Genomic DNA, 101,746 nt, shown 5'->3' on the forward strand with positions numbered 1-101,746 from the left:
CGCACGGATGGGAGAGAAAGCTGGTCTGTCCCTTCTGACCACGCTGCTGTTTCCCGGGAGCCGGGCTTCCTGCCTGCGCAGGGCTGCGGGGTGACTTCAGGCCGAACGAGGCAGGGACTGAAGCATGAGATGACCCTAAGTCACAAGAAAGAAAGGCATTCCGTTTTCAGTGCTCCTGCTTGCATCAAGGAGAGTCCTCCTTTTTGTGCGTGGCAAGTCCAACAACTTAAGACGTACATTTCTCTCTCTCTCTCTTTTTTTTTTTTAAGATTTTATTTATTTATTCATGAGACACACAGAGAGAAGGAGGCAGAGACACAGGCAGAGGGAGAAGCAGGTTCCACGCAGGGAGCCCGACGTGGGACTCAATCCCAGGACCCCAGGATCACGCCCTGAGCCCAAGGCAGGCGCCCAGCCGCTGAGCCCCCCAGGGGTCCCGAATCTCTCTGTTCCTTAAGAAGAGGATGATGTGAGTACATTCCTTGCCACGTTGCTGCAACAATCAAATAAGTTAATGGAGGTAACACACTTAGAACAGCACGTGGCTCATAGCAAATACTCAATAAATGTCAATCCTCATAGTTTTTGTTAACTCTAGGGTGGGCTGGAAACAAAAGGAGAGGTTGGAATCAAGGATGCTGATTAAAATGCTGTCACCCCTGTGCCTCAGTTTCCTATCTGAAGCCCCTGCTCCCTGGGCGTCCTCCTTTCCAGCTCCGTGAGGTGTGGGAGCCCACGGAGTACTGGAAAGATCAACCACTAGAACTTGGTGCCTGCCTCATCATTCAGCAGATTTTTATTGAGCCTCTACTGAGTGCCAGGCCCTGGGGATATGTGGAAAAACAACTCCACCCCACGTCTCTTACATAAATAAGCTCTAGCCTGAGCGGGAAGAGATGAGGAGGAACCAGGCAGTCACAATGCGGGCTGATCTTAGCTTGACCTGGTGTGGAGTCAGGGAGGGCTTCCCGGAAGAGGCAGTACCCAGGCTGATACTTGAGGGCTGTGTAGAAGTTTGTCAGGGGCTGGAGGAGATAGAGAGGAGCAGTGTGTGCTCAGCAGGGGCAGGGGCATGACCAAATTGGTGTTCTGGAATGATCCCTCTAGGGACACATGGGTGGCTCAGCAGTCGGGCACCTCTGCCTTCAGCCCAGGGTGTGGTCCTGGGGTCTCGGGATCGAGTCCCACATCAAGCTCCCCACAGGGAGCCTGCTTCTCCCTCTGCCTGTGTCTCTGCCTCTTTCTCTGTGTCTCTCTTGAATAAATAAATAAAATTAAAAAAAAATAAATAGGTAGAATGATCCCTCTAACATGTGACCTAGGTAGACTTGCATATATGCAAAATTCCAGATGGATGAGGCCACTTACTGTTGTTCCATTGTCTGTAAGAGCAAAAGATTGGTAATAACCCTTGGTCTGTCCGTGGTGGCGGCAGGGCGGCCACTTAAATAAACTCTGCCACACTCGCAGCACGGGATGGATATTCTGCAACTTAAGCAAAGAAGGAGGAAGCTCTTTTTGCACTAACGTGGAAAGATTTCTAAGGTCTCTTGCCAAGTGAAAAAGCAAGTTGGGGGGACGCCCGGCTGGGTCAGAGGTTGAGTGTCTGCCTTTGGCCCAGGGTGTGATCCTGGAGACTCAGGATCGAGTCCCGCATTGGGCTCCCTGCATGGAGCCTGCTTCTCCCTCTGCCTGTGTCTCTGCCTCTCCCTCTCCTCTGTGTGTGTCTGTCATGAATAAATAAATAAAATCTTAAAAAAAAAAAAAAGCAAGCTGCAGAACAATGTGGAAAGTGTACTACTTTTTGTGTAAAAAAAAAAAAAAAGAGGAAAATGAGACTGAGAAATTCTGTAATACAATAGCATAGCCACCCAATAGAATGATCTGTGATGATGGAAATGTTCTATATTTGCGCCGACCAACACTGAAGCCACTCACCACATGTGGCATTTGAAATGTGTGACTGAGGAACTGAAATTTTTTTCATTTAATTAGCTTAATTTTACGTTTGAATCTAAATAGCCATGGGTAGAGGTGCGCCTGGCTAGCTCAGCCAGAAGAGCATGCAACTCTTGATCTTGGGATCGTGAGTTCCATGTTTGTGGTCGCCTCATGTTTGTGGGGGTAGAGATTACTTAAAAATAAATAAATAAATAAACAAACAAACAAACAAACAAACAAACTTTAAAAAGCCACATGTGGAAAGGGGAATTTACCAGCTCAGAAGACAGTGCTGTCACCCAAGTAGGGGTAATGGTAGGTAGAACAAGAGTGTAGACAGAAGTGAGTAGATTCAGGGGTATTTAGGAGGATGGGATGGCTGATCGGATGTGGGTTGATCAGTGAGTGAAAGGATAGAGTTATAAGGACACATAGTTGGCTCAGTCTTTAGAGCACGTGACTCTCGATTTTGAGTTTGTCAATTCAAGACCCACATTGGGGGTAGATTTTACTCAAAAAATAAAAAATAAAAAAAGGAGTTACAGACTAGATGTTCAATTTCTGTCCTGGGTGGCTGTTCGATAATGGTGCCACTTTCTGAAATGAAGACAGAAAGAGCACAGGTTGGAGAAGAGCAGTGATGGGTTTGGTTTTGGACATGCCTGCATTTTGAACATTTTGAGGTGCCTCTGGGACATGGGAATGCAGATGCTCAGGTACAGTAAAGTTCCAGCCTCGTGTTTGCACACCTCTACCTGTGGCTATTTAGATTTCATGACTAAATAAGTAAAATCTTTAAAAATGAATGAATGAATGAATGAATGAATGAATGAATGAATGAATAAGAAATAAAAATAAAATGGGAATAAGAAAGATAGGCAAACACCCGAATTTTGAACTCAGGACTTCCTAAACCTGAGGTCCTTATGCTGCCCACTTCTGGGCCCAATGCAGCATTTTCCCTCCCCTGGCATTTCTCACTCCCTCTGCTGTTGGCCCTTGGCCAGTGTCCCCTCCTTCTCTCCTCCGGATACCTCTCCACCCTTCTCCACCCTTCCATCCCTACTTTCCTTCCATCCCCATGTCTCAATGGAAATGAAGTCAAGATTGTTTTTTTTTTTTTTTTTTTTTTTTTTTTTAAGATTTTATTTATTTATACATGAGAGACACAGAGAAAGGGAGGCAGAGAAGCAGGCTCCACGCAGGGAGCCTGACGTGGGACTCCATACCGGGTCTCCAGGATCAGGCCCTGGGCTAAAGGGGGCGCTAAACCGCTGAGCCACCCAGCTGCCCTCAAGATTGTTTTTGATGAAAAAAAAAAAAGAAAAAAAAAGATTGTTTTTGATGGAATGTACTTTATGATCCTTGAAAAATATTTTTTTTTTGAAAAATATTTTAAATGTAGAATCTCATGTATCGTTTCCATTAAGGAAAAAACAATAAAATCAAGTCATTTCATTCTTAGAGGTCACTTTTTTTTTATTTCCCCTAGTAATTCAGTTGACCCTCAATTAAAGAAGAAAAGTTCCCCTAATCCTAATCAACAAGTATATCAGGTTGCACTTGCTCCTGCTGGCTGGGGTCAGGAGCAAGTTTATTTTTCCCGGGGTATTAGACATCTTGACTCATGAATCACCAGGGAATAGCTTCAGGTTTTTAATTTCAAGTGTTTCAAATGGCTGCTTACAGACACTCTTCCGTCTTCTCTGTGCCCACCAGATTTCTTGCTGAGACAATTTGGGGTTTTGCTGCCTCCGAAGGACTACCCCTCCCCCCATTTGTGCCAGAGTGACCTTTCCAGAACATAGATCTTGTCTTGTCCCTTCTCTGCTTAAGCACTTCTGTTCCGTTCCCATGACCTACTAGATGAAGTCCAAGTAGCATGTCATGTGAAGCCCTCCAAAAACCCTGGCCTACATTGACCTTACAGCTTTAATTCCTGCCCACTCATAACCTCTCCCCAGGTACAAGCTCCATAAGCCACACTGAACAGTTCACCCTTCCGGAACATAGCCTTTCCTAGTACCTCTCCTTTGCTTGTGCTGTTCTCCTACCTGGGAGTCTTCCCTTCTCACCCCATTGCTCCCTGAATTTGATAAACTCTTGCAAGCATTTCCCCCTGCAAAGCCTTCCTTATTACCCTAGTAGAGTCAGAATTAGCTGCTCCCTTGACTTTCTACTCTTTATTCTAGCAGAGCTCATGAGACTCTCCTTTTTTTTTTTTTTAAGATTTTATTTATTTATTCATGAGAGACACAGAGAGAGGCAGAGACACAGGCAGAGGGAGAAGCAGGCCCCATGCAGGGAGCCCAACGGGGGACTCGATCCCGTCCCGTCCCGGGACTCCAGGATCAGGCCCTGGGCTGAAGGCAGACGTTCAACCGCTGAGCCACTCAGGCGTCCCGAGACTCGAACTCTTTTTTTCTTTTTTTTTTTTTTTTTGAGACTCGAACTCTTAAGCGTTTTGTGTCCATCTCCCTATTTTGGTCTTAGGCTCACGGAGCACCTCTGCCTTAATATCCCCAGGCCACACTTTTTTTTTTTGTTTTGGATTTTTCTTTTTTTTTTTTTAGGTAATCTCTACACCCACCATGGGGCTCAGATTTACACCCCCAAGATCAGGAGTCACAGGAAGTCTCCCTCCTTACAAGTGTTTCCTTAGCGTCTGCATTAATGACTCATCACCCTAGATTATAAATGCTTCTGTATGTGTCTATCTCCTCCACCTGTCCGAGGACACCTGAGGGCGGGGACTGTGGGTCTAGCCCAGGGCAGGTACCTGGTGATAGCTAATAATTAGAGAGCACTTTCAGCATGCCCACTGTGTTTTGAGCACCTTACATATAGTCACACATTTAAGGAACAGTTTTTTTTTAAGTAAACTCTACCCCCAACATGGGGCTCAAACCCATGACCCAGAGATCAAGAGTACATGCTCTACTGTTGGAGCCAGCCAGGTGCCCCTGTATACCAATTCACTTAAATGCCGGAACAACCCCATGAGGTGGGTATCATTAGCTCCATTTTCCAGAAGAGCAAACTGAAGCCAGAGAGATTCTACACTTGCCCAAAGTCACACAGCCAGGAAGCAGAGGAACAAGGATTTTAATCCAGGCCATCTGGCTCCAGGGCCATCTCCTACCCACTGCATGATACTCATTGCATAAGTGAGTGGACGGAAGTGGAGTTGATGCTGAGGAGCCCGGCACACCCTGGATTCCTGCTCCTCTTCCCCCAGGAGACCTAGACCCATGCCAGACTGCAGGGAGTTGCCCACATGCGAGGCCAAGATCTGTACTAATAAAGCGTTCTTGGTGAATAGCATTTTAATAAAGACTTGTTGTTTTCCTCTGCCAGACAGGCCACCCCATTTCCTGCCACCCCACAGGGAGGTCCTGGGAATGGTTAACATTGCTTTGCTGTTGAATAACCTCTGGAGTAGCTTTAGTAACAAAAGAACTCTCGGCACAAGCCTCCTGCCAAACTTTTAAAGACAATCCCCTCTCTCCTTGTTGGTAGGCCCAATAGATGGCTCAAAATCCTGAAATATGCGCTTATCTTTGTCTCAGTAACTCAAGGGGAGTTACCCTTGGAGAAATTGATCCAGACCTACCATATGATTCATCAAAGGTGTGTATATGAAGAGGTTCCTCATAACATTGTTTATAAGAAGAAACACTGGAAAAAACTCTAGGTAGGTCAGGGGCAGCCCCGGGGGTCTCAGTGGTTTAGCACCTGCCATCGGCCCAGGGCATGATCCTGGAGACCCCGGGTCAAGTCCCACATCGGGCTCCCTGCATGGAGCTTGCTTCTCCCTCTGCCTGTGTCTCTGCCTCTCTCTCTCTCTCTCTCTCTCTGTCTCTCATGAATAAATAAATAAAATCTTGAAAAAAGAAAAGTTGCCTTGGGGGTGGCGGGTAGGGAACAGAGTGGCTGGGGGATCAGAGAGGAAGAGTTATTTTTTTATTTTTATTTTTAAAGATTTTATTTATTTAGTCATGAGAGAGAGAGAGGCAGAGACACAGGGAGAGGGAGAAGCAGGCTCCATGCAGGGAGCCCGACGTGGGACTCGATCCCAGGACCCCAGGATCACGCCCTGAGCTGAAGGCAAACGCTCAACCGCTGAACTGCCCAAGCGTCCCAACTTTTTCTATTTTTAGAATTTTTTTTTTTTTTTTAAGATTCATCCATTTATTTGTAAGAGACACACAGAGAGAAAGAGATAGGCAGAGACATAGGCAGAGAGAGAAGCAGGCTCCCCACAGGGAGCCCCATGCAGACTGGATTCTGAAACCTGGGATCACAACCTGAGCTGTAGACAGGCGCCAAACAGCTGAGCCGCCCAGGGATCCCCCTAGATTTGTTTTTTTAAGTAATCTCTATACCCAACGTAGGGCTTGAACTCACAACCCCAAGAGCCACAGTCACATACTCCACCAAGTGGACTCAGCCAGGCATCCCAGGAAGAGTTACTTTTTAATTTTTATTATTAGTATTTTCTAAAGTTTATTTATTTATTTACTTATTTTAGAAATCTCTATGCCGGGCAGCCTGGGTGGCTCAGCAGTTTAGTGCCACCTTCAGCCCAGGGTGTGATCCTGGAGTCCCGGGATCGAGTTCCGCATTGGGCTCCCTGCATGGAGCCTGTTTTTCCCTCTGTCTGTGTCTCTGCCTCTCTCTGTGTCTCTCATGAATAAATAAATAAAATCTTTAAAAAAAAAAAAAAAGAAAGAAAGAAATCTCTATGCCCACTGTGGGGCTCAGACTAATAACCCCAAGATAAAGAGTCGCATGCTCTGCTGACTGAGCCAGCCAGGCGCTCCTGTTCATTTGTTTTTAATTCTCCATCCAGCCCAAGGAATAGAACATAAAATACTGTATGTCTACCTGTGGGAACCCTCTCCCTCCAATGTGCCCCATCCCTCCAGTGATGATCACTCTTCTGATACTTCCTTTTTTTTTTTTTTAAGATTTTATTTATTTATTTATTCATGAGAGACACACACAGAGAGAGGCAGAGACGCAGGCAGAGGGAGAAGCAGGCTCCACACAAGGAGCCCGATGTGGGACTTGATCCCAGGTCCTGGGATCACGACCTAAGTCAAAGGCAGCCATCCAACCACTGAGCCACCCAGGCCCAAAAATAAAATCTTTAAAAAAGAAAAAGAAAGGATCTTGCCTTTTACTTAGTTCACTTGTATTGTTTTTTTGTTTTTTCCCTGACCTTAATTCAATCCTGCCGTGGCTCCTCCCTGCTCTGAGGACCCAGTCTGCTGCTGCACCCAGGGTTCTCCTTTCCTGCCTGTTGGGTCTAGCCTCCTGCCTCTGCCTCCTCCAGCCAGACTGAACTACTTGAAAATGCTGAGCCCTCTTTTCTGGGCTTCTGCCCAGGTGGTGACTTCTGACACTGGCTATCTCAACTTAGACATCACTTCCCCCAGGAAGCCTTCTCTGAGCCACTTGTGCCCTTCCATCATGGGACTTGTTAATCTTGAATCGTTATCACCAGGGCTGGTCTCCAACGGATATGGCTATTCTAGTTGCTAAGATACTATATTGAAGTGTTTCCATTTCAGGGCATCCGGGTGGCTCAGTCGGTCGAGTGTCTGCCTTGGGCACAGGTCATGATCCCAGGGTCCTAGGATGGAGCCCCAGGTCAGGCTCCCTACTCAGCTGGGGAGCCTGCTTCTCCTCTCCCTCTGCTGTTCCCCTTGCTTGTGCTGGCTCTCTCTCTTGTCAAATAAATAAATAAATAAAATCTTTTAAAAAAAGCTTCCATATCATTGGTCCCACGTGCTCCCCACACTCAAGTACTCTCCCATTCCCCCCCAGACTTCCCTGCTGTCCAGTAATCAAAAGGGTAAATAAAGGGCCTGGGGACCCTGCTCTGGTGTTAAGAGATGGTGTTGATTTCGAGGGGCCTGGTGCCCAGGTTCTACCAGTTGTTGAATATTATTAATGTCATTTTTTTAAAGATTTTATTTATTTATTCATGAGAGACACAGAGAGAGAGAGAGAGAGAGAGAGGCAGAGACACAGGTAGAGAGAAGCAGGCTCCCCGCAGGGAGCCCAACGTGGGGCTGGATCCCTGGACTCCGGGATCACGCCCTGGGCTGAAGGGAGGTGCTCAACCGCTGAGCCACCCAGGCGTTCCCTATTAATGTCATTCTTGATTATTGCCCTGGGTTATAAATACCTGGTTCCCTTGTCTATTTATTCCATCAGAGTGAAAACTCCTTGACGGCAGGAAGGCACTCCTCTCACCAGCAAGGCACTTGGCACATGCTTGGCACCCAGTGAGTGGTTACCAAATGAATGAGTGGACATTCATTTGGTAAATTTGAAAAGTTGCAGAGTCACCCTGGACAATTATGGGCCCCTCACTCTCAGTCTGGACTCTGTAGTTCCTTCCTGCCATGGAGACTTTGCTCTTTGCCCAGGTTTTATCACTCTGCTTGTCTCTACCCCTGCAGGAGCTTCCTTCCACCTGCCCCCGCCTGGCTGGGCTTCACCTTCCCTTCCTACAGAGCTTGAACTCCTTGCTGAGAAGTGCTGACCTGGCAGACGAAGACGATCCCTTTCCTTCATGAACCCATGAATAGACAAGCACACATGTGCACACACACACAAGCAAACACATGCATGCACAGAAGTGCACAGTCAATGTGCTCCCTGGCTGCGGTACGGTGCCTAACCCAGCCTGGTGTAGCCCGGACTTCTCTGGTTTTAACACTGAGGCTCTGATACTCCAGGAATCCCCTCTATCTGGGGCAGAGATGGCCTCTCTCGCACTCGGTTGGTTGGGTCGGGTCGTTCTTCATGTACAGTGGAGGGGTGATGGTCTTCAGGAGGGACTTCCTTGTTGCTGGTGCTGAGCCCAGGCCCTGGCCCATGGTGGGTTTTCCTCAGCTCTGCCACTTGCTAGCCATGGAAAATCACCTCACCTCTTGGAGTCCTCAAGAGGCGACAGGATAGGATCTTCCTCTCAGAGGAGCATGAGTCAGTAATACTAAAAGTGCCTGGTAGGGGGATCCCTGGGTGGCTCAGTGGTTTGGCACCTGCCTTTGGCCCAGGGCGTGATCCTGGGGTCCCGGGATTGAATCCCATGTCGGGCTCCCTGCATGGAGCCTGCTTCTGCCTCAGCCTGTGTCTCTGACTCTCTCTCTGTGTGTGTGTCTCTTGTGGATAAATAAATAAAATCTTAAAAAAAAAAAAAAGTGCCTGGTAGTAGCACCTGGAACACGCTGAGTATTATATAAATGAGAGCCATTGTTGTTATAATTATATATGTGTGTATGAAAAGTTTCTAGATTTTTCCATTTGTGAAACAAACCAAAACAGTAGGAGGTATAGGACTACACAAGTCACCCCTCTGCTAAGCTTGCTTTTAGCAAAACTCTCCTCCCAACTTACGAAAGAACAGCTTTATCCTGATAAAATTCATAAACCACTTAATTCACCCATTTAAAGTATTCAGTTCAGTGGGTTTTAGTGTGTTCCCAAGGTTGTGTGATCACGACCACAATCTAAGTTTAGAACAGATGCCTCTCTCTCTAAAAGAAGTCCCATCCCCATTAGTAGTCACTCCCAATGTCCCTCTTACCCCCCAGTCCTGCCCAGTCCTAGGCAACCACTAATCTATTCTATTCTCTGTCTCTGTGGATATGCCTATTCGGGACATTTCATAAAAATGGACTCATACACTACGTGGCCTTTTGTGTCTGGCTTCTTTCGCTTAGCATGTCATGTTCCCAAGGTTCATCCAGGTTGTTGACCAGTAGTGTGCATCAGAGCTCCATTCCTTTTCATAGTCAACCCCCCACCACCCTCCTTCAATCCATTTAAGATATATCTAGAAAGGGTTCAACACTTAGCATCACCAGAACGAGTTTGCACTTGTAGAGCAGAGACTAAATGCTTTTTAAATTTTGCTATCTCTGTTTCTGTCTTATTCATTATGTCTCACATTTCCTCTTGCCTTTTCTTACTGCTTTTTAACTTTAAAAAATTTTTTTTCTAGATTTTATTTTTAAGTAAACTTTACACTCAGTGTGAGGCACTTACAACCCTGAGATCAAGAGTCCCACACTCCCTTGGGGTATCTGGGTAGCTCATTTGGTTAAGCATGTGACTTGATTTTGGTTCAGGTCATGATCTCAGGGTCATGGGATCCAGCCCCACATCTGGCTCCAAGCTCAGCAGGGAGTCTGCTTGAGATCCTTTCTCTCCTCCCTTTGCTCCACTACCCCTAAACATGCATTATATTACTATGTTTTATTTTTAAATTTTTAAATTTAAAATTTCTTTCTCTCTAAAATAAATCTTTAAAAAAATAAATTTTACCTGTTTATTTCTCTCTCTTTCTCTCTCTCTAAAATAAATCTTTAAAAAAATAAATTTTACCTGTTTATTTGACACAGAGAGAGAAGGCACAAACAGGGGGAGGGGCAGAGAGAGAGGGAGAAGCAAGCTCCCCACGGAGCAAGGAGCCCAACACAGGACTCCATCCCAGGGCCCTAAGATCATGACCTGAGCTGAAAGGCAGATGCTCAACCAGGAGCCCCTAAATAAATAAATTTTTTTTTTTAAGATTTTATTTATTTATTCATGAGAGACAGAGAGAGAGGCAGAGACACAGGCAGAGGGAGAAGCAGGCTCCACACAGGGAACCCGATGTGGGACTCCATCCCTGGACTCCAGGATCATGCCCAGGGCCAAAGGCAGGTGTTAAACCGCTGAGCCACCAGGGATTCCAATAAATCTTTTTAAAAAAGGAGAAAAGTGTTGTATGCTCCAGCAATTGAGCCCTCCAGGCATCCCTTACATTTTCTTTATCTTTTAAAGGATAATATTTGAAAATTTTTAGGAGAATAAATATATTGCATATACATTATAAACCATAGTAATATGGGATCCCTGGGTGGCACAGTGGTTGGGCATCTGCCTTCGGCTCAGGGCGTGATCCTGGGGGACTGGGATTGAGTCCTGCATCAGGCTCCCTGCACGGAGCCTGCTTCTCTTCCCTCTGCCTGTGTCTCTGCCTCTGTGTGTGTGTGTGTGTGTGTGTGTGTCTTGTGGATAAATAAATAAAATATTTTTAAAAATTAAAAAATAAAACATAGTAATATAATGAGTAGAAGCTGGGGATGGCTCAGTCATTTTAGCATCACACTCTTGATCTCAGCTCAGGTGTTGATCTTAGGGTTATAATTTCAAAATCTTAAGAAAGAAAAGAAAGAAAGAAAGAAAGAAAGAAAGAAAGAAAGAAAGGAAGGAAGGAAGGAAGGAAGGAAGGAAGGAAGGAAGGAAGGAAGGAAGAAAGGAAGGAAGGAAGAAAGAAATATCTGTTGGATGAGGTTCTGGTGTCCTCACCAAACTTCTCAGCTTCCCTCTCAAGCAATTCTCAATTTCCCCCCCAATTTTTAATAGTCACATATTATTCATAATATTTACATTTTGTTCTGTGACTATAATTTTTTTGAAGATTTCATTTGTTTGTTCATAAGAGGCACAGAGAGAGAGGCAGAGACACAGGCAGAGGGAGAAGCAGGCTCCATGCAGGGAGCCCGACGCAGGACTAGATCCTGGGACCGGGGGATCCACCCTGAGCCGAAGGCAGACACCCAACTACTGCACCACCCAGGCGTCCCATGTTCTGTGACCATAATCAGGTCTTCTGTGCTTTGTTTGGAAGTTGAATCTAAAAACTGAAAAGCAATATGCAACATCATGATTCTGCAAGCGTCAGTCAGTGAGAACCCTGGCTCTCACGAGCATGAAATGTGAACCTGGTCAGTGACATGATTTCCAATCTCAAGAAGCTCAAAGTCATAGTTTTTAGAGGCAGAAGCAAGAACTTCCGGGCCAACTGAGTCATTTTACAGACTGGATTTTGTTGGCAGAGGCTGGAGGGTGAACTTTGTCTCAAGTGAAGGGAGGAGGAGGAGGGGCTTTCGGTCTCCATCTTGGTGAAGGTGGCCTTGGCTCTGGGGGCAGGGGTGGGGTCTTCTCTGCTCTTGGGAGACAGGAACCCCATGGGGCGGGGTGGGGTAGCCCGACTGTGATTCTGGCACCTTATCTGTGATTCTTGAGGAGATGCCAGGTATAAAGATACCTGTGCAAACAGAGGGCACCCGGCCAGCCCCAGAGCTCCCCCTCTTTCCGCAGGCCTAGGAGAGGCGGAGAGGCTGGAGGTGGCCTGCCACCCACGGCCTGTACTCTGGAAAAACCCTGAGCACCATGAAGTGTGGAAATAATATTAGTTAATGTTCATTTAGCACTTCCCGTGTGCCACGTTCATTTAGATTCTTTTACCTGTTTCTCACAGCTACCCAACAAGGTAGGTGCTCCTGTTATCCCTGTTTTGGTACAGATGAGGACATTGAGGACCAAAGGGAGTTTAAGTGACTCATTCAAAGGCCTACCACTAGCCGGTGGAAGAGCAGGATTCAGATTCAGGCAGTGAGCACCCATGTCCATGCTGGGGACCATTTTGCCATAGTGCTCTTGGAACTGGAGCGCCAGCCCCAAGCCCACCTCCGCTATGACCAGGCTTCTGAGCCTCACTCACCTCCTCTGGAAAATGGGGATGGTACGTTCTTCTGTAGGCAGGTTGGAGAACCACAAGCACCCCCCACCCCCTCGAGCCTGCTGCACTGGCTTCAGCTCTCATCATTCCCCCCTACCCCATCCCTTGATGTATTGAAGCTCCAGCATGGCTGAACAGTCAACAGCATGACCTATGCTCTTACCACCTTCTCTGGGTTACCCTGGGGTCTGGAATTTCAGGTGAACCCAGCGAGATCATTGCTCGCTAAATTAAGCAAGGTTTGCCTCTCAGTTCAAATGGTAACGGTAAATAAAGGCCTGCCCTGGCCTTAGCAGTATAGCATGGGGATTAAGAGGCTTTGGAGACCGGTGGTCCTGGATTCAAATTCCAGTTCTATTACCTTTACTGTGTAACCCTGGACAAATCTTGTTACTACTGTGGGCCTCTGCTTCCAAATGGGTAAAATGGACGTAACGATAGTACTCAGAGGAATGTATGAGGACCAACGAGAGAAAGTGTATAAGGCACGATGAGCTCCAAAACATGGTAGCTATCTTTTTTAAAATCATACTATATATTGCAATTACATTGAGCACAATTCCTGGTTCATGGTTAGCATTCAATACATAAATGGATAAATAATGTTTACCTGTCTGCATCCCTCATTACCTATGAGCTTCTTTTTTTTTTTTTTTTTAAAGATTTTATTCATTTATTCATGAGACACACACACACACACACACAGAGAGGCAGGGACACAGGCAGAGGGAGAAGCAGGCTCCATGCAGGGAGCCCGACACAGGACTCAATCCCGGGTCTCCAGGATCACACCCTGGGTGGAAGGCAGATGCCAAACTGCTAAGCTACCCAGGGATCCCTGCCTATGAGCTTCTAAAGGGCAGGAAATATTTCTTTAAAACTTTGCTTACTGGGCACCTGGGTGGCTCAGTCGGTCTGTCGTCTGCCTTCAGCTCAGGCCATGATGGAGCCCTGTGTCCAGCTCTCCGCTCAGCAGGGAGACTGCTTCTCCCTCTCCCTCTCCCTCTCCCTCTGTTCCTCTGCCACCTTGTGTGTGTTCTGTCTCTCCCTTTCTAGTAAATAAATAAAATATTTAAAAAATAAAAACAAGTAAATAAAAATAAAACTTTGATTATTATTTTTTTCTCAGTTCAACTTAATAGAAACAATGAAAGATTGAAAGTGGAGCCCCACTGGACACCTCAGTTGGCCTGCGCCATAGCACAGCTCAGGCCATTCTCTCCAGGGGAAGAAAGGTTGGCGTCCCCAGCCCCTGCTGGAAAGGCCTGTCCTGTCCCATACCACATCTGCGCTGAGTCTGAAGCCTTGTGTTTTAAGCATGACAGCAGTAGCAAGGAGATTTTGTTTTCACGGCCACCCACTGCAGCCCAGCCCTAAAATGGCCCAGTACTCGCTTGTGCTAAGAGAAATATTTTTTGCTCTTCTGGACACAAGGCTTGATGGTATCACTGCCAGGCTTCCAGCCAGGTGGGTGCCCTTCCTCATGTTCGTCAGTGAACTGGGAGGCCTAAACTAGCCTCAGCGTCTCATCCATAGAGCAGCTGACAGGAAGGTCATTCACGGTGATCTGCCAAAGGATATTTTTCTCATCAACAATAAAGAGGCCCCTGAACGAGATGCCTTCATCAGCCTTTAAGATTCCATAGTCCTAAAAAGAGAGAGAGAGAGAGAGAGAGAGAGAGAGAGAGAAAAGACCGTAATTCTGAGCGATGCTACACCTGGGGGCTGACACCAAGGGAATGTTCATGGGTCCCAGTCCTTCTTCTTTCTTGGGTGTGTTGATCCATGCCAAGTGATAGAAATGAGAATCCACAGAAGCACCAATCACTTGGTGAGCTTCTTTTTTTTTTTTTTTAAAGACTTTATTCATTTATTCATGAGAGATACAGAGAGAGAGAAAGAGAGAGAGAGAGAGAGGCAGAGACACAGGCAGAGGGAGAAGCAGGCTCCCTGCCAGGAACCAGATGCAGGACTTGATCCTGAATTCCAGGATCAGGCCCTGGGCCAAAGGCAGACACTCAACTGCGGAGCCACCCAGGTGCCCCGACTTGGTGAGTTTCTTAAATTCTTCTGTCCTGTCCCTGAAAGCAGTGGTCTCTGTGGGGCGCACAAAGGTTAAATCAAGAGGGTAAAAAAAGAACACAATGTGTTTGCCTTTGTAGTCAGGTGGTGTGATGTCTTTGAACTGGCCACTTGGCATAATAGCCATAGTGTGCTTTGAAGCTGGGGACAGGGGCACCTGGGTGGCTCAGCAGTTGAGGGTTGAGCATCTGCCTTTGGCTCAGGTCTGCCTTTGGCTCAGGTTGTGATCCCGGAGTCCTGGGATCAAGTCCCACATCGGGCCCCTGCATGGAGCCTGCTTCTTCCTCTGCCTGTGTCTCTGCCTCTCTCTGTGTGTCCCTCATGAATAAATAAATAATAATCTTAAAAAAAAAAGTTGGGGACAGGATGCCCAATTTTGGCATTTCCTGAGTACATCTTGCTCTGGACATCTCTGAGACAGGACACACACCAAAGACCCTCAGGAAGAAGGTGCTTTATTTATTTATTTATCTATCTATATTTTATTTGCCTTATTAAATAAAATAAAATTTTTAAAGATTTTATTCTTTTTTTTTAAAAAGATTTTTATTCATTTATTCACGAGAGACACAGAGAGGGAGAGAGGGAGGCAGAGACACAGGCAGAGAGAGAAGCAGGCTCCATGCAGGGAGCCCGACGCGGGACTCGATCCCGGGCCTCCAGGATCATGCCCTGGACTGCAGGCGGCGCTAAACCGCTGAGCCACCGGGGCTGCCCTGCCTTATTTATTTTAAATAAATTCTACACCACATATGGGGCTTTGAACTCACAACCCTGAGATCAAGAGTTGCATGCTCTGCTGACTGAGCCAGCTAGGAGCCCATAGGGCAGGAAACATACTTTATTTTTGTGTCCACAGTGCTTGTCCACAGTGCTGAGCATAGCACCTAGCACATGGGAGTGCTTAATAAATATTTGTTGCTTGCCCTAATGAGCTCATGGATCTGGTCAGCCGTCACATATCGTGCTAAAATGACAAAGTAAAAGGCTGATAGAGAAGTTGATAATGGGGAATCAGCTGACTAACTGAATCTTAGTATTCTCTCTCTCTTTTTTTTAAGATGTTATTTATTTTTTTGACAGAGAGAGAGAGCACGGGGGCGGGGGGAGGGGGGCAGCGGCAGAGTGAGAGGGAGAAGCAGACTCCTCCCTGAGCAGGGAGCCCCCGATGCAGGGCTTGATCCTAGGATGCTGGGATCGTGACCTGAGCTGAAGGCAAACGCTTAACCAAGTGAGGCACCCAGGGGCCCCTGAATCTTAGTATTCTAATAAAGCCAACCAGACAACTTCTTGCTTCCTGATATGACATTATGGGAAGTATTCAGTACCTCACACAACATATTTTTGTCTAAAAAACTGAATCTGAATCAAATCAAGCCTCTAGATGTGAGGACCATATAGGATAGAGGGATGTGTTACATGACACTTGTGAGGATGCATTCAACCAAATACAAAACATAAGACGACCAACAAGACGGGGGCGCCTGGGTGGCTCAGTTGGTTAGGCATCTGCCTTCGGCTCAAGTCATGATCCCAGGGTCTTGGAATCAAGTCCTGCATTGGGCTCTCTGCTTAGCAGGGAGCCTGCTTCTCCTTCTCCCTCTGCCTGCAGCTCCCCCTGCTTGTGCCACTTTAATGGTGGATACACTTCATTATACATTTATTCAAACCCTGAGGATTTTAATGTAGACTTTGGGTGATGATGAAGTGTCAGGAAGATTTACCAATTGTAACAAATGTACCACTCTGGGGGGATGCTGCGGGGGGGGGGGGGGCGGTTATGGATGTGTAGCGGGCAAAGGGTAATTGGGAAATCTCTGTACATTCCTCTCAAATCTGCTGTGAACATAAAACTGCTCTAAAAAATAGTCTTAATTTAAAAAAAATGCAGAGACAATATTTAGTACAATTGCAAAGTTGACAAATTACAAGAATTGCAAAAAATAATTATTGGAGCTAGATGATAGCTACATGGTGTTTCATTCTACTCTACATGGTATGCAGTATACTATTTTCTTTGTGTTTGAAAGAAAAATGTTTTCTGCAGACGTGAGTGGTTGAGCTCCAAGGGGCGGCACCCCTCTCAGTTACCAGTTACCGTTATTTTCACAGGCAGCTGAAGCTGGGTATCCAGCTCCCTCCCCTGGGTGCTGGCGGGCAGCCCTGGGCAGAGGTTTCAGGAGCCCCCAGGAGCAGCTCGTACAGAGCGTGCTCTCCCCACCATCGGGAGCTTGATCGCCTGCAATCCCTAGCAATTTCGATTTCCCTGGGATTCCTCTCCAGCCAGGCGGGGGTTAAGCTCCTCTCAGAGAGGCTTGGGGCCCTCTGAGTACCATCATAACCACCCCTTTACCAGGAGATGAAAGGGAGGAGACTGCCCAGGTTGTTAATCATTAGCCAGCCTCTTTTCTGACCAGTGGCCAGGACACCCAGGCAACGAAAGTTCATCAGAGGCACACCCTGCAATAAGGAAATCTGCCGTTCTCATCCCAGTGATGGACGCTTGGTTAGCACCAGGGACTAGGGCTGTCATCCACTGGGAGAGGCACCCAAAAGGCCTCTGGTCAACCTTCATTTTTGCTGTAGATAACCTAAAATTCTACTGTTAACACTGGACTGGCCCCCAGAGACCTCTAATCTCAAGATCTTGATTCTTCTTCCCCTCAGTTGAGAAGCTAATGAATGCGGTGGCCCCTATCTCCTTCACTGACAGGGTTGCATAGAATCTCAGGGGGCGCAAGTACCTCCCAGAACCCATCCACAGACACCACCTTAAGAACCCTGGGCAGAGCTTACCAGATCCAAATGTCTCATTCCTTTGAAAGAAGCCCACCTAGAGCCCTCTTTAAAATGCAAATAACCCCTGTGAAGTTGAAAAGACTAACATGCCTGTCCTGTCCCCGCACCACCCCCACAGGAGATTGCCTAAGAGATTTTAAGGGTAGGGTGGGGAAAGCAGAGCCTGGGAGTGGGGAGGCTGCATAGGGCTCACAGTTTGGTCTAGAACTTGGAAGGGAATGTATTGAGCCAAGAGTTCTAATAGCTAACTCTATAGAGTGCTTACAAGAATCTTGCGAATTAAGTGCTAGCAGCATCCCCATTTTATGGATGAGGAAACTGAGACTGGAAAGGATCAAGTGACATGCTCCCCAGCTAGTGGCAGAGGGGAATGTGAAGCCTCCAGCAACTTGAGATCAAAGGCCATCAGCAGTATAGCCCATCAGCTCCTTTGATCCTCACAAAGGGGAATCGTCTCTAAAAAAAAATTATTTATTTAGTCATGAGAGACACAGAGAGAGGCAGAGGGAGGAGAAGCAGGCTCCATGCAGGAGCCCGAAGCAGAACTCCAGAATCACTTCCTGAGCCGAAGGCAGACGCCCAACCACTGAGCCGCCTAGGCATCCCGAGGAATCTTTTCTTTAAAAAAATAGATTTATATACTTATGGGGGGGAGGGGGCAGAAGGAGCAGGAGAGAGAGAGTCCCAAGCAGACTGTGCTAAGTGAGGAGATCCATGAGGGGTGTGACCTCACAAACCCTGAGATCATGACCTGAGTTGAAACCAATGGCGGGATGGCCAACTGATGGGCGGGAGGCACCCAGGTGCCCCTGAGGGAATCTTTTTTTTTTTTTTAAAGATTTTATTTATTTATTCATGAGAAACAGAGAGAGAGAGAGAGAGAGAGAGGCAGAGACATAGGCAGAGGGAGGAGCAGGCTCCATGCAGGGAGCCCGATGTGGGACTTTATCCTGGGACCCCAGGATCATGCCCTGGGCCAAAGGCAGACACTAAACCGCTGAGCCACCTGGGCATCCCTAAGGAAATATTTTTTTTTTAAATAATTTATTTATGATAGTCACACACACACACACACACAGAGAGAGAGAGAGAGGCAGAGACACAGGCAGAGGGAGAAGCAGCCTCCATCCACTGGGAGCCCGACGTGGGATTCGATCCCGGGTCTCCAGGATCGCGCCCTGGGCCAAAGGCAGGCGCCAAACCGCTGCGCCACCCAGGGATCCCCAGGAAATATTTTTTGGTGGAAGAGGAACTGAGGGCCATAGTCACTCAGTGCTTCACCTCCAACCCTTGAGTGTTCCCACCTCACTCTGGACAGTTGAGAGCGGCAGCCCTTCACTAGTGTCCCCTAGAGCTTGAAGGACTTTCTGAGAAATCTGGAGAGAGTGTCATGCCAATCTGTTTTCACTGCCCCTAATTGTTTTCTAAAATCCTTTTTATTGAATTATCAGAGTGTAATGGAAGAGTCGATGAGAGTCGCTTTGGAGTTACAAGGCCAGGCCTTGCTGGGTGGAGAAAAGCAAAGCCCTAAAGGCTCCCTGGGCTGAGCAATGGTATAAAATATGTATTTTTACATAACTGGGAGAAAGAAAATAAACGTACAAGCTGCCCCATGGGGGAAACGCCTCTTTCTGTATTTCCATTATCTTGTTTAATGCACATTCGGTCAGGAGCCTCAGTGGGAAAGGAAATACTGGAGCCCTTTCCCTATGAGCCTCCTAGTGGGTTAAGAGGCAGAGAGAGCCAAAATTCAGAAATCCAAATGGCCTGGGCGTGTACTTAGAAACCCATTAAAACTGAGGGGCCAGGGGTGGCTGCATGGCTTAGTCCGTTAAGCGTCTGCCTTTGGGTCAGGTCATGATCACGGGGTCCTGGAATCCAGTCACGCATTGGGCTCCCCACTTAGTGGGGAGCCTGCTTCCCCGTCTCCCTCTGCTGCTCTGCCTGCTTGTGCTCTTTCTTTCTTTTTTAAGATTTTATTTATTTATGAGAGACACAGAGAGAGGCAGAGACACAGGCAGGGGGAGAAGCAGGCTCCCTGCAGGGAGCCCGATGTGGGACTTGATCCTGGGACCCCAGGATCACAACCTGAGTAGAAGGCAGACACTCAACCACTGAGCCACCCAGGCGCCCTGTATTCTCTCTTTCTGTCAAATAAATAAATAAAATCTGAAAAACAAAACAAAACCAAATCAGAAGGGACAGGTGGGGAAACCTATTAAACCTGAGGGGACAGGGTGGGAGGGGGGACAGGCTGATTCAAAACAGCGTCTTGGTTTTCTTTTTCTTTTCTTTTCTTTTTTTTTTTTTTTGGCGTCTTGGTTTTCAACAAGCGTCTCCTCTCCTCTGGGTTGAGAAAGTAGCCCTCAGGGAGCTCAGAACCCCCCTCAGCTCTGGGTGAAGTATTCTAAACTCGGCCTTCCCCGTGAGGAAGGGGGCAAGGAGGGGGTCCTTTCCAAAGAACAACCACCACACCAACATTTACTGAGCGGGTGCTACCAAGTGCCAAGTATTCTGTTCAGTGATTTTCTTGCATAGCTTCCATCAACCCATTTATACAGATAAGAGCACTTAGCTGCCCAAGGTCATGCAGCTGGTGAGCAGCTTACTTCACACAGTGTTTTGCAGTTCCCACCATGCGTGGGGGATGAAGGGAAACAGCGTCCTTGTCAGGGTAGCCAAACTGCCCAGATGCAGCTGGCCCCTGGCCGTCAGACACAGAAGCTATCTGACCTAACATTTGCCTGTTTATTCTTTTTTTTTTTTTTTTGACTCTAAAATTATTTTACTAAGGACAGAATTCTCTAGGGAAGGCGGTGATGGCAATAGTGTAGTGTTAGGAGCCCCAATCTGGGGATCAGAGATTTTAGGCTCTAATCTTGGCTTTGATACTGACTTGCTATGGGACATTGAAACTTATCTGCTAATAACAGGTTTGGATGATCTTTAAAGGGTCTTTTCCACCAAGGACAGGTGGAAAGCCATAGCTCCAGCTCCCAGACGATCTTGGGTTTACATGAGATGAAGCTAATAGAAGAGTCCTGGAATCAGAGGGAGGTGGGTTCCGGTCCTCCACCACCTCCTCCTGGCCTCCAATTTATAGGCCAGTTGCCTGGCTAACGAATCAGGAATAGTAACAGCTCTTTGGGGGCACCTGGGGGGCTCAGTGGTTGAACCTCTGCCTTTGACTCAGGTCATGATCCCAGGGTCCTGGGATTGAGTCCCACATGGGGCTCCCTGCAGGGAGCCTGCTTCTCCCTCTGCCTGTGTCTGGGCTTCTGTCATGAATAAGTAAACAAAATATTTAAAAAAAGAAAAAAACAGCTCTTGGTTTGTTTTGAGACGGTCAATGTTACTGTTACCATCCTTCACATCGTTACAGAGCTTTTATGGCACAGGAAACATTGGTCTTATTAATTGTAGGGCAACCTCATAACAACATAGGGAGGGGGTTGGTGATTATTCCCATTTGGAAGGTGGAGAAACTGAGGCTTTGAAAGATGAGTCCTACTCAGTGGTTTGATTTGCACTCACAATCTCTGGAGACCTGCAGTTAGAAAGACAAAACTCCAGGCAGCTGGGTGGCTCAGTCGGTTAAGTGACCCACTCTCTTCCGGTCTGCTCAGGTGGTGATCTCAGGATCATGAGATAGAGCCCCGCCTCGGTGCTTGACTCAGAGCCTGCTTGAGACTCTCTCCCTCTCCACCTCCAAAATAAATCACTCTTTTAAAGAGAGGGAGAGCGTGCTGGTGGGGCGCCTGGCTGCCTCACTTGGTAGAAGGAGCGACTCTTATTCTCTGCGTCAGGAGTTCAAGCCCCACCAGGAGTGCTGGGCCTACTTTTTTTTTTTTAAAGATTTTATTTATTTATTCATGAGACACAGAGAGAGAGAGGCAGAGACATAGACAGGAGGAGCCCGATGGGACTGGATCCCTGGAGCCCAGGAGCACGACCCTGAGCGGAAGGCAGACAGACGCTCAACCGCTGAGCAAACCAGGCGGCCGAGAGTTGGGCCTACTTAAAAAAAAAAAAAAAAAAAAAAAAAGACAAAACTAGTTAAAGAGTTAAAGTCGTCTCCGTCCGGAGTGTTCGTGAGCCTCCGGGTGCCGGGGGAGCTGCTGTCCCCCACCCGCGCTCTAGAAACTGCGGGGGGCGGGGCCGGGCGCCGAGGCGGCGGGGCCGCGCCGCTCATTGGCCGCCCGCCGCAGGTGCAGCCGCAGCCAATCAGCGGCGCGGGGGGCGGGGCCTCGCGGCTCACCTGGCGGCCGGACGCGGCCCCGCTCAGTGGCGTCGGGCGCTGCGGGCACCTGTGATTCGCGGAAGTCCTGCCGCCTCGCGCCGCCTAGCGCCCGGCTCTCGACCCCCGCCCGCCATGGGCCCTCGGTACGGCGGCGCCCCCGCGCTCCTGCTCCCGCTGCTGCTGCTGCTGCAGGTACGTCGCGTCTTCGGGCTCTGCGGGGGCCGCCTCCCGCCCGCCGCGCCCCCTTCCCCTCTCTCTCTCTCGTCCGGCCTCCGCTCTGCCGTCGCCCCCTCCTCTTCCCAGAAAGTTGAGTTTCCAGAGAGGCCTGGAAGCTGCGCGGCGCTCTGGGCTCCACCGAGGCGGGAGTGGGGGCGGCGGGGAGCCGGCGCGGCCGGGCGGCGGGGTGGGGTGGGGTGGGGTGGGGTGCAGAGGAGGGGAGCGCCGTGCGGGTCAGGGGGAGCCGGGAGTGGGGGCGAGCGGCGGGGTGGGGTGGGGTGCAGAGGAGGGGAGCGCCGTGCGGGTCAGGGGGAGCCGGGAGTGGGGGCGAGCGGCGGGGTGGGGTGGGGTGCAGAGGAGGGGAGCGCCGTGCGGGTCAGGGGGAGCCGGGAGTGGGGGCGAGCGGCGGGGTGGGGTGGGGTGCAGAGGAGGGGAGCGCCGTGCGGGTCAGGGGGAGCCGGGAGTGGGGGCGAGCGGCGGGGTGGGGTGGGGTGCAGAGGAGGGGAGCGCCGTGCGGGTCAGGGGGAGCCGGGAGTGGGGGCGAGCGGCGGGGTGGGGTGGGGTGCAGAGGAGGGGAGCGCCGTGCGGGTCAGGGGGAGCCGGGAGTGGGGGGCGAGCAGCGGGGTGGGGTGGGGTGCAAAGGAGGGGAGCGCCGTGCGGGTCAGGGGGAGCCGGGAGTGGGGGGCGAGCAGCGGGGTGGGGTGGGGTGCAGAGGAGGGGAGCCCCGGCGCGGGTCGGGGGGAGCCAGGTGTGGGGGGCGAGCAGCGGGGTGGGGTGGGGTGCAGAGGAGGGGAGCCCCGGCGCGGGTCGGGGGGAGCCAGGTGTGGGGGGAGAGCAGCGGGGTGGGGTGGGGTGCAGAGGAGGGGAGCTCCGGCGCGGGTCGGGGGGAGCCAGGTGTGGGGGGCGAGCAGCGGGGTGGGGTGGGGTGCAGAGGAGGGGAGCCCCGTGCGGGTCGGGAGGAGCCAGGAGTGGGGGCGAAAGGAAGGGGAAATCCGTGGAAGTAAAAGCACCTGCCGTGTAGGAGAAAGCGAGGTAAGCGGGTGGGGAGGCGGCCCTGCGCTGGCAGAGGCTCGGGAGGTGTCGGGGCGCTGGTGCCCGCGAGGAGCCAGGCTGCGCAGGGGGGCGTCCCCGGGAGAAGGGAAGCGAAGTGGGGAAGAGCGAGGACGCCTCCGGTGGAATTAAAGAGGAGACGGGAAGGAAAGGGAAGGACGTGACCCGGCAGCCCCTCTCCCCGGAGGCCCTGGGGGCTTGGCCGCAGCAGGTTTCGGAGGGAAAGGGTTTGGTGCGGCCGCCTGCCCCGGGGGTTGGGGGTGGGGGTGGGGGTGAGGGTGGGGGTGAGGGTGAGGGTGAGGGTGGGGGTGAGGGTGGGTCCCACCCACGACGCCGACGCCGGGAGCGAGGGAGGGGCAGCGCCGTTGGTTTCGGTCTGGGCAGGAGGGGACGCCCCCCCCCCCCCCCGCCCCAGGTCACCCCGGTTTCATGCCTCCTGCCCTCCTCCAGGTCTCATCGGGGCTCTGCCAAGAGCCGGAGCCCTGCCGCCCTGGCTTTGGCGCTGACAGCTACACGTTCACCGTGCCCCGGCGACACTTGGAGAGAGGCCGTGTCCTGGGCAGGGGTGAGTCTCGAGCTGAGTGGGGTGGGAGCAGGAAGGGTCTGAGAAATTGCACTGCCACACCCCTGAGAAAGCCCCTTTTTCCTGGTTCAGATGATGACCCTTTGGAGTTTACCCAGCCGGAGGTACCCAAGCTTCTAGGCTGGGTGAGGGATACCCTTGCATGGCCCTGCTGGGGAGGGGGCCTTTACTTGGAGGCCTTCCCTGCGCCTAGAGGGACAGTCTGTCACTTGAGACCGCAGACACCTGATGTATCGCAGGGGCGGGGAGGGACACCACAGTAATTCCCATTTTGCAGCTCAGGAAATGGAGGCTTGGAGGGTGGAGTCCCTGCGCCCAAGGTCAGGGAGCAGCGTCGGTGGCAGGCCCAGGTGCCCAAGTGCATCATCTCAGTGATGAAGTGCCCTCTCCGTTACCAGGTTGTGGCATTTGCACAAAGAGGTGAAAACATTTAGGTACAGGTACTATTCCCCCTGAGGAATAATGTTTTTGTTTTATTTTTTTAAAGCCTGATAGCTTTGACTCGGAATGAAAAGGCACACTATATATTTCGGGGTGGTATCGTTGTGATCATCAGGATTCTAGAGTTTGCTTTAGTTCACTTCACTGTGCCCGTGCCCCAGGAGTGAGAGAGCAGGGAAAGCTTCTGGTTTCATTGATTCCCAGATGCTTATTTCTTACCCAACAACTTCTCCTTCCTCTTGATTTTAGTTGATTGGGTGAGTATGGTAACTATAAAACACTTTTTAAAATGAGAACTCACCCATAATTCCCAGAGGAAATTCACTGCATTTATTCTTCCAGTCTTTGGCCGCGTGAAAACTGTAGCAATCACACTGTTGTGTGAAAATTGTTTGAATTTTGGAAGCTGTTCCAACAGTGGGCGGCATTTTTTTTCCTTCACAGAAACTGCAGCTTCATTGATTAAACATATTTGCTTTTCTGAGGCCTGTGTTGTGTGGAGGTTTCTATTGAGTCAGAAAAGAAGTGTTTGACTTTCGCAGTGGGTCCACCATTAGTCAGTGGTTGATACTCTGCACCCTGGTGCTGGGCACCCAGGAATGAATTGAGACACAGGGACACTCCAGTCCCCTGTTGGTCTATCACATAAGAGCAGATTATGGAGAATGTTCCAGGACCCACTCAGAGGCCACTGTGGGACATAAGCATTTAGGTGCCAAAGAATGTGGGTGGCCTGCGATGTTTTGTTGGGTATCAGTGGGCAGTGAGGACTGGCTTCTTGGAGAAGGCAAAGTTGACCCAGCCTTGAAGATTGAGGCGGGGGTTAGAAACCCGGAGTGTGAGTGCTTGTCTGTATATGGGGGTGTTCCAAGACCAGCGCAGGACACTTTATTTTCCAGCACCAAGTATTTCGTAGCTCTAAGTGTGGGGTAGTCTAATTGCCCCTGCACTTGCCTCACGCCCCCCCAACCTCCCACACCCCACCAAGTTGTTGGTCTGACTGACCAATATATGGTTGTTACATAATATAAATATTACCATTATTATTAATAGAGGCACCTATTCCGTTTTGAACCAGACTCTGGGGGCAAGTGCTTCCTTTTACCTCATTTAATATTCGCAGGAGCTTTATGAAGGTCCAGGCGCTGTTGTTACTGCCGTTTTGCAGGTGAGGAAAGCTGAACCGTGAAGCAGTTGAGTAATCTGTTCAGAGATGCGCAGCTGGTCTTCCTACGCTTCTCTCCTCTTCTCAGTAATCTCAAAGAGAGACGGTGGCTGGAGAATTAGTGTCCATTAGTGAAGTACCTGTGGTCTTACGTGTGTGCCTGAGAGAGCAGAGGTTGATGTGGCACGACCCCAGGAGAGGAGGCGGTGGCGACAGAGATGGGTCAGGCCAGGTGGGAAGAGCAGGACGTCTGCAGCTGGTGTTCTTGGTGATGGCGGCCACCTCTGCAAACTGCTCCCGCCGTTGGTTTCAGTTTCTTTTTTTCTTTCTTTTTGTTTTAAATATTTTATTTATTTATTCATGAGACACACAGAGAGAGGCAGAGACATAGGCAGAGGGAGAATGAGGCTCCCTGCAGGGAGCCCGATGTGGGACTCGATCCTGGGACTCCAGAATCACGCCCTGAGCTGAAGGCAGACGCTCAACTGCTGAGCCACCCAGGCGTCCCGGTTTCAGTTTCTTTATATCCAAGACCCACCCCATTCAACCAATTTTCTGACATCTCACTGTTTTGGGCCTTCTAACCAATCCAGTGTAGAAGTGCCCTTCTGGTAAACTCACACATGTGACCTCAGAGAACTGGCTTTGTGATTTTAAAAAGGCAGCCAGGATTTAGGGTGGTGGCCTTACTCTTGGGACAGCCTAAGGAAAGTGACATGAGGACCAGGTTTAAAGCACTGACTCCACGAACACTGCTCCATGGAAGTTTGAAAACGAGGAACTTGTTACTTTTTGTCTGCCATTGGCCATAGAGTGTCACAAATAGGGTTTGACCAAACTCAGGGGACCCTGGGGGTGGTTTGCTGGGGTGAATGTTGTACTCTATGGGATGGTTGACCCCATAGTCTCAGTCTTGTATTTATTTCATTGGTTTCTCTCCAGGTTCTAGAATGGAGAATGTTTTAAAAAATGAACTGGTTCTCTAGAGTTTCTGATTATTTTTTCTTTTTCCAACACAAGCCGGTTTAAGAAACCCAGGCTATTGGACAGTTTGGGGCCTAAGAAGTGTCAGAGTGCCCTCAGCTTTAAGATGATCGAGGTGTGGGAGGGGAAAAGCAGGCAGGGTTTTAAACTGATGGCTTTCTTGCTTTGTTTCCTCCACCACCTGGCTTTGGGCAAACAGGGTTTATGTTTTGGGTTGAGCTCTGGCTCCTTGATGGATTGACCTAGCTCACAAGCATCCACTTGTGTACATTAAATACATCCATTTCCCCTTCCTAAAAGATGTGCTGAGAGGTGGTAGAAACAGTGTGCAGACCTCCTAATTAAACTGGGCTGGAAAAAAAAAAAAAGAAAAATAAATAGAGAAACCTGCTCTGATAGCTCCCTTACATCATCAGATTCCCTCTCCCCCGCCCCTCAAACTCACTTCCCCATTACTCATCTGTGGCGAGGCTTGATGCGAGCTCACTGAGGAAGGAGACCTGGATTCTCCTGTCCTTGCCTTTGTCTGGGAGAAGTGGCGGCTTCCCACATACTTCCTAGGTAAGGAAGTCTGGCTCCTGATCCCCCAGGCCCCCGCCCCCGGGGGCCTGCCTGTTTGCTCTCCGGGGCTTAATATTGGGCGAGTCTTTTCTTCCAAAATGCTCACCTTGGTGTCTGTTACACACTCCCTCCCAGGCGTAGCCCCAGATAAGCCAGACGCTGAAGCAATCAGCTCTCCCATCTCCCAGGAGCTGCCAAAACCCTAAAATCCCCAAGAGGCACTGTCACAGTTGACACTTTCTGGGTTTCCACTCTGCCTCAACTCCCATCTCCTTTCAGGGCTTTAGGCTTTCAAGGAGGGGAATGAAGTCTCTGGCTGGTCAGTGATAGTTCGCACACCTGAAAGATCCAGGTTTGGGGCCCCTGGGTGGCTCCGTCGGTTATGTGTCTGACTTATGATGAGGTCATGATCTCAGGCTCCTGGGATCGAGCCCTGCGTAGGACTCTGTGCTCCTCAAGGAGTCTGCTTGTTCGTCTACCCCTCCCTCCACTGTGTGTGCACACTCTCACTCTCTCAAATAAAATCTTAAAAAAAAAAAAAAAAAATCCCGGTTTGCCTTCCAGCGCCTAGCCGTGTGACCTTGGGTAAATCACTTTATTTCAATGAACCTCAGTCCCCACCTGTGAATTGGGGGTGTGTGTGCAATAATACTCAGCGATTTGTTGTGAGACGTAAATGTGCACGTTTGTTTATTTGGCTAGGCGGTAAGCAGGAGTGCCAGCCCTGGGCTAGACTCTGGGGTTACGGTGATGAACGTAAGCCCGCAGGTGCGGGCTGAACGGAAAGCAAGTGAGATGATGTAAAGAAACAGCAAAGATTTATAAGATGGTGCCTCATATTTCTTAGGGACCGAGTAGGCACTCAGGAATTTTAAACAAGTGAATGACTGAATTAATATTTATTACCCTTCATACATTCTAATTTTCCCCCCTCTTAACTCTTTGGCCTCAGGCCAGCCCTAGATGTTGATCGAAATGGATTGGTTTATTATTATTTTTTATTTTTGTTTAAATTTTTATTTATTTATGATAGTCACACAGAGAGAGAGAGAGGCAGAGACATAGGCAGAGGGAGAAGCAGGCTCCATGCACCGGGAGCCCGACGTGGGATTCGATCCCGGGTCTCCAGGATCGCGCCCTGGGCCAAAGGCAGGCGCTAAACCGCTGCGCCACCCAGGGATCCCCGAAATGGATTGGTTTAGAGGGGAGTCTGAACTCTCTAAGACTTGTGTGAGGGCTGCACGCCCGATCATGGTTTCTGGAAGTTGGTCTACCTGGATAAGTGTCCCGGGGATACAGTGTGCGGAGTGCTTCCCTCTGAGAGCCAGAGGCAGGAGCCCTCAAAACTGAATCTGGAAGGGGAAAAGGCAGTCATTTTTAAGTGTTTTTCATCTTTGGTCAGTTAAATTCTTTTTTTTTTTTTTTGGTCAGTTAAATTCTTGTGGTGGCTTTTCTTTCTCTCTTTTTTTGCTAATTTAAGTAAATTTACCTTTCCTACATCCCAGCTCGCATGCTTGCTGCTTTTGGGAGGGCTTTAGCCTCTTTTTTACACATTTCCTCTTCCCTTTCCTTCCTCTTATCTGCCTCCAATCCTCCATATACCACCCCATGCCCCCCCACCCGTGGCTCTGGAGGCACATTTCCTCATTTACAAAATTCTTGAGTCAGGCTGCCTAGATTGAAACCCAGGGAATGCCCCTTGCCAGCTGAAGGAATGTTGGCCAAGGACTTTACCCTCTATCTAAGCCTTAGTTTTCTCATCTGTGAAATGGGCATAATAGTACCAGGTGCTAAATGAATATTAAATATTAAAGCCCCTGAAGTATTTGGTGCCTTCTGAGTCTCTACTGTGTGTTTTACCTTTGGTTCAAACGTTAGCCCTGCTCTCCCTCCCACCCAGTAAACCAGCCAAACCAGTTTCCTCACTCTCCCTGCTTCTGTGTTAAAGCAAACACTGCTCTGCAAACAGTGACTCGACCAAAGTGCCCTTTGCTAGGAAAGGCAATTCGGTGGTGTTTTCTTGCTTGCACTGTGTAGTGTACCTGGGTGGGGCTGCCTGTGGACCGGCTCAGGAATATTGTTTGCAGTTGGTGTGGGAGGAGTGGGGCAGGGAGCAGCTGGGGATGAAAATCAAGATGACCTTGAACTTGTCAGCTTTTTTTTTTTTTTTTTTTAAGTGAGAGGGCAAAAGCATGATGGGGAGAGGAGAGGGAGAAGTAAACTCCCTGCCTAACAGGGAGCCCGATGCAGATTCAGGCTCATGTGGGCTCTATCCCAGGATCATGACCTGAGCCGAAGGCAGATGTTGAACCACTGAGTCACCCAGGCATCCCTTCTGTTTAGTTTTGAAAATTATTTCATGGGGTACCTGGCTGGTTCAGTGGGTAGACCATGTGGTTCTTGATCTCATGACCCTGAGATCAAGAGTTGCATGTTCCACCCATTGAGCCAGCCAGGTGCCCTGGGTTTTCTCTCTATATATTTCTTTCCCCCTTTATATTCTTTTAGTGGACAAATCATTCACTTGGTTAATGTGCAAAAGTCTCCCTATCACCCCGACCCAGGCAGTGTCAGAGGTGGGGCTACAGTCCTGTACTTTTATCTTCCAAAACCCATGCTTTCATTGTGCCCCTCTTGTGCCTTGTGGCCAAACTGCATCTCCAGTGGGACCTAAGTCACCTGAGGGTAAGGACTTCCCTCCTTCCTCTTGGGAAAGGTGTCTTTATTATACCTTTTGTATCTCACTTATTTTAACTGTGATGCTGGAATTCAGCTTCTTTTGTTTTCGGAGGGCTGCTTGTCTTTGATGTGTGGGCAGTTTCCAGCCTGGTTCCCTTTTAACTCCACTTTGAAATGAATGTTCGTGGAAGTGCATTTCTTTTCCTTTATGTCTGCAACTTTGGTCCCTGGAAATGCAATTCAGTCAATTCAGTTGGCATTTGGAATTATGGGTTGGGAGGGAAAGTGTCCTAATCTGACTGAGGTTCAACTCAGGCCTGACCTCTCAGGAGACCCAGATAATTCTATTCCCGCTAATCCTCTGAAAACTCCACCACACATTGGACCAGGACTTTTTCAAGGTGTGAGAGAGGTCTGGGCCCAGATCCCTGTGAACTCAGGTGTTCCTGCTGGGACCTAATGGAGCCTGTCTGGAAGGGTTGAACCTGTTCACCATGAGCAAATCATAAACAGTGGCCAGCACAGGACCCTGTGGGATAATTGGCCAAGGCCTAGATAATAATTAGTGGGCTTTGTAATTAGGAAAGCTTGTAACAAGCCGAAAGCCTTTCAGATTTATGGTACCTGGGCAAGTTGAAGGTTAGGGAGAACACCTGTTTCTGTGGTTTGGCATCAATGTGCTCATACACCTCCTCTGTTCCCAGAAGAATTTTCCCGAAAGAAGTGTTAGTGTCTTCACTTAAGGTATTGCAACAGCCTCCTTTCTAGTCGCCTTGTCTCCTCTGCCCCTCCCCCCAATTTTTCTCTCCATCCAGCCAGCTGGATGAGCTGAGCTAGCCAAGAATGATGGTTTTTATTTTTATTTTTCTTAAAGATTTATTCATGAGAGACACAGAGAGAGAGGCAGAGACACAGGCAGAGGGAGAAGCAGGCTCCATTCAGAGAGCCCGATGCGGGACTCGATCCCAGGTCTCCAGGATCATGCCCTAGGCCGAAGGCAGATACTCAACTGCTGAGCCACCCAGGCATCCCAGGAGTGATGGTTTTTATTTTATTTTTATTATTTTTTTATTTTTTTTTAAGATTTTATTTATTCATGATAGATAGAGGCAGAGACACAGGCAGAGGGAGAAGCGGCTCCATGCAGGGAACCCGACATGGGACTCAATCCCTGGTCTCCAGGATCGCAGCCTGGGCCAAAGGCAGGTGCCAAACCGCTGAGCCACCCAAGGATCCCTGAGTGATGGTTTTTAAAGTTGAAGTTAGTACAAATAATGAATAGTATGTTCTACACCTGAAACTAATAAAACGTATGCCAATTATACCTCAATTTTAAAAAGTTAAATTAAAAATCAAAATCCATCAGTGGCTCCCCATTTCACACAGAATGTAAGTCAAAGTCCTTTCTGTGACTTGCAAGGCTCCTGTGATCTGCCCCCGCCCCTTGCCTCTTGTCATTTCTTCTTGACTGTATCTAGAACGTACCAGGCACACTTCTACCTCAGGGCCTTTGCACTGGCTATTACTGCTGTCCATGATACTTTTCTCTGATATCTGCATGCCTCACTCATTTTATTTTTTTATTTTTAAGTAAGCTCTATGTACAATGTGGAGCTTGAACTCATGACCCCGAGATCAAGAGTTGCTTGCTCTACTGATTGAGCTAGCCAGGTACCTCACAGCTATCTCATTTAGGTCCAACTTTTTGCTCACATGTCACCCTCTCAGTGAAGCCTTTCTTGAAACCCCTATTTGAAATAGTTACCCCTTCTCCTAGCACTCCCCTTCCTCCTTCTTTGCTTTATTTTCTTCTGTAGCACTTTTCATCATCTAGGATACTATATATTTCAGTTATTTCTCCTGTCCATTTTCTGTCCCCTCCCAGTAGAACAGAAGCTCCAGAGGCCACAGAATTTCATCTGGTTAAGTTCAGGCTGTATTGCATCCAGAATAGTTAGTGCCTGGTACATATTAGGTACTCAGTGAGTATTTGTTGAATGAATAAATGAGGTTTCAGAGTGTTAAGTATAGATCTATACATTTTTTGCGTGTTTAGAAACTATTCCAAGGTGTTTTTGGTTTTAAAGAAAATATAGAACTTTGTCAGTATAAGCCATAGAAAGACATGAGGAGGGGACATTCCCAGGGCATGTGTCTCTGCTTGGCTCTCCTCAGCTTCCCTGAGCCCTGCACACCCCTGGTGTAACCTTACCTAATTGTCTTGTCACAAAACAGCTTGCAATCTAGAGTCTAAAGGTCAGGGGAGCTATTTCTGCCCCACACTTCTTGGTGTAAGGAAGCACCAGATCAAAATCTAAACAGAGATCCGAGCCGAGCCGGCCGGGGCCATCTGTTTGGTTTCCTATTGTCTGGGTAACACCTTCCTTGAGTGAGACTCCCAGATGCACCCAACACCTTCTCCCTGGGTATCTGCAGTATCCTTTGGGGCCATTAATTGTTTAAGACCTGGTATCCATTTTTCCGGTTCTTGGCAACGCACAGAAGCCTGGAAGGAACTTGTGAGATGCAAAAAAAAACAAAAAACAAAAAAACCTCCCCAAGACAAAAATCGAAAGCCATCTTAATTAGCTCATGGCCAAGATACAAGTCTCACAACTCCAAAATCCATCTGATGAGTAAATATTGAGAAGGTATTGTAGGGCAGTGTCTTAGAAATCATTATGTAAGATATATTGTCACCCTGCTTTCAGGAGGGTAACTGTCTAATGCCCAGTTGCCAGATCTAGCAAATAAAAATACAGGATGCCCAGTTATATTTGAATTTCAGATAAACAGTGACTAATTTTTTTATTAGTACGTCCCATGCAATATTTGAGACATACTTACCAAAAAAATTATTTCATCCTCTATTCTCATAAACAACATTGCACTGACAAGCAGTTACTCTGTGTCTAGATCTTCCAGATGCTGTCTCTCTCTCTCTCTTTTAAATCTCAACAACCAGTGAGAAGCAACAGTTGTAGCTCTGAGACGCTAAGATAGTGCAAGTCCTGGAGACAAGAAAGAGGAGAGCCTGGCTGGGTGTCGTGGTGCCTCTTGGACTCCAGAGCACAGCAGCGCCTGTGCTCTTTACAGCTTGAAAGGGCAACTAGCCAGATGGTCTGTGACCGGCCAGGTGAGGAGAGTGGGGGTGATTCCTGCTCTGAAGCTCTCAGGGGGAGAGAAGTCCTTCCAGATGATGAGCCTCAGTCTGATCAGTGAACAAATTTGTGTTGAGCACCTGCCAACACTAGTACTGTGTTGAGCTACGGAGGATCTAATGGACCAAAGCACAAAAATCCTTGCCTTTCTGCAGCTTCCCTTCTAATCAGAGGAGACAGGAGACAGCATGGTGATCCGTGGAAGGAGAAAAGTACAGGAGGAAAGGGACAGAACTGTGAGCGTTGGAGTGGAGGGGCTTGGGGGAATCCTTACTAAACGACATTTATATGAAGACCCCAGGAAGTGAAGTGCTTAATAGATGTTAGGATTGGACTAGGTCTTTGAGGGAGCTGAGCTTCCCACATTCTTTTAAGTCCATATTGGTCCATATTGGTGCCATTTTAAGTCCATATTGGTGCCATTTGAAGACAATTCTGTTAAAGAGGCCTGGGTGGCTCAGCAGTTGAGCGTCTGCCTTCGGCTCAGGACATGATCTCAGGGTCCTGGGATCGAGTCCCGCATCCAGCTCCTTGCAGGGAGCCTGCTTCTCCCTCTGCCTGTGTTGTATCTGCTCTCTCTCTCTCTCTCTGTCTCTGTCTCTCATGAATAAATAAGTAAAATCTTAAAAAAAAAAAAAAATTTAAGACAATTCTATTAAAAAAAAAATGCTGTTCTCTTTAAAGGTACATACTCCCAGTTGTGAAAATAAGTAAGACACAGGATCCACTGTACAGCACAGGGAATATAGTTAATAGTAGCTAACAACCTTATATGGTGACAGATGGTAGTTAGGTTTATCTGGTGATCTCTTTGTAGCCTGTATAAATGTAAATCACTATGTAGTACCCCTGAAATTAATACATTGTATGTCTGAAATTAATATATTGTATATCAGCTACACCTCAGAGGGGGGAAAAAAAGCCTAATCTCTGGGCAGGTATTTTTCTAGAGGAATAATCCCGAGGGCTAATTGTCCCTGCATCTCCTTTAAAGGGTATCCGGTTTACACCAGGGTCTAAGGTGCTTTCCAAGGCTCCCGCTGGAGAAGAATAGGCTTCTAAATCTGCTTTGCTTAAGCTCCTCAGGCAAGAGGGCCGGGATGGCCCTGAAGGCATCGAGGCCCTGGGGGTGGGCTACACGCCTACGGGTGTCCCAAGACCTTAGTCAGAAGCATGCAGCTCTGACTGCGCGCCCTGGTCTCCCTCGGATTCCTCCTCTCCTGTGTGGGAGGGCGGGAAAAGGGAACCTGATGACCGAGTTGTGGTGGGAAAGTCTTGCATTTTCTGTAACGTCACCCCCTGAGTCAGCCTGGGGCCAGGAGCCTGGGCGGACTGTAGCCTGGGCCTGGTTGCTCGGTGGGTGAGCCACCCCGCCTCTGGCCAGGTTATCAGGATCCGGGCTGAATCCACTTGGACCCTCAACCTAGGACCCTCACCCTAGGACGGCGCAGTCCTAAATCCCGGGACACTGGCCCTGGGAGCGCTCTCCTCCTAGCAGGAAGACGGGCGTTTTGCAGAAATGACAGGGCTCTGCAGCTGCTGGGTGAAGTTCACGTGGCCCGCTTCATTACCGCCTCGGCTCCTGGGCTTGTAATGACTAAACTTTCTGGAGAATTAGAATTTGGGGGTGTACTTCCCGTACCTTCTGACTTCAGTCTGCAGGGATAAAGAAATGCTCTTGCATGCCTTCCAGATGGGTGTTTCAGAGCTTGTCATTAGTCTTTGATTGGGCAACTTTCATGTAAATTGCGCTGATTTTTCTTTGGACTTTGGTTATAATTTCTCTCTTTTCTTTTTTTCCTTCCTCCTTTCTGCTAATCCTCTCACCTGAACCGAGGGAGTACTTAAAAACTTTGGGAATTAAATATCTGGGAGGTGGTTTAGCCGAGGAAACTGAACTTCACTTACCAGGTGTGAGGTTGCACTCCCGGCTTCAGCAGAGATCTGACGTCAAGGTTGTGGCTTGAATCTTCAGCATTTATTTCTCTTTTATCCTTTGAAATGAAGGAAAGTCTCCTTGAGCCCCCTCCGGGAGTAAAGCTGATTTGGCAAAGGCAGTATGAAAAACAGGATTGTCTAGGTTCAACTTCTGATTCAACTCTTGGTTGCCACGTGACCTTGGGCAAGTTACTCAACCTTTCTGTGCCTCAGTCGTCTCACCTAAAAAAGGGGTTAGAATCGCAGCTCCTGCCTCACAGGGTTGAGGGAGGAGGATTCTGTGAGTTACCACATCTAAAGCACTTTCAGTGCCTGGCCTCTAACAAACATTTTGAACTATTGAGTTTTTCTTATTAGATGTTTCTCTGCTTTAGATTTGTGTCAAGGGGGTGGAAAAAATGTATAAATATTAGAGACCAAAGGAGCCAGACAGAAGATATTAAGGATGAGGAAGGGCTACATCCCCTTGCCTCTTTGCGCCTTGACCTCCTTCTGGCTAAGATACTCTCCAGCCAATATCATTTGAGTGCAAATTGTCTACAAGTCAGGCACTGCCAACCAGATACACCATCATTAAGCTACTTGCTTATGGTCACGCCTGTTGGTTCACCCATCCTATGAGCTTGACATGACTCTTACCTCTGCTTTTTATGGAGGAGGGAACTGAGACTCAGTGACTTGCCCAAGACCAAGTTAAGAAATGGCAGACAGTGATATGAATTCTGATCTGCTATCCCAAAGCTTAGGTCACAACCTCAGTACTACCTGTACCTGGCTGGTGCTTTCTCTGTGAATTCCCAACTGCTCAGTCCCTTTCAAAATTACTATTACTACTTAACGTATTTTCCCACTGTTCCTTGAATTATGTATGTATAGATCCTTTTTTTTTTTTTTTTAAGATTTTATTCATTTATTCATGAAAGACACAGAGAGAGGCAGAGACACAGGCAGAGGGAGAAGCAGGCTCCATGCAGGGAGCCCGATGTGGGACTCGATCCCGGGACTCCAGGATCACGCCCTAAGCTGAAGGTAGCCCTGAGCCGAAGGCAGGCGCTCAACCCTTGAGCCACCCAGCAACCCAGGCGTCCTGTATGAATAGATCCTAATGCCACCAGCAGCAGCAGGAGTAGTACTGCAGAGAAAGAGAGAGAATCCGAAGCATACTCCCCGCTGAGCATGGAGCCTGATGGGGGCTCTATACCATGACCCTGAGATCATCCTGAGCCAAAACCGAGAGTCAGAAGCTCACTGAGCCACCCAGGTGCCCTCTTCTTCTTTTTTTAAAGATTGATAGATAGATTGATTGATGAGAGAGACAGAGATAGTAGGCAGAGGGAGAAGCAGGCTTCCTATGGGGAGACTGATGCAGGGACTCCATCCCAGGACCTCAGGATCATGACCTGAGCCAAAGGCAGACACTCAACCACTGAGCCATCCAGGTGCCCCTAAAGATTTTTATTTTTAAGTAATCTCTATACCCAACACAGTGCTCGAACTCACAACCCTGAGATTAAGAGTTGCATGCTCTACCGACTGAGCCAGCCAGGCACCCCCAAGAATCGAGTTTCTTAGTTTATACATGAATTGGCTGGTTCCAGGAGATTAGATGAATGGGCCAGTCACGCAGCTGGTAGGTGTCAGAATAGTAATATTGTTAGACTACACTGCACTAACTATGGCAGCCATGTATCGATTGAGTATTCAACGGTTGATGCAGAACTTTGTTTTTTTCCTCCCTACCCTAACCTTTGAGGTAGGGAGTATCACAGTTCCATTTTCAGATAATAAAACGGAAGCCTCCAGAGGCAACTGACCGACCGAGATCACATAGCTAGGGGCACATCTCTAGGCCTGGCCTGCTGTTACCCTTACCTGCATTCAGCTCCATTTTTGGGAATATCTGCTGCATTCCAGATTCTACACTTTGGCCTAGAAAGGAGCCTCAAGGTCCCAATGCAGCTTTCAAAGTCCTTTCACCAGTTTCAGCCCTTGGGGTAAATGAAGCTTCAAGATCCCCTCCCCCTTTGGAAGCCCAGCAGGAAAGGGGTGTTCCTGGTGCCCTTGGGCTGCCCTGTAAATCTGAATGGTGAAGTGTGGCCAGAGACAAAAGTTTGCAAGCCACCATTTCAGAGTTTCTTAGGCTCCTTTTATTACTGTATTTTCCTTTTTTAAACTTCTACTTCAAGTCTCTTAATCACGCGGGGGTTTTAAACCTGTTAACTGTGTGAACACCACTCCTTCCTGATCTCCACGCCAGGCAGGATCAGATGGAAAGTATTTTGTTTTTTAAAACCTTAAAGGTAGTAGTGGATAGGGATTATTTTTTTGAGGTGAGGGAGTAGTCTTAACCCTCTAGAGGTTGAAACTGACTGACTTACAGATGGAAGGAGGCGCCTGGGGGTGGGGTAAGGAGCCGGGGTTGGGGTATACATGAAATCACCAGTAGGGTATTGGTGCTGCGTGCTCTGTGTGGGGCTCATTACCCTGTTTCCTCTACTTTGGGACATGTTTGAAATTCCCCATTATAAAGCTTAAATTCTACAAGGAAAACCTGAATAATCTATAATATGAAATTTAAACACCTTCCAAAATTTCCTCCCCTTCTGAGGTGGCTGCTGTTAATGATTTGGTGTATATCCTCCCAGACATGTATTTAAACACTTAACAGCACATGTGTGTCCATATTTGTGGGTTTTCTTTCTTTCTTTTTCTATCTTTCTTTCTTTCTTTCTTTCTTTCTTTCTTTCTCTCTTTCTCTCTTTCTCTCTTTCTCTCTTTCTCTCTTTCTCTCTTTCTCTCTTTCTCTCTTTCTCTCTTTCTCTCTTTCTCTCTTTCTCTCTTTCTCTCTTTCTCTCTTCTCTCTCTCTCTCTCTCTCTCTCTCTCTCTCTCTTTCTCTCTCTCTCTCTCTCTCTCTTTCTTTCTTTCTTTCTTTCTTTCTTTCTTTCTCTCTCTTTCTTTCTCTCTTTCTTTCTTCCTCCCTTCCTCCCTTCCTCCCTTCCTCCCTTCCTCCCTTCCTTCCTTCCTTCCTTCCTTTTCTTTCTAAGATTTTATTTATCTATTGAGAAAGACAGAGAGAGAGAGTGCGTGCACGGGAGAGAGGCAGAGACACAGGCAGAGGAAGAAGCAGGCTCCATGCAGGGAGCTCGATGCGGGACTTGATCCCGGGTCTCCAGGATCACGCCCTGGGCCAAAGGCAGGCGCTTAACCACTGAGCCACCCAGGTGTCCCTGGTTTTTCTTCTTTTAAACTGGAGTTTTCCATAAATGGAAATATGAATTGTTCTACAAAATGTAATCATCTCCTGTCTGTCCTTTATAATATGTCCTGGAAAGTTTTCCACATCAGCTGGTGAACTTTTCCTCCTCATTTTCTTCACCCAGAGGAAAGTGTTTTTAATATCTTTTTTTTTTTTTTTTTTAATATCTTAGAAGCTGACCAAGTTCCCCTCAGTACAGTGATTGAGGGCCTACTATGTGCTTTGTGTCAGCCGCAAGGTTTCTCCTATCCTGTGGGGTTTGGCCATCCGTCCATGAGTGTCGGAAAATGCTGAGATGCCAGGTTTTCAGACAATGGGCGCATTCAGAATCCAGGTGGGGTGAGACCTGTGTGGGCTGGAGCAGCTGGCGAAGCTGTGGTGGGGAGTCAGGTGGAGCTGGGGCAGCATTGTTGGGTAGCATATGAGCAGGAAGGTGGGGAGGATTCTGATGTTGGCTAGGGTGGCGGGGGTACCATTAGCTAAGGCGGTTGTGGAGGGATCTTCCCAAGCACATTCTGGGTGTTAGGAACATGAGGAAGGGGATGTTTGGGTGGTATCTCAGCTGACATGAAACTGAGCTTCCAGCTCTGGAGTCCACACTAGAAGCGTGGGGGCTGCGAGGAAACTCCCCCTTGGCTTTTCCAGCCTGGCCTCTGAGCTGATGAGCCTAACATGGCCATAGAAGGATAGTAATGTGGCTGCCGCTGGCTGGCTGGTTGGGTGGGGCCCCGTTGGCAGAGACCCAGGCAAGCTTGGAGAACAGGAGTAACAGGTTCTCCTCCCTCTGCCAGCCCTGGGGCCAGTGGACCAAGTCACTCCTGGGCTCTGCTGGAGCAGTCTGGAGTGAGCCACAGAGAATGAGAAATGAACCACGCCATCCACATGGCCCCCAGAAAAGCCAACATGGTCTGGCCTGGGGGTATCAGATCCAGGGCGTTCACCTACCTGTCCCGCAGCCACCTGAATGCTTATCCAAGGTCTACTCCTCTCCCCCCAGCCTTGCTTCCAGGTGTTCATCTCCACAACTGGTACCACCCATCCTATCTATCAAGTTGTGCATTATTCATTCATTTGCTTATTCATTCATTCAGTAAGTAATGAATAAGAGCTATTATGTGCTCTGTTCTAGGACTGGGGATCCAGCAGAGAACCAGCCATGTACAAACCACCCAGGTGGAGTTCCTAGTCTAGTATGTTGGTGGGAACAGGCAGTAAACATAATACACATATAAAGCATTTAGGGTGTTGGGGTGGCAACAAATGTTAAAGAAAAGTGAATCTGAGTGAGTAATTGTTGGGAAGCAGTTGAGATGGTTTGAGAAGGCCTCACCTAAGGAGGGACATTTAAGCTAAGATCCAAGAGAGGTGAAGGATCAGGCTATGTGGGGAAGGGTGTTCTAGGTCAAGGGAACAGCAGGTCAGACACCTTGAAGTAGAGTAGAAGAGCAAGAAGGCCGATGTGCATGGATTTGAGCGACCAAGCTGGAGGGGGTGCTAGGAGGGCAGAGGCAGATGGTCCAGGGTAGAGGGCCTTGGGATGACTTTAACTCCGGGCTCCTCTCTCTCTCCAGTGCAGACCCCCTCTCAGATCTTATCTCTTTGCCTTATCTCTTCCCTTCTCTATTCCAGACAGTGGAATGCTCCTAAGTAGTTGTTTGATGAAAGGCTCTTCAGTGGGAGAGTATTATGCCCATGGTTCATAGCTTGAACCCTGGCCCCTGACTGCTCAAGTTCAAGACCCTCCAGGGTAACGTAAGGTCGATGGATTCACATTTCGAATGGTGATGCTGGTCTATCTGCCGAGTAGCCAGACTGTGTCCCTTCTACCAGCAGCACTTCACCGTGCTTTCTCCCTGGCTAACTCCTTTCTCAGGTCCAACCCAGTTAGTGCTTCCTTCAGGAAGCCTTCCCTGAACTTTGGTCCTGCCCTCAAGGCGTTGCTCAGGACATCTCCCCCCAGCCCCTTCTCAGATTGAGATCCCCTGAGTTCTCTCTTCCCTTCCCGGTAGGCCGGATGACCCATGAAGTATCCCCAGCGTGGCACCTAGAATGTAGTTGGCGCTCAAATAGTGTTTGATGAGAGGCTGTTCACTGGGGAGAATTAGGCTGAGGGTCCCTGGAGCCCAGGTGACCTATATCCATCTGTTGAGGACATTGTGAAAGGTGGTGGGGGGGAGCTGTGGGAGATGGCGGGGAGGGAGTGCATTATAATGTAGAAGTCAGATTTCTAGACCTCTTATTTTTACAATTGTATTTTGCTTTTCCTCTTCTGAAAAACAACAACCCACTTTCAGCTGAGCTTAAATATGATCCTGATCCCTCCGTCCATTCTTTTAAATAATGGGAAATTTTTAAAGTTTTATCCACCCCCCCCCCATGGCTGTTTGCTTCCTAAAGATAAGTCAGATGTAAAAAGCATCTGAAAATATTCAATTTCTTGATTTTTACATTGAAGGAAAATTACAGTGATAGCTACTACTTTTTAGAGTGTTTCGCACCCGCCAGCCACTTAACTCAAACAAAACTTGGTCACTCTTCAACCTGCCAAGGCTGCCCGCTGCCAGGCACCCTTGGGAAGTCAGTGCTCGAGGTGAACATCCCCACCCCCTGTGCATAATTTCCATTTTAGAGGGTGGAGAGACGACGCACTGAGTAAGTACAATGTTAGATGGAAGTTGGGGGGAAAAAGACCTGAGTATAAAGCAGCATGGGGTGGGTGAGCTAGGGGTCTTGGGAGTGGGGGTTGCTCCTGTAATCCCATCTTTGCCACCCCCAACCTTGGTGTTTTCGGCCCCTTATGATTACAAAGATGGCAGGTTTAGAGGGAAACGACTGGCAATCCCTACCGTGAGTACGTAGGATAGTTGAGGAAGTGGCTGGGACCGTGAGCAAAGGAGAGAGACCCCTGGAAGTGGAGGAGGGAAGTGAGTCCTGGAGGGGGAAATGTCACAGGCTCCTCTCCCCACTCCTTGGAATGTGGGTACCCTGAATGCTCTGCAATTTGAAATGCTGATTAGTTGATTAGCAATTGTTTACCGGTCTTCAGCTGTTATTCTGGGACAAAATTCTCAGTCTTTATTTGGCTTCAAAACCACCCTTGTAACTAATTAAAAATGTAGACTCCTGGGCCCCAACCCCCAGAGATCCCCATTGATACTTTTGGGGGAGGTCCGGGAATCTAAGCCCACCCTGCTCCTGGATCAAGGTCCTGGGATTGCACTTCAAAGGAACCTGATCCACACCTTCCGCTTCCGAACCTGGGCCCACCCAGACAGCTTCAAGTGCAGATTGGAGGGGCCTCCCCACCAGAGATCCAGAGTCAAGAGGTCTGAGGGGAACTGAGGCATTTATTTCATTTTTTATTTTATTTTATTATTATTTTTTTAAGATTTTAAAAAAATTTTATTCATTCATGAGAGAGATAGAGGCAGAGACACAGGCAGAGGGAGAAGCAGGCTCCCTGCAGGGAGCCCGACCTGGGACTTGATCCCAGGTCTCCAGGATCACACCCTGGGCCGCAGACGACGCTCAACCACTGAGCCACCCAGGAGTCTGTTATTTTGTATTTTTTAAAGAATTTATTTATTCATGAGAGACCCAGAGAGAGACCCAGGCAGGGGGAGAAGCAGGCTGCCTGCGGGGATCCTGGTGCGGGACTCTGACCCCGGGGTCACAACCTGAGCCAAAGGCAGATGCTCAACCACTGAGCACCCCCAGGTGGGCATTTAAAAACCCACTGGGGCATTTAAAAACCACACTCTCTTTGGATGATTCTTGATTGGACTTGGTTGGACCGGGGAATCCACGAACCTACCCTAAAGTAAACAAGATGAATGTGTGTGTGGAAGTGACCTCGCGGCCGTCTTTGGGTTCAGTGTGTCCACAGCTTTCGACAGACCTTGAGGTGTCCATCTCCCCCTGAAGGGTGCTGAAGGGTGGCTCTGTGCCCCAGAGCCAGTCCCAAGTGGAGCCAACCCCGGGGTCTTACTGAGTCAGAGGGGAAGAGAAATTGCGTTGAGCACTGTAAACGTTTGCTATTTTCTTGGAGGAGCAGATATGAGCAAACTATGCAGGACGTGGGATGGAGTGACCAAAACCCGTCGGAGGAAGAATCTATTGTATGCGGAGGGGAGAGTTGGGCGGCCAGCGGGGCTTATTCTCTCCCTCCTCTCCTCCCTCTTCCCCTGCCTTCCTGCATCATTCGTTCCTGCATTCAGGTAGTCACTGGGCGGCTGCTGGCTCAGGACCCTCCGTGACCCGGACTCCAGCCCAGGAAGGGTCTCCCCGATCCTTCGGACTAGTGGATGACTTGATAGATTAGCTTACTGGGTTTGGGACCGGGGCCTTAGCAGTTGCCCAGCCACCATTAAGATGCATCGCCAAGCCCTGCTGCTGTCCTGGAAAAACTGGCATGAAACTCAAGCGTAGCAGAAAACAGATCCAACATGGAGATAAGGCAGCTGCAGTTTCAGTTTTAAGGTTGGGCCAAGTAAGAATTTTAGGGACTTTCCTTGCTGTGAACAGGGAGTACAGGTGCTTTTCTACTTTGGAGGGGGGGGGCTGAGGGGGATTTGGTTATGAGTAATCTACCTGGAGTTTGATAACAGATCCAGCGAATGTGTAAGGCATTTCAGAAATGTGATTCTAAATGCACTCTTGATATTTTAGAGGGCAATTAATCATGAACCCAAAGACTCATGGGTTATTAAAAAGGTATGCCTTAAAACAGGTGACTTAACCTCCTTTTTTTTAAAAAAAAAAAAGGTATTTCTGGACATGTCATGGCTTTCAGATACTTAACACTTTTAAAGATTTATTTTTCTCTCATGAGGAATTTCCCTGTTAAAGTTGGATCTGGGTTCGGTTGAGGAAGTCCAAAGGAGAGGTGTAAGGGTCTGCTCAAGCTGTCATCCCAAGTGGAGGTGGTGACAGGAACTTCAGCCATTTTGGCGTATCCGCCATCTTGAGGAGTTTCCCTTCCCGCCTGGCCCCAACACCTTGTTCTCAGCAAATTGTCCTCAGTATAAGTGTGAAATAATGAAGACCATTATCAAGAACCTTTCTTTCTTTCTCTCTTTTTTTTTTTTAAGATTTTATTTATCTATTCGTGAGAGAGAGAGAGAGGCAGAGGGAGAAGCAGGCTTCGCACGGGGAGCCCAATGGGGCCTCCATCCCAGGACCCCAGGATCACAGCCTGCATCAAAGGCAGATGGTCAGCCACTGAATCACACAGGCATCCCATCTTCTGCCCATTATTTTGGGGTAGTCCCAGTAATTTTGCTTTTGCTTCCCATATCAAAGGAGACATACCTAGAAAAATGTTTCTTGAGGGGGTGCCTGGGTGGCTCAGTGGTGGAGTGTTTGCCTTTGGCTCAGGTTGTGATCCCTGGGTCCTGGGCTCGAGTTCCGCATTAGGATCCCTGAAAAGAGCCCACTTCTCCCTCTGCCTATGTCTCTGCCTCTCTATGTGTCTCTAATGAATAAATAGAAAAATGTTTCTACAGCTGATGTCAAAGAGATTACCGCCTTTATTTTCTTCTAGGAATTTTGTGGTTTCAAGTCTTACATTTTGGTCTCTAATCTGTTTTGAGTTTATTATTTTTGTGTAGGACGTAAGAAAGTAGTCCAGTTTCATTCTTTTGCAGGTAGCTGGCCAGTTTCCCTAGCACCATTTAAGGAAACTTTCCTTTTCCCATTGTATATTCATGCTTCCTTTGTTGTGGATTAATTGACCATAAAATTGTGGGTTTATTTCTGGGCTCTCTGTTTTTTTTGTGCCAGTACCATACTTTTCTGATTACTACAGCTTTGTAGTATATCTTGAAATCTGGGATTGTGGTACCTCCAGTTTTATTCTTCTTTTTTTCAAGATTGCTTTGGCTATTTGGGGTCTTTTGTGGTTACAAGTTTTAGGACTGTCTTGGCCACAGTTAGGTTTTCTTCACCTTTGACTAAGGATCAGTAGTTTCAGAGTTGGAGGGGCTCCTGGGGGCCACTTAGTCCAGTCCTTTCTCTGGCCTAGATGGTCAGGCTAAGCTTCCTATCTGCTGGCCTGAGAGTCTTGCTCACCACCGCCAGGTGTGTGCTCCAGGGAGCTCTGCCTCCCATCCTAAAAATGTTACCTTCTGGACCCGGGCCTACTTTCCATGGATGCCATCCCTGGCCAGGCCCCCTCTGCCTACATCCTCCCCCTGGGACTGGAAGGACCCCAGATGTAAGGATTTGGGTCTCTTTTCTGTTCTACCCTGACCCCCAGCCCCTAACACAGCATTCAGCACTTAGTAGGCACTCAAGTAATGCTTATAGATGGATGACTGACTCTGCATCTACTCTCAGGTGGACATCAGTCAATCCATGTTTATTCTGGGCCTGCCTTTTGCTGATACTGGGGTACTGCAGAAAGAAAGGGCAACAACCAGGCCCATGTCTTCAGGGACCTTTACTTCTAGTGTCTTTTTTTTTTTTTTTTTTTTAGTTTTTATTTATTTATTTAAGATTTTATTTATGTATTCATAAGAGACAGAGAGAAAGAGAGAGAGAGAGAGAGAGAGAGAGAGAGGCAGAGACACAGGCAGAAGGAGAAGAAGGCTCCACGCAGGGAGCCCGACATGGGACTCAATCCGGGGTTTCCAGGATCAGGCCCTGGGCTGAAGGCAGCGTTAAACCTCTGAGCCACCCTGGCTGCCCAGATTTTATTTATTTATTCATGAGAAACAGAGAGAGGCAAAGGCATAGGCAGAGGGAGAAGCAGGCTCCCAGTGGAGAGCCCTAAGTGGGACTCAATCCCATGACCCCAGGGTCATAACCTGAGCCAAAGGCAGATGCTCAACCACTGAGCCACCCAGGTAGCCCCAGTTGTAGAGTCTAAATAGACATTAAGCATGTCAATAAATAGAGATTCCTGGAATGGCACATTCTATGAAGGAAATGAAGCAGAGAAATGGATAAGAGACTAACTAGAGTGGGGCGGGGGCATAATATAGCTAAGACTGGGTCAGGCAAATTGTCACAAGGGAACATGTGTTATGTGTAGTGCTGTAAGGGAGGATGCCATGACAAGAACTGTTGGAAGCAGAGGAAATAGCTAGGACCAGGAGCCCAAGACTGCAGAGCACAGTTTACTGGGGAAAGAAGAGGCCTGTCTGGCAAGGGCCTGCTGGATGTGGTGTGGTAATAGTGGGGAGATCCCCCTGGAGGGGTAGACAGAGACCAGATCTTGTTTCTGGGTCAGATGGTCTCTTCATTCATTCATATTTATTTATTTATTTCTAAAGATATTATTTATTTTGAGAGAGCAAAAGTGAGGGGAGGGAGAGGGAGAAGAGACTCTTCCCACCCCATCCCATCCCCCCACCCCCAGCAGGGAGCCTGACGTTGGGCTTGATTCTAAGATCTCGGGGATCATGACTCGAGCTGAAGGCCAATGCCCAACCAACTGAACACCCGAGTTCTCCAATTCATATTTAAATATATATTTAAAAAAATATATATTTAAATTCTATGTTGTTGCACATGGTAAGATTTCATTCTTTTTTTTTATTTTTGTTTATTTAATTTTTTTTAAAGATTTATTTATTTATTCACAAGAAACACAGAGAGAGAGAGACATAGGCAGAGGGAGAAGCAGGCCCCATGCAGGGAGCCTGATGTGGGACTTGATCCCGGGTCTCCAGGATCAGGCCCTGGGCAAAGGCAGCGTTAAACTGCTGAGCCACCCGGGCTGCCCACCCCCCCCCTTTTTTTTTTAAAATAATCTGTATACACAACATGAGGCTTGAACTCACAACCCTGAGTTCTGGAGTCCTTTGCTCTTCCAACCAAGCTAGCCAGATGCCCCAATATTTCATTCTTTTTTTTTTTTATGGCTGAATAAATATAGTCTCTTGTGGAAGACAGATAAATACCACTGTGTCAGCTTCTATCCAGATGAAGTGATTGAACCATTCCATTCAACTGATGTATCCTTCTGGTTAATCATGGAAACTTTGTCCTCAATTGGAGGAGCCTCTATTTCTTAAGGAAATGATGTGCAAGAGACCAGAACATTAAGTTTATTCAGTGAATATGGCTAGCTAAGTACGGGCTATGTGTCGGAGAGGATTTGGGATGGATGGTTGATGAAAATTACTTTGTACCTGCTGTATCCTGCTTCTCAATTCCAGCTAAATCCAACCTCCCCTGGCTGCTGGATATATGTATGGTTTCTTGCTCCAGCTCTGTTTCCAGTAGCATGTGAGTTTCCTATGGGCCCTGGAATAGCAGCTCGGGGTCTCTGAACTGATCTGATATCTGAGCCTGTGCTAAGGGCTTTACATGGATTAGCTTGTTGAGTCATCTCACCCCTTTAGGAAACAGGAACCATTGGATCCTTGCTCTGCAGGTGAGGAAGGTGTGGTGGGAGGAAGTATTTGTTGAGTGATGGAGCCTGGGCTTGAATTTAGTCATCTGACCTCTCACCTGGGACTCTAGGATACCTGTCTCACAGGTGACCTTGTACTGCCACACGATGGCTGAGAGTTTATATCCTGGACTCCTTGCAGACAGGGTCATTGCCTTTATGACTCTTACCCTCCTCCGGCCAGTCATGGAAGAGAAGGGCTCCATTAGTTCTTTGAAGTCTCATCTCTAATTTACGGTTTGATAGTTGCCACCCCTCCCAGCCTCTTGGGAGAGAAAGATCTCTTTAATTAGTCCACCGAGATTAATAAACCATAGACCTTTCAAGGAAAGGGAACAGTACGTGTTTCCTGAGCATCTTTTATGTACCAGGCTCTGCATTCAGAGTGAGAGACCATTGTTTGCCAACATTTATTGAGGACTTAACAGTGTGCCCAGCACTGGACTCCCCTCTCCATGCATGTATCCTTTTTTTATTCCTCTTTTTTTAAAAGTTTATTGAAATCTACACCCAGTGAAGGGCTCAAACTCACAACTCTGAGATCAAGAGCCGCATGCTCCTCCTGAGCCAGCCCTGTGTGGGAGTCTTCTGCAGATCTTGCCACAGAGAAGTAGCAGCTGCAGTTACTACTACATTGTAACCAGACAAAGGCCTTCCTGAAAACCACCACACTAAACACCCAGTAAAAACCACAGGGTTTATGGGAAATGGCTAGGGGCACAGCACTCAAAAACTTCGTTGTAATACGTTAAAAAAAAAAAACAAAAAAAACAAAAAAAACTTGTGTGTGTAGGTCTGGTGGGGCTGCATCTTGTGAGTTCTTGTGGAAGGAAGATAATCTGCAGTCGATGGAAAGTGGTAACAGCAGATGTGGATGGGTGTGGCTGGAAGATCTGTGTGTGTTTTGTGCATTCCTACCCCTCAGCAGAGTATACTGCTCTGTATTCACCTAGTGTTTCTCCCAGACAAAATTACACACATGAGCAAACTTGAAATTTGAGTTATGCTCAAATTGTTCCCTATTAAGTCATTCATGTTGGAACACATTTGCATTTTTGAAGCAAGTATAATAGAATTGACTGTATATTCTCTATGTTGCAGTGAAGTAAACTGAGTCTTGGAGAAGTAAGGTGACTGGCCTAGGGTTATGCAGCTAGAAGATGGCAGAGCTGGGATTTAAGCTCAAGTCTGCATCGATGCTTAACCTCTGTCCCACAGGGCTTTTCCTGTTCTCGTTCAAGGGAAGCAACTCTCTTGGCAGAGTTGGCCAAGAGCAGCAGAGACTCTCAGACCTGTTTAAGGAGCAAGAATAGTCTTTGGCAAATAGCCAGGAGCTAGGAACATTCAGGAGTGGATATTTTTGGTTTTGTTTTTTTTAAAAGGTTTTATTTATTTATTCATAAGAGACAGAGAGAGAGAGAGAGAGAGAGAGACATAGGTAGAGGGAGAAGCAGGCTCCATGCAGGGAGCCTGACACGGGACTCGATCCCGGGACTCCAGGATCACGCCCTGGGCCCCGAGGCAGGCACTCAACTGCTGAGCCACCCAGGCGCCCCCAGGAGTGGATGTTTTAAAATGTTTAATGATGACCAGTACAGCACAGACCCTTTGCAATCAAAGTGGATGCCTGGCATTTATTGTTCAAACAAATAGTGAGATCCTGAGCAGCCTCTGGAGGGAGGACATGGGGGAGGCCTCCAGGAGGCTCAGGACAGAGGCTTCTTACCTACGGACGGGGGTGGCCTTTGCAGCTTGTCAGCCATGGGTGCAGGCGTGTCAGCACATCCTAGCAGAACATCAGTCCTGATTACATCCTCAGTAACCTGGTCAGTTAGTTTGGTTTGTTCCTCCTCTAGATCCTTTCCCCACTCCCAGAACTTTAATTATGGAAAACTTAGAGCATACATAATAGTTGAGAAATAGTACAGCAAACATGAGTACTTCTCATTTTTACCATCGGCACCGTCGTGCTTACCTTAGGTGTGTTTGCTCTGTGAGCCATGTGAGAGTATGTCAGGCCTCTCACCACTGCACAGTTTAGCCTGCGTCTGCTAAGAGTAAGGACAGCCTCCTTTTGAACTGCAACTGAAAATCACCATTGTCTCGACAAAGAAAATTTGCAGTCTTCTCTAACAGCCACACCATATTCACAATATTCCCAAATCTCCCAGGAATGTCTTTTTTTTAAATTACAGAATCTTGCATGCAGGCCATTGAAAATGTTGGCTTCTGTGATCACAGTGTATGCAGTAGGGAATGTGAGAAGAAATGAAGGCATTTTCCCTTCATTCAGAGCCTCTGGCCTCCTTTTGTTCTCCCACTTTGGGAATAAGACTTAAAGCATCTGTGGGATGCAAGGAGAGGATGGAAGTTTGTTTCTTCTTCTTCTTCTTCTTCTTCCTTCCTTCCTTCCTTCCTTCCTTCCTTCCTTCCTTCCTTTCTTTCTCCCTTCTCCCTTCTCCCTTCTCCCTTCTCCCTTCTCCCTTCTCCCTTCTCCCTTCTCCCTTCTCCCTTCTCCCTTCTCCCTTCTCCCTTCTCCCTTCTCCCTTCTCCCTTCTCCCTTCTCCCTTCTCCCTTCTCCCTTCTCCCTTCTCCCTTCTTCCTTCCTTCCTTCCTTCCTTCCTTCCTTCCTTCCTTCCTTCCTTCCTTCCTTCCTTCCTTTCTTCCTTCTTCTTCCTTCTTCCTTCTTCCTTCTTCTTCCTTCCTTCTTCTTCTTTCTTCTTCTTTCTTCTTCTTTCTTCTTCTTCTTTTCTTCTCTTCTTTTCTTCTTCCAAGATTTTATTTATATGTTCATGAGAGACACAGAGAGAGAGAGAGAGAGGCAGAGACACAGGCAGAGGGACAAGCAAAGGCTCCCTGCAGGGAGGCGGATCCCGGAATTCCGGGATCACATTCTGAGCTGAAGGCAGACACTCAATCACTGAACCACCTAGGCATCCCGAAGTTTCTGTTCTTGTGTTTATAAGCACATGAGTTTCATGTAAGCTGTATCCATGTACACACCAGCCGCACATGGAATTCAAGTTTGTAATTTAAAAAGACATATTTCTTTCCCCTGTAATAAAGCATGGCTGGCATTTTTAGATCTGAAGCTTTTGTTTTTTTTGTTTTTTATAAAGATTTTATTTATTCATGAGAGACGGAGAGAAGCAGAGACACCGGCAGAGGGAGAAGCAGGCTCCATGCAGGGAGCCTGATGTGGGACTCAATCCTGGGACCCCAGGATCACAGCCTGGCCTGAGCCATCCAGGGATCTTGAGATCTGAAGCCTTTTTTTTTTTTTTTTTATTAAAAATTTTTTTTAAAAAAAAATTATTATTTTTTAGATCTGAAGCTTTTGAAGTAAAAAGAGCTGGTGGTGTCAGCATGTGCCTTTCAAAAGGAATAACAGGGGATCCCTGGGTGGCGCAGGGATCCCTGGGTGGCGCAGCGGTTTGGCGCCTGCCTTTGGCCCAGGGCACGATCCTGGAGACCCGGGATCGAATCCCACGTCGGGCTCCCGGTACATGGAGCCTGCTTCTCCCTCTGCCTCTCTCTCTCTCTCTCTCTCTCTCTCTCTCTCTTTCTGTGTGTGTGATGTGACTATTATGAATAAATAAAAACAAACAAACAAAAGGAATAACAGGTTATATTTTAATAGGCCCTAAAGTTAGACCTCAAGGTCAAGACAGTGTAAGTTCAGTGTGAGCATTTTCCAGAGCATTCATTCACTATACTTGAGTGTTTAACATTAGCCGAGCACTGCTTTTCCACTTTTTATCGTCCACAAACCTCCAAAAGGGGAGGAATTTAGCAGTGAAAGTTCTAAGCTGCCCAAATACAGTTACTTTCAATTTCTTTTAATGGAGTGGCAGGTAACAAGGACAGTTCATATACTTTTGCTATTTTGAATAAGCATGCTGTCTATGAACATGGATGATAAAGGGCTTAGCACGGTGCCTGATGTGCACTGAGTTCAGCCTGAGCCACCGGCCAGGGCACTCATGTGTGCATTGACTCCTTTTAGCTTGAAATGGCACTGTAATGTTTTACATAGTAAAGTCTCATTTTGTCTGCAACTTTGAAAGAACAGGAATCCTTCACCCCTACTTTTACAGGAAAACTCAGCATGTTTTGAGTTATGCACCATTTTTAGCAGAACAACCTGTGCATAAAATCCCAGTCCGACAGGCTTGTATGTGAGCTAGGGTGCTGATCTTTTGCCTTCTGCACTTTCTCATCTAATCCTCAATACAGGTTTCAGATTTAGAGATCACCATGAGACCCATCTCCCAGATGAGGAAACAGTAGCCTGGGGGCGGCAAATGACTTAACTTGAACCTGGAGGTCTGGGTGGTAGAGCTGAAACCTTACCTGGGTGTTTGTGACTTCCAGGTTGCCACTTGTTATCATCAGGTGGCCCCCACCTCCCAGGGATAGCCCTGTCATAAATGCAATGCTGGTGTATATTATATAAGCCTTATATCATGAGCTGGTTAAGAGAAAGCTAGAATCACAATGGGTTCGTATAAGGTGTGGTGTTCAGGCCTTCTGGCAATGTGCTTCCTATCTGTGGAAGGCCTACTGGTCAAAAGCTCTGAGGCCAAAAAAAAAAAAAAAAAAAAAAAAACTCTGAGGCCTGACTGTGCTCAAATTCCAGTTTGATGTTAGTAACTTAATAAGCTGTGGGATGTGAGCAAGTTACTCAACCCCTCTGCACCTCATTTTCCCCACCTGTCAAATGGAGATAATAATAGCACTGTTATTGTTACTGTGAAAGTTAAATGTGTAATATAATGAGCCCGGTACATAGTGTGTGCTGTAGAAAGTGTCCGTGGTAGAAGCTATAGTAGTAGTTACTGTTAAACCACCACCAAGTGCTTCAGCCTGGGTTGTCTTCAGAGCAACCTTGTGTTTGTGAGGCTGTGATTTTCTAGGAGAGGTGACCTGTTTCCTTAAAAGATCATTAGCAAAACCACAAGATAGCACTTCCCACTCACTAGGGTGGCTATCATTTGAAAAACAGAGGGATGCCCTGGCTAGCTCAGTTGGTGGGACATGTGATTCTAGAGTTGGGATTGTGAGTTTAAGAGTTCAAGCCCCATAGTGGGTGTAGAAGTTATTTAAAAATAAAATCTTTTGGGATGCCTGGGTGGCTCAGCAGTTGAGCGTCTGCCTTTGGCCCAGGATGTGATCCTGGAGTCCCAGGATCGAGTCCTACATTGGGCTCCCTGCATGGAGCCTGCTTCTCCCTCTGCCTGTGTCTCTGCTTCTCTCTGTGTCTCTCATGAATAAATAAATAAAATCTTTTTAAAACAAATCTAAAATAAAAAAAACAACAACAACAAACCACAAAACAGAAAAAGACAACTGTTAGCAAGAATGTAGAGGAATTACAATGTTTGTACCCTACTCGTGGGAATGTAAAATTGTGGAAAACAGTGTGGCATTTCCTCAAAAAGCTGAGCATAATTACTATACGAGCTAGCAGTTTCACTCCTAGGTATGTATCCAAGAGATTTGAAAACATGTTCACCTGAAAACTTGTACATGAATGTTCATAACATTATTCATAGTAAAAACAAAACAGAAACCAACCCAGATGTTCATCAGCTGGTGAATGGATAAGCAAAATGTGATCCATCCATACAATGGAAGTCTTCAGCCATAAAAAAAGAACAGAGCACTGATGCCTGGTTCAACGTGGATAAAGGGACGGACCTTGAAACAGGCTAAGTGGAGGAAGGCAGACACAAAAAGCCCCATAATATGTGATTCCATTTATACAAAATGTCCAGAATAGGCCAGTTCATCTGGGAAGGGAATAGAGGAGTGGCTGCCAGGAGTTTGGGGGGGGGGGGCAAGGAGAGGGATTGGGACCTGCTGATGGGTGCAGTTTACTTTTTGGGGTGATGGAAGTGTTCTGGAATTAGATTGTAGTGGTCTCAGGCTGCACACACAACAGAGATAATAGCTTAAAAAACATCGAAATTATATACTTTGAATTGGTGAATTTTATGTGAATTATATCTCAACTTTTAAAAATGCCGAAGGGGAAAGATAAGATCATTAATTAATGAAACAGTTCCTGTTTCATTCCATAAGGCCCCATCCCCCAAAGAAACCTTGGTTTGCAGGCTTCTCATAAACAGAAGGGATTCTGGGAAACCACAACCACATACCTGCCGAAGGAAATGAACACCCAAGATAAGTTTGATGTATTGTATAATCAAAAAGCAGGCAGGGTCTCCAGATGAGCCTAATAAGCTAATGGCTTAAAAGGGTGTTTAAAATGGCATCCTGGCTGGTCTGAACTCCTGCCCAGTCAGCAGAAGTGGAGCATTAAGAATGAGAAGGGAAAGTATTTAAAGCTGGAGACAATAAATAAATAAATAAATAAATAAATAAATAAATAAATAAGTAAGTAAGTAAGTAAGTAAGTAAGTAAGTAAGTAAGTAAGTAAGCAAGCAAGCAAGCAAGCAAGCAAGCAAGCTGGCGACAATGGCATGTGTTCGCCTTGTACAGGGCTTGATAATCCGCAGGTCTACCATGGAGTTGATGGAGATAAGGAGGTTTTTCTTTTCCTGGCTCCTCTGGCATGCTTCCTTTCTGTCCGAAGGCAAGAAGTTCTCTGCGAATTAACATCCAAAAGTTGCACTCTCACGTAAGCAATGAAGTCCTTTGGGGATGGCCAGGTGGCCTCTCCAGTTTTTTTTTTTTGTTTTTTGTTTTTTTTTTTGCCTCTCCAGTTTTGCCAGGGCCAGAGAGCCCCATTACCAGCTAGGTGTTGAGCGAGCCAGCTTTATTTACAGCTCTTAGAGTTAGTTCCTGTGCTGTTGAAATTCCCCGAAGATGAAATTCCCCAAAGATCTCCTCTAACTGGGCCTTGTCAGATGTCAACACTCTGCCTGCCCCATCAGCACTTAGCCTTCTACCTGGAGTGCCAGCTTTAATGAGATGCCCCAGTGGCTTGTCTGGGAAACAAACAGCTCCTATCTGGAACCTGACACTCCCATTTCCTGACCTTGTGCAGGAAGTGAAAGGATAGAACCAGGGAGGAGACTTGACAGAACAGATCAGAAGGGTAGGACAAAATGGCTTTGGGGTCGAGTTGGCCTGAGTTCAGTTCTCATCTTTGCCTGTTTGCTAGCTGTGTGACCGTAGGCAAGTCACTTCACCTCTGTGAGTCTTGGCTTATTTACCTGTAAAATGGCACCACAGTACCTACCTTCTAGGATTGCGATGATTGAGAATCTGTATGGTGCTGGGTCACCTGGGTTGCTCAGTTGGTTAAGCATCTGCCTTCAGCTCAGGTCATGATCTCAGGGTCTGGGATGGAGCCCCACATTGGGCTCCATGCTCAGTGGGGACTCTGCCCCGAACTCAGCTTATGCTTGCTCTCAAATAAATAGAATCTTTAAAAAAAAATCTGTACAGTGCTTGTGATAGGGTTAATACTTGAGTGCTTAACTAGTAACCATAGGCATGAAATCGTTATGATAATAGACTGTTTTAGCCTACTTGCAAAGACTCATGAAGTTAAGATGGATACTCCTGGCTCATGAGCATCTTTGTCTCCCTTACACTGGAGCTGACCCCAAATCCCTTAGTGTCTAAAACTGGGGATTCAAAGCCCCAGTTCAAAGCCCCAGTTGCTGGCCACTCCCAGGCTCCTCCATGGTCTCTGGAAAGTATGTTCACCTCTGTTGGATTACTGTTCAGGGTTTACTTGCTCTCGGATTGGTTTTGGGGCCATCTAGGCCATAGGATCTGACCAATGTTTGGGGAAGACAGAGGCACCGTTTATTCACTTGACAAATGTTTATTGAGTTCCTACTAAATGTTTGGCAATGTCGTACATGTAGAGATACAGTAATAAACAGCATTTCAGGGGCAAGCAAAACTCCTGTCCTCATAGAACTTATCCTCTATGGGAGGATATTAGGTAAATAATAAGTAAATAAGTCTTATTTAATAAAGATTTATTTACTTATTAAGTAAGTAAATAAATATATAATGAGGTGGCAAATGCTATGAAGGAAAGATAAAGCAGAGAAGCATAAGGAAGAAATGAATACTAGAGGCAGTAGAGTGCTATTTTATTTTATTTATTTATTTTTTTTTTTAAAGACTTTATTTATTTATTCATGAGAATACACAGAGAGGAAAGAGAGAGAGGCAGAGACACAGGCAGAGGGAGAAGCAGGCTCCATGCAGGGAGCCCGACGTGGGACTCGATCCCGGGACACCAGTATCAGGCCCTGGGCTGAAGGTGGCGCTAAACTGCTGAGCCACCCGGGCTGCCCCTAGAGTGCTATTTTAGCTAGAATGTTCAGAGCCTGCGTTGAAAGTAACCTTTACCTTAACCATTGAGTGGAGGAAAAGAGGGAGGGAGCCATGAGAAGGATGGTCATCTGGGCAGGGGGAAGAGCAAATCTGATAACTTGCGCAGGAGCATATCTAGCATGTTGGCTTGGAGCAGAATGATTGAGGTCAAGGTAGTCAGAGAAGTAGTGGGGGTCTGACAATAGGGAGTTGGGCTTTTATTTGGAGGAGAATTGGGAATCTTTGGAAGGCTGTGAGTAGATCACAGGCAGACTGTGATCTGACTGGTTGTAATAGGCTGTTGTGTAGAGCAGAGGCAGTAGGGACCAGAATTAGGAAGACTCTTAGGAGGCTACTTCACTGGTCTGGGCATCATAACTGAGTCTATGGGGAAATGGGGTCGACTAGCTGCCTCCATGTTCTTTTCTCACCCCTTATTTTGATCCTCCTGCCCCAACCCCTCACCTGTGCTGTTTTTATCATTCATAGCACTCAAAGCATGCCAGCAGAAGGTTTGGAGTTATTTCTCTGTTAGTGTTGCAAGGGTTGGGGTTGGGGAGGCATTGGAGACAGCCAGTCATTGTGGCCTTGGTTGAACCTCTTCATGCTCTCTCATTCTCCCTCCCAACATCTCATACCCCCAGTATGTCTCTAGGCCAGAGCTCCATTCTGAGGATCTCTGGCCCCTTCAGGAAAGTATCAAAGGCCATAGAGCCTGCTGCTGGTAGTTCCAGGGGCTCACTCCTTCCCTGGGGCCCATTCACAGACCCAGAACCTTGACTCCATTCAGAGGTGGTCACTGCTATGTCCTCAGAATTGGGTGGAGCAGAGGACAACAGTAATGGGAAATGGCCTTTTATAGGCATGGATATGTTTCCCAGGTGGCCACACTGCTCCCTGTGTTACCTGACTTCCATCTAAAATGTGGGAAAGGATTGATCTTCCCAAGTTGAGGTCTTGCCTGCAGGCAAGGGGCCACCACACCCAAAAGCAGGAGTAGGTCCTGAGGGGAATGGATGCGGCCAGAGGGAGGCACTGGTGGGATTATTTGAGTTTACTGGGAGGGCTGGTGGTGGCCCTGCTTCACCTGTAGGGTGGCTCCAGAGGTGGCTGCAGAACTTCCAGGTCCATGTATTTATACTGTGGCAACAGCACAGCAAAGCTCACAGGGTCAACTATGTAGGAGACTGAGCGTTAGATGAGAATTCAGATCTTCCCAACAGATGTGTGTGTGCGCAGGGTGTATAGGGACTATTTTTTTCTAAAATCAAGGAAACTAAGACTCAGGGGTTAATGTTCCTGAAGTCCTGCATAGTTGAGGTTAGAATCCAGGTCTCTTTGGACTCCAGGCTTATGCACCAAACCCCAGTGCTGCATGGAGGCTGCTCCTGCTGAAGCCATTTGTGCTCGAGCGGCTGAGGGGCACTTGGGAGGCTGGCAGCCCAGTTCTGCTTGGGCTGGCTCTTAGCATAAGACATTTCCTTCTCTTCTCAAGTGATCTCACTCTTTCTACTCTCCTGCTGGCCCTTACCATGCCCTTTGATGCCACTGTCACCGACACTTCTGGAAGGAGTCAGCCCTGCACATCCTGAGGACACACTATCTTTTCTCCCAGCCCATCCCTCACTCTGTAGAGGGCATGACTTTTGGAAAGAAAGGCACATTCAGCATTGAGCTCATTAGAAGTACCCCGAGAATGTACTTCTCCAACCACAGATGGAATTGGACAGAACAGGACCAGATAGCTTCTCATATCCCAGGTGTCTTGTTTCTGATAATGCAGCTGAAGTCTGCATCCAGGGTTTTGGGAAGCCTGGATGCAAGGCTTGCCCGTCAAAGTTAGTCAACTAAACAGCATCCCTCCTTCAGTTTTACTCTTTCATTAAAGAAAAGAAAAATGTCAGTTTTTGTGAAGTTAGGAAGCAAATGTGAACCGGTTAAAATGGTGCAAAAGGATCTAAAAGGGAGTCTCCCACCTGTACACCCCCCACCCCACCCCCAGCAGTCTGCTCTGGAGATTCCTAAAGATGTTCTAAGTGAATTCTCCAGCCTATTTTGCTTTTTTTTTTTTTTTTTTTTTAAGATTTTATTTATTTATTCATGAGAGAGAGAGAGGCAGAGACACACAGGCAGAGGGAGAAGCAGGCTTCATGCAGGGAGCCTGATGTGTGGGACTCGATCCCGGGCCTCCAGGACCACACCTTAGGCTGAAGGCAGGCGCTAAACCTCTGAGCCATCCAGGGATCCCCTTGCTTTTTGTTTTTATTTAAAGACAGATTCCTCCCGTTATTATGCATAGATTTACCTGATTCTTTTTAATGACTATCTTATTCTTTGTGATTTCTGCATGCCTCTTGCTCATTTAATCTACCCTCTCTTGGTGCTGTTTCTGTCTCAGGGCCCCTCTCACCACACCTGCAGTGACTCTGCAAGGATGTCTGTCCTTGTTCACATGTGTGAGTCCCCCTGTGGGATGAGGCTGTGGACGCGGGCTCAAGAATGTAAAATCTGCAAACATGGTCAGAATGGCCTCCACGAGAGGCATACTGGTTCTACTTGCCATGATGTCCAAGAAGAAAGCCCTCGAGTTCACATCTTTGATGATGAAGTCCAGACTGTGTGTTACTGATGAGAAAACTAACCCAGGGAGAGAATGAAGGGACTTGTATGAGTGCTCCTCTTCCTGACAAACCCCCTACTTCCCGAGAATCTAGTCCCCTGACTTGGCATCCAGCATTCTTCCCAGACCACCTGACTAGAGCCCTCCTCTGCAGCACCCCTTCCTTCTCTGGTCATGTGTGGGTCATCCATCCCCTTCTTTCCCACTGCCCATGTGGACCCCTCCCTATGGCTTTGCTGAGATTCTCAGAGGGGTTCTGGTCCCCTGGAGACAAGTCCTCTGAGCACTTGCAAAAATATAAATTCTTCTCCTAAAAAAATTTATATATGTTGCCTTATAATTCTTCTTTTTCTTTTTTATGGATGAATAATATGTTCACATGGCTTTAAAATCAACCAATATAAAAAGTATACACATTGAAAAGTTGCATTCCCACTCTGTCCTATTTTGGTCTAATTCCTCATTCTTATAATCTTGCTTATTGGTTTCTTTCAAAGTTTCTGTATGCAAACATAAGCAAATATGAATATATATTCTTTTAAAAAATATATTTTTAAAAAATATTTATTCATGAGAGAGACACACACACACAAAGAGAGGCAGAGACACAGGCAGAGGGAGAAGCAGGCTCCATGCAGGGAGCCTGATGTGGGACTCGATCCCAGGACTCCAGGATCACACCCTGGGCCAAAGGCAGGTGCTAAACCATTGAACCACCCAGGGATCCCTGAATATATATTCTTATTCTTGCACTGCTTTGCACCTTTTTCACCCAGTAATATGTCTTAAAGTTCATTTCATTGTAGTGCATAAAGAGCTTTCTTGTTTTATAACCACAATAATATTTCACTGGAAATTGAGAAAATTCTATGGTTTATTTAATCCTCTATTAATAGCTGGTTGAGTTGTCTCTATTTGCTACTACAAACAATGCGTTGGTGAATAGCCTTGTACATTAGGTCATGTTGCATGTGTACAACATTCCAATTTTGATCACATTGGAAAATGGGAAGAGGCTGCATAAAAGTTCCATGGAGTCTTGAAAGAGTTGCAACCAGGAAAATGAAAATATTGGGAGCTGCCATGGGGGTAAATGCCCCAGGTCCTTGTGTGGTAGCAGCAACCATACAGCTGCATCTTGTAGGATGTGGCCTGTGGCTGTACTGCGGCTTATGGCAAAGTCCACATCTGGAGCTACTGGGCTGGTCTTCATGTCCTTTTCATTAATTCATTTATTTTTTACTTTTTTGAAACTCTTGAAGTGAGCACCCCAGTCTGAGATATTTCTGCTTTTTCCTGGCACTTGGAGGGATACAGAATTGGTTGTGGAGTTGTGGAGTTTATTTCTCAGGGGCCTATGCAAAGGCACCCATGGGGGCTGAGCAGTTACCTTTAGAGCCAATTGAGTAGATTTAGTAAACGCTCTTGGAATCTACGGCCTTTTGCATCAATGCTTATTTGTTCTGATAATGAAAAATGATGCTAGCATCTATTAAAAAAGAGAAAGCCTCCTCTTGTAAGCTTTATTGGACAAGCGAGCACTTGTTTCGGAGTCATCTGCAAACGCATGTGACCTAGAGACTGTGGGAAATGCCTAACTTCTGCAACTTTGGCTTCCAGCTGTTCTTTGGAGCCCTTTTAGGAGTTGTGTTGCAAATGTCAGAGTCAGAAGGCCGGTGCTTTTCTAGCACAACCCACATTTGGAAAAGGTGCAAGCCTTCTCTGTGAAAGAGGTTTCCAGTCCTTGTTCCTTAGTTTACTGAATGATTCCACATTCCAAACTCCACAGCAGATTTCCATGTTTCCAACAGCCAGAGTCAGCACATTTCTGTGTCACTCAGGCCTTGGGAATGCTGCCCCAGTTGGGCATGTATATCCTTTTTTTTTTTTTTTTTAAAGATTTTATTTATTTATTCATGAGAGACACACAGAGGCAGAGACATAGCAGAGGGTGAAGCAGGCTTCCTGCGGGGAGCCCTATACGGGACCCCGATCCCAGGACCCTGGGATTACTGCCCTGAGCTGAAGGCAGATGTTCAACCACTGAGCCACGCAGGTGCCCCGGGCATGCATTTCCATCTGCGTTGTGTTCTTTACAGAGCCCAAGTCTGGTGTTAGCAGTCTACCTGTATGTTCCGCGTGGATCTGCATCGGTCTCACGTTGCTCTGCTGCCCCTGGAGCTTCTCTCCTTCCTCAAGGCAGAGCAGGTTTCGTCTACTGGCTAAGGCAGTGGTGGCTGGAACTGGGTGTGAATTCCGCTTCAGAGACTGACTAGCTCTGTGACCTTGAGCAAATGACAGAAGCTCTTCTGGGCCTCCATCAGCATTGAGGGATTAGAGAACCCCACCTGCTTTATAGCAGCCTAGGAGTCAAGGTTTGTCAGGTGCTCAGCACGATACCTGCACATAATCACTGTCGTTATATTGGGTATTTACTCTTCTAATTATAAAGAATTATTTGTGGCTTCTCTTTTCCCTCCCCACTTCTTCATAACTCAGACTGTGGCAGTATTGGGTGCATGGATTGGGTCTTGTTTTGAACTATATGGGACTTTGACTCAAAGGAGACCCAAGTAACTTATTTTTGTTACAGGATCATCCAAATGTAATTTACATACCACACAATTTACCCACTGCAAGTGTACAGGGAGATAATTTTTATAAATGTACCCAGCTGTGTGGTATCACCACAATCCACTTTTAGAATGTTTTCTTCAACCCAGGATTTATTTTATTTTATTTTTTTAAAACAAAATGCCTTTAGGAAACATGAAGAAAAGTTGGGAGGGGCCACAACATCACTGGGGGGCAGTAGGAACTAACTAATTTCCAGCCTGCCCCTTCCTTCTGGGAACACCTCACACAAGTTCCCAAGTTCCAAACCACCGCCCCTCAGGAACTTAGGGGTAAAAGGAGGCATCATGGCCTCCCAGACCCTTTGTAACTCAAGACCAGGGTGTCCCCAACTGTATCCGCCCCTCCCACTGATCAGTTTTCTCTCTTGTTTTCTAGAATTTTTTTTTTTTAAGATTTTATTTATTTATTCATGAGAGACACAGAGAGAGAGAGAGAGAGGCAGAGACACAGGCAGAGGGAGAAGCAGGCCCCATGCAGGGAGCCCGACTCCAGGATCACACCGCTGAGCCACCAGGGCTGCCCTAGAATTTTCATATAAATAAGAAGGTACTCTTTAGTGCACTTAAACAACAACAACAACAACAACAAAAAACTCAGGCCTGAGCCATTCCCCAAGCTAACTGAATCCAGATCTCCAGGGCTGGCAGTATTTTCCAGTCTTTGGTCTTTTTCTTTCACTGAGTATAATGCTTTTAAGGTTCACTGATGCTCTTGCCCTCAGTAGTGTGTCATTCCCATCTGTGGCAGAGTAGTAATATCTATCCTAATAACTGCATAGGTTAATATTTTTTTAATGGATAAATGGAGAAAAAGAAGAAAATTAGGAAAGAAGGTTCTTCTTTTTTTTTTATTAAGATTTTATTTGGCAGAGAAAAAGGGAGCACAAGCAGGGGGAGGGGCAGGCAAGGTGAGAGGGAGAAGCAATCTCCCCGTGGAGTAGAGAGTCCTACATAGGGCTCGGTCCCAGGACCCTGGGATCATGCTTGAGCCAAAGGCAGACATTTAACCAACTGAACCACCCAGATGCCTCAAGAAAGAAGATTCTTAAAAATACAGTAGTGCCCATCCCTAATTTTTTTTTTTTTAGTTTTTCTTTATTTATCTCCACCCAACATGGGGCTTGAACTCATGACCCCAAGATCGAGTTGCACACTCTTCTGACTAAGCCAGCCAGGCACCCTTACACCCTGACTAAACACACACACACACACACACACACACACACACACAACCAACCAACCAGGCTATCAAAGAATTGCAGAAGGGGGACATAAATGAATCACAAGAGGGATGTAGGCCAGAATCTGAGGAACGCATACATTGCAAGCATAGACAGTATCTTCTCTGGATGAGACCGTGAGGGCTTTGTGCTTTTGGCTTTGTCCGTTTTTTTTTTTTTTTTTTTTTAATTAAAAGTTTTTATTGAGATAAACTTCTTAGATCATATATTACACCCATTTAAAGTGTAGTGTTGGGTTAAAAAAAGTAAAATGTAGGATTCAGTGGCTTTTCAATATATTTACAGTTGTGCAATCACACCATTTTAAAGCATTTTCGTCATCCCCAAAAGAAATCTCTCACCCCGTGGCTGTCACCCCTCAGCTCTGCTCACCCCGACACCTCCAGTCTTAGGCAGGTCCTAATTGATTTTTGGTCTATAGCTTTACTGATTCCGGGCATTGCCTATAAATTGAACCATACAAAACAGTCTTATATGACTAATTTCTCAGTGAAAGGTTTTCAAGGTTCATCCGTGGTGTAGCATGTATCTGCAGTCCATTTCTTTTTATTGCTGAATAATGTCATATGGATAGACTACATTTGACCCATTCATCAATTGAGGGACATTTGGGTTGTTGCCACTTTTTGTCTGTTATGAATAATGCAGCGGTGTCATCTGTATTTTGTTACTTCCTCTGATGGATAGAAGATGCTACTTTTTTTTTTTTTTTTTAAGGTGCTACTTTTTAAATTAAAAACCAAAAACTAGGGATCCCTGGGTGGTGCAGCGGTTTGGCGCCTGCCTTTGGCCCAGGGCGCGATCCTGGAGACCCGGGATCGAATCCCACATTGGGCTCCCGGTGCATGGAGCCTGCTTCTCCCTCTGCCTGTGTCTCTGCCTCTCTCTCTCTCTCTCTCTCTCTCTCTCTGTGACTATCATAAAAAAAAAAAAAAAAAAAAAAAAAAAAGCCCAAACTAGGATTTGGGGAGGGGATAGATGTGGGTAACAGCACCCTGATAAAAAGTGAGGAGGGGCTCCTGGATGACTGAGTTGGTTAAGCATTCAACTTGTTTTTTTTTTTTTTTTTAAGAATTTATTTATCCATGACAGAGAGGAGAGGAGAGAGAGCGTGAGCAACAGGCAGAGGGAGAAGCAGGCTCCATGCAGGGAGCCTGATGTGGGACTCAATCCTAGGATTTCAGAATCCCGCCCTGAGCCAAAGGCAGGCGCTAAACCCCTGAGCCACCCAGGGGTCCCAGCATTCAGGTCATGATCCTCAGGATTGTGGGATCGAGCCCTGTGTTGTGCCATATAGAGTCTGCTTTTCCTTCTCCATCTGCACCTCCCTCTGCTTGTTCTCTCTCTCTCTCTTTCTCTCTCTCTCTCTGTCTCTGAAATAAATGAATAAAATGTTAAGAAAGTGAGGAAATGTGAAATGTGTATGTTTTTCCCATCACATTAGCATCCAGTAGTCCACAGGTTGTGGAGGCTATGTGAGAGTTAAGACTGTGGTCCTGGGGGCAGCCCGGGTGGCTCAGCGGTTTAGTGCCGCCTTCAGCCCAGGGTGTGATCCTGGAGACCTGGGATCGAGTCCCACGTCAGGCACCGTGCATGGAGCCTGCTTCTCCCTCTCCCTGTGTCTCTGCTTCTCTCTCTCTCTGTCCCGCATGAATAAATAAATAAAATCTTTAAAAAAAAAAAAAAAGACTGTGGTCCTGGGGTTCAACTAGACCAATATTTGCTGTGTGATCCTGGGAGAGTCACTTAATATCTCTAAGCCTTGACTGATGTCATTGGAAGAGGATCCTTCTCATATTGGTTGTTGTGATAATAAAAAGTGCTTATTCTAATGCTTGCCTTGCACAAAGGGAGCCCTCACTGGGTGCTCTAAGCACCTGGTGAAGACTTAAGGTGTATGCCCACGCCTGAGTATTTTTAAAAGCATCACAGGAATCTGTGTAGGACATGTTAGACCCTGGTTGGAGACGATGTTAGAGATACTTTGGTCAAGGTATTTTATTGCACGAGTGGACAACTAGAACCAGCGGAGCCCTTCCTATGGCCTGGCCCCTTCCCCAGGCCTGTCACTGCCTTTACCTGTGAGGGGTCAGCAGGAGCTAGAGGCAGGAGGGATTCAGCTGCTTTGGAATTCAGAACAGGGGGCCCTCCCTGGCCTCAGGGAAACCAACAGAAAGGAAAAGTGGGCAGTTACTGTGGTGTGAGAGGGAGCCTTTCCTTTCTAATCAATAAGCAAACAGTTCCTGGAGTTGCCCAAGCTGGCCGCAGGAATGTATCCTGGCCTGCAGCCCTGTGGGAATGATCAGCGCCTCTGTATTTAGGCAGGTGGGTTGGGTGTTTGTGTACTTAACATGCAGCCAGAAGCTGGGACCGTAAAACTCCAATTTAATATGGAAGCCAGAGCACCCCCCACCTCAGTTCTCTTTGTTCTTTTTGATAAAACCAAACAAGGTTCCCTCCCTAAGTCAGGGAAGAAGTCCCAGCTCCACCTCTGCAACAGGCAAGGTGCCAGCTTCTGTTAGAGTGAAGTTCAGTGTTGGCTCACTTCCCCTCCTTAAATGAATTGAAATGAGATTCCTTGCTGGTTAGTGTCCATCCTGGGACATTGAAGCCAAGCCCTCTGTCCCAGACTTGAGCCACAAAGCAGCCCCAGCTTCCCCAGCTGAACCCCTGGAGCCCCCATGAAGACCGGAATATTGAGATTAAACTGAGTGAGGTTTTATCCTTGGGTGCTGGCTCATTTCTGAACTCTCCAGTGGAAGGCAAAAACAAAAGATTTAAAACTGAGTTCTTTTTTTTTTTAAATTTAAATATTTAATTTATTCATGAGAGACACAGAGAGAAAGAGGCAGACACTTAGGCAGAGGGAGAAGCAGGCTCCTCACAGGGAGCCCGATGTGGGACTCGATCCCAGGACCCTGAGCCAAGGCAGATGCTCAACCACTGAGCCAACCGGGCATCCCAAAAACTGAGTTCTTTTCTGGCCTTGATAACAAAAGGGCAGGGGGAATGGAGGGGCCCTCTGGCCCTTCTGGACTCAAGGAGCAGGAGGCGATGCCACTCTTGGTTAGGCCATGACATCATTGTCATCGCACTAGAAAGGCAGCCCCGGCAGGGCAGGGCCTGCGTCCTGTTGTGTTCGTGGCTGGGTGTTCAGTACTAGGACAGGAGCTGAGTGATAGGTGTATAGGGCTTGAGCAGGCCCTGGAACTGTCCCCCACACTGCCACAGGGCTCACTGCCTTGCTTTGGCATGCAGCCAGAAAACCAGAACAGTCTCTTCAAATGCCCCTTCTTGAGGTGTCCCTAAATGCCCTCTGTTAAATTGTGTCCCCCCCGCCCCCCCTCGCTCTGCATCAAGCCTTAGAACTCCCTGACCTGCTGCTTTTTCTGTATTAGCACTTTGCATTCCTGACCCTTAGTTGTTAATGATCTCTTCCTCCCTGGAATGGAAGTCCTCTGAGGGCAAGGACCTTACTAGTGCTGTACTTGCCAGGCCTTAGAATGATGCCTGGCCAAGAATAAGGGCTCTGGAACTAGTTGTGGAACAAAGAATCCTTGAAACAATCACTCAAAGGAGATGAGGACGTCTCCCTGTCTCCCTTTCCGGAATACAGAGGCAGATGCTCAAGGAAGGTCAAAGTACAACTTGTTACTGGGATTTGAACTTGACTTGGTTTAACCCCTTCACACAAATGTGCAGCCATAAAAGTATTTGCACTGGCTTTTTACTAACTCCAGAAGTGCCATTTATGACATTTTTTAGTGTGCTGATCAATCAACATCCGGGATGTTTGCTCTCTGAGAAATAATGGACCATTAGCCCAAGCAGAAACATGACTGGGAGCAAACATCCACTGCCAGAGAGACCTAGACAGCCATGCCTAACCTTAAAACAAAGTGGGGTGGGGGGGATCAACGATGGTGAGTCATGCCTTTAACCTTGCCAGCTCCCCTTGGGAGAGGCCTGGGCTAAGTGTTCCTTGATCTGTAACCTCAGTGTTTTCTGTGCACACTGATGCCCTGCTCCCCACCAGTCTGTTGTGTGTGTTTTGTTTTTTATGATTTTATTATTAGTAAGTAATCTCTACACCCAGTGTGGAGCTCAAGTTTACACCGTCAAGATCAAGAGTTTCATGCTTTATGGTCTAAGCCAGCTGGGCACCCCATACCTCGATCTGTTTTGATGGAAACACTTGAAGGAGAGTGCTCCTCACTTCCTACCCAGCTGGGTTCATTGTTGACATCTGTTTTTAGGGTGTTCATTACATGCAAAGACTTTTTTATTATTTTTATACAATTTGGGTTCATTTATTTTGTTTCAAGTTTTTATTGAAATTGTATTAGTTAACATATAGTAATGTTGGTTTCAGGAGTAGAATTTAGTGATTCATCTCTTACATTAAACACCCAGTGCTCATCACAGCAGGTACCCTCCTTAATACCCACCAGCCATCTACCCCATCCCCCTACCTACTGCCCCTGCAGCAGCTCTCAGTTCTCTATAGTTAATAGTCTTTTATGGCTTGCCTCCTTCTCTCTTTTTTCCCCCCACTTCCCCCATGTTTATCTGTTTCATTTCTTAAATTCCACAGAAGAGAGGCACCTGGGTGGCTCAGTTGGTTAAACATCTGCCTTCAGCTCAGGTCATGATCCCGGGATCCTGGGATTGAGCCACATATCGGGCTTTCTGCTCACCTGGGAGTCTGCTGCTCCTTCTCCCTCTGCTGCTTCTCCTGCTTGGGTTCTCTCTCTCTCTCAAATAATTTATTTTTTTGTTTAAGATTTTATTTCTTTGATTTACAGATGATTCATAGATGAGTGAAATCATACGGTATTTGTCTTTCTCTGACTAATTTCACCTGGTGTAATACACTCTCGCTCCACCACTGTCATTGCAAGTGACAAAATTTCATTGTTTTTGATGGCTGAGTAATATCCGGGTGTTTGTGTGTATGTGTGTGTGTATAAACTATACCCCATATCTGAAACCACTTATAATTTGTTCTGGCAAGACATAATGGGAGGCTGGGAGAAAGAATGCGGTAGACTTCGTGAAAGTAAACTTCTCGTCCCTGAGATCCCTTGGGAGCTGCCTATCAACATGGGAGATTGGGCGGGGTGCGGGCTCCCCAGCCGACAGTGCTCCTGGAGCACATCACCCAGATTTTGTGGACACCAGCTGCAAGTCATGCTGTCTACCAGGAATATAAGCTGCTTATCTTCCTCCAGAAAATGTTTGGGGTTTAAGGAGACTGACGAGAGGAACTTTGACTTACTTTAGCTTATGTAATGTGGTGATCTACAGCGGAACATTCTTGGATCTGAAATTTAAAACTTCCTCTTTCACTTGGCTATCTCACTGTCCCTGTGTTTTTCTGTGGCCCTGGGACTGTAACAGCTTTCCCTCAAGGAGAGTGAGGGGATAATGCGGGCGTGTCAGGTGAAGATGGAGACGGGACACGTCGCGGTTACCATCGTAGGGACTCCACCTGTCCTGTGGGAGCTTAACCCTACGGTATCCATTCAGCTAGGAACTAGTTGACAGACGACTTGGATATTAAGGTGGTTAACTCCTGACAGAGGCCCAGACCTCTACATGTCTCTGTGGCTTGGCCAGTTCTCTCTGCTGAGACATCGGAGCCTCAATTTCCTCATTTATAATCAGTTTCCTCATTTATTAGGCTGCTTAATTCCTACCACCCAGGGCCAGCATATCCCGTACAGCTATTAGGTTGTGATGTTAGGTTGCTAGTTGGTAGCAAATGGACACCTATAGAAGTATCTATATACTTGCCCAGGCTAAAAAGACCCATCTTCCTGGTACAACTTGAATCTCAACATCCCCAGAGTGTGAACAACTTGGAGATCTGATCATCCTTTTCTTCTTATTTTTTAAAATATCTTATTTATTTGAGAAAGAGAGGGGGAGAGTGCATGAGCAATGGGGAGGGGCAGAGAGAGAGGGAGAAACAGACTAGCCCAACGTGGGGCTCAATCCCTGGACCCTAAGGTCATGACCTGAGCTGAAGGCAGATGCTTAACTGACTGAGCCACCTAGATGCTCGATGCTCATTTTTTAAACATGATTTTTTTTTCCCCTGAGCATGAGTTCTCAGTAAACTCATAATTTTGAGTAATTTCATTGACACTCATCAAAGGGAGATGTTCCAGAATCACCGAGTGCCATCAAAGAAAATGGAAGCTAGAAAGAAATTTTATAGACAGTGGTATCCATGGAGAATTTGGGCTTTGTGGTTGGAATTAGAAATACCACGCCTACCCAGGAAAAAACAAAACAAAACAACTCCTGCCCAGCTAAGCGATTAGTCTGTCTCTCCAGGATTCCTTTTGGCCATCAAGTTAAACCTTCTGTCTTTTATCTTCGGTATGTAAGTCAGAAACCAGAGTCCTTGGTTTGGGGTACGCAGTGGTGACATGACCCCCAGGAGCCTCAGAAGGCTCTCTGATCTTGTTGTGTGTGTGACTTTTTCTTCTTAAGCTGAGTGGTTGAGTTCACATGGTCCTTGAAATAAATCTAAATGCAGGGTTCTCTGGTGTTAGCTGTGGGAAATGTGTTCCAATGAGAGAGAAACAATCCATAATGCGTGCCTTTGTGTGTCGAGTGGGGCAAACACTGCTTTCAAGTAGTTGCTGCTAAGAGACTGGGTTATCCCACTAGTTACCAAATAACTCAACTATGGTTAGCTGGCTTTGATTGTCGGTCCCTGTTCTTAAATCCCAACATCTCCCAGAAATATATGAAGGCTTTGAGACTGTCTGGTTTCTACCCACTCACATTCCAGCTGTGGGGCTTGGCGGGGGCGGAAGTAGAAAGGGAATCCTTAGAGCAGGACTGTTTGAGCCACAACAGCAATTCCAAGCAAGGAAAGGATTTAATTTTTATCTTGAGCTTAAGTCATTTCTGCAAAGTGAGTTAGCAAATAGGGCTCTTATAGGATGAATAACGCGGGAGAATCACGATGTGTTAAATAGACTTTTAGGGGCACCTGGGTGGCTTAGTCGGCTAAACATCTGCCTTCGGCTTAGGTCATGATCTCAGGGCCCTGGGATCAGGTCCTGTGGCTGTGAGTTCCCTGCTCCGTGGGGAGTCTGCTTTTCTCTCCCCCTCTGCCCCTCTCCCCTCTTGGGTTCTCTCTTTCTCAAATAAATAAAATCTTTTAAAAATGTATAAAAAAGGGATCCCTGGGTGGCGCAGCGGTTTGGCGCCTGCCTTTGGCCCAGGGCGCGATCCTGGAGACCCGGGATCGAATCCCACATCAGGCTCCCGGTGCATGGAGCCTGCTTCTCCCTCTGCCTATGTCTCTGCCTCTCTCTCTCTCTCTCTCTGTGACTATCATAAATAAATAAAAATTAAAAAAAAATGTATAAAAAAAATTTTCCCCTTAATATTCCTTTTTATTATTGCTGGGAAGCTTATCCCCATTTTGCAGATGGAAACAGAGGTGAAGAGCACTCACCTTGGAGCCAGACAGGCCAGTCCCTCCACGCACAAGCATACAAGTTAGGACAGAGAAAGTGGAGGTGGCTGGAGGAATTAAATTGGAATGCTGGACATAAAGAACTTGGTGCAAGGGTCTGGCTTGTAGAGAGTGGTGTGAGGCACAGTAGTTAGGAGCCAGAACTCTCAGACTGCCTGGGTTCTAGTCCCAGCTCTGCACCTTATGAGCTGCCTCAGTTTCCCCACATGTAAAAATGGGGCACTGGTAGTAACAACTTCATAGAGTTCTGGGGTGAAGTGAGTTAATAATATTCTTAAAGTGCTCAGAGTGGAGCCTGGCACATGTTGTTCTACAAATGTTTAAATAAGGTTACGGGAACAGTAGGCAAAAGGTATCTGCTATTAGTTGAGGCTGTGGTTGGTGATGGTGATGATATTATTGTAGTGAAAAGATTTTCACACCTAGAGATGGCCACTTGGGTTCTTGGCTCTTGTCTCTGGGATTGGTTTCTGGACCTAGTGACCAAATGACAGGTTTTAGGAAAGGCAGTTATCCTGACTTAATACTTAATCCCATGCTGGTTTTATTTTTGTTTAATTTTTTTATTGTGAGACGTTCAAATATACCCAGTCTCCATGTGCTAGTCCTCCTTTCAATACTTTGCTGTTCCTGTTGGACTCCCCTGTGCTGGCAGTAGTGGTCATTGTGGCTCTGAGACACTGCCCAGCCTTTTTCAGGGGTGCAGCAAGCTTCCGGGAACAGGAGATTCCCTCATCTTTCCTATAATTTCTGGTTTATCAGCCCCAGAGGATCATATTGCATAGAAAGGTAATGGGCCTTAATGAGCACCTGGAAATTCAGGTTGGGCTCCTCACACTTCTTTGTCACTTCTTAAAGGGTGGGGCTTAGCCATCATTAAGACAAGATGCCCCAAAGTTACTTGCAAAACTATTTTCCATTTTTTAGGCTGCCACCCTTGGCAAGTCCAGTCCTGCCTGTCCCAACTTTCACTGCCCAGATTTGGGCCAGCTGGGGAAAGGAATTAATTTGGTATGATAAATGGGGGCAGCATTTGCTCCCTGTTTATGTGACAATCCTCCAAATACAGTCCGATTACCCCATTACTTCTGCTGGAATGGGTTTTGGGGGGAGGGTTATTTGAAACACATCTTGTTTTTACTAGTTTGAGATGGAATTCCTACGTCAGACCTAAAAGGCACTATCTGCCCATCCCTCAAGGACGGCATTTCTTCTTGCATCTCTTGTCATTTTCGGTTCATCTGTTCGCTTAGCAAATACTTGGCTTCTGCTTGTCTACCCAAATGCACAGAAATAATAATTATCATTTTCTACTCACATTGCTCTTCCACTTTCAAAATTTGATCACATTCACTGTCTTTGTTAATCTTCACAAAAATGCAGATGAGGTAGGCTCCGTCCGTGGCTATATCCTTCATGTCCCAGTAGGGGCAACAGGCCCAGAGAGGTTAAACATGTTGTTTAAGGCCACTCAGCAGGAGCGAGGTGGAATCTGGGTTATTATCTGACCACAGACTCTGAGACCAGCCTTTGCCTCTTGTCCCTCTTCTTGTGTTTATTACAGCCTTCCTCTGCTCACCCCACTCCCACCCCGTAAAGTTTGGGAAGTGAGTTATAAAACCGGCATAAGAGGTGAGGAGGGTAGGGATGGAGGCATGGTTTTGATTTTTGTTTTTACAAACAGGGAGGAGAGAGTGTTTGTTGGGTGGGTGATTGTTTGAAGGACCCAGCTCCCTTCGTATGAACTATCTCTGGCTAGATCTCAACTCCAGGTTACTGTACAAGGTGGCACCATATTTCCCTGGATTGTAGCTAGGAGGCAAAACTGTCCTTAAAACAACAAGGCCGGGATCCCTGGGTGGCGCAGCGGTTTAGCGCCTGCCTTTGGCCCAGGGCGTGATCCTGGAGACCCGGGATCGAATCCCACATCGGGCTCCTCATGCATGGAGCCTGCTTCTCCTTCTGCCTATGTCTCTGCCTCTCTCTCTCTCTGTGTGTGACTATCATAAATAAATAAAAATTAAAAACAACAACAACAACAACAAGGCCTTCACAGGTCTCTTCAGGGCAGGGAAACTTAATCATGAGACAAAGTAATTCAGATTAAGGGCCGGTCCTAGCTCTGTCCCTCACTAGTTACCAGATGCTAGGCAAATTTCTTAAGTTCTCCAAGCCTTAGTCTTCAAAAGGGGACCATCTGCGGGCTGCTCACCCTCCCACCCCAGTCATGGTTACTTTCTCTGGCCAGGGTGGGACAGTTGACTTCAGAAACATTTGCAGGGGTGTCCCCTGGTGGAAAAGAATGAAAACTGCAGCCCAGGAATTGAGGATGGCTTTGGGGATTTCTGGCAGAGACCTGATCCTCATGAACATAGAGGTGTCTAGCCAGGGAAAATAGGTTCAAGAACAGGAATTTTTATAAAATTCCTTGGACAAAAATTTTATAAAACCACTTGGACAAAGTAGAAATTCCATTGGAGAAATGAAAGGCAAGTATTTGAAAAGGATGAAAACAGGCTGCCTTGAGAGTTTCCCATAATTAACTGTTCTTCAATTGGCTGTTCCCTCTGCCTCATAGGCTCTTGAGCCAGGTTTCTGGAAGACTTGATCCTTCAGGTCTTAGCTCTGCCACCCCCACCTAGGTTGGCCTGCTCTCACCATCCAGTATGAGTTACACTTTTCTGAATCACCCCCTTTCCCCAGCAATTAAAAAAATTATTAAAACGTAGGCTCCACGCCCAGCATAGAGCCCAATGTGGGGCTTGAATTCATGACCTTGAGATCAAGACCTGAGCTTGGGAGGAGGGGTGCTGGGTGACTCAGTCAAACATCCATCTCTTGATTTTTGTCTCAGGTCATGATCACAGGGTCCTGAGATCCTGCCCTGCACTGGGCTCCCATGTGTCAGCGTGGAGTCTGCTTATCCCTCTCCCTCTGCTTCTTCCCCAACTCACTCTCTCCCTCTCTTTCTCATATAAATATATAAAATCTCAAAAAAAAATAAGCTGAGCTGAGATCAAGAGTCAGATGCTCAACCAACCGAGCCACCCAGGGGCCCTCACCTCCTATCACTCTTGTATCACCCTTTTTAATTCCTTTGTATCTAGTACTTGTCACTACCTGAAATTATTGGTTTCTATATTTGTCCATGTTTTCTACAACAGTGTAAGCTCAGTGAGAGCAGGTGCATTGTCTGTCGTCTTTACAAGTTTATCCTTAGAGCTCAGCACAGTTTCTGGCATATTGCTTGGTGAAAAACCTGTAGAACAAGTCCTTTGGGATTCTGATGTTTAGTGTAGACTTTTTTTTTTTTTTTTTTTTTTTTAACCACAATACCTCCAGCTTTGGGTGTTGGTAGTTTTTAACTTTTAATACCTCAGTAGCTATATAGTTGGAAGTAGAGTTTCAAAGTCATTGATCATAACATTCCTCTATCCAAGTAGTCCTTCTCTGTTTTTTTGCATTTATCTTGCCGCCCTGTGTGATCAATTATCTCCCCTAACCGAAAATAATCAGATTGCAAGCAGGCATTACCTCTGTATGCCTCAGATAATAAGTCTATAACCAGTCAGGAAGTATTTACAATTATCAGTGTCTTTTGTGGAATACTCATGAGAATTGAGTAAATGATTAAGCAAAGCCACATTTGTTTTTAAAGATTTTTTTCCAAGATTTTATTTATTTAGAGGGAGAGTGTACATATGGGTGTATTAGCAATGGGAGGGGCAGAGGGAGAGAGCATCTCAAGCAGACTGTGCTGAGCGGGGAGCCTGGTGTGGGGCTCGATTTCATGACCCTGAGATCATGACCTGAGTTGAAATCAAGAGTTGGATGCTTAAGTGTGTCACCCAGGAGCCCCTGTTTTTAAAATTTTTATTGAACAAACTTTAATATAGTGCTGATGATGGACCAGGCATTGTTCTACGTATCTTAAAACAGCCGTAGTAGATAGCTGCTCTTGTTGGCTTCATTCTACAGTTGGGTAGACGGAGGCACAGACTGAGGCACCGGGAGATTAAGTAATTTGCCCAAGGTCGCAGAGCTGGGCCTTGAACCCAGATAGTCTCTTCCAGAGCCCACACTCTTAACCATCGTGCCAGGTGCCTCATTATCTGCCACTGTTAGTTGAAATAAATGTAAACTGTTACTTGAATGTAGACTCTCCACAGCATCTGCCTGTACCTTACAGTCTCTAAGTTTTGGACTTAGTAAGGACTCTTATTAGATATCTTGGTGGTCTGTTTTCATATTGTCAACAGCCAGCTAAAGGAGAGGCCCTTTTTTGGCTTTTGAAAAGAAGTTTCTTTCTTTCTTTCTTCTTTTTTTTTTTTTTTTTTTTTTTAAGAAGTTACTTTCTAGGCAGGTTTCTGTTTGCACTTTACAAGTAGATTTAAAAAAAATCAGACCACAATGGACAGTCCCTCTATAATTACGAAGAACATAATGATAATATTGACTACTTGCATATCTTTCCATTCTGTCACCAGTCTGTGTCTTGTTTTGCTTGTGCTTGTTTTGTATGAGTCAAGTTTTTGGTGGATGAATCAATCTTACTTTTTAATGCTCTTGTCTTTAATCTGCCCCATTTCCTAATTAGTGTGATTTATCCCCTACAGTGAGTTTTGAAGGATGCACCGGTCTACCTAGGACAGCCTATGTTTCTGATGACACCCGATTCAAAGTGGGCACAGATGGTGTGATTACAGTCAAGCGGCCTCTACAACTTCATAAACCAGAGATAAGTTTTCTTGTCCATGCCTGGGACTCCAGCCGCAGGAAGCTCTCCACCAGAGTTAGGCTGAAGGCAGCGACGCACCACCACCACCATCATGTATGTTGGAGTCTTTCTTGGAAGTTCACCATTGTTTTAAGTCTGTTGCCTAATCTGAGTTCTCTACCCTTGGCACCTTTTACATTTGGGGCTGGATAGTTTTTGTTTTTGTGTGTGTGTTTAGCAGCCTCCCTGACTTTAGCCCACTAGACAGATACCAGAAGCCCTCTCCTAGTTGTCACAACCAAAAGTGTCTCCAGACATGGCCAGTACCCCCCTGGGCAGGGGGTGTGGAATCACCCCTCGTTGAAAACCATTGGTCTAACTGAACTAATTCTCGCTGGGAATTTTTTTTTGTGTGTTTGGGTGGGGAACAATCAGGTAAAATGATAGCAAGGTGTTAATATTATTTCTGTGGATAATATAGAATAGTGGGTGAGAGCATGGACACTGTCTAGGATTGAATCATAGTCCTGCCGCCTGCTACCTGAGTAGCCGTGGGAAAGTTCACTTAGCCTGTCTATGCTTGAAATTCCTTGTCTGTAATGTGAAGGAAATAATGACTGCATGAATTAACACATGTGAAATGCTGCAACTGAAGTAGGCATACAGTAAGTACTCAGTAATTGTTGACTTTTTCTTGAAGGAAGAATGAATAAGAGATCAATTCTCTGATCACTTTATTTTACTCTTTTAATTAGTATTTTATAAAGACTTTATTTTGAGAGCATGAGTAGAGGGGAGGGGAGGGGCAGAGGGAGAGGGAGAAGTAGACTGCCCATTTCTTTTTTTTTTTTTCCCCCATTTTGTTTTACTCTTTGTGTTTCTAGTGGGGAGGGTTTTGGGAAGAGAAGAGAAGAATCATTGGGAAGGCTTTGTTCCATTGGACTGTAATCTGCACAAGATCCTTCCACATTGTATCTGTAGCGCCTGGCCCACAGTCTGGCTCCCTCCAGGAGCCCTGTAAATATTGAATGGACAGGTGGGTGGATTGGCCACAAACGAAAGGATATATGTTTGCCCAGTTCTTAGCAAGAATGTTTCTGAGTATTGTTACCCAAGTCAGACACCTTTGCTAGTTTCTAAATTGCTCTCATGGTGCTTCCTATCAAAATGTCTCTCTGGAGGCCATTCTAGTTGGATCCTGGTACTGCCTTAAAAGTATGGAACATGTTGGAAGTACCAAGGCCTTTCAGGCTGGCTCCTGTTTTTCTCCCCAAAGATTGTTGAGATTCCAGGAAGTTAATAGTCCTTGATAGATGTATTATTCTTTTCTCCCTGATGTAATTGGGCAGATCAGAAAAATGAAGAGCTTAGTAGCAGTGTATTAACATAACTCCCTAACTCAGGTCTCCAACGGACTCCGTCATTCATGTAAGTTCAGCATGGTGAGTTCTTGCTGGGCAACTGTGTGTGTGAAAGGCTTTTATGATCAAAAGACAACTTTTGTTTTGTTTTTTAAAGATTTTACTTATTTATTCATGAGAGACACACACAGAGAGAGAGAGAGGCAGAGACACAGGCGAGGGAGAAGCAGGCTCCATGCAGGGGGCCCGATGTGGGACTCGATCCCGGGACTCCAGGATCACACCCTGGGCCGAAGGCAGGCGCTAAACTGCTGAGCCACCCAGGCGTCCCAAAAGACAAGTTTTGAGCTTGATTTTTATATATACATATATATATATATATATATATTTCCTTCCTACTTCTGCCAATTTTGCCTTTGCCTCCATTTTTTGTTGTATCATGATTAAGTTCAAATATATATGACAGAAAACCATGAATAACAGTGGTTTATGCAAAATAGAGTATTTCTCTGTCAAGTTAAAGAAATTCAAGGGTAAATGGCCAATCTGGAGGCCCCACAGTCACTAGGAGCCCAGCTTTCTCCTTTCCTTCCCATTCTGCCATCCTCAGCACATGGCTTCTGTCCTCAAGGGTACCTCATGATCCGAAATGGCTGCTGGAGCTCTGTAATCAAATCTTCATTCTAGATGATGAGAAAGAAAGCAGAAAAATGCATTACTCAGCTGTCTGCCTGGCTTTTAAAAGAAGCTTTTGTGGAATGCATTTTTAAAGGATTAAAGATACTTTATTAAGGTAATCTCTATACCCAGCGTATAGAGAACTTAGAACTCAGATCTAAAAAAAAAAAAAAAAAAAAAGAACTCAGATCTAGAGTCATATGCTTTTCTGATTGAGCTAACCAGGTGCCCCCTTTGTGGAATTTTTAAATAATGCTTACCTCTCACTGGTTACAACTTGACCTCATGCCATACTTAGCTGTAAGTGCAGTAGAAAATCTGCTCTTTTACTTAAACACAGTGCTGGATACAAAACAGATATATGGAGAGAGACAGCTACTTTAGGGGGTTTTTTTTGTCTTTAAAAAGAAAGAAGAATGGATATTGAGTGGTATGTGGCAACACTGCCATAGTTGTATTCTAAGTGCTTTATCTTGTAATACTAGTATCTCATTTAATCCTTCTAATGTTATCCCAATTTTTGGTTCTTAGGGAACTGTGGAACAGAAAAAATAATCTGCCCAAGAGTAGGAAGTGCCATAGTGAGAATTCACAGCTAAATAGCCTGGTTTTATGGCCTGTCCTTGGCTCAGGAGGGACTACTTCTCTAGAATATTAATAATCCAAGGATGCAGAGAGAGAAAAAGTGTGTGGGCATAACCAGTATGTAGAAATGTAATACTGGGATCCCTGGGTGGCGCAGCGGTTTGGCGCCTGCCTTTGGCCCAGGGCGCGATCCTGGAGACCCGGGATCGAATCCCATGTCGGGCTCCCGGTGCATGGAGCCTGCTTCTCCCTCTGCCTGTGTCTCTGCCTCTCTCTCTCTCTTTGTGACTATCATAAATAAATAAAAATTAAAAAAAGAAATGTAATACTAGGAAGGATGCTGCGATGATAATCTGTTTTTTTTAAAAATTATTATTATTATTTTATTTAAATACAAGAGACACCGAGAGGGAGAGGAAGAGGGAGAGAAAGAAGCAGGCTTCCTGCAGGGAGCCTGATGTGGGACTCGATCCCAGGAACCTGGGATCATGACCTGAACCAGAGGCAGACACCCAACCTTTTTTTTTTTTTTTTTAAGATTTTATTTATTTATTCATGATACACCTAGAGAGAGAGAGAGAGAGAGGCAGAGACACAGGCGAGGGAGAAGCAGGCTCCGTGCAGGGAGCCCGATGCGGGACTCGATCCTGGGACTCCAGGATCGTGCCTTGGGCCAAAGGCAGACACTAAACCGCTGAGCTACCCAGGGATCCCAGACTCCCAACCATTAAGCCAGCTGGCGTCCGATGATATCTGGTCTTCTATCTTGTGCATTTTGGATCAAATTTGAGAAGCCAGGAAATAGCACTTGAATCACCTTTGGAAAATGGTGATCAATGATTATGTGGGGTGTGGGAGATGGAACTGTCCTCTGGAACTTTCATGCCTTACCGCTAATCACTTTAAAGCACTTAGCAATTTGGAGGATATTTTTGTTCCATCTTCAACTATCTTATTTCCCTGTGTGTGCATAAAGTTGTCTTTATCACACGTGAAAATTGTTCAATATAAGTCTCAAAGGATATATTTGGTTCCCATCCCAACAGCTTCTGTTAGAACAAATGGAAACCAAATAGATAAAATAACACAATGAGATTAAAGAATTTGTATTGATCACAAGTAGTTCTTAGTACCAATTCCATAAACTTAACTCATCTTCACTAAGAGCTCCACTTTGGGGACCTATACCCCTAGGAAAAACATAAGAGAAAATTGAAATGCTTGAATATCCAATTGTTGGATAAACTCTGATAATAAATCAGCAGTGTCATGTTTCATTAAAACCGACAGGTATCATATATTTAGGCTTGTGATAACTTGCAAAAGAATACTAAACCCTCAAACATGTAATTGTGTATGCATAATGATTACTTGAACTCTGGACATTAGAAGGATCAAAAGAGAACACAGTCTTTATTATGTGGCAGAGAGGTTCATTGGGTTGTGTTTTGTTACTAAGTTAAAACTGTTGACTGTCCTCAAGAAGGTTGGGGATGCTGGCTAGGTAGGTGGGACTATTTGGCCTGTATGTGTCTGTATGTATCTGTCCTGAATTATCTGATTTTGTTCTTCATCTTCTTTCTTTTTAGGATGCTCCCTCTAAAACCCAGACAGAGGTGCTCACATTTCCCAGTTCCCAGCATGGACTCAGAAGACAGAAGAGAGACTGGGTTATCCCTCCTATCAGCTGCCCGGAAAACGAGAAAGGCCCATTTCCTAAAAACCTGGTTCAGGTAGAGAAGGAGGTTCTCTATTTCTCTGGGAGCAGTTTGAGAGAGAAGGACCTAAGAGAAAAAGAGGGAAAGCCCCAATGTCAGGATCATTTCTTGATAATTCTGTTTCTTTCTCTTTGATCTTCAGATCAAGTCTAACAGGGACAAAGAAATCAAGGTTTTCTACAGCATCACTGGCCAAGGAGCTGACGCACCTCCTGTTGGTGTGTTTATTATTGAAAGAGAAACAGGATGGCTGAAGGTGACTGAGCCTCTGGATAGAGAACAAATTGCTAAGTACATTGTGAGTATCTCTCAGAAGCCTGCTAATAATCGGGTTGTATCCTTCCAAAATTTTTTTGTTCTCAAAGACCAAAAAATAAAGACCCCTCGAAGCCCCCCCCCCCCCCCAAAAAAAAAAAAACCCATGTTGGATCCCTAGATCAGATGTTCTGGACACATGAGGCTTAATTTGATACCTGTTGACAAGGGGGGAATGACAGAAGAATTGGAAAAAATGGGGAGGGGGGTTGATTTTTTTTTTTTTTTTCCCCATCAGGAATAAAGAGAGAAGAGACCTTATGATCATATGTGTTTTTAATTTTTTTTTAAGATTTATTTATTTATTCATGAGAGACAGAGAGGAGGAGACCTAGGCAGAGGGAGAAACAGGCTCCCCACAGGGAGCCCGATGTGGGACTCCATCCCAGGACCCCAGGATCATGACCTGAGCCAAAGGCAGATGCTCAACTGCTGAGCCACCCAGGCATCCCCATACATGAGTTTAGACCCAAGATACCAACTTAACTTATTCTTGGGGCTAAAAGTCCCTGCCCCAAAGGAAGAGGCCAGTTATGATATTGGGAAGCAAAAGCCATTCCTGGGCCTTGGTAGCAATGTGAACCTAGAAAGCTGGAGGGTAATGTATTGAGGCTAAATGCAGAAAACTCTGGGAGAGACACTAAATTGGAGCAACCAGAGCAAATTTTACCCTGCTGGGGAACAAGGGTGTTTTAGGCTCCCTCCCTCTCTTGTGTCTTAGGCCTGGCTCCCTATCCTTCTGTGGGAAATGGGAGCTCTGACCTGCTGGGGTGTTCTATGTCCATGAATCTTTACATATCATGACCTCAATCAGTGTCATGACATCACTGAAGCAGCAGCACTTGTGGGGGGAAGTTCTCTTCTGGGGGTGTCCATCCTTGGCTCTTAGAGAGTAGGAGGGAGTGGGGAGTACAGGCCTGCTAGAGTTCGAGCCACACGACTTCTCCCATTTTTTCCTCCTTGTTGGGGCCCAAGTAACTCTCGCTTGGCTCTTACAGCTCTACTCTCATGCCGTATCTTCTAATGGGAATGCGGTTGAAGACCCAATGGAGATCGTGATCACGGTGACAGATCAGAATGACAACAAGCCCGAGTTCACCCAGGCAGTCTTCCAAGGATCTGTCACGGAAGGTGCCCTTCCAGGTATGGTCTATAACGAGTAGCTGAATACTCAGAAAGACACTTAAATTCTTTGGACCTCAAAGTGTCGGGGCTTGTGTTTGGCATCAGGCTCTTCATAGGGACAGAACTTCTTTGGAAGCCTCTCTCTCTCTCTCTCTGTGTGTGTGTGTGTGTGTGTGTGTGTGTGTGTGTGTGTATGAGAGAGAGAGAGAGGGATCCCTGGGTGGCTCAGCGGTTTGGCGCCTGCCTTTGGCCCAGGGCGCGATCCTGGAGTCCCAGGATCAAGTCCCGCGTCAGGCTCCGGGCATGGAGCCTGCTTCTCCCTCCTGTGTCTCTGCCTTTCTCTCTCTCTTTCTCTATCATAAATAAATAAAATCTTTTAATAAAAAAAAAAAAAAAAAAAGAGAGAGAGAGAAACATCCTTTCTACAGAAGTGTGTATTATAAAATAGGAGCAGTTTGAAAATCTCACCCACCTCCTCCCCCTAGAAAAGAGGAACCTTCCCTGATTTAGAAACAGATCCTTGCCATTCCTGGCCATATTCTTTTCTCACCTCTATAAAGGTAACCACTGTCCTGACTTTTGTGGTAATCATTCCTTTGCTTTCCTTGATCTTTTTCATCATGTGTCTACCTACCTCTGTATATCTTGTTTGTTTTGCATGTTTTCTAGCTTTACATACATGGAATCCCACTCTACATGTATTTCCGTGATGTGCTTCTCTCATTCAGCTTTATGTACATAACATTCTTCATGTTGGCACCCATAGCAATCTAAAAGGTCATTCATTTTCATTGCCGTGTAGTATTCAATATTTTTGTATTTATATAAAACACTTTGTTCCCCTGTTAATGGAAATTGGGTTTGAGTTTCTTGCTGTTAGAAATAGTGTTCTCAGAGCATTATTTAACATATTTCCTGATGCATGCACACAAGACTTTGGGGGAATATCCGTAGTAGTGGGTTGCTCAATTGTAGGGTATGTGTCCATTCATTGTGACTACATGGTAACAAACTGTTTTCCAAACTGGTTGAACCACTTTACACGTCCACCAGCAATATATATCCTGGAATTGTTAGACTTTAGCTTTGTTGAGTGTGCAGTTGTATCTCTGTACAGTTGCATTTCTCAGATTTATTAAGGGGCTAATGAGCATTTTCTATGTTTGCTGGCCATTTGGGTTTCTTCTTGATGGCTTGTCTCTTCAAGTCTTTTTGCTCCTTTCTTCCCTTGGGCTCTTTGTCCTTTTCCTGTGGATCCCTAAGGAATTTTGTTGATGGCACGGGCGCTAGTCTTTTTGCAGACACATGTGCTGTAAGTATTCTCTGCTGCCTTCAAGGCCATGATCTCAAATGACCATTCTGTCTGGTGAAGCTGTGCCTGAGGAGCCAGTTGTGGATATTGGTGGGATTTTTTCCTATTTTTCACCTCATCCACTCAGTATGAGAAACATGGCACAGTGTTTTAATTTTTTTTTTTTTTTAATTTATTTATGATAGGCACACAGTGAGAGAGAGAGGCAGAGACACACACAGGCAGAGGGAGAAGCAGGCTCCATGCACCAGGATCCCGATGTGGGATTCGATCCCGGGTCTCCAGGATCACGCCCTGGGGCAAAGACAGGCACCAAACCGCTGCGCCACCCAGGGATCCCTAATTTAAGGTTATTTATTCTACATACTCCAGCCCCCATCCAGAATATCTATTGGAAAAGCTGAGTCCTTGGAACACTACTCATTGGGTGGAATGCTTTCTTTCTCCCCTACTACCACTTTGGTAAAAATTTTGGGAATGAGAGAATGGAGAAGCCATGACATGGTACTGTCCCTGGTACTCCTCCTTGAACACTCTGGACAGAATTGAACTGAGCAGTGCTGACTGGAATCCAAAGTGCAGCTCAACTGATTTGTCTCCTTTTGCACTTGCAGGCACCTCTGTGATGCAGGTGACAGCCACAGATGCGGATGATGATGTGAATACCTACAATGCTGCCATCGCTTACAGCATCCTCACACAAGACCCCCTCCTGCCTAGCAGCATGATGTTCACTATCAACAAGGACACAGGAGTCATCAGCGTGCTCACCACTGGGCTGGACCGAGAGGTCAGAGGTCAAGAGCATCTATAGGGTGTTGAGGGCAAATAAACATCAGCTAAATCACACTAACAATGCAAAACTCTGCCGAGGCCAGTGCTACTTACTATGTTTATCGTCTGAGCATTGCATCTAAGCATCACTCTAGAGGATTTGTACCTAGAAGGCCGGCTGATGTTGAAGCAAATGATCAAATAAGGTGTTTCCATGCGCTGGGCTGGGCTTGATGGTGCCGTTGGTCCTGACACCAATGTGTTTGATCTCTGCAGGGTGTCCCCATGTACACCTTGGTGGTTCAGGCTGCTGACCTGCAAGGCGAAGGCTTAACTACAACTGCAACAGCTGTGATCACAGTCACTGACATCAATGATAACCCCCCCATCTTCAACCCAACCATGGTAATTCTATAACCCCTTGGACAGTTTCCAAAGAAAGGTCCTCTGTTGTTTTATGGCTGCTCATGGGCAAACCCTTTGAAAATTTTCCCCAGAATAGTGAACTTTAAGAAGCAAACAGATTGGGATGGCAGTTGTCTCTGTCATCCTCAGCATGGGCTCTGTTGACATAGGTTTGTGAAGTTGCAAATGTCACCTAGGAGTGCCTGGCTGGTTCAGTCAGTGGAGCGTGTGACTCTTGATCATGGGGTTCTGAGTTCAAGCCCCACGTTGGGTATAGAGATGACTTTAAAAAAACCACTTGTTGATCTCGTGTCTTAATGTTGTGCATCTTGGTAACAAATCCTACCCGGTTTTATTTATTCATTGAACAAATATTTTCTAAGTTTATAACAACAGGAACTGTATTACACACTGGAGATTTTATCACAAACAAGACAGACAAAGGTTCTATTCTCAGTGGAGTTGACAGCCTAACCTAGAGAGGTTTGACAACTTGTACAAATTAATATGTACAATTGATTAAATGCAGATGAGAAGAAGGTACTGAAAGCCACATGAAAGAACCTTATATCTTAATACATTAGCTAGAAATAAGCTCAGTGGTTAGTAACAGAGACTTGACTCTTGTGCTTAAACAAGTAGGGCAAACTTTTCCTTGTGTCACAAAAAGCCTAGAGCTAGAGTATCTACACTGTCAATGGAACCTCCTTTGTCTTGCGCCCCACCATCGTTGGTGGATGGCTCCCATCCTCAGTGTCCCGTTGTGGCCCTAGATGGCTGAGCTCCAGCTATCTCTGTGCTTCATTCAGAAAGGAGACCCGCGCATGAAGAGCAAAAGGCATTGCTGTTAAACAGTCCTCTTCTGTGCAGACCCATCCCGCAACTTTCATTTACCTCCTATTAGCAGCTGCTGTCTTTGAAGATGACTGGAAATAAAATATTCTGTCTGGGCACATTGCTGCCCCCAACAGTATAGTTCGTGAAGAAGGGGTGAGTGGGTGTTTAGTAGGCAATTAGCAGTCTGCCACCTAATGTAGGCATTGTGAGTACAAGAAGGCTTCACAAAGACCATAACATTTACAAGAAGACTTGGAAGGAGATTGTCAAATGTGGAACAGGGGACAATGGAAGTGTTCTAGGCATAGGGATCACCATATGCAAAATGCCCTGAATCAGGCAGCCTGGGTGGCTCAGTGGTTTAGTGCTGCCTTTGGCCCAGGGCCTGATCCCGGGGACCTGGGATCAAGTCCCACGTCAGGCTCCCTGCATAGAGCCTGCTTCTCCCTCTGCCTGTGTCTCTGCATCACCTCCCCTTCCCCCTCCGTATCTCTTTTGAATAAGTAAATAAAATCTAAAAAAAAAAAAAAAAAAGCCCTGAATCAATAAAAAAGTTTTTAAGAACTGAAGAATAGGGGATGCTGAGTGGTTCAGTGGTTAAGTGTCTGCCTTTGACTCAGGGCATGATCCTGGAGTCCCAAGATCGAATCCCTCATCAGGCTCCCGGCATGGAGCCTGCTTCTCCCTCTCCCTCTGCCTGTGTCGGGGCCTCTTTCTCTTGTCTCTCATGAATAAATAAATAAAATCTTTAAATTAAAAAAAAATGAACTGAAGAATAGTCTGTGTAGTGAACCATATGAGATCAGGTCCTATAGGACCTTGTAGTTGGAGGTTAGAATTTTAGAATTTATCCTGGGTGCAAGGGGATGTCATCAAGGGTTTTAAGCAGAGGACTGTACTGACCAGACTTTGATGAAAATTATTGGTACCATTGGGAATGATGGGAGAGGAGGGGAGTAGTGGATAAGCCACAATGTGGAATTTGTTGAAGATCAAAGCAACTGGGCCAAAGTGTGCTGAGGGGCTCAGGTAGCCCTTGAAAGACTAACTCAGGTAGTCTTGAAGGCTGTTGCAATTTGAATGATCTTGGCTGTTCCACCAATAGGAAATAGAGGCCCAACTGGTGGAGTGGGCACTTCTCCAAGACTCTGCTCTTTGGATCTTGGGCTCAGAAAGGACTCCTTTAGCCCTCTTGGATATGGCTCCTCTATTAGTTGTCAAGATGTCCTAAGTGACTCATCTTCTCCTTTGCTCTGTAGTACCAGGGACGGGTGCCTGAGAACAAGGCTAACGTCGAAATCGCTGTACTCAAAGTGACGGATGCTGATGTCCCCGATACCCCGGCCTGGAGGGCTGTGTACACCATATTGAACAATAACAATGATCAATTTGTTGTCACCACAGACCCAGTAACTAACGACGGCATTTTGAAAACAACTAAGGTTTGTACGGTGCCTGGCAAGATGCAGGTATTGACATCTCAGCTAGCCGCCCACTGCCTTGTCCCCTGGTGTCTTCTCAGAAGTAGATCAACATGGCATTGGCGGGCTGGGGGTGGGCAGCTTTCCCAGGTTCTGGTGGACCATTTGGGGTTTGCAACTATTCTTCAGGCACATGTGAGAAGCTCCTACGCAGCCCCCTGAAATTGAGGAGAAAGAAAGTACCATCGGTTTTAAAAGGCTTTCTCCCTGAAACATTTGTCTACCCCCATATCCATTTTGCAAATGAGAGGAAAAATGGTTTACTGGTCTCTGCCATTTTGCCGGATTATTTTAGAAGTGGGACACATGACTTTGAAACCTGAAAATTTAAGAAGTTGGGTGACCTTCTTGTTGAGGTTACTAACAGCAGATCACTGAATTTGCCCCCAAACTTAGACTTCCTATTGAGCAAGTGAGCAAAGCCATTCATTTCTGCATCACTCACTACATAACCTTATTTCCCACCCAACATTTGATGTCACCATTTTCTATGCTACAAATGAAAGATAGAAGCTAGGAAAATGAGCCCCCGCCAAACACACTCGTTCACAAATGTTCCCGGTGTACTCCTTACAGCGACTCTATTTAGTATTTCCTTTTCCTATGTATTTGGATGTGGAAACAGACCCACAGGGCTAGGAAATGGCCCACCCTGGCTTTGTTTGACCTTTTTGCCGCCTCATTGGAACCGCGTGTTGTCACTAAACTTAACTGAGGTTAGTGAGTTGGACAAGCAGGGTCTTCTGTCCATCTGCTATCACAGAGACAACACGTCGCATAAGATATGAACATTCTTACTGGTCTTGGATAATAAATGACTTCCAGTATGAGCATTTCTTACTGGGTTTTGCTGTGTGAGGTTTCATGTAGTTCGTTTTTATTCTTCTGCTAGGGTTCTCATCTTGAATGTGGTTGCTTGTTAGCTTTTGAAAAACATCCATGGCCGGGCCTCCCTCTCAGAAATTACGATTTACTGGATTAGGGTGCAAGCCTCCCTTTTCTTCTCTAGTTCTTAAGTTAATTCTTCCTAGCACAGCTAGGTTTGAGAACCACAAGATATTGTTAACCAACGACAATAGTTAAGGATTTAATCTTTTTTTTTTTTTCCTAAGCTAACATAAAATAGGTTCTTTTAACTCATTTCTGTTCTCTTTAGGGCTTGGATTTTGAGGACAAGCAGCAGTATGTCTTGTACGTGACTGTGGTGAACGTGACCCCGTTTGAGGTCATCCTCTCCACCTCCACAGCCACTGTCACTGTGGACGTGGAAGATGTGAATGAAGCCCCCATCTTCATCCCTTGCCCAAAGGTAGTGTCAATCCCTGAAGACTTTGGTGTGGGCCAGGAAATCACATCCTACACCGCCGAGGATCCAGATACATATATGGAACAGAGGATAACGTAAGTAGGGAGATTTTTCAACAGACTAGCAGGAACTGGGGAGTTGTGTGTGTATGTGTATAAAATACTTAGTTCTTAGTATTTTATCATCGTTGGTCTGTGCAAGACCCTTCTCTTGTTTGGCTTGCCTTTTTTTTTTTTTTTAAACTCCCATTCCCCACACCTTTTCCATTCCCTCCACAGCCAGCCATTCTACTGTGTTGCTTCTCGAAGTTCATGCAGTGTAGCCGAAGGGTGGTTTTCAATTACATACGAGGTGTTGTATTATAAGAAGCTCACTATTTCTTCTCCTTTTATTTTTTTATTTATTTTTTTTCTTCTCCTTTTAAACTGGAAGGCACCTCTGTAATCTAAATCATATCCATGTGCAAACACATGTGCAAACCAAGAGCAACACCCCATGACCATGTAAGACAGAGAAGGTCCTTAATCTTTTGAGGGCTGGATTTGAGTAGGAAAAAACTATTTGAGCAAGCACAAATCCAAACATGAAACCTGTGTCTTGTGATTTGTAACGTGATTTCCCGGGAGAACAGAGCTTGTCCAATGTGCCCACTTCTTCTTCTCAGAGAAGTTCCTGCCTGTTCACATCTACTTTAGAGGAAACTGTAATACTGAACTATTTATAAAAAACATTCTACAAATCTGGAGTAGCATCTTGCTTACTAATTGAGTATATTCTTGTTTTGGGATGTGTTTGTGTTTTAGCATTAGTACTTTTGACTTGTGAAACTTCCAACTTCAAAAAGAGTTTAAGTGGGGCACCTAGGTGGCTCAGCAGTTGAGCATCTGCCTTCAGCTGTAGGGCATGATCCTGGGATCTGGGATCAAGTCCCACATTAGTCTCCTTGCATGGAGACTGCTTCTCCTCCCTCTGCCTGCGTCTCTGCCTCTCTTTCTGTGTCTTTCATGAATAAATAAATCTTAAAAAAAAAAACAAAAGTTTAAGTGGGACTTCAGCTTTTAAGATTATTCTGGGAATTTTTTATGCTGATTCTGTCCTGAGCAAAAGAGCTCTTGAATACCTTTAGACCACATATGTGCCCTGTACAGGAGAACTATATAAAGGGTGCAGGTAGTGAGCTTAAGCCTGCTAGAATTGAATGATTAGGTCAGGGATGATGGGGAATTTTTAAATGGAGGCTGATAACCTCCAAGCCTTCTGATTGTTTTCAACATATTTTTTTTTTTAATTTTTTAATTTATTTGAGAGAGGGAGAGAACATGAACAGGAATGGGAGTTGGGGTGGGAGATGTGTGGGAGTGAGGGAGAGGAAGAAACAGGCTCCCTGCTGAGCAAGGAGCCCTGATGTGAGCCCCAATCCCATGACCCTGATATCATGACCTCAGCTAAAGGCAGATGCTTAAGCAACTGAATCACCTAGGTACCCCTAGTTTTTAACATTTACTAAAAAAACAAAAGGCAGGGACAACACAACATGACATGATGTGCCACTTGATGTGATTCAGTAGCATGCACAGAGTACACTAAGGAAATTTTTTTTTTGGAGGAAACAAAAGTTGGGACAGAATGTAGTCAAGTGTTAGGATCTGATTTCGAAGAAATGCAGAGAATGAAGAAACTTAAATGCCACAGGAAGCAGTCAGCCAAATACAGAATGTGGAAACTATATGACAAATGGTACTGTTTCTTCAAGACATGAATGAATGGCAAAAGGGTGGGGGGGCTGCTGTCGATTAAGAGAGTACTGAGAGGAAAATGAACCAATTGTAATGTGTAGACTACACTTACATATGGACTCAACAATCCAACTATAAAAACACCTTTGAGTCAATTAGAGATACTTGAACATGGATGTGGCATTAAAATGACATTAAGTAACTATTGTTATTTTTGCAGGATGTGTTAGTGGCATTCTGTTTTTTTTTTTTTTAACCTTTTCTATATAAGATACGTGCTAAGGTATTTACAGGAGAAACCGTTTGATGTCTGAGATTTGCTTTAAAATTCTCTGAAGTTTGGGAACCTGGGTGGCTCAGTGACTCTTGATCTTGGGGTTGTGAGTTTGAACCCCATGTTGGGTATAGAGATTTCTTAAAAATAAAATATGAACTAAGTTAAATACTCTCATTTCATGCATATATTCAATGTACTGCTCATAATCCAAGGATTCTTACTGTGGTCCAAAATATAAGGGCTAGTAAAGTGTGTGTGTGTGTGTGTGTGTGTGTGTGTGTGTGTGTGTTTTCCAAGTCCCAAGAAGGCTTTGTTAAATGCAGAGGGGAGTGGGTGAGTCCTTCCTAGCTGCTGCTTTCCTCATGGCTGCCAGGACATTGTTCAGCTCCTTTTCCTCTTGGTGCAAAGATCTCCCCACCTTTTCTTTTTTCTTTTCTCTTCAGATTTTATGTATTTACTTGTGAGACACATACAGGCAGAAATGGAGGCAGAGGGAGAAGCAGGCTCCATGCAGGAAGCCCGATGTGGGACTCGATCCCTGATCTCCAGGACCACGCCCCGGGCTGAAGGCAGTTGCTAAACTGCTGAGCCACCCAGGCGTCCCGTAAGATGTGTTTATAATGAAATTCGAAAAGTATAGTGGAAGGGGCTCCTGGATGGCTCAGTCGTTTAAGCATCTGCCTTTAGCTCAGGTTTTGATCCTTGGGTCCTGGGATCAGGCCCCATGTGGGCCTCCCTGTTCGGCGGGGAAGTCTGTTTCTCCTGCTCCTCACCCTGCTTATTCTGTCTTTTCACTGTTCTCTCAAATAAATAAATAAAGTTTCTTTTAGAAAAAAGGAAAAGTATAGTGGAAAACCACAAACAATACTGTAGGGTTTTTGTTCAGTGATGAAACCTTGGATTTTTTGGGTTGATGTCTTTGCCTGCAGTAGTGAAATGAGTAGTTCAGAGCTTCTTCCTTTGGGAAGCTGGTCTGAAAGAGTCTACTTTTGAAAACACATAGAGATCATAGTATCTGTTGCTTACTGCAGGAATTATCCACGGATCCTAAATCTAATGAATGACAGCTAGTTGGTGAACAGCATATTGGCAACATTTTCTCCCCTTAGGTCATAGATTAATTACCAAAAGTAAAAAGGTACCTTGACTATAAAGAGATCTGGTTGCCTGTCCCTTACCCCAGTGATCAGAGTTAACCTCACCAAGAACAGATGTCTTGTGCCTCCTAATGTGATTGATACACTGAGGACACATGTCACCTATGCAGTGTTCTTCTTCCCCTTCCCTCGCATAATCTACTTAGGGAATAATCAGACCAACTCAAATTGAGGGGCTTTCTCTAAGATAACTGGCCTACATTTTTCTTTTTCTTTCTTTTTTTCAAGATTTATTTATTTTAGAGAGAAAGAGCTGCAGGAAGGAGCAGAGAGGGAGGGAAGGGAGAGAGAGAGAGAGAGAGAGAGAGAGAGAGACTGAGAGACTCAAGCCAAATGTGTGCTGAGTACAGAGCCTGATGTGAGGCTTGATCTCATGACCTGAGCTGAAACCAAAAGTTGGGCACTTAACAAACTGTACAATCACATCAAGTGGCACATCATGTCATGTTGTGTTGTCCCTGCCTTTTGTTTTTCCAAAAAGTGTTGAGAAAGAAAAGAAAGGCTAAGGAATAATTCCGTGTTAGGGAAACATGATGTTTAAATGTCACGCATGAATGGATCCTGGATATGGGCAGGGATGTTCTGGAGGACAGTTTTGGGGAAATTGACAATTTAATTATGTGCCATATATTAAATAATAGTATTATATCAAAGTTAAATTTCCTGAAATTAAATCAGATGGTGTTATATATATAAATGCCTCTGTTCTTAGGGGATAATACACTGAAGTATTTATGAATAAAAGAACATAATGTCTGCCATTTATTCTCAAATGATGAATTCAACAGTGGGTAAATCCAGGTGAAGGGGACATGGATGGTCATGCTTTCCTGTACATGGAATAGGTCAACAAAAAGGAACCTTAGCGTTCTTCACCTACATGCTGTTTACTGTTCTAAGCCAGAGCTTGTGCCTTTTCAGGTATCGGATTTGGAGGGATGCTGCCGGTTGGCTGGAGGTTAATCCAGAATCTGGTGCCATTTTCACTCGGGCTGAGCTGGACAGAGAGGATTTTGAGCACGTGAAGAATAGCACGTATGAAGCCCTCATTATAGCCATTGACAACGGTAAGGGTGCCCTTAGCATTTGGCCTTTGCTGCCTCACTCTCCTGGCTAGTTTGCTTTCTTGCCCCCACCCTTCTTTTAGAGGCAAGAATTCATTCTTTTTCTTGTTTTATGAAACAAAAGTATATGATTTTCAAAAGTACAAATAGGTGGAGCAGAGGTTCTTTTTACCATTCCATCTTTATACCTGAACCCACTCCTTCCCCACAGGAGCCAGACTGCCTGGATCTGGATCCTAGGATGAAAGCTTAGGTCCCTCACTTCCTTGTTCTGACAAAATGATAATACCCCATCTGAATTTTTCTTAAAAGATTCTATTGGGACGCCTGGGTGGCTTAGTGGTTGAGCACCTGCCTTCGGCCCAGGGCGTGATCCTGGAGTCCCAGGATCGAGTTCCGTGTTGGGCTCCCTACATGGAATCAGCTTCTCCCTCTGCCTGTTTCTGTCTGTGTCTCTCATGAATAAATAAAAATTTTTTAAATTTTATTTATTTACTTATTTGAGAGAGAGTGCACGAGCAGGGTGAAGGGGTGGTGGAGGAGGGAGAAGCAGACTTCCCACTGAGCAGGGAGCCTGATGTGGGGCTCAACCCCAGGACCCTGGAATCATGACCTGAGCCCAAGGCAGATGCTTAATCGACTGAGCCACCTGGGCGCCCCCCATCTGGATTTTTAATGAGTTCATTTATATAAATGTGCCCTAGAAGAGTGCCTGCTACACAGTGTATGCTCTACAAGGACTACCATCATTTTTATCTTTATCATTAGGAGTGAATCGTGGCTCCTTCCAGACTGTTTCCATGTATTTGATTACATTTATATGCATATAGAAATATAGTATTATGAAGCCACTATCTCCTTTATAGCCTGGTTTTGTTTTTATTACAAAAACCATTAAAATTTAATTTATTTGGTATTCTTATTATTTACAATATGTCTTTTTTTTTTTTTTTAAGATTTATTTATTGGGATCCCTGGGTGGCGCAGTGGTTTAGCGCCTGCCTTTGGCCCAGGGCACGATCCTGGAGACCCGGGATCGAATCCCACGTCGGGCTCCCGGTGCATGGAGCCTGCTTCTCCCTCTGCCTGTGTCTCTGCCTCTCTCTCTCACTGTGTGCCTATCATAAATAAATAAAAAAAAATTAAAAAAAAAATAAAAATAAGATTTATTTATTCATGATAGAGAGAGAGAGAGAGAGACAGGAGGAGGGAGAAGCAGGCTCCATGCCGGGAGCCCGACGTGGGACTCCATCCCGGGACTCCAGGATCACGCCCTGGGCCAAAGGCAGGCGCTAAACCGCTGAGCCACCCAGGGATCCCCCTACAATATGTCTTTAAGACAGATCTACTTTGACACCTTATAAATCTGAAAATATTATCTTGGATGTAGCATCAATGACTCATTCACATCTTAAAGAGCACTGGGGTGGTTTCCACTTGTTCATTATTTCCATGAGTTTTATAAGTAAATGTCCCTGTCCTTGCCTTTATGTGCAAGTATATCCCTCAGCTAGATATTTAGAAACCATGTGGGAACTGTTCAAACCTGCTCTCTTCCTAGGATTGTGATAGATTCTCTTTCTCTTACCAACTCCCCAACTTCTGGAGGTAGTAACTCCAGGCTTGACGATCTGAAAACACAGCAGGGCAGGTAAGGCCATGATGGAGCTGGACAGGTGGCTGTTGAATGATGCAGCCTCCATCACATTGTGAATGTCCTTGGATAAGTCTGGCCTGTCGGTTAGAATCTGAAGCGTGCTCCTGCAGCTGTAATTTGAAAGCAGGTTAAAAGCAGAGAGCAAGGCAAATAAGGCCATGATGGGGTCTCAGTCACAGAATGCTTTTGCCTGAAGGGAAAGCTAGCCCCTGGCTTCAGCCACACCGGGTGGCTGTCTCTGGCTGCATGGGAACGCTCCAGCTTGGCCTGGAAATAAGTGGAGGAGATGTCACTTGAACATAGGTTGGTGCCTTTACTTTCTGTAAAGGAAGGGCCAAGGGAGTATTTTAGTTTTGTAGACCCATGTGGTCTTGATTGCCTTTGCACCCGAGCAGCAGCCATAGAGGGGTCCCTGGGTGGCTCAATTGGTTAATTGCTTTCAGCTCAGGTCATGTTCTCGGGGTTCTGGGATAGAGCCTTGTGTCGGGCTTCCTGCTGCTGGGGAGCCTGCTTTTCTCTTTCCTTCCCTCTCATACTCTCCCTTGCTCTTTCTCTCTCTCTCTTAAATAGATAACATTAAAAAAAAAAAAAAAAAAAAAAAAAGGCAGCCAGACAATCTGTAAAAGGGGAATGAGCACAGCTGTGTTCCTAAATTGTTCTGAAAGTATTAGTTTGCTGACCCCTGACCTGATAATAATGACTAAGGTATGGTGGTGTCGAATTGTCATAAATAAATATATTTATTTTTAAATTTTTAAAAAAGATTTTAGGGGATCCCTGGGTGGCTCGGCAGTTTAGTGCCTGCCTTCGGCCCAGGGCGTGATCCTGGAGTCCTGGGATTGAGTCCCACATTGGGCTCCCTGCATGGAGCCTGCTTCTCCCTCTGCCTTGTTTCTTTCTCTGTCTCTGTCTCTGTCTCTGATGAATAAATAAATGAAATCTTAAAAAAAAAAAAAAAAGAAAAAAGCTCAACCCTTTGATAATGACCTTAAAGCCAAAGAAGTTCTGAAAAGGGAGAACTGGTAGGGGGGCAATGAGGAATTCTTAGAATGGTTAAAGTTTAATAGATGCATAAAGGTATGTGTAGAAGAGGGATGAGGATGTCCTTGGTATGAGAATAATTTGAATAATAATTAAAGTGGTGCCAGAGAGCAGCCCAATCTAAAGTGAAGATGACTTGGGATGGGGAGGGCTTCTGGTGATGGAGCCCTGAAGAGCCAAGCCAAGATTGGGATTTGGTCTGAGGGAGGCAGTAGAGCTTCATGAATGAATGTTTCTGAGCTATGGTATTTCCTTTTTTTTTTTCCTTAGGTTCTCCAGTTGCTACTGGAACGGGAACTCTTCTACTGGTCCTCTCTGATGTGAATGACAATGGCCCCATTCCAGAACCTCGAAATATGGACTTCTGCCAGAAAAACCCACAGCCTCATGTCATCAACATCATTGATCCAGATCTTCCCCCCAACACATCTCCCTTCACAGCAGAACTAACACATGGCGCAAGTGTCAACTGGACCATCGAGTACAATGACCCAGGTGGGAATTGGAGTCTTACTTCAGAAAAGTTGACCCCATGCTTTCCCTGCTTCCAACACCGTCCCCTTCTGAAATTCCCTTCTCAGCTCCCAGATGTCACCGCTTTTGTTTGATGTTTGTTTATTTGCCCCTTCTGCTTTCCAGGCATTCCACCAAATGTCCCTTTCCTTTCTGGTATCTGACTTGCAACATACTGCCCAGTAATCTGCAGCCCAAACAGTTCCTTTTTCTTTACCCCAGTATTTATTCTAGAATGAGATTTTTTTTTCTCCCCTTGTCCCATCATTTATTTTTGTTGGTTCCTCCAGCTCGTGAATCTCTAATTTTGAAGCCAAAGAAAACTTTAGAGTTGGGTGACTACAAAATAAATCTCAAGCTCACAGATAACCAGAACAAGGACCAGGTGACCACCCTAGATGTGTTTGTGTGCGACTGCGAAGGTGTCGTCAACAGCTGCAAGAGGACGGCGCCTTACGCCGAAGCAGGCTTGCAGGTTCCTGCCATCTTGGGCATTCTCGGAGGAATCCTCGCTCTACTAAGTATGTATGCTTGGCAAGTGTTGCAGCCTTTGGCTTCTAAAATAGGGGATCTTTATCCCTTACTGAACAGTTCAGAGATAAGTTGGCCAAGACTGGAAGGCAGCCTTACTCCATTAAATTTTAGCAGGAGCCCAGTCCTTCTGTTTTGTTCTTTCAGTCCCTCACAGCAGTTCTTCTCATGCTCAAATACCTACAAATCACCTGCATTAGGGTTCTTTTTTTTTTTTTTTTTTCCTTTTACCTGCATGAGAATTCAGATCCGGTGATCTGGGAGGTCTGGGGTGGGGGCCTCAGATTCCACATTTGTCACCAGCGCCCAGGGGGTGCAGATGTTGCTGGTCGTTGGACCAACTTGGAACAGCAAGGCCTTGCAGCACTATCCTCACCTGAGCCCATGTACAAGCTGGTTCCTATGGTTGATGAAGACACAGAGAAGGCTTGATTGGACTGTGGAGGGCAAAGAGGAGGCCAACATGGCTGGAATAGAAGAAAGTTCTTAGAGGGAACAGTGGGACCAGCTTGGGATTTTGTTTTTGTTTTGTTTTTTAAGATTTTATTTATTTATTCATGAGAGACACACAGAGGCAGAGACACAGGCAGAGGGAGAAGCAGGCTCTGTAGGGAGCCTGGGATCCCTGGATCACAACTCAAGCCAAAGGCAGATGCCCAACCACTGAGTCACCCAGGCATCCCAGGAGGTTGGGTACTTCTAAGAAATTTTTTCTCCAAGTCTTGTTTCAATGCAATACTACTTCAGTAGTGTATCCTATAGAGATACTTGGGGGGCACAAACGCCTATAAAGAAAACACACTGAAGTTTAATACATTTTTCATTAATAAGAAATAGCTTTAAAAAATTTTAACAATTAGTTATTAATCACATGTATCCTCGAAATATCCCAAGGTCACATGAAAACTTTGGAAACCAGATTTTAGAGCTTGCTTACATGATTTTTGTCTTAAGAGAAAATAAGGAATATACAAGCTATCATATGATCTCTGTCACACTTCTTGGAACTGATTAAAAATAATTACGTATCTGTCAATCACATTTAGGCTGACCCAACCCTCCTCACAGACCTTCAGTGGTTCCAATTCAGAATCAAAGCCAAAGTCCTCCCAATAGTTACCACATTCCTGCCACCCCTCTGAACTCCTTTTCACTTTCCCCCTCACTAACCCTGCTAGGCCATGCTCATCTCCCCTCTTCTTAATCATGCCAATTTTGCTCCTGCCTCAGGGCCTTTCCCCCTACCATTTCTTCTGCCCTAGAGCATTTTAGCTCAGGTTCTGGGAAATGACTGTTTGGTTTAAGTCCAGTTAAAGACTACACTTGAATTCCCATTTAATTGGCTACTGTGTTACACTGCATATATTAACTTCAAGTTATGTGAGCATCACCATTGTGGGTTGTCTGACAGCCCTCTGCCTGGTGGGCAAGGCAGTGCTGCTCTGTGATAGCTGCATTTTATGGCCTTCTTGACCTGTGGCTCTCCTTATTCTCTCTTCACCACACCAGTCCTGATTCTGCTGCTTCTGCTATTTGTTCGGAGGAGAAGGGTGGTCAAAGAGCCCTTACTTCCCCCAGAAGATGACACCCGGGACAATGTTTATTACTATGATGAAGAAGGAGGTGGAGAGGAGGATCAGGTATGTTTTCTAAACAGTGATAAAAAGCTAAATTGCCATCTCTTTATTTGGAAGAAGCGATGATTAGAAGAAGGTAGACATTTGAAATAGCATGTTCTGTTCGGCGCCCAGATGAACGAACAGAGGCAAAGGGCAGTTAAGCAACTTAGCCAGTCACACAGGTAGGAAGCAGTAGAACCAGGTGTCTGATTCCAGAGCTTAGCCTCCTCATCGATGTCCTCAGGACACAAACTTCAAATTATCTTTAACATAAAGCAACTACTCTGTTGTAATATTTTGTTTCCCTTGAGCTTTTAGGTATGCCAAACGTTTTTTCCCCACTTTTTGTGGATGTTAAATCTTTAGCCCTTTATAGATGGTCTTGCCTTAGCCTGGAGTTTTCAATTTTTTTAAATAATCTCTGAGCCCAACATGGGGCTTAAACTTGTGACTCCAAGATCAAGAGTTGGTTGCTCTATTGACTGAGCCAGCCAGAAGCCTTTTGAAGAATTTTTGAAAGTGTTTAGAAAGGGAACTTCAGGACCCATCTCAGAGTTCTACTTTTGGCTCCGGCCATGCATGAATGTGTTTGCTGAACTCGTCTGGAAGAACAGTTGCTGATTAGAATTTCAGTGCCTGGTGTATGCAGCATATTAGGGTACAGAGCAGTGTCCATCGGGGTTAACTGCTGATCTCAGCTGGTGCCTTAGTCTATGTGGGCTGCTATATAGGATACCACAGACAGGTTGCTTAAAAACCACAGAAATTTTTCTCAGTTCTGAGGATTTGGTGTTTTCGGGGAGGGGGGCTGCTTCCTGGTTCGCAGGCAGCCATAATGTCACGTGTACTTCAACAAGGCAGAAGGGGAGCTCTAGGGTGTCTTTTATCAGGGCACCAATCCTATTCCCAAGGGCTCCGTATACCATCCTGACTTCATGACCTCCCAGAAGTCGCACCTCCAAATAGCACCACATTGGGGGTTAGGCTTCAACGTGTGAATTTTTTGAGGGACACAGACATTCAGTCTATGGCAGCTAGGCTCACAAGAATCTGTAGATTGACTGGGATTTATCCAATAAGGTACACAGTCTACATCCACACCCAGAGTTATTCCTCAGAATCTTTTTATGCTGTATTTTATTCTAGTGATATTTTGAAAACTCTCAGGTTTAAAGCTCTCATTTCCGATTATATTGGCACATGCTTATAACTATCATTCAGTTGACAGGACATGATCTGATATATCCAAATATAGCCCTGGACTTTTTTTTGTTGTTGTTGTTGTTTTTGTTTTGTTTTGTTTTTTAACTCTTTGCTCTATTTTTATCTTTTTCTCCAAAGGACTTTGACTTGAGCCAGTTGCACAGGGGCCTGGATGCTCGGCCTGAAGTGACTCGCAATGATGTGGCCCCAACCCTCCTGAGTGTGCCCCAGTATCGGCCCCGCCCTGCCAATCCTGATGAAATTGGAAACTTTATTGATGAAGTAAGTTAGCAAAGTCAAAAGCTATGGTGCAACTCATCTCTAAAGTCAGGAGCATCCCAATGATAGATAGATAGATAGATAGATAGATAGATAGATAGATAGGAGCAGTTGTATTGAAAGTGAGGAGAAAGTGTTTAGATTCTTTGCTTTACCATGTTTTCTCCTTGCCTGATCCCTGAATGCTATTTTTTGTTTGAGTCTCATCAGAATTTCAGAACTAAAAGCACTTCAAATTGTTCCTAGTGAATTTGCAGTATCCATATGGCAAAACCAAGAATTGCTTGTAAGGATTTAGTAGAACTAGAAATGAAACTAAAGAGATTCAAAGTAGATCCAATTTGGTTTCACTAATGAGTCTTCTTGCCCCTGCATCCCACTGCTGGTTGGGAAGTGATAGTAAGTGTGTATCACAGGTCTACCTAGGGGCCAGGAAAATGGCATCAATTTGTAGATGTCAGAAATACATTCAGCTATAAACTCTCAAAGCTTTTAAACAGATAGGAGTAGATTAACCCCATGAATCCTTGTTCCCATGCTTGTTGCCACATAATCACAAGATGCCTGCTACACTTTCAGGCTTTGGGTCTGTATTCTAGTCAAGAAGGAGTAGGAAGGGCGGAGCAGAGGCCAAAGAATCTTTGTTCTAAAAAAAAAAGAAGAAGAAGAAGAAGAAGAAGAAGAAGAATCTTTGTTCTAGCAAAGTGTTAATGCAAGTAGGGAATTCATCCCATATGTTACTGGCCAGAACTGTCACAAGATTGTCCTTATCTGCAAGGGAGAATGAGAAATAAGGCATTAAGTTAATTAGCTTAGGGTAAGATGAGGACAAATTAGGGGTCAAGATGAACAAAGAACCAAGTAAGATAATAGTCCAGCAGGATCTATTTCCTTAAACAATGTTCCCTGATCACTTGCACAGTTACTGAATGATTTTTAGGCCTTGTCTGGATGGTCCAGTGGCTCTCAGTGAGTCTTCCTGGTAGAGGCTGGTTTTGCTTTAGTTTCCTATGGTAGTTGTCACCAGGGACTACACAAAGCACACCAGTGTTGGAAGTGACCAGGCCACATTGATTTTAGCCACTGGATCTTCTAGAAAGCTGGGATTAGAAAGGTCCAGTTAAAACCTTCCTCTTAGGGGATCCCTGGGTGGCGCAGCGGTTTGGCGCCTGCCTTTGGCCCAGGGCGCGATCCTGGAGACCCGGGATCGAGTCCCACGTTGGGCTCCCAGTGCATGGAGCCTGCTTCTCCCTCTGCCTGTGTCTCTGCCTCTGTGTGTGTGTGTGTGTGTGTGTGTGTGTGTGTGACTATCATAGATAGATAGATAGATAGATAGATAGATAGATAGATAGATAGATAGATTTAAAAAAAAGAACTTCCTCTTAGGGGATCCTTGGGTGGCTCAGCAGTTTAGCGCCTGCCTTCAGCCCAGGGTGTGGTCCTGGAGTCTCGGGATCAAGTCCCACATCGGACTCCCTGCGTGGAGCCTGCTTCTCCTTCTGTCTGTGTCTCTGCCTCCCTCTCTCTCTCTGTCTCTCATGAATACATAAATAAAATCTTTTAAAAAAACAAAACAAAACAAAAAACCTCCCTCTTAGGTAAATCTGAATTCAGGTCCTTTCCTCCATTCACATTCATTTGTGTATCGTCACATCTGATAGTAGCTTTTTTTTTTTTTTAACTTAGAATATTAATGTCATTACATTACTTACAAAATAATGTTATAATAATTTTATTATGAATAAATATATAATAAATTTGTAAAATGTACATAAAGAAAAAAAATGCAATCCTTCCTTACTGCCTCCAACTCTATTCTCTAGAGTTAACCATTAACAGTTTGGCATTCATCTTTCCAGACCTTTCCAGGTGGCGATGCTGTATGGACCAGTATGACTATCCTCATTGTTTTCAGCCTCTGTCCATCCCGACTGGCTTGTTTCTCTCCTGCCTACATATAATTTATCATTAGTTTAGGGGAAACATTCTGCGTATTTACCCATAATGTTTTCTTTTCATCAAACAACATATTGTTTATCCTCCTTGCCAGTTTGTATAAATTTACCTTATTGGTGCGGATTGCTCCCTGTGTTCTCTAGGATGGTTGTTGCGTTATTGTGCATTACATGCTGCTGCTTGAGGCACCTAGAGAAGGCATCTTGCCTGACAGGTGTGTGATTCCTTTCATTAAAGGATCCTACTATCTTCTTTCTTCTTTAGAACCTGAAGGCAGCGGACACTGACCCTACTGCTCCTCCTTATGACTCTCTGCTCGTGTTTGACTATGAAGGAAGCGGTTCTGAAGCTGCTAGTCTGAGCTCCTTGAACTCCTCAGAGTCAGACCAAGACCAGGACTATGACTACCTGAATGAATGGGGCAATCGCTTCAAGAAGCTGGCGGACATGTATGGAGGTGGCGAGGACGACTAGGGGACTTGAGACAAATGAAGATGAGTCCTTATACCATGTGGTAGAAAATGCGGAGGTGACTGTTTTCAGCTCCCTTCATCTGAGAGGAATTTCTGGAGAAGAGAAAATGCACAGTGATATATAGTTAGGATAGTTAGGATTTCTACTTTATAGATCTAATCTGTGTGTTTGTTAGAACGATTTTGACCTATTCTTTGAAGCTTTTTTTTCTTTCTTTCATCATTCTTTAAATGGTGATGCTGTCCAAAAGACCCCCCACATGTTTATATTTCAAAAGAATAGCTAAAGCCTCCAGAAGGTTCTGCTAGCAATTTGCAGATTGCCTTATTGACTTGTCTCATTTTTTTAAAGGAAGGTAGGGCTAAACTACCCTATTGTGTTTGTGTGTGTGTGTGTGTATGTGTAATTATTTTTAATTTGTGTTCTTTTTTCTCCTATCACTGCACTGGTGTCCCGTGTTCTAATAACCACTCTTAACTCCTTCTGAACTTACATTGCCTCAGACAGGAGTTCTCTGCTGCAGAAATTATTGGGCCCTTTCAGGATAAGAGACTTGGTCTTAGTTTGATGGTAGTGTGACTGGGTATTATGGACTCGTAAGGACTTTAGTGGTTCTCCTTTTTTATTTCCTAAGTACATAAATTGAAATTCATATCCATCCACTGACTTGTTCTGCATTAAGTGTGTTTGTCATGTGGAAGTCATTATTGGGCTACTTTGGTTCTGAACAAGGAGCATTGACCAGAAAAGGTGGTGAATTTTCAGGTGCCACTCAACTTCTAATGTTCACTTATCACTCAAACAGAAGAGTGATCTATTCTGACGTTTAGCGTAGTGCCTGCAGTGCTGCAGCCAAAGATTAAAGGCGGTTTGTCAAAGCCAAGGGCAACATGAAAAATGGACTTGGAGGTGGCAGGCGGGATGGGTCATTGAGCCTGTTGTTTTAGCAAACTGATGCTGAGGATAACTGAGGTGGCTCTACCTCTAGTCCTGAAAATTCTGAAGAATGGAAGAATCCCGACAAGTGTGTCCTATCGCGATCCTTAGGTCACAGTTTGTACCTGAGGCCAAGAATCCCCAGGTGCCTGCTTTTGTTAATGTCTACCGAAAATGCAGCCTGATCTGGACTCAGGTGCCCCAATTCTAAGTGTGCATAGAAAACTGACAATATTAGGAAATTCTTTTTTCCCCCCTTAGGAGCAGGAAGAAAATATGACCCTAAAGGGTTTTGGCAAAGGGAGGGTGGGGAGAGCTTTGACTTGGATTTTTTTTAAATTGAAATGTGAACTTCAAGGAACTTTTGAGAACCATGGGAAATAATTTTATCTTAAATTGCTTTACTGTCTGTCAGCTGTTTTTCAAAGAAAAAAAAAATCATCCCTGCAATCACTTCTTGGAATTGTCTTGATTTTTCAGCAATTTAAACTCTAATTTAGTCCTGTATAGAGAATGTTAATGTAGTTTTGAGTGTATATGTGTGTGGGTACGGATAATTTTGTATTTTCTTTAGGTCTGGAAAAGGAAAACAATTTAAGCTGCGAAAATTCTTAAATATTCATTTTTATAAATTTTATTAAAGAATTTTGTTAAACCATTGTCAAACACTTGTTTTATATGATTATACTACAATTCTAGGCAAGACCAGAGATAGTTGAGCTCATTCAAAACATGGGGAAGGAAACTTCATGTTGAAATGACTCCTCCAGAACTTTGTGTCCTTTTATTGTGGGCAGAATGCAGGAAACTGCATTTAAAAGGTCACTTTATTTGAAAAATAACTATCCATGTGGTATATGGAGAAACCATTAAAATTCTCTTATTATTGGAAAAATTGTGGGTGACACTGAGGGACCAAAAAAAGTTGAGCTTCAGACAGTATTCAGTGGGTCAGCCAAATTGGTGTAGTTCAGGGGTCCACCGTCAAAAATGACCCTAGCCTCTCCCCAGGGGACATTGGGCAATTTCTGGAGATACTTTGATTGTTGCGACTGAGGAGGTGCTACTGGCATCAAGTCCAGGCCAGGGATGCTGCTAAACATCCGACAACAAAGGACCACCACGCTCAAGATGTCAGTGGTGCTGCTAAGAAAACCTGTTCTGTGACTTGACTTTGTTGGAGGGGTATAATATTGTTTGTGTGTGTGTGTGTGTGTGTGTGTGTGTGTGTGTAATTTTTAAATGGGGGTGAAATATATATACATAGATCTTACTTGACTTACAGTGTGGTTATATCCCAATAAACCATCATAAGTTAAGAATATTTCAAGGGCAGCCCAGGTGGCTCAGTGGTTTAGTGCCTGCCTTTGGGATCGAGTCCCACATCAGGCTCCCTGCATGGAGCCTGCTTCTCCCTCTGCCTGTGTCTCTGCCCCTCTCTCTCTCTCTCTCTCTCTCATAAATAAATAAAATATTAAAAAAAGAATATTTCAAAAATGCATTTAATATGCCTAATCCACCAGACATGATAACCTAATCCACTTTTTTTTTTTTTTTTTTAAGATTTTATTTGAGAGAGAAAGCACAAGTTGTGGGGAGGGGCAGGTAGAGAGGGGAAGGATGTGGGGCTTGATTTTGGGATCATGACCTGAGCCACCCAGGCACCCCTAGCCTAATCCACTTTCAATGTGCTCAGAACATTTACTTTAACCTACAGTTGAGTGAAAGCATCTCACACAAAACCTGTTTTGTAATAGTGTTGAATAGCTCCGACAGTGAGAAACAGAATGGTTGTAAGTGTATCAATTGTTTACCTTCCAGATCACAGGACTGACAAGCTGTGGCTGCCACTGCCCAGCATCATGAGGGAGTCTGACCATATTTTGCTAGCCCAGGAAAAGATCAAAATTTGAAGTATGGTTTCTACTGAATGTGTGTTACTTTCAAGGGTACAATTCAGTGCTATTAAGTACATTCAAAATGTATAACCATGTTTCCAGAACCTCTGCATCATCCCAAATTCTAAAACCATAGGTGATAAGTCCCTGTTCCCTCCTCTCCCAGCCCCAGTTACCTCCATTCTACTTTTTATCTTCATGAATTTCACTCTGCTAGGTATTTCATATTAGTAGTGTCATGTAATAAGTGTCCTCTTAATTTTGGCTTGTTTCACCTGGCTTCATGTTTCCCGGTGTCCTCTGTATTGCAGCCTGTGCCAGGACTGCATTCCTTCTTATAGCCGACCATTGTTTCATTGTGTCTATGTACACCAAATGTTATTTATCCATTCATCTTGGGTAGTT

At 45.8% G+C, this 101,746-nt stretch overlaps 1 protein-coding gene and 1 pseudogene across 1 annotated transcript; one reads left to right on the plus strand and one right to left on the minus strand.

The window, feature by feature from the left end:
* Positions 1-13,928: 13,928 nt before the first annotated feature.
* LOC144304833 (peroxiredoxin-1-like) lies at positions 13,929-15,007 on the minus strand (annotated as a pseudogene).
* A 6,676-nt stretch (positions 15,008-21,683) lies between these two features.
* On the plus strand, positions 21,684-100,109 carry CDH1 (cadherin 1). Its single transcript, XM_077888233.1, has 16 exons — positions 21,684-21,842; positions 23,367-23,481; positions 73,003-73,217; positions 77,317-77,460; positions 77,588-77,743; positions 78,759-78,903; positions 80,812-80,987; positions 81,248-81,376; positions 83,473-83,655; positions 84,851-85,095; positions 89,092-89,237; positions 92,203-92,427; positions 92,736-92,966; positions 94,486-94,616; positions 95,937-96,080; positions 98,298-100,109. The coding sequence occupies exons 1-16, from the start codon at positions 21,783-21,785 to the stop codon at positions 98,505-98,507; spliced, it is 2,655 nt and encodes an 884-aa protein (XP_077744359.1). The 5' UTR covers positions 21,684-21,782; the 3' UTR covers positions 98,508-100,109.
* Positions 100,110-101,746: the final 1,637 nt, after the last annotated feature.

This window comes from Canis aureus, chromosome 3, assembly GCF_053574225.1.
Source record: "Canis aureus isolate CA01 chromosome 3, VMU_Caureus_v.1.0, whole genome shotgun sequence".
In the NCBI taxonomy this organism is placed as follows: domain Eukaryota; kingdom Metazoa; phylum Chordata; class Mammalia; order Carnivora; family Canidae; genus Canis; species Canis aureus.

Coding starts and splice junctions, on each gene's coding strand:
- CDH1 (XM_077888233.1), top strand. CDS start 21,783: ATGGGCCCTCGGTACGGCGGCGCCCCCGCGCTCCTGCTCCCGCTGCTG. Junction 77,744..78,758: donor AACAAATTGCTAAGTACATT/GTGAGTATCTCT, acceptor TGGCTCTTACAG/CTCTACTCTCATGCCGTATC. Junction 89,238..92,202: donor CATTATAGCCATTGACAACG/GTAAGGGTGCCC, acceptor TTTTTTCCTTAG/GTTCTCCAGTTGCTACTGGA.